General features: G+C 38.7%; 5 protein-coding genes and 1 long non-coding RNA gene across 8 annotated transcripts; 3 read left to right on the top strand and 3 right to left on the bottom strand.

Annotated features, from left to right (window-relative positions):
* Nucleotides 1–34,373: 34,373 nt before the first annotated feature.
* On the bottom strand, nucleotides 34,374–42,397 carry slc5a3b (solute carrier family 5 member 3b). Its single transcript, XM_026911405.3, has 2 exons — nucleotides 42,069–42,397; nucleotides 34,374–39,777 (listed from the first exon to the last, which is right to left on the bottom strand). The coding sequence occupies exon 2, from the start codon at nucleotides 39,492–39,494 to the stop codon at nucleotides 37,362–37,364; it is 2,133 nt and encodes a 710-aa protein (XP_026767206.3). The 5' UTR covers nucleotides 39,495–39,777; nucleotides 42,069–42,397; the 3' UTR covers nucleotides 34,374–37,361.
* A 7,448-nt stretch (nucleotides 42,398–49,845) lies between these two features.
* On the top strand, nucleotides 49,846–55,216 carry atp5po (ATP synthase peripheral stalk subunit OSCP). The gene is made up of 7 exons (XM_026911430.3): nucleotides 49,846–49,948; nucleotides 50,741–50,791; nucleotides 52,242–52,352; nucleotides 52,480–52,609; nucleotides 53,377–53,489; nucleotides 53,592–53,678; nucleotides 54,985–55,216. Exons 1-7 carry the CDS (start codon nucleotides 49,922–49,924, stop codon nucleotides 55,093–55,095), a joined length of 630 nt encoding a protein of 209 aa, XP_026767231.3. The 5' UTR covers nucleotides 49,846–49,921; the 3' UTR covers nucleotides 55,096–55,216.
* Nucleotides 55,217–55,479: 263 nt separating this feature from the next.
* On the bottom strand, nucleotides 55,480–67,825 carry drc1 (dynein regulatory complex subunit 1 homolog (Chlamydomonas)). The gene is made up of 17 exons (XM_053234545.1): nucleotides 67,778–67,825; nucleotides 67,560–67,701; nucleotides 65,987–66,074; nucleotides 65,737–65,849; nucleotides 63,516–63,699; nucleotides 63,271–63,408; nucleotides 62,624–62,710; nucleotides 62,261–62,383; nucleotides 61,438–61,577; nucleotides 60,760–60,894; nucleotides 60,284–60,638; nucleotides 59,071–59,160; nucleotides 58,860–58,940; nucleotides 58,618–58,724; nucleotides 57,548–57,697; nucleotides 57,209–57,311; nucleotides 55,480–57,102 (listed from the first exon to the last, which is right to left on the bottom strand). The coding sequence occupies exons 2-17, from the start codon at nucleotides 67,682–67,684 to the stop codon at nucleotides 57,058–57,060; spliced, it is 2,064 nt and encodes a 687-aa protein (XP_053090520.1). The 5' UTR covers nucleotides 67,685–67,701; nucleotides 67,778–67,825; the 3' UTR covers nucleotides 55,480–57,057.
* Nucleotides 67,826–71,411: 3,586 nt separating this feature from the next.
* On the top strand, nucleotides 71,412–102,607 carry dop1b (DOP1 leucine zipper like protein B). Of its 3 annotated transcripts, none has more exons than XM_053234298.1 (39): nucleotides 71,412–71,637; nucleotides 76,974–77,148; nucleotides 78,614–78,795; nucleotides 79,043–79,213; nucleotides 79,821–80,010; nucleotides 80,207–80,305; nucleotides 80,445–80,568; nucleotides 80,698–80,807; nucleotides 81,046–81,157; nucleotides 82,997–83,114; nucleotides 83,635–83,754; nucleotides 83,865–83,973; nucleotides 84,150–84,359; nucleotides 84,474–84,793; nucleotides 85,844–86,250; nucleotides 86,338–86,411; nucleotides 86,586–86,783; nucleotides 88,925–89,077; nucleotides 91,253–91,353; nucleotides 91,454–91,644; nucleotides 93,687–95,340; nucleotides 95,460–95,559; nucleotides 95,709–95,876; nucleotides 95,985–96,110; nucleotides 96,212–96,346; nucleotides 96,421–96,479; nucleotides 96,670–96,774; nucleotides 97,448–97,514; nucleotides 97,703–97,841; nucleotides 98,092–98,174; nucleotides 98,251–98,360; nucleotides 98,479–98,628; nucleotides 98,845–98,906; nucleotides 99,082–99,210; nucleotides 99,366–99,502; nucleotides 99,667–99,722; nucleotides 100,115–100,249; nucleotides 100,408–100,540; nucleotides 100,718–102,607. In XM_053234298.1, the coding sequence occupies exons 2-39, from the start codon at nucleotides 77,008–77,010 to the stop codon at nucleotides 100,958–100,960; spliced, it is 6,921 nt and encodes a 2,306-aa protein (XP_053090273.1). In that variant the 5' UTR covers nucleotides 71,412–71,637; nucleotides 76,974–77,007; the 3' UTR covers nucleotides 100,961–102,607. The 3 variants fall into 3 exon arrangements, with proteins under 3 accessions (XP_053090273.1, XP_053090274.1, XP_026767181.3); XM_053234299.1 differs by having other exon boundaries at nucleotides 84,471–84,793; nucleotides 95,463–95,559; XM_026911380.3 differs by having other exon boundaries at nucleotides 84,471–84,793.
* A 3,719-nt stretch (nucleotides 102,608–106,326) lies between these two features.
* LOC113526242 (uncharacterized) lies at nucleotides 106,327–110,729 on the bottom strand. The gene is made up of 3 exons (XR_003402748.3): nucleotides 110,582–110,729; nucleotides 110,377–110,436; nucleotides 106,327–108,918 (listed from the first exon to the last, which is right to left on the bottom strand). It is a non-coding gene; the product is annotated as an uncharacterized LOC113526242 (long non-coding RNA).
* Nucleotides 110,730–116,316: 5,587 nt separating this feature from the next.
* LOC113525956 (MORC family CW-type zinc finger protein 3) lies at nucleotides 116,317–137,534 on the top strand. The gene is made up of 19 exons (XM_026912650.3): nucleotides 116,317–116,431; nucleotides 123,482–123,554; nucleotides 126,752–126,884; nucleotides 127,069–127,292; nucleotides 127,556–127,712; nucleotides 127,802–127,946; nucleotides 128,063–128,191; nucleotides 128,321–128,440; nucleotides 128,995–129,092; nucleotides 130,448–130,552; nucleotides 132,318–132,446; nucleotides 133,258–133,332; nucleotides 133,428–133,470; nucleotides 134,207–134,317; nucleotides 134,688–134,745; nucleotides 134,842–134,908; nucleotides 135,001–136,165; nucleotides 136,369–136,643; nucleotides 136,827–137,534. Exons 1-19 carry the CDS (start codon nucleotides 116,393–116,395, stop codon nucleotides 136,984–136,986), a joined length of 3,306 nt encoding a protein of 1,101 aa, XP_026768451.3. The 5' UTR covers nucleotides 116,317–116,392; the 3' UTR covers nucleotides 136,987–137,534.
* Nucleotides 137,535–139,402: the final 1,868 nt, after the last annotated feature.

Genomic DNA, 139,402 nt, shown 5'->3' with positions numbered 1-139,402 from the left:
CCAGAGCCTAGCAAAGAACTCAAGCTAGCTTCTCAAATCCCCATGTACATTCATGGTCTGGATGGCCAATCCATTGGAAGGGCATTGTCACGCATCTGCTTTCTTTGAGACAAGTGCCCTACATTCATTTCTGGTTACAATCTCACCCAATTTTACCATTATTTTTGGGCTTATTTAGCCCCTACATTGTTTTCTGTCCTGTATCAAATAACTCCTTGAACCTAATAACAAGAACCATGATTTAAAGACCTTAGATGAATTCATGAATTCATCTCCATTACCATTACCATCACGTCTCTGTTGAAAGTCCAGATCTGGAATTCGCAAGCTGATCAAACCTTCCAACAACTTAAGAAAATATTCACTACTGCTCTCATCCCTAATCATCTTGACTCTGCACTGCTATTCATCACAGGGATTGATGCCTTGGGGACAGATTGTTCCAATGACATGAAAACTCCCCAAAGCACCGCAGGCTTGATGCACTTTAGAGTTAAGCAGCTTACCCCCAGACAAGCTACACACGCCTTTTTCTTCTCTTTGTTTCATCACACAATCTCAGATCAAACAGGCTCCAAGAATACCAAGGCTGATGCATTCGCCTTCATTACCTTCACAGACCACAGGCTTGGACTTTCAAAAGAGACGTGAGGGTAACGGTAATGGAGATGAATTCATGAATGATCTAAGGTCTTTAAATCATGACACAATTTCCTGTGTCATTTTCACCCAAGCCAATGTCACCTCAACTCTGTTAGCCTCTGCACATTCCCTAATGTCCGTGGTCATACCTTGAACAGGATTGTCTAACAGATCTGCCCTGGACTCAGAACATGTACCATGAGCTTACCATGACCTTAGACATCACTGAACATTTTTCTATATCCTTGCAGCTGATTCCCTTGCCATCCTTGTCCACACCATTTGAAACTACAGAGTTACTATTTAATCTCCCTGAGTTTAGCCTCACTCACTCACGTTCAGTAACCACTTTATCCTGATCATGTCAGGAGTCGTATACATTTGCAGAATAATAAAACAACTGAAAAATAAACTGAAAAGAAACCCAAAAACTGGACCAACGAAAACAAGGGACTAGATTATGGCAAGGCAAGGCAAGCACATTCACACACTCATTCACACTTAGGGGTAATTTATCTTAGTCAATTCACCTACTGGCATGGTTTTGAAAGGTGGGAGGAAACCCACATGGGCAAGGGGAGAACATGCACAGAAACTCCACACAGACAGTCACCAGAACTCAGGATCAAACTCAGGTCGCTCTGATGCAGCAACACTATCCGATACACCAAGAGCATGCCTAAAACACCATCCATTACTGTGCCTCCCCACCCCCTTTCTAGTGTGTGCTCACAAACCAGCCTCCTCTTTTTCCTGGGAACATTACCACCACCAGTGCCCCTGCAGATGACTGGTGGCTGAAGTGATGAGTTTTGGGAGAGCACCAGCTCGCATCGCAGTGTGTGAACCAGTGGAGAGAATGTGGCTTTCTATACTGCAGTGCAATGTTCCATTCAATGGAAAGAGTGTACAAAAAAACAAATGAATTGAATCAGTAATAGTCTGCTTACACTACCAACTAAAGGACAATACAAAAAGATGAAAAATATTTAGTATGTCAAGTATACACAGAGTGTTCCAGAGGAAAACACGTGTGTGTTTGTATAGAGACAGGTGTGGAGAGTTTTGAAAAGGTAGATTTGGTGAATTTGTTTATACTGTTTTCACCACCAGATGGAGACATATTCAAAGTAGCAGAGAACATACTAGAGTATGTACTGATTGTTAATGGGCAGTAAATAGGATATAATTGTAAGAAAGAAAATAACATTTTAAGCCAATTAACATAAATAGAAGAAATAAGTAAAAGGAATTAGAGGGGATATAGGAATAAGTATTGCTTCACTTGATCTCTATTGTCTCAATGTTAGTTATGTTGTATTAATTTATTAATTTATTTAGACTAATCACAAATTCAAATGTTATTTCATGCCTAAAACTATACAAGTCATGTCAACAGGTTGACATTCATCCCCCTATATAAGAGCTGAACATTGCAGTTTCAGAGACAGTGTGTGGGCAAGAGAGTAGCCTGAAAGCCTTTTACCTGGCCTAAATGCCAGAGCTTACAAATACATAGGTGAAGAGTACTTAAACAGTTTCCTTTCCATTTGACCTGCATGTTGTCATTTGAGAAACTGCCAAAAAAAGATACGCTATTCCTACATGATGCCTAGAAATGTGTGCATTCATTCATACATTGTGCATAGATTGGTTGTGAAGATTTCATGTAACATACATCACAAAAGTAGCAATAATGGTGAAGGAGAAGGAGCTTCCTAAAATTCTTGGGGAAAACATTATTAAACAAAACTCAAATGGAAAAAGCTAGTCATAGTTAACCATCCCTGTCAGCACCACTGGTTTGATAATATCTAGGTGGAAAGTTCATGGTACCACAACTAAATCATCCCCAGACACGTGTACCATGCAAGGTTTCAAAACAAGCTCTCAGAGTAATAATAAGGAAGGTAAGTAATAAGGAACAGTTATATAGAGAGAAATAAGCATGAACTGCACTGCAATTATCTCCATTTCTACACCCCACACAAAAGTCTTCTGCTAAAAAAGCACAGAGATGCACATCTAAAAACATTTAGATAAATCACAACTTGTGCAAATAGTACTGGGTTGTTACATGTCATCCAAGGAAACATGAATGGAGCAATATACCAGGACATGTTTGAAGAGAATTTAACTTCATCTGCTAAGAAACTGAATCTGGGGAGAAGATAAACAGGTCAACAAGACAATAACCCCAAACATACAGCCAAAATGACTCAAGACTGGTTTCTAAAAAAAAAGTGAAGGTGCTTGCATGGCCTAGCCAATCTTCTGACTTTATTTATGGAGGATTTTGAAAGTGCAAGTTCATCAGAAGCAGTATCGTGGCCTTGGGATTTGAAGACGATTTGCCAAGATTGGACCAAATTTGAAACACAATGCTGCAAAAAAAACCCAACTACTTCTTACTGTAGACATCTCAAAGTTATAACTGTCAACAGCTTTGTATTTGTAACAAACTACTAATGTTGATCATTTGTGGTGTCCAAATATTTTTTTCCCAGTCAGTTTAATTTTTTTAATAGTTCAGTATATACATTCTTGTTCATATTTATAAGTAAGAAGTTACAAAAGACAAAAAAAGGAAAATAAAGTAATAAGACATTCATTTATCTACAGTAAGTGCTTTATCCTGGTCAGGGTTGCAGTGGATGGATCCAGAGCCTATCCTGGGAACATACTGTAGATGCAAAGTGGGAATACATCCTGAATGAGAAGCAAATATATCACAGATTATTAAGTCATTTTAAGGGAATTCATTTGTGCACAGAGACTGGTCAAAGTACAAGTGTACAAAATTGTCACTGCAGTGGTTTTGCTGCATTTGTATAAAATCAGGTTTAAAAAAAAAAAGAAAAGAAAAATTCACAACATCTTTAACAAGTTAATGTCATTGTGTCATAAATTATTGGGTCTATCAGGTTACAATATACAAATGTGGGCCAGACAAAATGCTACTTGTCTTTTCCTGTTATATGCGTTTACTGGGGGAAGACGAGCAATGCATGTAGCCTTTTTTGATGATTGTAAAATTGTAGCAAGTTATGCATTTCTTTCTGTGTCTAATGCAGAAAATCATTTCTTTATATTCACAGTGAGTTTTAAATGGGACTACAAAATGTGCCACTGTAGAGCAAGCAGAAGGAAAAACAAAAAAACAAGTATGAGTTACCCTCTTAGCATCTGACGTTGTAAAAATTGCTCTGCTTCACTGAGTCAAGAGTCACACCCAGATTATTTTGCTTTGAGTCTTACCTGGAAATATTTTATTCTCTGTGAAGAAAATACATGTTCCTTCTCTCTTTAGTATTGGAAAAATGTTCCACATTATATGTACAACATGTGTGGGCAATTTTCTCTGCAGTCCATCTATCATTCTCAGGATGACAGCCTGTGCAGGTTCTGAACAAGAGGTTACTGTTTTTTGTTTTGCTGAAGCCATTAGAGAGAGCTTTATTGGTTGTAGGCCAGTATGTTAACAGGCCCCAAAAGGACAAAAACATGCAACACATTTTGCTTAAACAGTGCACCACCTTTTTGGGGATTGTCATTGTATGAAAGCTGCAGTACAAGAACCTCAAGGATTCAGAACCTGTTCCACCATCTCATAAAAGAGAGTTAAGAGAGTGGTATTAAGTTGCCATGATTATCCAGTAACTACAGTAAATACACACATTACTGACTGTGTAGATTCCCATGTATTAAACAATTAGTTTTTGGATTATATCAAGCAAGCATGACGAACAAGTCAGGTGCAATAATAAGGTTATGAATCACACAAGTTGCTATTTCAACTAAAGAGGTTTTTAAATCCCAATGAAAGAACCTCATTGATGTTGATGTGTCTTAGATGAAACTTGAACCGTGTCCAGGACAGTATTCCCCAGAGCAAAATAAGCCACCTAGCTGAATAACAAACTGAAAGACATTGCTGTAGAACAGGAATTCCCTCCTGTCTTCTGCTGTTTCACCTTCTGAAAATAAAAATTATCTAGCTAAGAAATCTCACCTCATGAAATAAAGTGACATAGTTTTGACTATTCTTTGACAACCCTTTAAAAATGAGCTAAAATTCAAATACATTTTCACTGTTGTGCAAACAATATTCAGTAGAATGCTGAGGGAGAAGTATTTAGAGTATTTACTAGAGGATTATTTTCATTCTTGCAATGATAATACAGTGGGTGGTGTTCTTAAAGAACTGGAAATAATCATGGTTTTCTGTGATAAACAGAGGGACAAGGAAGAGGTCAAAAGAAATAAGAAATCTGCCACTGCCCACAAAACCCACTGGGAAATCAGACTGCTCCAAAAAGCTATTTATATTCAAGTAGGAATGCAGAAAGCCTCTCCAGAGTCCTTCTGTGTCTTGTCCAAAAACATCCCCAAACACAAATCCAGGAGCCCAAACTAATCTGAAAGGACATCTTCTTCTTGCATGTGTGTGTGTGTGTGTGTGTTTGCAGAGCTATGATGTTGTGACAGTAAGATTGCCATCATGAACACCTAAGTACACATACTGTGCATACATGCATGCACTGAAACGTACATTAAAGCAGACGTTTTAAGACTATTGTGCATGCTTTTAATCCAGCATACTGACCTTTACAGTGATGCTACATACGACGTTTAGGACTTCAAGGAAACACAAAGACACTCACCAATTTTTTAAAAAATTGCTATAAAAAGCAGTAAAAAATGAAATCAAAAAATTATATTTACTTTTAAAACTGCATCAATTCTCTTTTGTACATGGTCATTCATTTTTATATGGAAATCAGTCACTCCATTCATCTTGGAGACCCTGCCACACTTCTTCTGCAGACTTTGTCTGTTTTGCTTCTGTCTAAGCAGGTAAAATTTCAGATAGAATATACTTTTTTAACTTGATGATTGTATATTATTTAATGTAGCTTTATTAAATACAAAAATACAAAAGTCATCAACTCAGCAGAAAAAAAAAACTTTTGCTCAAAAGCAGGGGTATAGCATCAGGCAAACAGGGCAACCAAAACACAAATAAATAAATAAAATAACATAAAGAGGCCAGAAGACTCAAAAAAAAAAAAAAAACCCAGCAGGTACAGAGAATGCAACATGCAGAAATGCACACTGGAATAGCAAACTCTACCAAAGGCGAATATACAGGTACTATACAAATAGACAAATGTAAACAAGGGAACAGGAAACAGGTGAGTTCATTCAGCTGGTGAGTGAGAGTGAGATACTGTAATGTCTAGACTGAACTGGACTGGATTGTGGATTGTGGATTTGTGGCTGCTGACTTGGTGGTGGATTTGGATGTGACAACTCTTTGCTACATACTTAAAATTGTTTTCATTCCAGCAATGTTCATTTCCAGATAAGATGAGCTTACTGATTTTAGGCTCTTATAAACCCAATGGGAAAAACAGCTCTATTTTATGTTTAAAAAAAGTCTGCTATACTGTATATACTGTATGTATTAAGCTTGAGCTCATATTGAAAAATTCACCTATTGATATTACAGTACAGGATAACTCATGAAACATTGTTTGCATTGTTTGAATATACTTTCTAAGCTATAATTAGTCAAAAGCTATATGTATGTACATACTGCACCGTTTCAGATCGCAAGACCCTGCAGCGGATAGTGAGGACAGCCGAGAAGATCATCGGGGTCTCTCTTCCCTCCATCACGGACATTTACACCTCACGCTGCATCCGCAAAGCCACCAGCATTGTGGATGACCCCACACACCCCTTTCACACACTCTTCACCCTCCTGCCATCTGGTAAATGGTACCGAAGCATTCGGGCCCTCACGACCCGACTGTGCAATGGTTTCTTCCCCCATGCAATCAGACTCCTCAGTACTCAGAAACTGGACTGAAGGAACACACACACACACATACCAATACACACTCAACTGAGCATCCTCTCTGCAATTTATTTGCAGGTTTTTGCACGTTTACACAACTCATCATATTATACGGTACATAGGCTGCTACTCTTACGTTTACACTATTTCAGCTACTTGTTTTGTACTCTTGTACTATTTGCACTATTGTCACTACATTCACTTTAAACAGAACTGTGTACTGGTCGGCGCTGCACTGGGACTTACTATGCTCACTGTCTGTCCCAGTAGTCACTGTACTGTCTTGTACTGTTTTGTACTGTCTTGTGCTGTCTGCACATGTTTGCACTTGTGCACTTTATTGTGTAATTTATGTAGTCCCTTGTAGTTCTGTGTTGTTCTGTGTTTGTCTTATGTAGCACCTAGGTCCTGGAGAAACATTTGTTTCTCCAGGCCATATACAAGTATCATGAAGTTTCGTTTCACTATGTACTTGTATATGGCTGAAATGACAATAAACTCCACTTGACTTGACTTGACTTGAGATGCTATATGCTGGACAAGACGGACATATTTCTAGCTTCTACAAAGCATTGCCAAACTAAAGAATCACAAGGGCACTTAACATTTACTTGACATTAATTTGTCATTTCAATTAATAGTTAAAATCATACAGTAAATTAAAATAATATAGATGTAGTCAATATGGATATCATTAGAATTTTATTTTTATTTAATTATTTAATTAGATCAAATGAAAGACTTAACCAGGGATCTTCAATCTTAGGCACAAAGAGCCAGTGCGGCTGCAGGCTTTTATTCCAGCCAAACTGGAGCTGCACTTGATAGATGATTGGAGCCCAAGATGATCTGATTAAACAAATGGAAACAGGTGTGATTCCTGCCTGGTAGGAATGAAACCCTGCAGCCACAGCAGCCCTTTGTGAACACGTTTGAAGACCCCTTTACTACACCCTCCAAACAAGCGTATGTTAATTGGAGCGTTTTATTCCATGCTCTTTATCAACTGACTGTGGAAATGTTGAATACTGTTACAAGAACATTATTTCTTTTTCTTTTCATTACATTATTTCTTTTTTTAGGGAACTGACCAAGCATCGCAAGCATTATTCTCTGCCTGAAGGCTTTCAACTATTGTCATCTGTTATCACTTTCACTGACAGTTTCGCACTGGTGCTTTTGCATATTCAGATTTCTCACTTGTTTGATTGGTTGAGCATTTGATAGTCTTTTCAACTGCAACATAATGGAAGGACCTCTTTCTCACATATTCAGCCATGCCCAACCCCTTGATCTTCCTTCTTATATTTAGACTTAATTCACACATAAATCAAGTTAGTAAGGTTGTGATTAGCCAAAATAATGAAAGCAGTATGCAACACATGGAGGTATACTGTCATCTTTCATTTAGGACTATTTCATGTACCTCATAGGTGCCTTTCCATACAGTAATAACTAGCATTAATCAAATGCTATTATGTTAACTGTCATGAACAGATACAAATGGGTCACTCCTGGTATTGGGTGCCTTTTGGACCTCAGTTTTTTTTTAAAAAATTAAACATAGGTTTGTTTTATTTATTTATTTATTTATATTTGTTTGTTTGTTTGTTTGTTTAATTATAAAAGGGACATGTTAAAGTTTTCAAAAATAATTTTAGTCAAGCTCAAGCATACAAACTGTAGCATGTAATATTTAACATTTTAATGAGGTGTATGACTCAGAATGTCCAGCCTTTTAGGGACATATGCATAAAAGTTTGAAAGAAATTATTTTATATTTATGTGCAACACAGCCATTATCTAAGAGTTTAAAAACAGCTTACAAAATTAAATAACATTAAAAACAATTAATGGGTAACACTTAGTAAAACAGCAAATAAAACAGATTACAAGATTAAAAACCAAAAATAATCTAAACGCAATTGTTTACATCAAGTAAAAACAGTAACGAAAAGCACCTTACAAATTTAAAAACTTTACCATGACACTGATCCCCTCAACATCTAAAATAATGCCAGTTGTTTTCTGATTGTAATTCACCACACACCACTGGCCTATATCGGTGGTTGTGATGACCTCTGGTCTCCATTTGGTGTGATCTTGTTTAGGTTTGTAAGCTGTTGCAGTTGTGATAAGCATGGCTTCTTTAAGGTCATAACATGGACAATCCATTATGCCTGCTTTGATTTTACATGCACAGGTCAGGTTTTTAATTTGGCCTGGGCAGATGCTTATTACCTGGTACATTTTCAAAGTTCTCTTTATGGCTGATAAAGGGGGCACCTAAGACAAAAAAAAATGATGAGCTTTACCCCACCTCAAATAGTCATGAATGTAGGTCAGAACTCTATATGTGTGTGTGTGTGGTTGTGGTTGTGGTTGTGGAGGTGGGACTGTCTGCCTATCTCTCCACCATTTCTCTCTCTCTCTTTGTAGGTATTGCCTTCTTCTTTCAGAATCAGAATCCTGGCGTTCCCTGTAAAGCTTATGTCTCTCAGCTGCACTTAAGGACACATTAATTAAAAGATGCACACCTAATATCAATACTTCTGTCATCATTATAACCAAACTAAATAATAAAGCTATATAAAACACACATGTACTACATAGATACAATATTTTGATGTCCACCCTGTTATGTACATGTCCACCCTGTTAGGCCTTTGGTGCTAACAGGGTGGACCATAAAAGGGTAGACCTTCTGACATAAAGTTAGCCATTAGTCAGTGTGTGAGCAAAACCAGGCTAGCACAAATCGGACAAAGAATTTTATGCTTTTTAATATGATATTTTGAAATTAAGAAATTTTATTGCTTTTTCTTACACACCGATAAGGGGGTGGGATATATTAGGCAGCAAGTGAACAGTCAGTTCTTGAAGTTGATGTTTTGGAAGCAGAAAAAATGGGCAAGTGAAAGGATCTGAGAGACTTTGAAACGGGCCAAATTGTGATGGCTAGACGACTGGGCCAGAGCATCTCCAAAACGGCAGGTCTTGTGGGGTGTTCCCCCCTTATGCAATGGTTAATACCTACCAAAAGTGGCCCAAGGATGGACAACTGGTGAACTGATGACAGGGTCATGGGCATCCAAGGCTCACTGATGAGCGTGGGGAGCAAAGACTAGCCTGTCTGGTCCGATCCCACAGAACAGCTACTGTAGCACAAATTGCTGAAAAAGTTAATGCTAATTAAGTTAGATGGCACCAGGATGCACTATGAGAAGAAGGCAAGCCGGTGGAGGCAGTGCGATGCTCTGGGCAATGTTCTGCTGGGAAACCTTGGGACCTGGCATTCATGTGGGTGTTACTTTGACACATACCAACTACCTAAACATTGCTGCAGAGTAAGTACATCCCTTCACGGCAACAGTATTCCCTAATGACAGTGGCCTCTTTCAGCAGGATAATGCACCCTGCCACATCGCAAAAATTGTTCAGGAATGGTTTGAGGAACATGACAAAGAGTTCAAGGTGTTGACTTGGCCTCCAAATTCCCCAGATCTCAATCTGAAAGAGCATCTGTGGGATGTGCTGGACAAACAAGTCCGATCCAAGTCTGATCCATGACCTCACAACATACAGGACTTAAAGGATCTGCTGCTAATGTCTTGGTGCCAGATACCACAGCACACCTTCAGAGGTCTTGTGAAGTCCATGCCTCAACAGGTCAGAGTTGTTTTGGTGGCAGGAGGGGGACCTACACAATATTAGGCATGTGGTTTTAATGTTATGGCTGATCAGCATATTTCTCCTAACAAGGTGGACATTTTATGGTTGACCATATCAGACTGACAGGAAAAATATATATATATATATGTTGAGATGTTCATAAGAGTCTAATCTATTTTTAAAATATACAAAACAGCTTTGATAGGACAAAGGTTTACAGACCATTTTTGTCACCCAGCTAACAATCAATCGACAGTAGATAAATACTAATGACACATAAGCATAAGGTTGCTAAACCTTCCCAGACATACTTCTACCCTGACTGAACAGGACAGCAGAGTGGGAGAAGCTGGAACAAATTTAAACAAAACACACTTTACTAAGGCAACTTACCATATTAAAGTTAAATATGAGAATCCATGAAAATACAGTAATAAACATGATTTTCTGAATTAATTACAGAGCTAACAACTACATGATTAGTTTAGTAGTCAACAAACTCTTTTTACTTGCATTTAAATCAGACATTGGTTGCTCCAGTGACCAGGGTTGCCAGGTCTGTTTGACAAAAGCATCCCAGTGGTCCCAAAGAAAACTGTCCGTAAAACATCTCAAAAGCAAAACTCAAAATATCCTATACACTGCTTTTAAATTTCAACATCAGTAACTATCACTGCTAAATGCATTGTAATATTTATAGTAATAGTATACCTTTTAACAAAGCATTTAAAATACAGTTTCCATAAATTGTTTCCGAATTTTATTAAATGTATTGCTTAGAGAATAAGTAAATAAGTCACTGGGAAGTTTAGCAATTTTCATGGGGTCGGTTTGGTTAAAGATTGGGCATGAATAACTTACTTTGCTTGAATGGGAATATATTTAATTTACTGTTATAATTAATCCAATGCATGCATAATGCCAGAATACACAACCTGTGGACAACAAAAATAAATAAATAAAAATAATAAATAAAAAAATCAGCATATGGAAGAGCTGAAAACATTTGGTCACACTGAGTTGGCAACCCCACACAGGCACAAAGAGTGAACAGTGCTATATTAAACACAGAAGACAACACAGGACTTCTCTTCCTTGAACAAAGAAGAAAAGAAAAAGAACAAAGAAAAAAGTGATTTCAATTTCAGCAATGTTTCTAACAGCGAACAAAAAACATCTAACTCCCCCTAGAACCACATAAAGAAGAAAGCATTAATATTGCTACAGAGTTGGACAGAAGAATATCAGCTGTACTGTGATTTGAATCTGCAAACAGAAGTTCCTTCTTTTCTGATTCTTATTTTGCCTGATGTCTCTTACTTTTTCAACACGCCAGTATACAGTGTACATAACTATTGCGCTAATGATGTGCAGCTGTTTGAAGGCAAACTCTAATTATTGAAATAGTTGTGTAACAGCAGCTTAGTGACAGGGTGCAAATGTTTAGACACTGTGCTGTAGTCAATATGGTGACATCAGGCTGAGTCAAAGCTTTGCTCTTTGAGTGATTGACCTTTAGCCAATCATCCTAAACAATAGTCTTCATGTCTCTTTCTCTTTCCTTACACCCTGCGTTCAGAGTCCCTTCTGACATAAGTTCCTTTCCTCATGAGCTGTCACGCTATGACATTGGATATACTAACTATTAGAATATTAAATGACATCATGACGCCATGTGGTATCAAGGTTCAAACATCCAGTGCCAACAGGAGTCTCCTCTCTCTCTCTCTCTCTCTCTCACACACACACACACACACACACACACACAGACACACACACACACAAAATCAAATTTTGGCATCACTGTTTTGGTTCTCTTTGTATGTCATATCAGTTTTATTGGTCCTTTTAGTGGGTAATAAATGTAATATCATGGTGTTGAGCACACTGGGTGGTAGTTAAAAGAAAAGGCTGTGAGTTCAAATCCCAGTACTTCCAGAGAAGCACTGCTGGGTCCTGGTGCAAGGCTCTTAAAGGTGCAGTAGTCATTTTTTTTTATTTCTAACAAGTACAAATAATCTAGAAAATATGTACAACGTGATTAAAAACAACTCAGCATGAATGTATTATGTGGCTGAGAAAACTGTGGTCCTTGCCAGGGTGCTTGTCTGTGTTTAAATGGGCTTCCTGTCAGTCTTTTTATTGACACTCCCCAATGCCCCTTCACTCTGTACCTATCTCTATCTGTTAAGAGAGAAAAATATGGTGGAAACCAGTAAGCACCCAGCAAAGCCAGATAGTTTTACAGTGAGCAAAACATCATGCCATGAATCCAAAAAAATGTAATGATAAGAAACACTCAAAAACTAAAATAAATGTTGGTAGCGCTTTTCCAAGACAGAGAAACTCATTACTGGCAAAGGGGATGAAGCTGGACCCAGAATTAGCAATGTTTACTCCTGGACGAGTATGTAAATGAAATTTATATAATGTATTGAACATGTGTTTATACATAAAGAATCAAATAGATACCTTTTATCACTTAGAGAGCCAGGTAAGGTAATGCATTTGATGAACAGCCTGCATAGAAACGTATGTAAATGTATGCAATTTCAGTGAAGCTAACAATATTAGTGATGCTAATTAGCTAACCCTGATGGTGACAGTCAGCTGAAAAGTTCATGAGAGCATACTACAAAGAAAAACAGAACAACAAGACTGTCGACCATTCTCATAGCGGAAAATCAGTATGAGCTCTCATGAGTTTTTTAGCTGACACTATCAGGGTTAGCTAGTTAGCATTGTTAGCTGCATGGGAGTTAACTAATGATACTAACACCAATAGAGACAGTCAGCTGAAAATGTATTACAGGATCTCATTACAAAGAAAAAAAAAAGACAGTGAAGGCACTCTGGGCCATTCTCATAAATCAGTATGAGCCTAGTTTCATGTGTTTATAGTGTTATAACTTAGCTATCAAGCAGTGAAGAGGGCTGAATGGGCAACATCACAGGTCATGCTAATATGCTAAAATTAGGGGGAGACACGTGGGAGACACGTGCGTTTGCTTCCTAAGTTGGCAAAAACACTATTGTACCAAGAGCACTTGTAACATGATTAGATGATAAGTCTCTCTGCATATGCCAAGAGCAGTAAACAGATATCTGATGACTGGCAAGTAGTGCCATCTGTCGATCCTTATCTTTCTTTAATCTACACTAGCCTAAAGCCACACTATTGTGTAAGTCCTTACTAAACAGCCTACTTCCTTGCTTGAAAGTGATGTCATGGTAATCCTTGGTAATGCTAACTCCAACTGAACTCTCTGGGAGATTTTGAGGGTCTGGCTTTACATACATGGGTGGGAATAGGGGTGGGTTTAATGAGTAGAAGAATCCAGCTAGTTAATTGTTAGAGACCTAATCTTGATGAATTCTGACTAATCTTGAATAATGTACCTTTAATTTACAATGACATGTAATTGGATTGGATTCCTCCACCCTTGTAAGTTGGATAAAAGTGTCTACCTTCCCGCATGCATGAACTCACAGACGCCCATGAGTGGTTAGTGTCACTGTGACTGACAGGGGAGAGAGTATGCCAAGTTTTGCTCTCTTGGACTCCAAGCCACAGACGTAGTCGGGATTCAAATTTGTGATCTTTGGACGATAGGGCGAAAACTTTTGTGTTGTAAAAGAAATTTTCTTATCTTCTTTTAAAAAGCTTCCAACTTCTTATCTTCTTTTAAAGAGCTTCCAACAACAGTCAAGTCAAGCAATGGATACAGAAATACAGAAGCAGTTAAAATACCTTTAAGCACAATCAGTGGATACTTTAAGCACAGTAAAACATTCGAAAGTTGACATTTTACCAAAAACTGGATGAATAAGCATACTTGCAGTACCCATCTCTGGTACTGGATTTGAATCCTAGTGAAAATCTTTGGTATGAATTGAAGAGGGACGTCCACATGCACAAACCTAAGCATATAAAGCAGCTTGGAATGTTATCTATGGAGGAGTGGATCAAGATCCTCTATAAATGTCTCCAGCCTTGTTAGACATTACAGGAATAGGCTCAGTGCTGTGATTCCCTTTGGGCCAGGTTTCACCATATAATAATTTTAATGGGGCAAATAATTTTAAAATCGTGGTTTTACAGGAAATATACTGCTAAAATAATGTTTAGCACTGACTTCTGTACAATGATGCATATCATTTTATGCTTAAAGTATCACTCATTGCATATGTTTTTTGTGTTTTCATCTATTATTGCTCAATTACATCCAAGGTGCCAATAATTCTGGAGTTCACAGCATGCATGTATGGATTTACACACACATACACAAAATTTTCAGAGAGCACTTGTCTGTATGTCATTTGTTTAAGAGGCCAGTGCAAACATGGCACAATTGTGTGCACACAGTAGTGTGTAACAAACCATGTTACTTCTAGACACATGCCAAACACATGTCCCTATAAATGTGGAAACTAAGCTCTGTGTGTGTGTGTGTGTGTGTGTGTGTGTGTGTACACACCAATGATTCAGGTGAAACTGATTAAACTGCCATGTTGAGAAGACAACAATCCAATGCAGAGCCTATAATCCTTGTTGCCTTTGGCGTGGGACTTACCTCAAATGGGAGTTCAATGAGGCTACAATATTGAATTTAATCCTCTAAATATACTGCTACCTCCCTTGTTATGACTCTTGAGGTTTATATTTTTGGACAGCAGTGGTGTTTAAACAAGTGGAGCAGATTTCATTAGGTTCCAGGGAAAGAAGAATTTTTCTTTTATCAACGAGCTGCATTTTTTTTAAGAGGCTTTTCCTCTCAATCAACCAAAGTGACAGATATTACTGAAGGCAATTGTGTCCTTCATGTGTTCTCACTCTCTTTCACTCACACCCTCTTTAATCATCATGCCAGAGGAGAAGGAATTTTCCACTGACACAAGAAAGCCAAAATAATGTGTGTCATTGCTGCTTTTACTCTTCGACTTCTTTGGTCTCCTTCTTTCTTTTTCTGTTTAAAGTCAAAAGCACCTGTTTAAGGGCCCTTAAACTGTGTATATTTATATGTGGTGGGGCCTGAGGCTTAAGGCAAATTCTGCACAAAAATAAAAAAAAAAAAATTATTTTTGGCAGCTCACAAGACATTTAAACACTAGAGTGAGCTGAGGAAGTGTGTTATAAAACACGCTTTTATAACAGGGCATGTGACTGTGCTTAGAATTAACCAATCACATACAAACTCATGTTAAAAAGTAATTATCATACATGTGTCATCAATTAAGTGTTTCTGATTAACCCCAAATAAAGACAAGGATTTTCTTGGCATCTTCTTGGTTTCAAGAAGCCATGATCTGCAAAGTGTTTACAAAGTATTTACAGGAGCTCATTGCCGAAAGGTATCAATCAGGAGAGGGGTTCGTAGGAAAGAAAGAATTTCCAAAATATTAGATATACCATCATGCAATGGAGCTGCTTCTGTTCAGCTGGGACTGGGGCTCTAGTTAAGACAGAGGGTATTATAGATAGCTTCAGATCTATTTTGGAACAAAACCTGCAGGCCTCTGTTAGACAGCTGAAGATGAAGAAACGTATCACCTTCCAGCACGACAACGATCCAAAGCACAAGTCCAAGTCAGTGAAGGAATGGCTTCAGAAGAAAAAGATCCATATTTCGGAATGACCCAGTCAGAGTCCAGATTTAAATCCAATCGAAAACTTGTGGAATGACATGAAAAGGGCTGTGTACAGGAGATCCCCTCGCAGTTTAATAGATCTGGAGCATTTTTGCAATATAAAGTGGAATAAAATTGCCAAATCAAGATGTGCTAAGTTGGTAGACTCTTACTCAAAAAGTCTGAGTGTAGTATTACAAGCAAAAGGGGCTTTGACAAACTATTAGTTAAGGGGTATGCACACTTATGCACTTAAGTTACTGTTACTGTAAGTTATTTTCTTTTTCTTCTTTCCTAAAACATTTCTATTTGTTTTTTACTTGAATTTAGTTGGTTGCTATATCACCTTAAATGTGGAAAAAGATCTGATGATTTATCTTGCTTTCATATTTAACATCACAAAAGCCTGCAATTTTAATAAGGATGTATAGACTTTTAATAACTACTGTACCTAAATGACCTTGGGCAGTATTAATGAAGCATGTTCATTTGGTTTCGTGTTTGTACTTGTGAGCTATTTCTGTTCATGCCTGGATTTAGACATGCTCACAGAAAAGATGCCTACTGTAATGCCTCTTTCATAATTGGCACAAAGACTTGCCAAAATGCTCTTACCAGTTTAGCAGGGCAGATGTTCAAAAAAAGTGTTTAATTATGCCAAAAAAAAAAATCTAGTTGTTACATGATCAAAAAGTTGTAAAATGTTTTCTGGAGCGGCTTTATGAGACACATTAAACTGTAATAGCTATGGCTATAGCCGTTAATTGATCTGAAAAGGAACTGGGTTTATTTACCTCAGATTGATTACAGCTACTCCTCTAACAATAACATCCAATAACATGATTACTCAAGAAATTACAATAAGGTGATGGAAACAGAGTATTTTGACAGATGAAAGAACCAATGGTGTTGTTTTACTGATTGTTTTTCAGCCACTATATGTACACACAGAAGTTTTTAAACTATAAACATTAGCGTTAAATCATGTATAATTAGGCAAAGGGACCTGAGGAAAGTTAAGCTACATATTTAGTTTACTTCTGTTTATTCTTGGGATGAAACTAGATTAAACATAGGTTAAACATGAAACTGTATTAAACTATGATCATAGTTTATTCATGATCATTCATGGACTATGAAAACAAACATATGTCTGCTTAAACTTTCTAATTATCTTAGACCATATGGCAGCTGAAAATCTTATCAGCTTTTTTTAGAGAGAGTGTACATGATCAGAATATATTGCACAAGGAGGAAATGCATCATTCAAATATGGTGTATGTTTTAATTTACAGCCTGACATTCAGTTCACTTGGGGTAAGATTTGTTGCTACATGTGGCAACTAATTTCTTCGTTGATGTGACTTGCCCCACCTGCGTTTTTCTGATTTATCCTTGCCCTGATCACATATTTATTTTCTTGTGTTCCCTGGCAACCCAGACTTCTCAAAAGTTTGTAACTCCGAAGGCCAAAATTCAAGAGTTTCAAGTAATAACAGAATATTCTTCCTGTTTGATTTAAATGTTCTCGTGTAGCCTTGAACCTCTTAGTCTTGTTATCCTCACACCTGATACACACCCAATATGCAAAGGCCTTACTTCACCATATGACAGGTTGCACTTTCAAGTCTTTTATGTAGTTAACAAACATTTTTTAAAAAATTAAGTAAAAGGGTTTGAATAAGGATTGTTTGCTCAAATGAGCTATGTTACTTACACCCACTGAGCACTTTATTAGCTCTGTACACCTGTACATGTGTAGAACCCCAGTGTGTCAGAGTGTGGGGGAAGACTCGGGAGACAGGCGGAATTTTAGCCGAGCTCTGAGCTCGTGTTTATTCAGTCCACTTTCAAAAACTCAATAAAACAAAAACTGTTGGTAATAAGAAACAGGTGAGAATCATCACACGTTACCTGCCGGTTTAACCCGCCTCCTCTCTGTCCACAGCTGACGCTCGACCACGCCCCCCTCTGCCACATCATGCGATTATTGTATCTAATCAGCCAATCATGTAGCAGCAGTGCAATGCATAAAATCACGCAGATATGGGCAAGCAGCTTCAAGTAATGTTCACATCAACCATCAGAATGGGGAGAAAAGATGTGATGATTTTGACTGTGGCATGATTGTTGTTGCCAGACGCGCTGGTTTGAGTATTTCTATAACTACTGATCTACTTGCATTTTCATGTAGAACAGTCTCAGAATTTACTCAGAATAGTGCAATAAAGAAAAACCATCCAGTGAGCGGCAGTTCTGCGGATGGAAATGCCTTATTGATGAGAGAGGTCAACGGAGAATGGCCAGACTGGTTCAAGCTGACAGAATGGCTACAGTAACTCAGATAACCACTCTGTACAATTGTGGTGATCAGAAAAGCATCTCAGTATGCACAACACGTTGAACCTTAAGGCAGATGGGCAGAAGATCATGTCAGGTTCCACTTCTGTCAGCCAAAAACAGAAAGCTGAGGCTTCAGTGGGCACAGTCTCACAAAAACTGGACAGTTGAAGACTGGAAAAACGTACCCTGATCTGATGAATTTCGATTTTTGCTGAGGCACACAGATGGTAGGGTCAGAATTTGGCATCAACAGCATGAATCCATGGACCCAACCTGCCTTGTGTCAACAGTCCAGACTGGTGGAGGTGGTGTAATGGTGTGGGGAATGTTTTCTTGGCATAGTTAATACCAATCAATCATTGCTTGAATGCCACAGCCTATTTGAGTATTGCTGCTGACCATGTGCATCCCTTCATGGCCACAATTTACCCATTTTCTAATGGCTACTTCCAGCATGATAATGCACCATGTCACAAAGCAAAAGTCGTCTCAAACTGGTTTCATGAACACGACAACGAGTTCAATGTTCTTCAGTGGCCTTCACAGTCACCGGATCCGAATCCAGTAGAACACCTTTGGAATGTGGTAGAACGGGAGATTCGCAGCATGAAAGTGCACCTGAAAAATCTGCAGGAATTGCATGATGCAATCATTTCAACATGGACCAGAATCTCAAAAGAATATTTCCAACATTGTGTGGAATCCATGCCATGAAGAATTGAGACTATTTTGAGAGAAAAGGGAGGCCTTACCCAGGATTAGTATACTGTTCCTAATAAAGTGCTCATGTTACTAAAAGTCAAAGCTATTACTATGACCTCATCATCTTTGGTAGGAATTACGGTCTGTATATTGCTTGGGAATGTGATGCAGTGATTTATTGTGCATATTACCATATTGTTTGGGCATGAACAGTTGTGAGGCATTAAACCTAGCTAGCTATATACAGTACCTAGTATTTACTAAAATAGTTATTTACTATTTATGATCAAGCTACAGTTTCATTTTAAATATAGGGTCATCATCAAGGGAAGCAGTTGTTGTGTTGAGGTAACATGGCAAAAGCATTAGCTAGTCAGCATCATTACATATATAATCATATTTACATAGCATGGGGTAGTGAAAAAACTGTTTGCTAAGATCAAAGCATTGCTATTCATTACATTAAAACATTTAACACAGCATTGGTTCAGATGATACCAGGGCAGAGGGGAGGGTTAACTGACCTCACTATCGAGTCTAAAGAATTCATGCCCTTTAAAACTGTATGACAGTATTTTTGTATTCTTTGTTATATTGTATATGCTTATATTTTTTTTCTCTGTTGAGCTTCCTCTAAAAAAAAAGTCATTATGCATTTAACAAAAAAACTCTTATAATCTGTGTAGTAATGTACTAGTCATGCCTCTTTCTGCAAATCCCTAAGTTGCAGATTACAACTCCCATGATCCTCAGCCCACAACTACAGTACATCATCTGGCCTCCAGTTGATCATCTGTCTCCACTTAATGTCACTTGAGTACTTATGGAACTTCACCAGTTTGCATTCATACAACTCCCTTTAAATAACCAGCTCTCAGTCATCTTCATCAGTCTCAATATTCAAAGTGAAAGATCACATTCAGTATGAGCTCAGGTCATTATGAATAACTGGTAACGGCATATGGACTGGCCCCATTTCCCATTTATATGATGTTCTCAGAGAGACGCTCTGAAAGTCTATTCAAACTCACTATCGCAGCACATCCAATGTTTTAAAAGGGTGTTGCAGAGACTCATACAGAATCTTTTTTTGTTAAGGTAGAGACGTGTGTGTTCCACAAGTATCAAAATCACTGAGCTCCATAATTGAGGACCTACAAAGGTTCATATGGTTTGCATCTCTTAAGGGAGGATCAAATAAACTACTCCACAACAAACCAAGCAGATCAAGCCTTCAACATCTTAAAATAAACATTAACCTTGGCACCAATTCTAAAACACCCTGAAGAGCTATTTTGTCATGCCCGTAGCCTTCTTCACATTTACTGATTTGCCTGTCTAATATTTCTCAGTACTACCTACCCCTTTAGGTTTTTCTGCTACATTGATTTGAATAAAACCAGAAAACCTGCACTTGTGTCCGTCTTGGGGCTTCATGACAGTACTTAAATATCAGCACTGACTCCTGTTTCTGGCAGTGTCTGAGCTTGTTGGTATCTTTAGAGTCCACGCTGCACTAGCATGAGTAACTGTTCCCCACTTCTGCATTTTGGTAAGGCAGAAAGTATATTAAATGCAAGTAAACTAAATGCTTACCCTGTATATCATGCAGTCATTTGATGTACATGTAAGTTATATGTAAGTATAATGCTAGTGTTAGTCATGCTGTATTAGAGCATTTAACATATGTACATGGAAAGTTTTATGCATGATCATAGTTATATGCAACACTATTAATGTGTTGATTTTGTAACTTTAGCACAGTTTAAGGAAAGAGTTTGCTGAAATCCAGGAATGGTGAGATAGCAACAGTAAAAAGATTGCATGTGGGAAAAGGCTTTCGTAAGAATATCCTTACACTTGTGTGGAAGATCACTACATTCACACAGTACTTTTCCACTCCACACTCCCATGCTGCCTTTCTTGTCTGGCCTGTAGCCTCCCCTCCAGACTTGTACGATACGTTGTCAATGTTGTGACTGAACTGTTTTCAGTATCTTTCCAACAGCATCTTGGCAACTGGGTGTGACTCTGCAACAGTATGATGGCTATAATTCCTGTTTTTCTTTCTCATTATCAGGCTGACAAACTGACAACTCAGAAGATGACATAGGATGAGTCAAGATCTTGATGTAAAATGGACATTTGAAAGGTTTTTTGCATTTAAGTGAACAGCACATTTGAAATTGTCCTTGTTCTGTGTCTTGCTTTCTGTTATAAAATGCCAAAGGATCTTTTGATGATGCTGAAGAAAAGGGCAGTTAACACAGGGGAGGGTGATGGATTAATAAATGCCAAAAAAACTCTTTCTTTTGAAATTTACAACTCTGGGCCGACAGAACACTAAGCTTGTGGAAGTCTTCAGCCAAGAATTTCAACATTATCTATTTTCTGCTTTTTGCTTATTTCTGTTTATGTTAACAAAGACCTGTTCTTACTTTTGAGACTGTTAAGGGGTCTCATGCAATAAATGCCTGAAAGTAAGAGTGCTGAATTTGTTAGATAGACAGGACTGGATCTTCATTAATAACATGTGCTCAGAGCTATTTTAAACAATGGCCAACACCACAGTCAACAAGATTTCATACTGTGCAAAATTCACAAAAAGCTACACTGCAAAAAAACATACTTTCTGTCTGGAACCTCATACATAGCCATAATCTGTGGTAACCTGTGTAAAGTACAGACCCCTAGCAGGTCAAAAACAGAAGATCAACTTTGCCTCATTTCACTGTCATCTTTATCATGAACACACTTTCAAAGCCTGATGTATATTTCCAACATTGAAACATATTTCTTTTTCCCATTCAGCTTCTTTTCTGGGGAATTTAACAGTGCAATCTCAGGCCTGTTGAGATGCAGATTTACCAGACGCCCATGTGGAATCCTGGGAATGAGAGGAATCCATTTTTGGTTCCTTTGGTGGAGTATAATTGTTAGGGGAAGTGTGGAATAGTGTAAATCAGTGGTTGTGACCAAGAGCTGGTCTACCAGCCTTCTGGAAGTACTCTCATGGCCTTGGTTCTAATGGATTTACATTACCAGACTGGTAGAAAATAGGTTAAAGAGGATTGCTTGGCAATATTTTCCTACATTTCTGACCAAGAATTACCTTTTGTTGGTTTACTTCAATTTGATTATTTCTACTTCTACTTCAGCAGGAACGTTAGTTTAAGATCCAACAAGTTGAACAACATGATAATATTAAATTGTTAGCTAGTCAGCTGAAAGGAAGGCATATCAAATCATCTTTTATTCTTTTTTGCAGAGTAGCTTGATTTTCAGTTAATAAAATTCAATATTAATATGATTAATTACTACTACAGTAATTAATATAGTATACTATAGTTAGTATTGTATAGTAAGTAGAGTAGTATATGCAATAACAATAAAAAAGCAAATTATAACCTTGTAATTGCGTTAATAATCACAATTGTGCATGCAGGAACTTCATACTAAAATATGGACAATAGGGTTTCTGCAAGACTTGTTTTGCAAGACTCCCACATCACCCCATTGCTACTTTTCCTCCACTGGCTTCCTATAGTTATATAACCTATAGATTTAAAACACTGTGCTTACCAAAGCCAAACACATACCCTTACCTACACTCAAGACACTATATCAAACCTTGCTTCACATTCCCTTTGAGCCTTAACTTGGCCCACCATCCCTCAAGGTGCAAAGAAGACATGCATAAAGATTCGATCTTCTCTGTATGGGCACCCAGGTGGAGGAATGAACTTCGCCTGGCTGTCCGAACAGCTGTGTCACTGACTGTCTTCAAACCAAGACTAAAGACTTTCTTCTTCATCAAGCACTTAATTGAGCACTTTTTTTAAAAATCCCTTGACTTCTGTGCTTTCTTGCTGTACAAACTCCTCTTTAACAGAGTTAAGTCACTGGTAATTTTAGACCCTAAACTACTGAACTAATATGAGGTTAAGCACTTCTGTATGTCACTCAGGATAAAAACATCTGCCAAATTATGTGTACAAAAATGTAGAAATTTAGTGTCAACATGTAAATTGTAAATGTGAGTAAAATGCACAGACATCTTTATGGATCTTTGACCTCATTATTACTTTATTTGAGTAACAGACACATTACTAGAGGCACAAAGAGCTCTGACCTGGATATGGAGTCTTAGTGGAAAGATGGGCTATCCAAAAACGCCTGGAGATCATCAGGTGTTTTTGAGGTTTTCACATAATTTCATATCAACCTTAAGCAAAATCAGATGCTTTCACTTAGGCTCTAGCGTGGCACAACAGAAAACCCATTCAAACAGCACAGCCATCTGTGGCTGGGAAGTCCTGCTTTCTGAGTGGGAGGCATAGTGTTACTCCCTCCTCTGTCAAGCAGAGTGATCTCAGCTAAACCGGACCCATTCATGTACTAAGGTGAATAAAAACCTAGCAATTAATCAAGCTCACATAACTGTCTGTGGGTTGGGTTGGAAAATGTTTCAGATTTCTAACTGATTTTGAATTTAAACAGCTTTATAAAAACACTCTTTCATAACTATCAGTATTTGCAGGGGTGGAAAATACTTGAGCAACTGTAGTTCATTAATAAAAGTATTATTTTGGCATATTTCCACTTTACTTGAGTATTACTGAAATTGAATACTTGTACTCAGTTATGTAATTACATTTCCAAGAAAAAGAGTACTTTTTATTCTTTACTTTTTTATTTAGACCTTCAGAGTACTGATTACAAATCACAAATGTTTCTACTGTCATCTAGCCAATGACTGTACGTTAAACATCAATCGAATAGGCTCAGTTTAGTATCCAATCAAGTTATTCAGTGTAGAAAAAACTATCATGAATTGTGCCAATAGGTCACCTGCGGTGAACTTCAAGCTGTACAACTCCTGTACAACTCCTTTCTATAAGTGCTGGGACTTTCATGTGCAATACACATGCAATACATGTTCAATTCATGTGCAATAAGGGACTTTCATGTGCAATACAAATTTAGGTATATATATTAATAAAATAGATATATATTTATTTTATTTTCCTCTTTCTTTCTTTCTTTCTTTCTTTCTTTCTGAGAGCAATTGTAACATGGCAAAGCAATTTCCCCCTGGGATTAATAAAGTTCTTTGAATCTTGAATCTTGAATCTTCACACGCTACACAATGTTGTTAATGCTATAGTGATTCGTGTGCATTTGAAGATGGATAAGGCACTGAACTGCAGTGTGGAACTTGAGGATGAGTGCCCCAGCAGTACCTCAGTAAAATATTTAAAAATGCTCATGTAAAATGAAGTGTCTCCTTTGCCTCCTTAGAAGGCATGAAGTCCATCTTTGAAAAAGCATGTTGAAGAAAGTTTCGCTAATTTACTAACCTTAACTAGCTATATTTAACCAAGTTGCAACCCGTTTTCATTGCTAATGTCAGGTTAGATTAGAATTGATTCTAGTACATAACATAAACTGGCTAGACAGCAAGTCAAATTCCAGCTAATGGTAAATATTAGTTACTTTGCAGTATATTTCACTTCAAAATAACTAATCTGCAAACTACATACAGTTTATGTACATGCTATGTAATATACAGACATACAGTCAAACTATATAAACAGACTACATGCCCTTGTTAAAGGATTTTTTGACGTGAAAACTGAAACCAAACGAAATCATGTCAGATCTTTTTCCATCTTAAATGTGATGTAGCAACCAATAAAAGTGAAAAACAAACCTAGAGGGAAAAATGTAAAATAAAAAAGTGTGCACACCACAACTGTTAAAGCACCTTTAATAAAGGGGATCATCTGTGCACAGCCCTCTTTAAATCATTCCACAGGTTTTCAATAGGATTTAGATCTGGGATCTAAGTAGGCCATTCCAAAACTTTGATCTTCTTCTTCTGAAGTCATTTCTTTGTTAACATGGATTTGTGCTTTGGGTCATTGTCATGCTGGAAGGTGAAATTTTTCTTCATCTTCAGTCCCAGCTTAAGAGAAGCAGCCCTATAGCACAATGCTGCCATCACCATGCTTCACTGTAGGTTTGGTGTTCACTGGGTGATAAGCTGTCTTGTTTTTGTGCCAAACATGTCTTTTAGAATTATGCCAAAAAAGTTCTTCCTTGGTCACATCAGACAGTTACACATTTCGCCATATGGGTAGGGGTGAATAGGTGGGCTTGGATGTTTGGATTTTTTTTCCCATGAGAAAGGGCTTCCATCTAACCACCCTACCCCATAGTCCAGAATGTGAAGAACACAAGAGATTGTTGTCACATTCAGTGTGTGACCAGTACTTGCCAGATATTCCTATACATGCTTTAATGCTGCTGTAGGACTCTTGGAAGTCTCACTGATTAGTTTTCATCTTGTCCTTTCATTAATTTTGGGACTTCCTGTTCTTGGTAATGTTACTGTGGTGCCCAGTTTTCTCCACTTCTTGATGGCCATGGCCTTGAATGATGGCTTTCACAGTGTTCAATGATACATCTAATGTTTTGGAAACTCTTTTGTATACCTCTCCTGAACAATACCTTTTGACAATGGGATCCCATACCTGATTTGTAAACTGTTTGAAGACCATGGCTTCAGCAGTGGGATGAAACCAAGAAGATGTCAAGAAAATCGTGCAGAAACAGCTGACCTTTCTTTGGGGGTTAATCAGAATCACTTCATCAATGACAGCTGTATGATAATTACTTTTGAACATGAGTTTGAATGTGATTGATTCATTCTGAGCAAAGTCACATGCTCCATTATAAAAGGGGGTGCACACTTATACAACCAGGTTATTGTAAGTTTTTTCTTTTTCTTTTTTCCCCCTAAAACATTTCTATCTGGTTTTCACTTGAATTATTTTGGTTGTTGTATCACATTAAAGGTGGGGGGAAAATCTGCAATTTTAACAGGGGTGTGTAGACTTTTTATATCCACTGTAGCTTTAGTTATGCATGTGACCAGCAAACATACAGAGATTGAATTATGTTTTCTGGCAATATGGCATAGTTGCTTTAAAACAAAAATCATCTTCTAACAGTTTTAGAAAAGTAATAAAAATGTTCCTCATGAAAACATGACATTAGCTTAATTTCATCAGTAAAAATGTTTACGTTTCAATTTTTAATATTTGAGCAAATTTAAAATGTGCAAGTTTTTTTCATTTACTTGAGTACCTTTTTGGCTGAATAGTTCCATTTTAACTGAGGATTTTGATTACCTATCCTTTCACTTCGCCTTTCAGTATAATTTCTTTCTTTTCTTTTTTTTTTTACTTTTTTCTTACTTTTTTCCGAATTTCTTACTTTTTTGCACCCCTGCTAGAAGGTGGAAGCTTGAGTGCACGCAGCTAAAGCTGATAAACCATTTACACTCAAATCACTGTTTCATAAATCATATATAGTGTTTTTATTTGCCATTCTGGTCCCTCAAACCTACAGTAGTTTCTATGCAACTTTGATCATTTTATTTGATATTTGAATTGTTCAGGAACTGTCTTGATTGATGGACTGATTGTCTATATCTCAGTGCTCTTAATGATCTACACAGTTTATCTATTTATCAGCAGAGGCCTTCAATACATGTTTTCTGCTTTCTGTTTGCTGTTCTTTTTGCCATGGCTCCTCATGAAGCACAGTAGCGGGATCCTGTTAAACAAGACTCATGGGAATCCAAGAGGCAAGCTGGTGCTCGTGTGTGTGTTTGTTTTTGACTGACATCCTGGCATTGTTTTTGTCCAAGGCACAACCCAGACTAGGGAACAGCTGAGTCCATTGTGTCCTGACTTAAACAGATTCACAAATTAACACTCACGTGTACATGCAGATATCACTATTCACAACCACTTTCTCCATCACTCATCACTTTTGCTTTTGAAAGCAAAATAATGAGGGATCTTAGATTCAGATTCCAATTCAAACTGCATAGCCATGATCATGGTACAAATGAAAATTATGATCACAAAAAAGTCAGACACATTTACATACATACACCCAAAATCAATGGTTTAATAGACTGCAGCTTGCAACACTTTGCTTTATTACCTGGAAAAAGTTTCAAAAGGTATTGATCCCAATTAATACAACAACATGCTATAATAATAATACCATGCTGGATAACCTTGGAAAATGTCATGATTTTAACAATTTCTTTCAAAACACAGAATAGTTATTTATTTTATCTTAAAAGAAAATTTGTAACATTTACAATGCCAGACAAATAGCAAATTTTATTCTCCCTGAATCATCTTGGCAGTCAGTTTTCTTCAGTCTTTCATCAGCTGTATGTGGATTTGCATTGTTCCATAAAGGAGCCTAATGCAGCCTAATAAAGCATCAAGTTCTGATGAAAAAGACTTAAAACTGCAGTGTGGAGGATTTTTTGTTAAAAATAAAAAATATATATATGATTATTGCATCAGGGGTCAAGACAATCCTGTAATAGTAAATCACAGTCAGCACTCCAGCTCTAACACATCAAATATCATCACACCTCAACTTTAGGCACAAAAGAAGTCAGATTACACTGTGACTGGCAGGAACCAAATCCAGTCAGGAGTAATGTGAAAGTAAACAAAGCAAACTGGAGTGAGAGAATGAGTCCAGTATAATACTTAGAGATTACTAAGAGATAAAATGGTTATGGACATTTTCATTTTTTGGCTAAAAAAGAAAAAAAAAAGCATTGATGTTCATGAGCTGTAACAAATACTCATGGAAATTCACTGTCAGAACTGTCAGGTTCAGATTGGAAGGAAATTTAGAACAAACATATCATTCCAGCTCAGATCTTCCCATATCATTGTGCCTGAGATAAGCATGGCCAAGGACCAGCCCCCAAATTTCAACTTAACACAGCTGCAGTCATCATAACAGATAAGTCTTTTCCCTTCAACTGTATTTTAGCCAGATCATAATAATTGGCCTCAAACACACAGAGCCCTGCAGACAGTTATTTTGCAAACTGATGGATCCTAACAGAGCTGTATTAACAAGTCTTTGTGTTTTAGCTATCATGCTAGCATTAGCTGGCTAGCTTGCTACTCATCTTTGTGCTGCATTTCGATCTCACAGAACGAGCAAATTTATACCAGGCACTGGGTGATTGTGACAGCGATTCACAAACAAATCGCTGTGAGATCACTATGAAGCACAAAACAGCCGACATTAGTGAGCTGAGTGCTTTACTACACTCGCTAAAAGACTAGTTCTTGTTAAAGCAAAGAGGTTTTGCTCTTTCATTAGTTATTGAGTAATAGTGACAGTCACATTGATGTGTGCAATAAAGTTTTTTTTTTCTGAGCACTTCTGTAATGCACGGACAATTTCAATAGCAGAGGCCGTTATAATTATATCTTCCAGTTTGATCCACATCCCAAACCACATACTTATTTCGATTGCTGTTTATGTGTTTATGTGAAAGCAGGTAATCATGGAGGAAACCAGTGCAGGTGCCAGCAGAGTAGAAGCTATCTGGAAGAGTCACACTGTGACATAATCATAGCTGATTATGAGTTATGTTATCTTGGACAAATGTCGGGGCCATTTTAAAACAAATTCCCAGGATGAGTTTTGTTCCTAGATCACCCATGCCCTTGTCTTCAATGTGTTGATTGTTGATATTTTTTAAGTTTGACTTTTTAAAACTGCAATGAAATGCAAATGCACTGAAATGCAATCTTATTTATTAAACTAGAGATTTCCACAGTGCGTCAGAGAGTTTAGTGAATGAGGTTTATTCAGATTAAGTTGTTTTCAATATTGGTACACCACAGAATGCGTTTCCATTTACACAAATTAGATTCCTTTCCACATTAGTAATATAAGATTATGTATGTATGTTGTTGACATGGCACCTGTTTTTCACTATATCCTAGTGATTCAACATTGGGTCAGACAAGTAAATTATCCAATATATTTTGAATATATCAAAAAACAAAAAAGATAATAATTGTCAAAAAGAAGAGATGGTAGAAGAAGAAGACAGTCAGTGCGCAGACTTTGACATTAAGTGGAAATTCATAAAGCATTATTAATAAATCTCTTCAGCAGTCATTTTGATTAGGAGATTGGAGATCTTTGTAGTTAAAAAAACAAAAACAAAGCAATGCCGAAATGGTCCAAAGTGAGTAATTAGTTAATATCCCAACCAGAGTTGGCATCTTATTGCAGGGAAAATGTTCAATGAATCCCAAAAAAAGTGTAATGAGAGTTTTGAGTGCTCTTTGATGCTCTCTGTATCCATCCATCTATCTCTCTCTCTCTCTCTCTCTCTCTCTCTCTCTTTCTCTCATTTGCTGTCTCTATCTCTCTGTCAAATTGTTGTGAGCTGTGTTAATAGATTTTGTCATTAGTAGTTAAGCATTTAAGAATAAAGGTAAGTGCCATCTAACCATGAAGCCAGCTAAGTATACGCAGAGACATGTGGCATGCATAAAGGATCATTGGGACTGCATGCCCTGAAACATTAGGTAGATGAGAGGGTTGATTTGAGTTCAGTGACTAAACAAGATTAGACAAGACTAAATAAAAGTTCTGTTTTTTGTCTTAGATAATGTGTCTGAGTTGAAGCTGAAACTATGATGGACAGGGTTGTGAAGGATGGTTTTCCTCCTTTCATCTGTGGGATAAAAATGAGGAATGAAGAAGGAAAGAGTGTTGTTTTTCTTTGATATCAAATGTAATGCGATGTAACATATAAACAAGAGATCACTGAAAAATTTTAATTAAAACACACTGATATATGAATAAGATGGCAAGCATTGAAGTAAAAATCGCATTGGAGTCTAATGTATTTCCTATGCAGTCCTACACAAATAGCTATAGTTGTAATTATCACATTAATCACTGAAAATTGGGTTTAACCGGGCAATACGGCTTCCTCATTATTCAACAGCCTTTACAATAGCACTTGATCCAGCACATCCTATTATTTTGAATTTTTTATAATTTGATCCAACAGTTAATTTTACACAAAGCATTATGATGCCATGACATACTAAACTGAAGTCATGAAAAGTCATGGCTGAGCACTCATCTGCTTCACTTTCAGCTCACTTTATCTCCTAATTTTATCCATCAAACATTATCTATATCAAACAAAATCAATATCTCTGATTAAGATGCCTAATTTTTGAGTAGCACCTAAGTCTGGAGATATGTTTGAGTTTTAAATTAAGCTTTATTAAGCTTAACTCATCTCTGTATACTATAGAGTACAATAAAGAGTACTTCTCTGCACACTCTGCTTCTGCTGAAAAGACTAACATAAAACATACACCTAACAAAAAAAACCTGCAAACAAGGTAGCCATCTGTTTATACATAAATCTAGAGTTAATTAGTCAGTGGTATAGACAACAGGATCAGACAGGGACACACATATTCAGAAATGTTTTGAATATTTCAGCCATTGGCTTCATTTAAAGCAAAACACTTATTTTCCGTTTTTATCAGCCAGGAAAGTAAAAGTCTGTGGCATATGTGAAAGGGTGTAGATACCTAATTAATTTACTGCATGACTGCTTATTGGGAACTAAGAATTAAAGTAATCATTTACATCTCTCCACATTAAGGATGTTTAACCATTAATAATCCACGAATTCCATTTACTATTTCCCAAAAGTAACTTCTCTGTGAAACTGGTTGTACACAAACACACACACACACACACACACACACACACACACATATATGAGCATTTGCTTTACTCTGCATGTAGGTGAGTCAGTTGTTTTACTCTTAGGTATTAGGAAGTTAAAATAGCATGGTATGGAATTAACCATGGTATAAAAAATGAAGGTCTCGTTTGCAAAAAAAAAAAAAAAAAAAAAAAAACAGGTGGACAGTGTTTAAACCACAGAGATCAGTGTTGGATGTTGAAATAGAGCTGCTGCAGTTTCTAATGGCGTAGCCACAATGAACAAAGGGCAGCCCACTGCATCTTTCTGACTTCCAGTACTTTTCCACTGTCTGAAATAGCTGACTCCGCCCATGAAAATGCTCAGAGACACACAGCGAGTGAGTGAGAGTGACAGTGTGTGTGTGAGTGAGAGAGAGAGAGAGAGAGAGAGAGAGATCAGATCAACGTAACCGAGAAAATCCAAAGATACAGAATTACACAAAAACAAAACAACTCTGCTATCCAATGCGGTGCTGCTGACTTTATCTCTGTCAGGGGACTCAGATAACATTCACTTCATGGATTTTATTAATCAAAGCCATAAGCCAGTTCATGGTTTTTTTGACAAAGACAGGTGACTTCTATCTGGCACATTTAAGAGTATGCTTATCTTGAAGCTCACAATGATATTTATCATTACTAGGGCAGCCAGATGAACAGGTTCCAAAAAGCCATTTGCTGTAATGAGGATTTACTTCAAAATTATATTTGAATGTTGCTCACACAAGTTCCCAGTTGCACAAATAAAAATTACATGTTAACTTATGTGTGAATTTTCCTATGATTAAAACAGAGGAGCAATGTTGTAGGACCGTTTATGGAAAAACATTCACAGAACACCTGGAAAACTCCGTAGACTTGACTGAACATTCTTGGAAACAAAAGTTCCTAGAAGTGTAATGGCTACAAAACACTCAAATTTGATATCTTGTGATTGTACCAGTAGGTAACTGAAACCATACTTCAGCCCACAAGGTGTTGATAGGGGACCATGAATTAATCATTGCCTCTTTGAGAAATGCTCAAACTTACTCAAAGCTACCTACATGTACCAGAGACTCAATACAAAGCATTACGCTACCAGGTGTTAGACTATTACCGTCTGCATAAGTCATAATAATTGTGTGAGTTTGTGATGAAAACACACACATGCAGTAATCAGTGTTCCACTCAAACTTGCAAGTAGTCTGTTATTTTAGAGCCATATGTAAACTGTTAGTGGAAAAGTACTGTGAAGGGGGATTGACAGGCTGAGAGCAACAAAGGAAGACAGGGGGAATAAGAGTGGGTGTGACATGTGGGGTGAAGGGAGGGAAAAACTTAGACAGAGGCAGAAAGTGTGAAGCAAAAAATTTGAGAGCACTCTGTCAGAGAAAACAGGCTAAAAATAGGAAGTGTCTTTTCTGTTCTGGAATGAACCCAGCTGCCACAATGTGTGCAGTGTGTGTGTGCATAAAAATGACATGTGGGTCAGCTATATATTTACCTGCACCCAATTGTAAAGAAATGATTTCATGAACATATAGTGGCCCAAATCTGACCCAACCACGGCAAACACAGCAAGACATTAAACCACTTTTATTCAAGATTTTCCTTTAGTCATGCTTTAACCTGCACCCACTGAGCCTGATCTAATGCTTTAATGGAAGTTCGCACTTATTCACCTCATAAGGCAAGTCAACCTACATACCATTCATTGACAAGAGAGATAAAAGGTGGGTGTAAAAATGTTTTATGATGAGAGATGCTTTATATCCTGTTTGTTGCTGTATTTACAGAGACCTACTGTATGTTTCCAAAAGATACACTCTTATACCCATTTTAGTCTACAGTTTTCACTTATCCAGTATGTTGGACATGTCTGACAGTGACAAGGGCCAATTGGCAGACAGATGCCAATGACAGGGAGACGGTAACACTGCTTAGGACGTGTGAAATGTCACAGAAGCTACTGTTTGAATAAAGAGGCTACACTTCCTGCTTATGAGTTTATTGGTTAATTCTGGTCTATATCTGGATGATCAGTTAAGGCTAAATACAGAGTCGAAACACAGGTAACTCTCCATAACAGAAAGAATGTATTCAGGAGAAAAAGCATGGTGTTATTCCAATAAAATGACACACAGACTCATTTACAGCACTGCCATTACAGTACAATGGGTATGCCAAATAAATAAAATTAATAGAAATGTAGTTTCCATAATCTTAGGCCTTCTGTGAATACCAAGATCGAAGCCATTAACGGAGGCAGTAAACATTTAATATGAATATGAGTGCAAATAATGGAAGCCAATTTTGTCAATCTCAGTGCAATAAAATACATTGAGTTTCTCTGTACGTTTTTTAATACAATATTTTCTGTACCCTCACACAGAATACAAAACTAAAGCAAATCATTTGTGGAATTTTTGTTTTCAAGTAGTTCTGTCATAAATATTGCCATAACTCATCTTTTGTCTGTCTAAGTAATCACACAGGTTTAGTTACATTTCAGCCAGAGCTCAGAGATACTCTGATGTAATTTCCATAAGCATTCTGTTTGCAGATTTCCACTCCATGTACGTCTTTATCTGAATTTGCAGTGTGGTTTAGGGGTGTAGCGATTTGACGACTTGGACTGATGCATTGATTTAAAAGGTAATAACTACCTTTTCTGTGTCAATAACAGTCAATCAACTTCAGAACTTCAGAATTTCTTAAAACAATATTATTGGGCAAAATGTTGGTATATTTAGATTATTGAAAATAAATGCAAACCAAAGTTTTGTCCAAAACATATCCCAAATGCTTGATGCCTTGCTGTCTATACTGTCTTACAAGTCAGTGTCTTGGAAAGCAGTGATCTGATCTCCACAGAGGTACTGAAGGAAGTGGTTGAAGACATGCCGTAACACTTACTAACCCCAAAAGTACATGATGCTAGGGTGGAATTAAGTAACTTGGTGAATGGTTGCTCTGTGTAAACATGCTATTCGGACATGTCTCAGTGCCTTCCAATCTAAGAATACAGCCTGAGCAGGCAGCGCGCTTTGTCAACTTTAAGTTGCATTCCAACTTCAGGAACTTTATTATTGTAATTGACCATGTCCTGTTTCCCTGAGGTATGAATATGAAGTTGCACACATGTATACTCTTTGTTGGGGAAAAACAAATAGCTTGCAATTAAAAAAAAACATGGCTGTTGACTTAGACAAATCACACGTGCACACACACACATACACACACAGAGTGAGAAGGCTGGTAAGGGAAACAAAGAGGAATCACAATATCATAATTTAGTTATTTACTTGGATAAAGAAATTTCACAATTTTCATAATTTTCAGTAAGAATGAGCTGTTTGGAAAGGTTGCACAAAGTCTTTATGGTCAAATGATGCCAAAATCTAAAATTTTTTGGCTCATGAACACCATCATCAAACCAGTGCATGAAAAAAGTGTACTGAAATGCATACATGGGAAAGCCTATGATAGTTAAATATGGTGATTAATCATTGATGCTTTGGGGCTGTTATGGAGCTAACGGTATATTTTAGTCCAAAACCTGGTTGTATATGTTCATACCTGCATCTAAATTAACATGGTCAGAATGTTTTGGTTATCTCATTCTCTGGGTTTGAAAACCTGTGCCTTGTTGCAGTAAACTTTTCCAAGTTTCACAACAATTTCTTAATTTTACAAAATTTCTTTTATATGTGCCTGATGTGTTTATCCAAAGGGACTTACTGAGATTCCCCGCTCAGGTTACTGTCTGTGTGGAGTTTCTGTGTTTGATCTACAGTGAGCTTCATGAGGACAAAGCAGTTGAATGAATGTGATCATTATTAATGCAAATAAATACAGAGACAAATGAGCAACTGTCAACATGTGGTTCTGCTAAAACAATTTTGTCTTTATTTAGTCATAAAAAATTCAAAGTAGCAAATAGTTAAATCTGTTCATAGACAACTAAGCTGGGAAGTGATTAACATATCAAGCTAATTCAAGATAAGTATACATCCAACACTTTCTCTGCAGGTTGTGGCAAAACATGGAGGTCTTTAGAAATGAAATCAGAAGGTCTGTTCAGCCTGATCATTCTGGAAAGGCTACAGGTATATAAACATTGGTATACTTGTTCATCACTCTGAGTTTTAGGATGAACAATTTTCAAGTAAGACACAGTTGGTAAGGAGAGTTTTATAAATATTCACTGAGGTCACTCAGCCAAAAAACAAATTACAGTGCTTTTGTCATTAAAAATGGGAATATGACAACTGAGAATGAAAGTACTAACTGTCTCACTGAATTTAGGGGGTGGCACTGGGAGAACCAATGAGTACACTATGTAAAAATTGACTAGCACAGTTTAGACCATGTCAGGAACCAAGGAATTTCTAATGTACACACTTTGTACAATGCTGTGCAGTTTTCCTACATGGGAAGTGGGTGTGCACCACCTCTACAAATGCCTTTTCCACAATTTTGGACCTCGCCAGGCCTGAACACGTTCAAATACTAGACCAAATCAAAACAGCATTTCATTCAATGCAACACTGCATTGAACACTGATCCCAATGTACTCAGGGAAATTTCAGGGGATTTTCCATCACTGAAACCTGCCAATATGACATCAAATCTGACACTTACAATAGACTGAGCCTCTAATTGTCTCTAATTTTTTTCTCTTCTCTTATTTCATTATGCAAACTGCAAAGGCATTTTGAATAATATCTGTGATATCTGTAAAGACACGTAAATAGTAATTGAAACTCTACACTGGAACATAATGGAAAACCATTCCATATTCAGCAGAATATCCACAACTTTAAATGTTATGTACAAAACAATTATGAGTGGAAAATTACTAAATAGTACTTGCTAAAAGTATTTAAAAATACATACTCAGCTCCCTAAAATATACCAAGGATACAGGAGGATTAAAATAGGATTTGCAGATTTATTCTATAATGTAAAGGATTCAACCAGTTTTATCCATAGCACTGAAAATATAACTAAATTTGCTAATTACAGCATTTACACTTGGTTTCAGGCTTTCTGAAGCACAGACTTCTTAAAACAGATAAAGTGAAGAAGCAGATGTCTGACTGTGTGCCAAAGTTCACTTAACTGAACTGAACATATTAACAATGAAATTACCAGACTAACAAATAAAAGAAGTAAGGGCACCTTGAGCAGTTTATTTATGAACATGTAACTGCCCAGTTGATTAACCCATTCACTGCAAAATAAAACCACAAGCAGAAAAATCCAAAGTTTATTTTTATTTTGTCATTCATTCACATTACGTATTTCTGCTGGACCAGAAAACTAGGAATAATCCCAAATATTAACTAATCCAGTTGTGCCTGTTTCCAGACTTGTATCAGTGCCAGCTAACATATCAGACCTTTTACCTTTAATTTATTAAACACAACTGAGGGGAAATACCAAAAAAAGGCCTCATAACACCATTTGTAAGCAGACTAGAATCTCATTCATTCCTAGCATCAAAGTATGACATGATATTTATTGTCTAAACAATAGTATTCCAACTATAGCTGTGATCTATTTACTCAGCACACACAATACTAATTTATAGCTTTCCTGGGATACAGTATGGGCTTCCAGGGTTTCAAAACTTGATTCAACACAACCTGAAGAGCAAAATCTCGGTAAAGCTTTACCCAGCGATATGATACCAATTCCTGACTTCAAAACAGTCAGCTTTGGTAAATTACCCTTCATATCTGTATTTAACTAAAAACAACCACTAATTTCCACTTTTACTAAACAGTGTATTCAAAATCAGTATAACAGACAATGCCTGTTCCCACAACAACCACAAAATGAAATTCTTCCTCTAGAAGAACTAAATATTTTGCACAGCAATCAAAATTGGACATCCCAAGCTTAGTCGACCTGACATGGGATAAGTGATATGCTTTCACATATACTCAAATTGAAACTTCACTGTGATTTAAGCAGATGTTTCTAGCTGGTGTTTGTCCGGTGGTGGTCAATCATTTGACAAACCCCAGGAAAACAGGCTGTGCTTGTACTGTTTATGTATCAGTGGTGAAATTTCGAGATACTAGTCACCAGAATTTCACCCATGACTTTGACAAATCCCCAAATTGGGGATTTCTAATTGAAAAGAAGGCATTTTGGTGGTGAATAAAACCTGTGTGTACATATGTGCACTAAACATTGCTCGTAGAAGTTGACGATTTAAGTGATGTAGCAAAAATACCTAAGTAAAAGCGGCCCACTAGAGGTACAAAGACTGAACACTCACTAGCAGTTAGAAAGATAGTTATGTTTAGGCAGATTTCACAACATTTACGACAGCACTGAAAAGCATAATTGTACATAAAGCACATGATGATTTCCCTCTTTACTCCTGTATGGCCTAAATCTAGGAAATTTTGTAACATTTACTAATGTTTCAGCATTTGAACTAATTAGACAATATAGGTGGCAAATTTACTACTTCTGTTGAGCTTTAGATAATACTATACATTGTAATGGATAAACAACAGTTATAAATGCATATACAAGACACAGCCATCACCCCAACATGTTTGATGATTTGATAAGAGAGTGCTTACAAATAAATAAGGCAGAATTCACAGATTTTACAGTTATTACATATTAATATAAGAAGGTCCAATGTATCAGTAGTGCTTTTGTTTGTAATATATTCACACATTTGGTGAGTTGATTTGAAGACAATGGAACAAAAATCTTTTTCAGAATATCCAGAAAGCCCCTCTTATAAAAGCTAAAAAACAAAATTCATATAATTTTACAGAACCCAGACAGCTTTTGTGGTAATAAATAGATCATATATGGGTCCAATGAGGAAAAGATCAACATATTACAGGGAGAAGTAGACAAACATGATGACACCCACAGAACAGACTACTACCAACCAGAAGTTCAGCAAAATCTTGATTTTTGGGGGCTCATAAAGCATCTCCTGAATGATGCGTTCATCTTCTTCAGTGACCTTTGGTGTTGATGCTGCTGTCTCTTCCTTATGTTTACAAAACCAATCAAATAGGCACAAGAATGCCCCTAACTTGCTTTTTCCTTCATCCTTCCGCCCTACCAACTCTGCGTGCCCGTTGCTGTACGTCTCCACTGGGGTTGGTGCCTCTGTGCTGGGCGTTGTAGGATCCTGGTCACTAGGGCAAGGCATGAGGAGTTTAATATCAGCTCCATCACACTGTTCTTTGTGGACATCCAGAGACATGTCTTTCTGACGGGTGCCATTACTATTGCAGTGGTCAGAACTCTTATTGGCCAGCTTGTACATCTCCTTCCGATCAGTCACCGGTAGCTTTTCCATATTGCGTATTCCCCACACGGTGGTGCGCTCAATCTTCTCCTTGGTTGGAGGAGGAGTACAAAGACTGACCACCACAGCTACCAGGCCTGAGATCCAGAACAGTCCAGCAGCTATGTACATATAGTGGACATGACTGATGAAGGCTGGTCGCTCATCTGGCTGATCGCAGCGGGGCTCACGATAGACAAAACCAAAGATAAGGCGTGTGGTACCCAGAACAAAGCCAGTCATGCCACCCCAAAAGGCACCTGTCTCATTGCAACGCTTCCAGAAGATGCCAAGCAGAAAGAGAGCAGCAATGGGTGGTGTAAGGTATCCTGCCATTTCTTGGATGTATAAGTACATTTGGCCACCTTGCATCTCAATGATAACTGGCACCCAAGCAATGCTGATGCCTACCATGATGATCACAAACACTCGCCCCACGACTACTAGCTCTCGGGAGGAGGCACACTTTCGCACCATCTTGTAGATGTCCAGGGTGAAGATGGTGCTAGCACTGTTGAAGATAGAGTCCAAGTCACTCATGAGTGCAGCAATCATAACAGCCATCATCAGCCCACGCAAGCCCACTGGCATTACGCTCATAACCAGTCGAGGGTAGGCAATGTTAGAGCAGCCAGCCTGGCTGTGGCACACTGCCATGCAGTGCTCAGGCCCAATACATGCCAGCTCATCTGCAAACATTATTCTGGAGATCATTCCTGGAATAACGATGATGAACATCGGAAGAATTTTCAGTATGCCTGCCATTAGGGTGGAGCCCTTTGCATGGGCAATGTTCTTAGCTGCAAGTACCCTTTGTACTATGACCTGGTCAGCACACCAGTACCAGATGGATGCTGGAGTCTGGCCTAACAAGAACCCAGGCCAGGGGATGTCCTCATCAAGGGGCCCTCGTAGGAGCTTAAGAGAATTTGGCTTTGGGTGGATGCGACAGGAATTGGTGTACGCAAAACTATAGTTGTGCCTGGCAAGAATGGCAGTGACATTTGGAACAGCCTCCATGTATTTCTCTCTAACACCATCTAGTCCGCCCACTTTGATCAGGCTGATGGCTGTAAGGCTCAAAGCTCCGCTGATCATAAGTATGGCCTGAATAGTGTCGGTGTAGATCACAGCTACCAGGCCACCTGTTACTGTTAGCAGTGCTGTCATAGCAATGAGCAGGATGATTGACAGGTAGAGATTCCAGCCTAAGGACTCATGAATGAAGAGAGCTCCTGCATACAAGTCCACTGACAGTTTGGTGAAGATATACAGCAAAAGGGAAAGACCAGCAAAGTAAACCTTTAGCCGTTTTCCTCCATAGCGCTTTGAGAGGTATTCTGGCATTGTGTACACCCCAGAGTTGATATAGACTGGGACGAACACCCAGCCCAGAAGCTGAAGGAGAAGGAGGGCGTTGAACTCCCAGGCACCTACAGCAAAACCACTTGCTGCTCCTGAGCCAGCTAGGCCGATAAAGTGCTCGCTGCCGATGTTGCTGACAAACAGTGATGCTCCAATCACCACCCAGTTCATAGTTCGACCAGCCAGGAAGTAGCCACTTACGGTGCTGCGGTTGGCCTTCCACATGGCAAAAAAGCCAATGCCAAGCACAAGGATAAAATAAAGTGCAACAACCGCAATGTCTGCTACCTCCATTGATGCTGCCATGTTTAAATGTTTACTTGTAGAGTTTAAAATAATACTAACATATAACCAATACGTTTTCTTTATTTAAAGAAAGATGCAAGTTTTGCAGAAACAAAAATAATCTTTTACTTCTTTGGTTTGGTGTCTTTTTAGATGGGAACAGATGCATCCACCACCTCTCAGGGGAATTTCTATTTGGTTTAAGCATTTAGGTTTAAATAATCCATCCAATGCCCCTCATGAAGGGGATATTTTGTGGAAGATGTCTCAGGCTTCTCGTCTAAAAAAGCTAGACTTTACGTTCCTGCAAGACAGATAGAGAATAAGACAGAAGTAAAAGAGACAGAGAGAAAGAACAAGCATTAGAGCAAGGGCTGTAGGTACAGTCATACTGGTAATGACAAAATCATTTTCACTTACACATCCACATATTATGATCCACCACCAGAAAATATAATCAAATGATTTTTAATACTGTTATTTAAATATTGCATAAGGAATTAATTTTGTCAATATGAAAACCCAGCAAAATATATACAGCCCCTGACATACCAAGGGGAATAAAATACCCAATCCCGGTGCCCATGTTCTTTATTCTATCATTTCTGCATCAGAAAATTTACCATTCAAAAGATTACACACTCAATTCAATTGGGATTATCTGGGTAGATTAACCACTGAAGTGGTTGTTTGAACCATCCCTATTTAGAAGAGTATGACAGAAGAAGCAAATCACCAGGCCCAGAACTGTAAGTCTAACCCACTCAACTAATTTATAATTTTTTGGTGTGTGAAGTTAAAAAACATAAAGTGAATAAACATATAACTACTGGATTCCTTTCCCCAATTTGAATATCTTGTCATAAATGACTATTATGGTCTGATTAATACAATTTTCATACACTTTTTAACTATTTAAACACATTTAAACATTTAGATACAGTGCTCCATATACGTATATAGAACACAAACTACTTTGCTGATGTGCATGTACATCATGAACCAGCACAGAGACAATAACAAATTTACATTCCCTTACATTTGCATAACCTATTCATGTAAATCTGCTATTTTCCTCCACTGCTCCACCATTTCAAATTTTAATGCACACACAGGGCTAAAATTCCCCACAAATTAGAAGCCAGATTATTCATTTGCACATGTGAACATATAAGGATATCAGTTCCATTTTCCTTGAGTATAAAACTAGTAACTATTGAAAATTTTAAGCTTTGGTTTTTCGAGAACAGAATCCATCTGTACTGCTGCCCTCTCTTGGTGTACATGTCATATGGCATACATTATTACAAAGGAGTTTTGATTCACACACCAGGTCAAGTTCTACGAAGTCATTTCTCTCAAACCTACAAAGCAGCAGGGACTAAAAGACTGTATTTCTGTCTCTGCACTCCATACAATGCCTTGCTATACTTCATTCCTCTTGGTGCACAAATGTCAGATTCTCTCCGTTTGCTATTCTAGCAAGATCTTGCACCACATGTTGCACCAATACTGATAAGCTACAATGTTATTTCCTGTCAGATTCTCCTTCCAAACCATTTGGTTATCACAGGATTCACTCAATGCCAAAAAGGGATGCTGAGGTCAGGCATGTAAGCCTGCACTCCATTAAAGGTTTGTGAACAGACCAGCTGATCTAATCCCCTTACAGGATTTACTGTCAGGCAAAAACAAAACAAAATAAAAAAAAAGACATTCTCTTACTCCTAACTCAGAATGATTGATCTTAATGTCATGTTCATGCTCTTCACTTGGATGTGCTCTGGTAACCCTTGGCAACAGATCAGCTTTCTGACTGATCACTGAAGACAGAAGATGACATCAAGGTCATTGAGACATGTTCTCTTATAAGTGCAATTAATCAAACCCAGTGTGAGCGTTATGCGCGTTTATAATTCACATACCTCTCATAGTTTACATCTGGTCATCAAATAGAAAACTGAAATCGAGCGCGCGAGAGCTTAAATGTAGACGAGAGCTTCATGCTGCTGAATCTGAAATAACTAACACTGTGACACATTTTACATGCCGCGGGTATATATATATATATATATATATATATATATATATATATATATATATATATATATATATATTGCAATCGTAAACACCAAGACAGTGATATCGATCATAAATTGTGTGGTTTTCAAACGCTTAAGGGCGCGTGATAGGTTTTAATCATGAGACCACGTCCACAGACAAGCGCGAGCATCACCAAGAAGCAAGTGCGTGGAATTTTCCAGAACTGCGACCTGCACTCGCGCTCTCTGTCTCCCTGTCTCTCTCTCTGTCTGTCTCATATTCAGCCTTGACTGGGGTGTATTCGCCACCCTGAAACCATCACCTGTATTACAATACAATGCCATTGCTTCTATGTAAGAAGAAAACTCGTCTAGCACGCAAAGACATACCACAGAGTGCACGACTTCTCAGTCCAGTCAATCAGCTGAATGTGATCACAACACAACGAGCACCAGTGTTTACATCTGTCCTTTATTACTGTCGGCATATTCCAAAATATTTCACCCACCCCCTGCATGTCAAATGAGGCGACACCGATGAAGGACGACTTACCATTCAGACTGGTACGACTTAAAACCGTCCAATGTTGCTATCTGAGAGAGCCCATTGAATGAAATAACGACTCCGGAAGTGACTGTGCTACTGTTTGTACAGCAGCAGTACTCACACTTGGCCACGTCTTCCAACTCGCAGTCGAGGTAAAGAACCGAAAACGACTCTAAATGCTGCTGGTTTTATGTTTTCTTAATCTGTTTGTCTTCTTCTATCTGTATCCTCCAGTGGTGCTGGAAGAATAAGTTACAAGCGCTTCAACAGACGCTTTTAAAAAGCTAAACAGTGTCTCGTGTCTCCGCCCCACAGCGTGTGTACAAGTGGGAGGGACCCGGACACACACCAGGTTTCTATATCCGCTAAAGCCTCTTCCACCATACCCGCTTCTACAACCTCTACACCATACCTTCTACTACACCATACCCGTCTCTACAACCTTAACACCATAATCACCTCTACAACCTCTACAGCATTCCTTCTACTACACCATACCCACCTCTACAACCTCTACACCATACCCACCACTACAACCTCTACACCATACCTGTCTCTCCAACCTCTACACCATACCCACCTCTACAACCTCTACAGCATACCTTCTACTACACCATACCCACCTCTACAACCTCTACAGCATACCTTCTACTACACCATACCCACCTCTACAACCTCTACACCATACCCACCTCTACAACCTCTACACCATACCCACCTCTACAACCTCTACAGCATACCTTCTACTACACCATACCCACCTCTACAACCTCTACACCATACCTGTCTCTCCAACCTCTACACCATACCCACCTCTACAACCTCTACAGCATACCTTCTACTACACCATACCCGCCTCTACAACCTCTACACCATACCTGTCTCTCCAACCTCTACACCATACCCACCTCTACAACCTCTACAGCATACCTTCTACTACACCATACCCGCCTCTACAACCTCTACACCATACCTGTCTCTCCAACCTCTACACCATACCCACCTCTACAACCTCTACAGCATACCTTCTACTACAACATACCCGCCTCTACAACCTCTACACCATACCTGTCTCTACAACCTCTACACCATACCCACCTCTACAACCTCTACAGCATACCTTCTACTACACCATACCCGCCTCTACAACCTCTACACCATACCCACCTCTACAACCTCTACACCATACCCACCTCTACAACCTCTACAGCATACCTTCTACTACACCATACCCGCCTCTACAACCTCTACACCATACCTGTCTCTCCAACCTCTACACCATACCCACCTCTACAACCTCTACAGCATACCTTCTACTACACCATACCCGCCTCTACAACCTCTACACCATACCTTCTTCTACACCATACCCACCTCTACACCTTTTACACCATACCCACCTCTACACCTTTTACACCATACCTTCTTCTACACCATACCCACCTCTACAACCTTTACACCATACCCACCTCTACAACCTCTACAGCATACCTTCTACTACACCATACCCACCTCTACACCTTCTACACCATACCTTCTTCTACACCATACCCGCCTCTACACCTTCTACACCATACCTTCTACTACACCATACCCGCCTCTACAACCTCTACGCCATACCTTCTACTACACCATACCCGCCTCTACAATCTCTACACCATAACTTCTTCTACAACCTCTACACCATACCCGCCTCTACAACCTCTATGCCATACCTTCTTCTACAACCTCTACACCATACCTTCTACTACACCATACCTGCCTCTACAATCTCTACGCCATACCTTCTTCTACAACCTTTACACCATACCCGCCTCTACAACCTCTACGGCATACCTTCTACTACACCTTACCCGCCTCTACAACCTCTACAGCAGGGGTGTCCAATCTTATCCGGAAAGGGCCGGTGTGGGTGCAGGTTTTCATTCCAACCAAGCAGAAGCCACACCTGATAGTCTATTGAAAGCCAAGATCAACTGATTAAACAGGTGGAATCAGGTGTGGCTGCTGCTTGATTGGAATGAAAACCTGCACCCACACTGGCCCTTTGTGGATAAGATTGGACACCCCTGCTCTACAGCATACCTTCTTCTACACCCTCTACACCATACCGACTTCTACAACCTCTACAGCATACCTTCTTCTACACCCTTTACACCATACCAACCTCTACAACCTCTACAGCATAGCTTCTACTACACCATACCCCACCTCTACAACCTCTACAGCATACCTTCTTCTACACCCTCTACACCACACCCACCTCTACAACCTCTATACCATACCTTCCTCTACACCCTTTACACCATACCCGCCTCTACAACCTCTACAGCATACCTTCTTCTAAACCCTCTACACCATACCTTCTTCTACATCCTCTACAGCATACCTTCTTCTACACCCTCTACACCATACCCACCTCTACAACGTCTACAGCATACCTTCTTCTACACCATCTACACCATACCTTCTTCTACATCCTCTACAGCATACCTTCTTCTACACCCTCTACAGCATACCTTCTTCTACACCCTCTACACCTTACCCGCCTCTACACCCTCTACACCATGCCCACCTCTACACCCTCTACACCACACCCGATTCTACACCCTCTACTATTCAGATCAGACCCCTAACATGTTTAGGAACTCTTCATCTAACTCGATTCAATCCTTTGAATTATTTATTTGAACTAAATTAGGGAATTGGTAGCTCAGTGGTTAAGACATTGGACTCCTGATCGGGAGGTTGAGAGTTCAAATCCCAGTACTGCCAAGCTGCCTCTACTGGGTCCTTGAGCAAGGCCCTTAACCCTCAACTGCTTAGTTGTATAAATGAGATAATTGTAAGTTGCTCTGGATAAGGGCATCTGCCAAATGCCATAAATGTAAATTAAAATGAAGTTATATGTAATAGTTATATGTTATAGGTATTAATTATATACATACAGCATACCTTCTACTACACCCTTTACACCATACCCACCTCTACAACCTCTACAGCATACCTTCTTCTACACCCTCTACACCATACCCACCTCTACAACCTCTACAGCATACCTTCCTCTACACCATATTAATTATATTAATATGTATTAATTATTAATTAATTATGTGTATTAATTATATACATATATAGATATGTTTATTTATCATATACATATATATGTATATAATAGGGGGGCCATGGTGGCTTAGTGGGTAGCACATTTGCCTCACACTGGCAGGGTTGGGGGTTGTCCAAGGTGTCCCTTGAGATGTAGGATAAGCAGTATAGACAATGATAGATACAGATAACAAATATATAACAAACAAACAATGCAGCATTCAGCATTTTTATTTGAATGAAATTAAAATTAAGTTATATGTGGATGCTGAAAAAATGACATATTGCAGGTAGCATTGCATGAGGACAGAGAGAGGGCCAGATTATCACATATCACAAGCAAGGAGAAATAACTGCTCGAATGGTTATTTTAAAAAAAAATTTAAATTTCTTTAAATTTTAAATTTCTTTTACAAACTTTTTTGAAAATCTCCATTACATTTAAAAAAGTAAAATAAATAAAAAAATAAGGGTCTTGTGATAGTGCAAACGCAAGGGAGGACGGAGGAGGTGAAATGAGAGAGAGAGACGGAGAGAGACAGAGAAAGAGAGAGAGAGAGAGAGAGAGAGAGTTTAAAAACCCCACAGACCCCTGTTTCATTACATTAGGGTTTTGTTTGGGTTTTTTTTGCCTCTTTGAGAGAAACTATCCTCGTGGTGTTTTTATTTTCAGGATCAGTAATCAGTTTAAACCAACTTAAACCTCTCATATTTTGAACCTATCATATCAACTAACATTGCATATTTTGTGATGTAAAAGAGGTGATATACTGTATAAGTGTGCGTGCACACACACACACACACACACACACACACACACACACACACATGCATGCAAATATGTATACACAAAAGTGGCCGTGCCCTTTTCCATTGATCATACATTCTTACTGAGGGCTGATCCCCTCTAAGGGTTAAACTGTAGAATCATCCCTGTCTCTCCCACCCACATTCATTAGCCTAGCCCTAGCCTGGCCTGGCCTGGCCCTAAAAGCAAACTGCCTTTACAATTCCCTACTTCTGAGAGAGTATTTATTGCGTAATCATAATCTTAATAATGTCAATGTATCATTGTTGTGACATCTAGGCAGTTATTTAACACTTGTCCTTTTCCACTAATCAAATCATCAGACTAATGAAAAACTTTTTTGGTACACTCATTCTAATCCTCTTAAACTGTGTGGTGGTATCTGGAATTGCAGGTTAAAAGAACAGTGTGGAATATTACTCTGGCTCTTGGTTTAAATACACTCTGCCAAATGCAACTTTTGGCAAGCTCAAATGCCATCAAAATCCACCTTAATACTATATAGATTATCACAGACCAACAACACCTGTTCTGTATGGTTCATCATCAGTGGATCAAACTTAGGACTTAAATGTCAGGGTAAAGACAGCATGTCCTCATAACCAAACCAGCTTTTTTTTTTTTTTAGAATATCTCACTTTATAGTAATACAGTATAATAAACAGGAGTAGAATGAGGAGGGACAAAGATCTAACATTCATCCATTCTTAGTCAGCTGCCTGCCTTGTCAAGCATGTACTCACACAAGGAGTCTTAGAAAGTGAAGTAATCACTGTGCAGATACAATAGTTACGCATTTCAAGTTATTATTCCATCCATCCATTCTCTGTACCACTTATCCTACACAGGGTCGTGGGGGAGCCTGTTTCAGGGACACCTTGGCCAGGGTGCCATCCCATCACAGGATGCAATCGCACACACACTCACACCCCACGGACAATTTGTAAATGCCAGTCAGCCTACAATGCATGTCTTTGGACTGGGGAGGAAACCAGAGTACCTGGAGGAAACCCCCAAAGCACAGGGAGAACATGCAAGCTCCACACACACAGGGCAGAGGTGGGATTCAAATCCCCAATCCCGGAGGTGCGAGGCTAACCACTAAGCCAGCATGCCCCCTCAAAAAAAAAATAAAAATAATAACAATAATAATGATTTTTTTTTCATTTAACCCCTTAAGACTCATCAGCTGAATAATAAGGTGGGACTCCAAAGACTCAAGTTGTATACATTGTACAAGTGTTGCTGTTTCATGCTGTGGAGCAGATTTATTTTATGTGCGAAACTGAAGATTTCTTACAATATTCTCAAGGTAAACATAGGTCTGTTCCTTCAGGAGCTCTTTACTGAGAACCAGATAGCATGTTTTTAAAGTTTTTTTAGATTGCAATATAAAGCAGGTGTTCATTAATTCCAACTGGATGTGGACATGTAAATAAGTTAAATATAAAAATATACAAATAAGTTTAATAAAGGTACACAGAGTAAAGTATTGTTAAAGTATAAAGTATTGATGAATATACTGTGAAGGCCCTCAGCCAAACAAAAAACAAATTGCCAACTTGGGAGTAAAGATTAATTGCCTTAAAACATTGCATGACCTTTATCTGTACTCTGGACATCCCACACGACAGAAAGTTTTTGTATTTGAAACAGAGTGTTTTGCAACCCTGATTTTTGTGCTAAGCACTCTATACAATGGCTTACTGTGACATCAGGCTTTTGCATGTGTGTGCTGTAAAACAAGAGGGATACAGATAAAGAGCCTCTCTAGCTCCATGTCTCTGTCCTTGTGCTTTGCTTTCACAGTGTGTGTTTGTGATCTAACTATCCAAAACTGTAAATGTAGCAATTAAGAGAACAACTATATCAGGACCACATATTTCAGATCTAACACACTTATTGCCTTTCCCCCACCAAATCAGCAAGTTAAACCAAAATATCTTCGAAGTGTTTAAAATGTAAGTCTCAGCCTGTGCTCATCAAAATAACGTTGCATTTGAATTTCTTCAAGATGTGGAAACAGGAAATAAGAAACCTGATGGTCTACTGATACAGTAACTCCTGTGGTCTACTGATACAGTCATTATGCACTATCACAACCAAATGGGTATACATTATATGCAGTGTGTGTTCAATAACAAGTATGCAATACTATGAACACAACACAATATGTGCTAAAACTGTCTTGCACTGGGACTGTGTGTACGTCAAGGTGTGTTAGTTATGTGTTAAAGAATGGATATTTATTGTGATTTTATCCCTATTTCTTTTTTTAAAAATAAATAATCAATTTTCTTGTCTTACATATGTTAAGGTGACACTGTTTTAGAGCTGTAGGCTATTGTAATTTCTTTCGTCAACACAATGACAATAAATCTCTAATCTTTCATCTTGGATCTTGAAAAGAGTGAAACAAAATGTGTCTGTCAGCTGGGTTTCATAGCTTCATTGCTTTAAGATTAATGTAATAAGTATTTCATGTTAGCCCATCCACCTCAAGATTCAGCATGTCGTGCATTCTGATATGCTTTTCTGCTCACCATGGTTACAAAGAGCAGTTACTTTAGTTACCATAGCCTGCCTGTTAACTTGAACCAGTCTGGCCCTTTTCCTCTGACCTCCCTTATCAACAAGGCACTTTCACTCAAAGAACTGCTGCTCACTTAATGTTTTTTTGTTTTTCACCCCATTCTCTATAAACTTTAAATATATTTGTGTGTGAAAATCCCAGGACCGGAGCAGTTTCTGAAATACTCAAACCAGCTGATCTGACACCCACAACCATGACATAGTCAAAGTCACTGAAATCACTTTTTTTTTTTTTTTTGCTTTCTGATGATTGATGTGAACATTAAATGAAGCTCTTGACCTGTATCTGCATGATTTTCATATGATATGCGTTGCAATGCTGCTACATGATTGGCTGAAACAGGACATTTCAGACAACTGTCCTTCATCAGCTGTGCAAGTAAAGATGTACACAAAGTTTCCAGAGAAACAGGACGTTTCAGACGAATGTCACCTTGCACAGTTGATGAAGGATCTTTGTCTGAAACAAAACATCCTGTTTCTCTGGAAAACCTTGTGTAAATCTTTTGTATTTAGCAGTAATTTACTCAAATTTATGACATACAACCAACATAACCTGCAAGAATTTCAAGTCTAGGGTTTACTATGTTGTAGAACTGATGTAATCAGGGGCCACTGGGTTCATGTCTTGTAATAACAACAAAATCCTTATTATATCATGCAAGAATATAAAAATTGTAGAATATCAGGAAGTGGTAGCTCAGTGGTTAAGATGTTGGACTTCTGATCAGAAGGTTGAGAGTTCAAATTCCAGCACTGCCGAGCTGCCACTGCTGGGCCCTTGAACAAGGCCCTTAACCCTCAACTGCTCAGTTGTATAAAAATTAGATCATTGTAAGTTGCTCTGGATAAAGGCGTCTACCAAAAGCCATAAATGTAAAATCCTGCAGGTTTATGACCTGCAGGACACCTGAAGGAATAGTTACACTCCTGTTAGAATCCTGCAGGTACACCAGTGGGGTTTTGTAACACCTGCACAGTTCCTGCACCTTCACAATCCCTTCACAATAATATATAATTTCCTGCAGGATCTTTATGTAAGGGTAGTCTGCAGTATATATTCAGCAATTTACCTCATTGTTATTTTATATTTAATAAAACTGCTTTACGTGGTTGTGACATGTGACTTTGTAGCAGTAGATAAACAATTCATCATTCTTGGAGTGGACTAGTGTGTCTAGCTCCAGCTTCATAATCCGATTCGTCCTCGAGCTGTCCGACTGTAATTTTCCACACCGACCATATTAATAACTACTCTACCCATAATGCACTGCTGCAGCCTCAGCGCTTTCGTATATTGCGAGAGCGTTTCGCGCATGCGCAGCTTCTTTGACCTACACAGTCGCAGGAGAAAATGGCAGCGCTTGGACTGGGGCTGCAGGTATGACATTCTGAAAACTTTTGTATATATTTTATTTAAATAAGCAAGGCAACACCAGCACACACGTTTGACATTTTGTCTCAGTAAAAAAAGCATATAAATAGTCATGTATTATTGAATATAAGTGTAAGTTAAGAGCACACATACAGGCCGGCTAGTCAGTGTACAGCAGCTTGATGTTAGCGGCAGAGCAGCAGTTTTGCTAGCTAGTTTTTTTCCTGTAAATTATCTAATTATATACGAACATACTGGGTTTTCTTTCCAGTAACGAACTGAGTTGAATGATGATTGACTCGGAGCGCTAGTTTTCTGTATTTACAGCCAGGATTAGCTAGGCTGTGTGTTGAGACAGTTAGCCATAAGGCGCTGTGGTGACAGTGTGACCAACCGCCAAGCACTTCAGCACTGAAGGTTATGAAGAGAGTAGGTTTAACCTGTAAGGACACATTTACTGTAAGTAAGGTTAATAATAAAGCCACTAGTATAAACCTAATAATCCAACATATTTCACTTCTTTCTCTCTCCAGGTCTGTCTTATTGTTATTATAAGTACACTACGTTTATTGTTAATAAAGTTAATAAAGCCACTAGTATTACCCTGATAATCCAACCCAGGTGTTATTATTATAATTATTATTATTATTATTATTAAGACACTATATTTTCTTTGTCTCTCCAGGTTTATTATTATTATTATTTTTAGGACAGTACATTTATTGTTAGTAATGTTATTAATAATGCCACTAGTATTACTCTGATAATCAAACATATTTCACTTCTTTCTCTCTCTAGGTGCGTCAGTTGAGCACGTCGGTGGTCCGACCGGCAGCAAAGCTGATTAAGGTAATTACACTAAGGTTTTCTTAACTAACATTTTATGTAAATTTACATGTTTACGTAACCTTTCATTGATGTCGGTTTAAATGTTAATCACAACATGCATTGGCTAATAGTTATTCCATAAGAAACTAAAGTCCACATAAATTAAAAGACAGCTCAATAATAAGTAAGACATAAAACAGTACAGGGCATGCTGTTATCAGAAAATAATCCATGATGGTGTGGTGTGATTCACTTACCACCCTGAAGTGCCTTATTGCTATTATACCACAGCAATTTGCCAACGATTACAATTTTCCCTCACAAGACACTTTTTTTTTTTTTTTTTTTTTTTCTTTCTTGATATTAACCAGCCAAAAAAAACACAGATTGTCATATTATCGAGAAACCAGGATCTGCACAAGATGTTATTGTGGCAGAAAACATACTGATTGTTAGAAATCTTTCTAACAGAAAGCTTCATTATGTCAGTCCGATTCGAGAAATTCAACTGTGCTAGAATCAGTTGACCTCCAGTATCTGACTAAATTTTGCAACGCATAATTCAGCCACATTTCTGAATTTTGTATGGTTATTAATGATTATAAACATATTAAGGAATTTAGCAAGAAGGCTTTATATTCACATACACATTACAGCACAGTGAAATTCTTTTCTTCACATATCCCAGCTTGTTAGGAAACTGGGGTCAGAGCACAGGGTCAGCCATGATACGGCACCACTGGAGCAGAGAGGGTTAAGGGCCTTGCTCAAGGGCCCAACAGTGGCAGCTTGGTGGTGCTGCCCTGAACTCCAGCCCTGAACCCCAGCCCTTCTGATTAGTAACCCAGAGTCTTAACTGTTGAGCCACCACATTAGTACTTAACCTCTGTGAATTTATTGTACTCATTGATAAAATAAAGGTGTCGATTAATTTTTAACATAATTATGTTAAAGGTGTTTGTTAATGTTAACTGATGTAGTTACATAGTGTACTGATATAATGATGAAACCTTACTGTAACACATTCCCCTACTCATTGCCCCAGGGCTTTTAAATCCAGAGTGAATAAATACTTACTGCCACATTGTGTAGCCATTCTTGGCTGTTTTGTACACTCATTCTTTTGGCAGTTTAGTTCAGTAAATTAAAATATCAAAACGAGACTTTGTACCCAAGATTGCATTTAGTAGTATTTATGTGCTGGTACTTGGGTGCATGCGAAAAGAAAAATCAATCAGCTGCGCTAGTTCTACAGAAAAACCTGCAACTCTTTAGTTATAAGCAGTAAGATCATTCATTGTGTCAAGCCCCATGTTTAATCTTCTAACCCAAAAGATTAAATTTGGCATTTAAATGCTTAGAGTATTACAAACCTACTGTCATTTTCTTGGTGTTGGATATATTTACTATGCTCAACCCTACACTGAGTAGTATTTTGTCAAGAAGCTAAACTCTATCTCTGTGTCCCCAGCCCCCCATCCAGGTGTATGGAGTGGAGGGCCGTTATGCCACAGCTCTGTATTCTGCAGCCAGCAAGCAGAAGAGTCTGGAAAAGGTGGAGCAAGAGCTGGGCCGTGTGGCTGTGAGTGGATCTCTCTCCAACTCTTTAACCAAGTGTCTTGGTTTGGGGCAAGCTCAGACTCCATCTCCAAATATAAACACGTTTTTCTATGTACTCTGTACTCATGCTGTTTTATTTCTTTTTCCAGAGCCTGATTAAGGATCCTAAGTTGTCCAGCATTGTTTTGAATCCCCACATCAAGCGCAGCATTAAACAGAAGACTGTCAGTGATGCTTTGAACAAGGCCAAGCTCTCTCCAATCACAGTCAACCTCATCAGTGAGTATTTGTCTCTCTGCACACCCAGGAACACGGACTTTAAGTGTCCATGCAGAGGAATTGTTTACATGCGGGTAGTTTTTTCATTTGCGCTTACACGTTCTCAAGTAATCTGATGGCGGGAAAACTTCAGGTCTACACAAGCCTGTGAGAAAATAGCAGAGCTAGTCTTTTAAATATATATATTGCAGTAGAGAGGTGGTAGCTTTCCTACTTTTTAAATCACAAATCATTACAATTCACAAGCTGCTTGACTAGTAAATATTAGTAAATAGTAAATATAGTCTGAAATTCTCACTTTTCATTGTACACTGGGTGCTGATCTCATATGGAGAATTCACTTCTGTCTTTTTTTCCTTCACTGCTTTAGTAAATATACCAATCTAATATCTGTACTGCCTGTCTGATTATTATAAGCATGCATTGTCGGGTTATTGATCATCATTGAAGGTTTGTTCATCCACTGATTTTCACTTGTGTACTCCATTACCATTAGAACGTTCATGCTGTGAATGTAATACTTCTGTTCATTTTCTCCGTGTAACATCTCCAGTATGTGCCTTTTGTCAGAACTATTATTAGCTCTATGACCTTGAAAAGCAAAATGCAGTTACAGCGAAAGTCATTCATTTATACAAGTCTCTGAATTTGCTGGGATAAGTAGAAAGCTTTGCAACAGTAACATTACATTGAATGTTTTCTTTGAGTGTCTATGAGCATCCTTGCTTCATGTTTCCACATGAATTCTTGTAATTTCTCCACCATAGATGTGCTGGCTGATAATGGCCGTCTGTCCCTGACCTCTGATGTCATTACCGCTTTTGGCAAAATGATGAGCGCTCACAGAGGGGAGGTCACCTGCTCAGTCACCACCGCTCAGGTCAGACTTCCTGTTTTTCTGTTGTTCCAGCATGCATTTGGTTTGATCACTTGTCTCTATTTGTGATAGTTTCTCCTTTTTTGTTCTGTTTTGGGAATTCAGCCCCTGGATGAGGCTAACCTCGCCGAGCTGAAAGTAGCGCTGAACGGGTTCTTGGCAAAGGGAGAGACCATCAAGCTTGAGACCAAGGTGGGTGTTGTAGCAATGTTAACTTTTTGTGTGTGTGTGTGTGTGTGTGTGTGTGTGTGTGTGTGTGTGTGTGTGTGTGTGTGGAGAACAGTTCATCTTGTTTCTAAGCAAAAGCAAGTCAAAACACAGGGATGTTCTAAAAACATTCACAGGATATTTTAGAAATTCTAGAGGGAAAGAACCAGTCCTTCCCCTCCAAATAATCCACTTCTACTAGGGCCTAAACTCAATGAAATATTTTTTCATCTATTACCAGTTTAAAGTCGCAAACAATAAGTAAGCAAATACATGTATATATCATCTGATGTGATATTATACATCAACAATAGATTTGGTGTTATTACTCTATTAAAATGTATCAAAAAGATGAAAAATGATAATTTTCCCATTTTTCTTGAGAACTATATGTTTGTGTGAAGCTTATTATTATTATTATTATTATTAATATTATTAATATTATTAATATTATTATTATTATTATTAGGTGCAGGTCTGTTCCTGTAGGCACCGCTGCCCACTTATCAAACACAACAATGCTTAGTGTTAAACATTACATAGGTCAAATGTTTAACCTGCACTTCGATGCAAAACAGACAGCACTTACATGTCTGTTTTAGCACATACACCGTAACGACATGACTAACATTATGAATTTGGGTGCTAGTAAAGCTTGAGTTGTTTGTTGAATGGAATCTTAACATTAACATTAGCAAGTAAAGGTATTATGATTACACCTTCATTTATCAACTTTTCTCAACTTTGTCGTGTCTCTGGACACGCCCACACCTAGTCACCAACGGTCTCTGTCACTGAAGTTGCCAGAAGTCACCAGCTCTCATTGAAAATTAATGGTCTCCAGTCGCTTTGTCGCTGCGAGTCGCTGTGTGTGAGAACATATCATTGGCGCAGTATGTGTCGTCCAAAATGAAAGCAGGTTTCCTCTACAATATTTAACTTTTTTTCAGTAATCCTACAAATTTATAGAAAAATGTTGATGTTTTTTGTCTACCAATTTGTTAGCAATGTACAAAAAAGGCTATTGAGATGTTCCTGAGTCTTTTGGCTTTGGGTGGTCAAACTACAGCCAGTTGGAGTGTGTCATATGTAGAAGCATGAAAACTATGAATCTGTGGTAGGGGGGAAAAACCCAGTTGATTTAAGTGTGCTGTTGACCAGAGAAATTCAGCTTTGAGTGCTTTTTGATGTTTTGTCAGCATGATTTCCACTGATGTTTCTGTTTAGCAGTGTTTTAGCTGGATGCAACTTTGTCTTAAAAGTGTCTAATAAGAAAACCTTTCTGTTTCAGTGTGATCCTTCCATTCTCGGTGGTATGATCGTCAGTATTGGTGATAAATATGTGGACATGTCCACCAAGTCAAAGATCCAGAAGCTCACCAAGCTGATCAGGGAGACTTAAGTCCTGTGGACTGACCAGAACCAGTCAAATGTAGATGAAAGGGGTGGAGCTCCTGTCCCACTTACAAGTGACTGAAATATTGTGTCCTCTTGTGTTGGTAATAAATAATCTGTAACATTTAGTCTGGTGTCAAGGTTTTTTTTTCCTGTTAATGCTGCATTTCAGTTATTTGCAGCAATAAAGTAGATGTAAACATGAATCCACATCCTCTCGTACTCCTTAAGATTGCAGTCAAATTTGTTGTGAAAATCTGAAATGGATTAATGATGAAATGTACCAGTAATATATCTTAAAAAATCCTAATCTATAGCCACATTGTGTCTATTAGCTAGATTTATAGTACACTCTCAGTGTTTTTAAATGCTTCAAGAAATTTTGACACCTCATGTTTTAACCTCATAGTATGTCAGAATGTAATGATAATATATGTTACAGTCCATTAGCTTTATATGTAATGGTAACATCTTTGATGTTGGAGACACACAATAAAGGGGCCACTTTATTAGGTACACCTGCTCATTCTTGCAATTAACCAATCAGCAAATCATGTGGCAGCAGTGCAATGCATAATATTATGCCGACACAGGCCAAGAGCTTCAGTTAAGGTTTGCATCAAACATCAGAATTGAGAAATAAATGTGATCTCAATAACTTTGTTGGTGCCAGAATGGCTGGTTTAAGTACTTTAGAAACTACTGATCTCCTGGGATTTTTACACTTGACCATCTGTAGTGTTTACACAGAATGGTGAAAAAACATCCAGTGATTCCGCAGGTGGAAACACCTAGTTGAAGAGAGGTCAGAGGAGAATGGCAAGACTGGTTTGAGCTGATAGGATGGCTACGGTAATTTCAAAGACCACTCTTTACAACTGTGGTGAGCAGAAAAGCATCTCAAAGCTCAATGTGCTGAACCTTCAGGCAGGTGGGCTACAACAGCAGAGAACTACACTGGGTTCTGAACAAGAACAGGACTCTGAAGCTTCAGTGGGCACAGGCTCACTGAAACTGGATAGACTGAAGATGGGAAAAACCTGACCAGGATAAAGTGGTTACTGAAGACAAATGAATTAATGAACATGAGAGGAAATGTCTCCCTCTGCTGCATGCATGTGTAGATCAGTACAACATTTTCATTATTCATCCCAAAATGCAGTTCTAGTCCAGAAAATTCAATACACGTCATGTCAGTTATTCCATCAAAATGTTTATAGTCATAAACATCTTATGCTATTGTGGATTAATAGCTTTAAATGACGATAACACCTAAGGCTTCTTTACTGTAGGGATCTGTAAACATATAACATGGAAAATATTAAATGGCTGGATGATAGTAATACAACAATACTATCACCATAGCATATGATACAACACTGAAAAGAGAACGAGGTCAGACATGTAGGATGTAGGAATAACACTGGGAGTAGACATGGTTTTTAGTTGAGAATTGAACAGTGAAGGATGTCAAACAGATTCTGGGGGTAAGAACTCTATGTCTTGGGAGCCATGACACCAAACGACCTGCCACAAGGAACAGTAGATTTAGGAACTACAGGAAGGACAGATTCAAATGACCTCAAAGTACGAGATTACTGATTTTCTTTAATTCTTACTCTCAGTATTTATTTTCTTATTTATTTATTTCTGTATTTTGGCATTGGTTTATTGACGGTAGGTGCTACTGATTTGCTGCACAATGTACAAGTAAAAAATAACTGTTCGTAATTACTAAATAAATGCAGCCATATGTAAATAAAAATCCATAAATTAATAAATGTTGCTCACTCAGTAATATATTTTATTATAGTCTGCCATTGTTTCCGATGACAATACAATGTTAAAATTTAAGCTAACATAAGTATTTATCTAAACTTATTGTAATACTGTATATAATCATAATGTATTTGTAATGTAAAGAGTTAATTTGATCTGACGATGGAGCGGCAAGCTCATCACTGCATCATCACTGCATCATCTGGGTGGGCGGGATCATCAGTTCAGCATTGACCTATCAGAAGACACAATGTGAGATGATTAGATATTGGAGGAGAACAATCCATGAAATATATCTTACACTTGCATATACATGCACACACCCACACACACACACACACCTTTGAGTTTTGATATTTGTGCAAGAGCATGCGGAGCTCTGAGTTTTGTTGTTTGAGTTGCTGTGTTTCAGTCAGAAGCTTGGATCTCTTAGTCAGCTCAGTACTGAGAAAGAACATGATAACATGATACACAACAAATGGCTGTTAAGAAGAAAAAGAACATGTGATGTGATGATGTCAAAATTTTAAAAAAAATATAAAAAGAGTCTGGAGGAGTGATTTTTTGATTTAGTAGGATTTCACTGTGAACCCGATATGCATAACGGATTATTTATTATGTGCGGATATTTGATGTGATGTGATGCAAGCCTTATTTTTGACACACATTCTCATACTCACTGGTACTTCTTGAGACCTGCTTCAAGCGCCCTCCAGACTTTAAGTTTGGACTCAGGGATGACGCTAGCTATGTTCTTCCAGTATGCTTCGACCTCAGAGTCGTTCATCCTCTCCAGCACTAGAGCACTGCTCTTATGTTGAGGGATTTCTCTGTTATAAAAGTAATTAAAAGAATAATCAAGGGTTTTTCAACCTCTCTCTGTATACTACATCTGTAGCTAATGTGTAATTGTGTCAAGAATTCCAATGTGTCAAAATGTGTTTTCTCATTAATAATAATTAATAATGGCAGGGTAAGGGCAGTTGTTGGGGTGTTATTAAGCATTTATTTGAAACACATATCTTTGTTGAATGTGTTCACCAATTCTTCAGTCAGAGGCATTTAAATATACTCTAAATGCATACAATATACAAAAAAAAAAACACAGACACGCCTCAGTTTCCACCCGATCATGCATGGATATAACTTTAGGGAAAATAAATAACTTGAATGATGAATAAAACTCCATGACAACAGTTTTGGTGAGACATTACTTCATGTCTGTCTCATCCTAAGACATTTGGAATGTAACAGTTGTAATTTTGAACCTGCATTATGCAGTTATGTGTCTTAAACACTCACTTATGTCCCGTAACTGCTTTTATTTATCAGATTACCCTGGATGCGAGGCTGGAATACACACCGCACATACACCAATTTAACATAAACAATCCACCCACTACCATGGTTTTGGGAGGAGGGAGGAGACTGGAGACGCACACGGACACGGAGTGAACATGTGAAACTCCACACAGAGAGTAACCTGGGCTCAGGATCAAGCCGGGGATCCTGGAATGGCAACGCTATCAGCTGTGTCACCAAGCCATCCTATTTTACCCATTTACTGATGAAATGCAATGGCTGTGTTTAGGCTGCCATTCTATGTGAATTTGGATTGAAAAGGTTTTCTGCTCTTAAATACAAGTAAATGCGTGGAAATTCTTGCCTGTACCTATACAGTGAATGAGATTAGGATAAAAAAACACTGGTGTATTCCATTAATGTCACTGTCTCACACACACACACACACCTGGCTTTGCAGTACTGTGCAGTGAAGGCTCGGAGAGCTCTCAGTAGTTCATTTGGGTGGATAAGATTGGAGTCCTTCTCTGCCTGGTTATTCACTGAAATGTTCTCCTAGGAAAAAGCCAGACAACCAAGTTAGCCATAAATTGATTGAGCTATTATTAGTTATAATTGTACTAGGTGACATGATGCATAAACAGAAGTCCATTAGAACCAAAAGAACCACAAAGTTCCTCCTAACTCCACCTTCTCTGTTTGTTCCTGTTTGTATTTCAGAAAGAACTTGGTCATTTTGTTTATATCCTCTTCATTCTCAATCCCCAAGGCCTGCAATCAATCACACAAGATAAAAATATACATTTATAGGTCAGTTTTTAGGGGCCTATCAAGTATGCAGTTTCTGATTATAATAGAAGCAGCTAAAAGCAGCTGATACGCTCGGAACGAAATTACTCACAGAAAATATGGAATCCAGCTTCAGAGAAGTCTGTTCATTCTTCTCCATGGAAGAGAGTAGCTTGAGTAACTTACTCTCTATTAGAAAGCCCTATAACATAAACATCAGAATTTTGAAACATATTTTTTAAAAATGTTCACACCAGACACATAGTAAGACATTTTGGCTATTATAAACTTATTCGCCTCACACACAGGTCATGGTTTAACCACAGTAAGCAATAACAGTATACATCTGGAGTGTAATGCTATGACACTATCTGTATCTGTTTATCCGCATCTGTATCAGTATTCAGATTTAAACTAAAGTCTGAATCCTGGAACACTGGAAAAAAAACCCAGAGGTAGAAATGTCAGCGCTGTCAGCATGGTCTGTGATTTCCTCAACCTCAGCTACATCTTATGTTCTTATATAATGGTAGAAATATAAATACATTTAAGAAATAATATTTAAGAAAATGTCCTGGGCCAATTCCCTAGAAATATGTTACAAGATTTTTGAGCATGGAAGACTGCATTTTAAAGGACATTCATTCATCTTCAGTAACCGCTTTATCCTGCTCAAGGTAACAGTGGAGCAGGAGTCTATCCCAGGAATATTTGGCATGAGGCAAGAATACACCCTGGATGGGATGTCACTCAATCTCAGGGCACCATGCACACATACTCATTCATACCTAGGGGCCTTTAGAGTAGTCAGTTCACCTACTGGCAGGTTTTTTTACGAAGTGGGAGGAACCTGGAGAGCAAGGAGGAAACCTCGAACACAGAGAGTGAATAGGTCTCCCTGGTTTACAATAAATGACAAATCATCCCCTTCATAAAATGTCCTTTTTCCATTTACTTTGGACCAAAGTCATTATGCAAGATCACTTTTACAGAGATTTTAATTTCATTCATAGTTGAGATTGAGTGCGTCTTCCTGAAGTTGTAGCCATACAGAAATGCATACTTTTAACGGAGTGGAGTATTTAATGGTGCAGCGTGTCATAATTTCAACCTTCATAAGCGGCAAACTGAACACTACAAAAAGATCTGTAGAGTTTAAAAAATAACACTGGTATGATAACCGGTATGTAGTCAGTAAAAGATGTCCAGGGTAAATTTGTGAATGTCACGTTCATTAGGCCATTACTGGCTAGCTATAACTGGCTCATACAGCCACACACATACACATACACATACACATTCAATCAGACACAGACAGTACCAACCATCTCATCACACAGAAGCTCCAGCAGCCTCTTTACTGTTTTACGATCCACCCCGACCATGCTGCTCTCCAGACTGCCAGAGTCCTCCAGTGTACTTCTCTCTCGCTCTGCCCGATCCTGCGTCTCGTCCTCCTCTCCCAGAACTTGTGCGACCACCTGCTGCGCCGTACGCTGGGGCTGCTTGGGGCAGGAATGATCCATGAAGGGCATTGGTGGGGGACTCCAGGTCAGGCCCAGCACCTGTTCGTGAACAACCCGGTCCAACTCCAGAGCCCTGCTCACCAAACGTTTGGCCTCATCTTCATTCATCAGCCAAACCTCCTCGTAACGCTTGGCATCAACCGCCGCAAAATGCCTTCACATATAGACACATAAAGTGATCAATATTATTAATAACACGCTGTCTGAGAACTAGAGCTAAAACTGGAGTTAGTGGTTATTATGCATGCTGTGTGTGTATGGGTGTTACTGTTCACCTTATCCTGTTCTGAATATCTTTGTACTGCTGCATGAGGCGCTTATACTTATTAGTCAATGACTGGACCTCCTCACAGGACTGCTTTTCCTGAATGGCACATTTTTTCTTCAGATTGTTGCGCATATCCTGCAGTCTGTAACAAAGTGACCCAAATGTAAATATCCAGTACTTTCCAACTGGAAAGCAATGTCCGTCTGGGGTAGACAGCATTTTTGAGAAAAGAACTGTCCTAATCAGAAGGCAGCTGCCCACTCAGGTGCCTTATTATGGCCAGATTCGAAAGAATAGTTTAACTAATTAACAAATACTAATCTAAAGAAATTCTGTAGCGATTTAAAAACTATAACCCAGTTTTATTCCAATGCACAACAGCTACTAATCTAGCAGGGTGAAGACTCAGACATACTGACACACCTGAAGCCAGTCATTGCAATTTTCAATCTGCTGCTCATGCAGTGTTATAAGACAGATGAACCTGCTTGAATGAAAACCCTATTCTGCATAAATGAGCTAACTTTAATGTCATAACACATATACACACGTGTACAGTCTGAGAAAATGCTTTTTGGGAGGCTTAGGTGCTAGCAATTGGTTAGCATTGGTGTGTAAGTATTTGTGGGAGTTTATCTCAGTTAGACTTTAGGAAGTGGCTCAGGATAAGAGATTTTAATAGTACCTGGTGATCTTCCTTATCTGCTGAGCCTTAGTCACGGCATACTCTTCCTCATATTTCTTCAGCATTTGCACGTTGTACTCGAGCTTCTCCTGATTAAGCTGGTAGGTAGCCTTCCTTTCCTGCAGGTCTTGCTCCAGGCACTATTTATGAAAACATACACACACAAAGATATTGATGTCTGAGGATCCTGCTTGATGTTATAACATTTATCATTATTGTAACATTTATCATTATTGTAAAGACTCCCATTTTTCCTGATTTTGTGGACAAATTTTTTTATTATAAGAAGTTAATTATTAAACTTAAATCATGGGTAAGGGTGCTCTTAGGCATACAGTAATACAGAGCTTTTATAAAATGGCAACAAAAATACTATTATGAAATCCAGTGCTCAATAAATAACAGGCAAAGATTATGATATTCTATGGCCAGAACAATGGCTGGAGTGTTTTACTGGTTTAAAACCTGGCACATTAATACAGAATTAAAGTCAGGACTGTGAGGACTTAATAACAGCTTCGTACATGACCAGTCTGATCTTTGGAACCAAAACTATCCATTTAATAAAAAAAAATATATATATAAATCATGCAATAAATGATTCTGGAGTTGACTGTACATTGTTTTAAATGTAGATTCAACAAAGTTTGCATCACATTACCAGCACTTTTCATAGTTTTATTTTTAAAACGCAGCTGATATTATTTCAAGCTGCTCAGTGCAGGATCTTGAATGTAAGTCATTCTCTTCTGAAGCAGAACAATTCTTAAAGTCTTTCTTCGAAATACAATTTAATCAGTTTAATCAGTACAATTCAGTGTACCTGTACATCAGTCTCTAGTTTGATTTTGATCTTGTTGTACTCCTCTGCGCTCTCCACTCTCAGACGATCCAGCAGGGCCTCATGCTCCTCCAACATCTTCATCCTCTGCAGCAAGTACTCCAGCTGCTCACAAACAAACACAGGGCAATGATTTACAGCTCTCTCACACACACACACACACACACACACACATCAGGCAGTGATGTACAACACACAAACACACACACCCAGAACAATGTAGTACAACTCACAAACACAGTGCAATGATTATACTGTATAACACACACACACAGGGCAATGATTTACAAATTTGTTTAATGTCAAATAAATTAAACATGTAAAATATGTAAAAGTTCATTCTACCTCTTTGTCTCTTCGTTCCTTCCTCTGCTGCTCCCACTGGTTCTTGTTGGCTGTGATCAAATCCTTCCACTCATCACTGAACGAGCTCTGTAAACCACACAGGAAACAAAACAAGCACAATGCATTTGCTAATAACTTTGTGTTTGAAACTTTCCTGCATTGATGTTGTAATAGAATCTTCTAGAAAATTATTCATATGTAAGTAAACAACTTTTGAATAGGAGAAATCCAGGTTTGCAAAGCTTGTAGAGACTCAAAGACTCAAAGCTGTAATTGCTGCCAAAGGTTCTTTTACAAAGTACTAAATAAAGAGTGGGAATACATATCGTAATGTGAGATTTCAGTTTTTGATTTGTAATAAATTTGCAAAAAATTTCTAAAAACTTGTTTTTGCTTTGTCATTATGGGTTATTGTGTATACACTTATAGTTATTGTGTATACACTTATAGTTATTGTGTATACACTGCAAAAACCAAAGGGGTCTGAATACTCACTGTACCCACTGTAGCGTGTATAACGAGCATCTATAAGCTCATTGATGCAAATTTGCATAGGATTATAAACCATCATAAGTAGCAGCACATGAGATTGTATATAATAAATATAGCTAAGCAATATAAAACATAGCATCTGGGCTGCACCACACCTCAGTTAGGTCCAGCTCTTTTCTATAGTCTTTCTTCAGACTTGATATCTGTTCCTGCATCCTTTCAATTAGGAGATCCACTTCTTCTGCCTCCCTTTTGCGATCTTTCACAAAACGATCATCACTTCCTTTTAGCTCCTGCACACAAAAGTAGACATCTGTTGAGTGTGTGTGTGCGTGCGTGTGTGTGTGTGTGTGTGTGTGTGTGTACGCGTGTGTATGTGTGTGCGTGTGTGTATGCGCACCTGCTGCAATTCACTGATGAGCTTGTTCTTGTCTTCAATGATTTGCCAACAAAGCTGCTGCTGTTTTCTCAGATCATCTCTCAGCTCCTGATGGACCACCTTCGACTTGGCCTCAGTCCACTTGTTCATGATCTTATTGAACTTCTCTGTGCTGGACTTGGCCTCATTTTCCAGCTTCTCCAATCTGTCCAAGATCAGCCAGCACATTTTTGGGAACAATGGAGAAATAAGAAACAGATGATGCAAAGGCTGTCCCAATTTGTGCCCGAATCCTTGTCCAAAAATGTCAAAAGACATGCAACAACATAACTGAAGCTCAGGATCAAACCTGAGATCCTGGAAGTGTGAGGTAGCAACAGTACCTTCTGCGCCACCGTGCAAGTTTAGATTTTGTTTAAATGATTTAGAAGTTATAGGTGACAAAATGTCATATTATCATCTCCTGTTCTCCTTCCTTATAATTGTTTTCTGAGCATTTTATATATAGAAACAGAAATAGAGCCATAGTCTGTGTTTTTCACCCTGCGTCACTAATAACAGTCTATATTGTATAACAGTGGGTGTTCGTAGCTTGGTAGTTGCCATGGTTTCGGTGGTAACGTCTGGCCAGTGCGATATAGCTGCACAACCTAGCCTAAACATATTGTAGCTACAGAAAGCATACAAAAGCATCCATTTAACCGAAACCAGATGTTTTCTCAGGAAAACTAAAATAGGATCTGATGCCAAACTCTAAGAAAGTCAAGCAGCAATGTGCAGATGTGAACTGCAATAAATCAGTGTGATGGAAGCCACATCCACCAAGGCTCAAAATCTCCTTGAAATTGTAAGTTAGTTGGAAATATTATTGATAAAACCTAATATAACCTTAATTAGAAAATGTTGTACCTAATGAGGTGCTGTAAGATGCTTGTTTGTGGTGTTTTTAATTCAAAACTATGTGTAGTTTTACTAACTTCTTAAAAAAATGATTTGGACACAGTAATGATGTCAAGGTTTTAGACTTTGGCGGTTGCATTGGACAGAAACTAGAACTGAACTGTGTACAAATGCTTTCAATATCAGAATACTTAAACTTCACTACACTGCAGCATTGTTGAATACTCAGATCTGATTGATCAGAAGGTGATGAATAATTTCCCCCAACATCAGGTCTGACAGTAGTACCGGCTGTAATTCAAATGATAAGTTTTTATTAATGTGCTTGTTCTAATACATTACCTTTCTATACTAACAGCTCACTCATTTGACTTGGAACTTGTATGGCAGAAATGCTACATACCTACTATAAAGCTAATGAAATAAAAACAAAAATGATTGATAAAAATGTGTTGATATTTAACATAGAAAAACAGTCTTTAGGACAGAGGACTTTGCGCTATCTGGTTTCTTGATAACATAACAAGATGGGGTCTTGTTTTGTCTTATTAACATCAAGGGAGAAAAAAAGAGAAGCTGGTGAGGGAATGACTGTATAGCTGCTATAGTGTAAGTGATAACAGGAACAGGAATGTTGTGGATATTGCACAACATTAAATGTAACTATAAGTGGTTTAAAAGCATGATGGCTTTTTAATTAATAATTATAAATATAGCCAAATTGCTGTGGTATAAGAGGAATAAAACACTTGGGTTGTTATTATAGGAAATTAATAATTAAACTTTGTGTCAGGCCACATCACACCACCCCGGTGTTGATTATTTTTCTTAAACAGCCAGCCCCATCATGGTTTATTCTTTACTTATTATACTGTATAAAAGATTATTGTGACATCAAGGTGACATTTTATTTGTTCATTATTATTATTATAATTATTACTGTTTGCTTGTGGTTTGGACTATTACCATTAAGTCTTTTTATGGTTAATTGCTACAAAGGTTTTATATGTTCATGAGGTTTTGTACACTCAAACACTAAATTTTGAGTTGTAATTACTTTATGTCACATAAAGATAATGCAGACTAATCTTTACTTAAGTACACTGAGTGGTGGGAATGAAAAGCCTGAGTTGCATGAACTGAAATATGTAGGTTCCCTCAATAAATTGAAATGTTATTAAGTTAAAATGTTTAGGTAAGTAACGCTAAACTTCTAAACTTCTGCAAACCCCTGACATTTAAACTGTATACAATTAATCGGAATAAATGTATTAACCCTCAGTACTAGCTGCACCACACTTGGTGTGTGTGTGTGTGAGTGTGTGTGAGTGTGGGTTTGCACCTTAGTCTGTTTGCCTCCCTTAGTTCTTCTCTCCTCTTCGACTCCCTGGCATCAGCCGCCACCAGAATGTTTGTCAACAGCTCTGTGCCCTCTGCTTTTAATTTACTCATGTGCTGCAACAAGGACAGATGACCAATATAAATTCAATAAATTAAACGCAGCTAGGAATGGCTTTTTGACTCAAAATGGATAATTACAATATAGCAATACAGCTTTGTAATTAAACACAGCTATATCAGACTCCACATACTCTTTCACTTTGCTCCATTTGTCTCTGGCTTGGCCGTTCTTCCTCTTTAGTTTCCTCCTTCTCCTGGGAGTCATCTCCAAGCTCTTGTCTTCAGTTTTTCATTAAAAAAAATATACAACCAATAATAATCAGAACAGGAATGGCAACTAAACTCTAGGATCAAAGTAAGAGGTAAGTTAATATTATATAGATCAATGGTTCTCAAAGTGTGGTCCATAAAGCAGAGCCAGATGGTCCATGATTGTTTTCTTTCTTTCTTTTTTTTTTTAAAGTATAAACAACTGAACATTATCAAAGTTGCATTTATTATGGGGTTTTTATCATGGCCATAACTAGCTATGAGGACACCGAGATTCAGCAGTGTAACACAGCCTACTACAAGCATGATAAAGTGCATCACTAATGTACTGATGGTTACAAAATAAAAGAGATTAGAAATTAGCAATTGATGTAGTACATCAAGTAATGTAGCAGTAATGTAGAAATTAGCTATTGATATAGTACCCATTCGGCATTGTGATATACACTATACAGCCAAAAGTTTGTGGACACCTGACCACGGTACACATATCATATGTGCTTGCTGAACATCCCATTCCAAAACCCTGGCTAATTATATGGAGCTGGCTCCCTCCATTGCTGTTATAATAAGCTCCACTCTTCTGCGAAGGCTTTCCACTAGATTTTGGAGCGTGGCTGTAGGGATTTGATCATTCAGCCACGAGAGCATTAGTGAGGTTGGGCACTGATATCAGGCGAGGAGGTCTGGGGTGCAGTCGGCTTTCCAGTTCATCCCAAAGGTGTTCAGTGGGGTTGAGGTGCGGCTCTCTTCAGTTCTTCCACACCTGCTGGTATAGGTTTGGGCCAGGTCTCTTGGGCCACTTCCAGTGAAGGGAAATCTTAATGCTACAGCATACAAAAACATTCTAGACAATCCTGATTAAAACCACATTTGTTTAAATAAGCTTATTCATTACAATTAGCTCATTTATTTTTGTGTATCTATTTTAACTATGCTGCTCTTATTGTAGCCTATGTAGTTTTTCCTCTTGTACTGTAAGGTGTCCTTAATTATTATTAATATTGTTATTATGTGGGCCTTCCAACTTTGTGGCAAAGGTTTGAGGAAGGCCCACATATAGAGCTCATGGTCAGGTGTCCACATACTTTTGGCCATGTCGTGTATTTATTGTAATACATTTCAGGTTTGATCCTGATTATGACCCTGGTTCTTATATTTATCCGCCTGTTTGACTGGTCACTTGAAATAAATGGGTTTAATCCCAAAAGTAATCACTCAGAAATAAAGAGTCTTGTAAAATAATGTCAACTTGGACCTAATGTGGAAAGTTCAGACATGAAAAGCTCCAATCAGAGTATTACTGCACACATTTGAATAATGAGTGAACCTAATGCTGGGATAGTGTATAACATAACTCTGTACTGAGGGGCTCTGTGATTTATATTTTTCTTTGCAGCTGAAGGGATCAGTTTCTGCATCACTTCTGAGAAGCTCTAAACTGAGTCCCAGGCGGCTCTCTGAGTGAAACAGTGCAGAGGGATGGTACATTACCGTCTCCGGGCCTGGACTCGGGCAGCAGTGCGGTTTCGACGAGCCTCGATTCTGGCCTCAGGATTTTCAGCCTCAACAGACGGTCCAGCCTCATCCTTTCCCTCACTCAGACCTTGCTGTAGCATTTTCTGTTAGTTCTACCCTAAAGTAAAGAGAGCCGCTTTAGAGCAGAAAGTGTAAGCTCACTTTTATAATGAAGCCTGTAGGATTTTTGTTACCATGTGCGTCTCTGTATCCTAGCAACGCATGACGCAGGCGATTCGGCGCCTCCTATTGGCTATATTCAGTACTACATAAAACGAACAAAAAACATTATTTAATGTTTTAAAATTTAAACATTATTTAAACGTTTAATGTATTTTAAAGTATATATTTTACATATTATATATATATATATATATATATATACAGCACTGTGCAAAAGTCTTAGGCACATGCAAAGAAATGCTGTAGAGCAAAGATGCCTTCAAAATAATGAAACTAAATGTTTCTATATTAAAAAAAATACTATAAAGAGCAGTAAACAGTGATAAATGAAACAAAGTCAATATTTGGTGTGACGACCCTTCGCTTTAAAATATAGTAGTCTCAGGTACAATTAGTGCAGTTTTATAAGGAAATGAGCTGGAAGTGTTACTGAGCATCTTGCAGAAGCAGCCACAGTTCTTCTGGAGACTTTGACTGTCACCCTTGCGTCTTATTTTTGCAGCGAAACCCAGCAGCCTTCATTATGTTTTTTTAGTCTGAAAAGTGTCTATTATGTAATATGCTGCTTTCTTTACTGACATACAAACATTTTTCTGTAACATTTAATTTTGTGATGGAAAACTAATGTTTGGAAATCTAAAAAGTTTTTGTACTGAATCAGCAATGCGGAAGTCATAAAAAATAAAATCAATATTTGTTATAAAAATCTATAACAAAGTTTGTATTAAAAAAATAGGGTGCCTAAGACTTTTGCACAGTACTGTACACACACACACACACACAATGTGTGTGTATATATATATATATATTTTTTTTTTTTAATAAATGGCGTATCATCATTATGTCATCTATTTAGGGCTGCTATTTTTCTTATGTATTCTTATTTCTTTATACACAGAACAGAAAATTTAACAGAAACTTTATTTGTTTTGTTTTATGTCCACTCTATATTTTATTTTACAAAAAAAGTTAAATAAATAAGTAAGTAAGTAAACAAACAAACAAACAACCTAATTAATTAATATGTTGAGAAATATATTTTGAGTAAAGCTTAAAAAGATTATGACTAAAATTAAATAAATTAATAATATTTGGGCATTTGGGATTTTTTTCATAATCATAATTTTTTTTTTATCATAATTTAAAAAATGGGCCTTCACCTAAATAAATAAATATTTTCTGAGTCCAGGCTAGATCAACTTTGACTGCAGTCTGAGTGATTTATGAATAAAGCTTAAGGTAGCATAATCCTATTTACCAAGCAGACTTAAGTGTAGACTGATTTTCATGTTAATGTGCACTGCATATAGCCGCTGAATTGCCTAATCCTCAGAGTAGGTGTTGGCAGACACCAAAATCCTGCTGTTACATCACATGCTACACTGGAGTCCAAACTTTAGTCCATTTCTAAGAACCGTTACGATTTTATCAGTTGTCAAAAACTTATGCAATTGCCCAACTTCCCTTCCCTTCCATGCACTTGCTCATCAACACATCTACATCACATCTACTTCTGAAGAAAGTATTATGTTGGGCCTACACAGGGCCTCTGCTGACTACCTTTAATACTGATCGCTTCCACTGGATTAATCTGTGGCTCTGTTTAAAGTTGCAGTTCATAATTTTAAAAGTATTTCACTACCCATAGTAATGTTGTGGATTAAAACATTGTGATTTGCATTATTACCATAAGGCGGATGTTTTTTTTTTTTTTTTTTTAGATTTTTTTTCCCCTTCAGGCTTCTTTTTGTATTTTTTTCTTGCAGAAATTAGAGGTACCCAGTCGCTTTTCTCTTAAAAGGCAACTTATAAGACAGATGTGGTTCCAAGAGAAGGCGTGGGGTCATTATCACTGTTTTACTGCAGTTCTAATTCAGTTCATAGGCAGAGTATTTGACAACAGGTGACCTGATTAAACAAACTGACTTTTTCCGTCTACAGTTCAAGAGCTGCGGCTCAGGCACTGCCTATCTATCTCAGTTTCTGTCCACTGAGCTGTTTGTGATCTAGGTGGAGCAGCTTAGGACGCAGTGTGCCCTCCAGAACCTTGATCTGAAGTGACACATCTCTGAGTCTCTAGTTTGTAAATGTCAAGGTTTTCCAGGATGCAATGCTGTCAAAAATAACAAGGCAGATAGCTACACATATCAGCTGTGTGTGATTTAAAATGAGTGGTGAAAACATATTCTCGGGGTCTGAGGCACTAAGCTGTTTGCTCATTTTTCTGCATAACTGGTCTAATGTAAACATTATTTAGTGAACGCTAATGAGAGAAAGGATGTTGAAAGACTGGTATAATTTTTTTGGAGGATGAAAGCTGGCATATAGATCAGTTCAGTTTGAAAATTGTCATACCATTTTCTTTTCGCCTCACTTAATTCACACCTAATTCACTTTTCTGTAATTTATCTCTAGAGTTTGACTTTTTCAGATGCCGTTACACTGCAAAATATTTTATACTGGCATAGTCCAAATATCTATCACTTCTGCCCTTGTGCCCTTTCGTCCACCGTTTAGTAGGCATTTTATGTTTCTAGCTCTCTCTGAGCTTTACCTTTTATGGAGTTTTGTGGGCGTCACTAAATACGAAAGAGCTGTGCTGGGAATGCACTTCTTCCTTTTTTTTTTTTTTTACGGGTGAGCAACATAAACATACGCGCATGTGAAATTTATTTCAAACTTTTGTAAATCTGGCAGAAATTTTTAGCTCAGTTTGACTTATGCAAACATTTACATACAGCTTTACTTAAAGATTGATGTATGAGGCCCATTGTGTGTTATGTACGACATTAGCGTACAAGCCTATAAATGTGGGAAACAGTTTATAGATGGGAAGTGCACATGATTATAGATCAGTTTTCATTAAAATTATATATAGGCAGTTTTCTAATGGAGCAAGGTTTTCCAGCAGAATTGGGCTATTTTTGTTTGCCAACTCTGTTTAATTTCATAACAAAGATAAAATATATACAATCTACATATTTTTATACTGCTTGCTATTTGTTATCTTCTTATTTGTTTGTTTGTTTGTTATTTGTGGCAGAGCTCTCCATTTAAAAAGAATAGCAGCGAATTTGCAAGTGGACACACAGGGTAACATTTTATTTATTATTAATTCTATAGTGTTGCTTCAGACACGGGCAGTAGTTCAAATCCACACAGTCTACAGTGTAGTGAACAGCCTGACACTTGCACTTGTTAATGTACAACCACCGTCCCCTGCTTGGACTCGACCTCCATCCTGAACCGCATGCTACCATACTCAATGATGTGTCAAAATAACACGCCACTAGAAGTGACTGCAGTTAGAGTTTATAGTGTTTAGTGAACAGTATGAGGTTTGGGACACAACCCACATGGCCGGTCAGCCCCTGTAATGTGACAGCTCGGTGTGAGCATTGTAAACATAACATCCTGGAACATACCAAAGCGCAGGCAGAGGGCACCACAAATAGGATATGAGGCTGTGAATTTATCCCGTCCACTGTCACAAGCACGAATACATATTTAGTTTGTTTTGAAGAACTATGTACATTTATAATTAACAAAGTAAGTTTGTATTAAAGAACGCTTTATATAAAATGATGCAATTAAAACACCCCTGTTCGTTGCACTTTGTTCGTCCCTCCCCCGCCCATGAGGAAGTGTAGAGAGCAACACGGCTGCGTAAAATCAGCTGAGTGCGGATTCCACTTGACTGTGAAGTGTGTTTCTGTCTCTTTGGAAATCATCTCCTGTCCGGGTCTTGATGCATGTATCAAGTGTTATGGTTTAATATATTTATACCGTCGTTTACCACGTCCAGGTTGCATTTAGAAGATTATTTGGAAGCAAACGGTGCTCGGGCTCAGGTCCTGTTTTCCTGCAGTAGGTGAGTCATTCTGCTTTGAGCTCACACATGAGCCAGTAATCTATACTCTGTATGTTATTATCTATATATGAGCACTCTTTATAGACTAAAGTGTTTAATGGCACATTTTGCTTGAACAGCGAGGGATGAAATGAAAAAATAATTGTGCTAATACTTTTAGTAACGTGCTTTGAGTCAACAGTGACTAGTCATCATCATCATCACCATCATCATCATATATGCATGGTTTCTCTAAATAACCTGAACCTGTTTATCAAATCCATGGGTTAGCTATAAGCACAGACTGCATGTGGCAATTAATATCAATTAGTATCAGTTAATTAGTATCAGCTAATATCAATTAATAAAGACTTATTCATAATTTTATTCATATTAATGATGGAGTAAAATGTTTCCTTGCTCATTCCAGCTGGCTCCAGATTAACAGTAACAGAAGGCTATTCAATACAACAATCCATTTCGCTCATTGTGATCTGATTGAGTTCTTTCCTGTGTTCATACACCATATGCCTAATAAATAGTTGCTATGATTACAGTGAAGCTCCTTGTATCTACCAGGACGTAAAGGCTTTACCAATTTTTTGATGAGATTTTTAACTGGAACAACCAGAATTGCACAATATGGTTTCTATAAGAACGTCCCTTTGATTACATTTGTCTTGCGCAATACTGGATCTCGATGAGGCAATGTTCATATGTATGCTTTCTCTTTAGTAGTACGTCCAGTATCCACATTTTAACTCGGACTATGAGTACTGAAAAGTGATCTGAGGAAATGCTTTACAGCTTGTGATGATGATACTTTTAATCATTTTTTGGATTTCTTAATGGTAGATTTGTATGTGCTGCACAGATTGTGTGTTTCGTGCTAATTATGTTGCCCTCCCTGTAAACTAAGTTTCATGGACTAGGATGTGTTGCTGTAATATCTTGTTTTTTTTTTTTCAATTAAAAGGTAGTTTCATAATGCTGGTTGTATCTCCAGGCTACTGGGTGCTCTAAGGTATTGTTTGTTATTTGTTATCATAGTATGTACTCCTTAACCCAGTCTTGGTGTCCAGTCTTATCTTCAAAAGGTCAGTGTGACTGCAGATCACTAGACAAGTAGTGTCTGATGTGTCCTGATCGGCCCTTTGCGGATAAGATCAGTTAGAGCAGCGTCATTCAATCACTACGTAAGGAATAAAACATGTCGGGATGTGCTGTTTTAGGAAAATATTCAATGATTACAGTATTACATTAAAGAATGACACATCATACATTTTATTCATTTGTAGTTGCATTGAATGTGGTGGTATGTCTGCGAAGTCTGTTCCTGTTATCACTTACGTTATAGAAGCTATAAATAGCTGTTCCCTCAACAGCCTCGTTCAGCTCTCTCTCTTGAAGTGAATAAGACAAAAAAATGAATCTTGTGTTACCAAGAAAACACAAAGCACAAAGTCCTTCATCTTGAAGACTTTCCTGTATCTTAAAACTTTAATGTTACGCTGACTGTTACAAAGCGCTGACATTGGAGACTCCTTCCAAAAAATATATATGATTATTAAATCAATTTATGCAGCGTGTCCACCATGCAAGTCCCCGTGTTAGTTGTTAATGAGAACATATTTAAAAAATGTTAATATAAGCCTGTGCTTTGCCTTGCAGCCTGACCGCTGTGTGATGTTATAGAAAATTAATCAACACCTTCTGACCTATCATGACTGAGAATTTGGCAGCTCTGTGGTATTAAATGTTTCATTTTTTGCTGTCAGCACCCTGATTAACATCAGCACTTCCGGATGAAGGTTACTTTAGGTGTTGTGATGAATTGTAACATGATTCAACAAACATAATTTTTGGTTAAAGCAATGCAAGCCGATTTTATGCCATGTCCCATCAAGTATTTATCAATGTGTTATAAATTGCTAGTTATAGTCAAATTGCAAATTGTAACAATATAATCCAAGTATTGTATTTCATTCTTATCATGCAACCCCAGTATTGGTAAAGTCTTGTAGCACTCCCAGCTGTAAACACACACACACACACACACACACACACCATCCTGTTATGTTTTGTCCATATCAGTATGTTAAAGAAATATTAGCTCCTTGAAACCTGTCCTGTATTTTACTGGCATTTTGCTAAAGTGTATTCTCAATGAATGCTGATGTCCAGTAGTCTTTGCTAGGCTAAGTAGCCTAGAAGTTTGCCTAGAAATTGCTTTGCTGTGTAATCTATGAAGCAGGAGTGTCATGACCTCTAAATATAGCCATCCAAAGAAATACTCGTGGTCTACATGCACTTATTATGCTAGAGCTAGTGCATCAAAATTGTGGACCTGTCAGCTGATATACTGTATAAAGTGTGTGTGTGTGTGTGTGTGTGCGTGTGCATGTCATTTTATGGAGTCATCTGACTAAAGCTTGCAGACTGCTATTGCCTTATTGATTTGCTTTTGGCTTATCTTTTAACCTTCTGGAGTTTACATGACTGTTACAGCATTTGGTAGATGCCCTTATCAAGAGGGACGTACAGAAATGCTTAATATTCTCCATAAAAAACATATCTCCATGCCATCTCCGTATATGTCAAATACATCAGAAATTCTATACTATCATAATAATAAGACTTGAATAAAATAAAAACAGATTACTGTTAAGCTAAGGACAACAAGTTGGTAAAGCATTATACCACAAGACACATTAAAACATTACTAAAGTCAACAATGCTAAAGTCAACAGAGCCAAGAGAAAGCCTCCTCCTCATTCTTATGCCTCCCCATTTCCCTGTCTCTCCTCTGTCAATTGCTAATCATCCACATTTCTGCTTGCTGTGACTAGTTTGATTTGAGGGAGTATTAACACTGTACTCACTCCTGATGGAGGGAAGGCTAATGAAGATCCATTAGAGAGATCCATTAAGTAGAGCCGGCTGCTCCAAGAGAATACTCAGACCTGGACAGTTTGTGTAAGGCATCCCAGGTTGCTTTGCACACTGTGATACAACAGAGAAGATACCAGCCATTCAGTGCCCCAAATATGCTAGATTGAAGAGAATGTTCTGTGTAATTGTAGAAGATTGGGTTGATAAGTGCTAAACAACAGAAACTGTCAGTTCGTTTTTGGTGATTTGCTCATTTTGCATTCATGTGAACTCTTTCTAAACACAATCTTTCTAATCTAAAATGGTATATTTGTGTCTTTTAGCATGACTTGAAAAGGTGCTGAAGTTCTGAATATGATAATAATGGGACAGAAAGCCAGTGTCAGCCCTGATATATGTGTCAACATGTTGGTTTACGAAACATTAACACATTACAGTGTCTAGCATTAGACACTCTGGATTCAGTTAATGGGCCACAATAAAAGCTGTCCAGCTGTTGTGTGTGTGTGTGAGAGAGACACAGAGAGAGAGAGAGACGGAGAGAAGGAATCATTCATAGCATTTTCCCTTAGCACCTGTTCCCATTTCTAGGCCAACACTAATCTTTGTTATTACTAGTTCATGTGTGTGTGTGTGTGTGTGTGTGTGTGTGTGTGTGTGGGAGAAGATGATAGGCTATCTTTCTTAGGCAGATACCTACAATTTAACATCACAGTCTGAAGAACTAGACTAATTATTTGTGTTATTATACACCAGGTAGTATTATCTTAAAAATAACTATCCTTAACACATCTTCTGAAATGTGACAGTTCTGCAAAGTAACAGGATTTTGAACCCCTTAGATCCCCTTCTTTTGTGTTATCGGCTGCTGGGAACCCTAACATAATCAGTGCCTGGTCCACCACAAAAGGACACTCAATGGCATGTTCTGATAGAAAGTTGTGCATTTTAATTATTTTAACAGCTTATTTCATTATCTCATAGAGCTTATCTCATAGAGTATCTCATTAGTGTATACAAGTGCCACTATAATAAGTGCTTCTTCTTTAAAAAAAATGAAAAATTGCCTTTGTAAAGACTATGCTTATTTTCATGAGCTAATAAAGTCTGTGATCACACACAGTGGTAATGCATGTTTATAATAATCTTATGGTCTGTAGACAATTTGCACAAAATATTTACTCAGTCATAGTGAGAAATGAATCTCCAAACACAGCATATGAAAGATGATTGTGGGCTTCAGGGGCAGCATGAATTGAAAAGCCTGGACTGCACAATAAATAAAGGTTTTTTTTGTTGTTGTGCACTGGAATTTGAACAACATTTAAAATATGTTTGAAAGAGTTTTATTTGACACGCTGCAGATCACTTTGTTTCTGCATTCATGCATTCTTAAACTTCTTGAGACCTATAAAAGTAAAAAAAAAAAAATTTATGAACAAAGACCAGGCTTAAAGATGTCAGAACCCACAGACACGTGTGAAGCAGTTGTGCAACATTACACATTAAGACAAATGCAACAGACACCTTTATAGTATTTTGCTGCTGTGGAAAAAAATGGATTTAAAAATATGTACAGGTTCCTTTGTGTTTCTGATTAACACCTGCAAACCTGTCACTACTCCCTGGCCTCCAGATCTATTCAATGATGAGACCTGTTTTTGCTGATCTGTAGCTAGGGTCAGATTGACGAGCACAAAGTTGCATTTTCGCAGTGTGTCTGTCAGTGTGTAAGTCTGTTCCCCATTTTTAAAAGAACTGAATGGCTATTTTTTTTTACTTTGTTAATGGAACATTATTTTTGTTTATACTCCAAAGAAATGATTAAAGATGATGATTAACAGTTATAATTGTGCTTTGGAGTTGCTGTTTAAGCACTGGTCACAATGTTAGCAAGTTGAAAAAGGTGTATATACAAAGGTGTATAGATGCATGTGTTCAATAATAATAATAATTATATTATTTTACATATTAAATATTATAATTATTATTTTCAATGTTATTGAACTATACTACTATATATTACTATTTATTATATATAATATTATCTATTAATATTATATATCACAATTGTACCACTCTGTTTAATGCACCTTGAACTGCATCCAGCTGCTATTTCTTCCTCCTCTGTAATGCAAATTACAACTGAGTCTACCATTTTTACACTTAAGGTGCAATATATTAGGATTTGGATTGTGTTTTGTTGACGATGTTGTGACCAAACACCAAGAAAAAATCGTAATACATGTAAATGTATACGGCGAATAAAATGATTCTGATTTTGTTGTGCTTTGTATAACATACAGATAGTGTACATATCTCCTTCTGTCACTCACTTATTCAATGCATTTACTGCATTTTTACTTGCAGAGTGTGTTATCCTTTATATCATAAATTCAGCTATATAAAGTCATTCCTTTTAATACATCCTGGTTTAACTAATGCACCTCTCTCTTGCTGCCCAGGCGGACGCTGAGCATGCTGGGACAGAACTGAGGCATGATGGACCCTGAGGAGGCAGAACTCCAGAATGACTACCGTTACCGTAGTTACGCAGCCGTCATTGAGAAGGCGTTGCGCAATTTTGAGTCTTCCAGCGAGTGGGCTGACCTCATATCTTGTCTTGGAAAACTCAATAAGGTTAGTTGAAGGTCAAAGGTAGGAGTGAGGTTCACTAGGATTCTTGTAGTCCACGTCTGTGAATAATGAATAACATATTCAATCAATACATTACTTCTCTGGAATGCACTACTGCTTGAATTATTAATGCAAAATCTGCAACTGTGCAGTCCTGGGTAGCGATTGCAGCATCCACAAACGACTCTCCTCTACCTGATAAAATGTAATTTAATCCTGGTACAAATTATTTGGATGTGTCCTGAATATACTGGATAGAAAGTTATGATTTGGTGAGCGTGAAGTACTACTGTTACCATTTTTGCAGTATTATTGTAGGCAGTTTATTCTTGTGTCTTCTCTTTTGTCTTAATAAAAATAGTCCACTTGTCATATAAGGCATTATACAGAGATTATGCTTAAACTCCACCATGTGTGAGACCCCATTTACACTTGGTTGTTTCTTAAGTATCAAGCTGATATCTGGATAAGGATTGTCCACGTAAAAATGAAAGTGTAAATGCACCCAAGACACATTTACTACAGATTTAAATGTGATTTACACACATACATTTTCACACCATACAAGTGTAAATGCATCTGTCTCTCCAAGCCATATTTGGCAGCCAAAATCCCCCAATATGAGATACACTTACTCTGTGAATGCTGATATTGACTGTTTTATACATATTAGCAAGATTAAAAACAGAGTGAATAATCTTGCAGCAACTTTCTTATTAGTAAAGCAACTAAAAACAAAGATCATGATCATCTAATGAGCTGATTCTATATTATATACAGGATTTCATTCTGGCCAACTGGAGATGCATTTGGGAACAAGCGTAAATGCATGTTGTTAAAATCTTATCAGGATTCCATCCAAATACAAGCACATGAAATAGTCAGGGGTAAATCATTTCTGAGATTCTTTATAACTTATTTCATACTACATCTTTAAGTTGAGCTTAATGTAAGAGGTTATAAATTTGCACATTATTTTCTTTACTCAAATTTCCTACTCAGAAGTTGGAATTCACAGACTTGAATACTCTGCTTGGCGGAGTATCTAAAGTTGTATAATGACCAAGCTCCCTTAAATCATGAGCGAGAACATGAGCCTATTCATTTGAGTGCCATTTCAGTTCCCTGTATGAACAATGTGAGTTTGCTTTACTGACTGATCTGTTGCTCTGCTGTGGTGTTAGTTTACAGTCCTTTTGCAGAAGGAAGTTTGCTTAGCTTACAGTCAGCTAATACAGAGAAGTGAAAGTCCACAAACCATATGCCACCTTCACACTTCTTTAATAATGCCCTTGTAATGAAAGAACATACAATTTTTCACTTAAATGGCTCAGTACAAATGTAGTGAACATAACCAGAAACCTACAGTTAGGACTCCTCCTCCTGAATTTTTTTTCTGGCTCTCACTCTTTCAGACACAAGAATGACCTACAAAACTGTATGTGTTCTATCCCTCCTCTTACCTTAGGCCCTCCAGAGTAATCTGAAGTACTCTCTGTTGCCGAGGCGGCTGATCATTGGAAAGAGATTGGCTCAGTGCCTGCACCCGGCTCTGCCCAGTGGTGTCCACCTCAAGGCGCTGGAGACCTATGAGATCATCTTCAAAATCATTGGCACCAAATGGCTGGCTAGAGATCTATTTATCTACAGGTGCGTGCAGATAAATACAGATGGAGTGAAGGACAGTGTGCTTCTAACAGTTTACCAGAGGAGCTGGGGAAAACTCTCTGATCCACATTTGTTGGGTTTTTTGCATGTAACAGAGTGGATGAAGTTAAGCAAATGTAATCTTGCATTACTGTCTGTGGTTGTATGTTTTATCAGATCTTTGTGGGTGTGCTGTACCATCATAGGAAAAAAACTGTGTGTGTGTGTGTGTGTGTGTGTGTGTGTGCAGCTCAGGACTGTTCCCCCTGCTCAGCCATGCAGCGATGTCAGTGAAAATGGCTGTGTTAACCCTATATGAGCGCTACTTCCTGCCCCTGCAGAAAGCTCTGCTGCCAAGCCTGCAGGCCTTCGTCATGGGCCTACTGCCTGGCCTGGAGGAGGGCGTGGAGGTCTACGACAGGTACATGTCAAGGGTCAAATGATCAGCTACAGTGACTGTGACTGTGTTCACTCTTTAGAGGGATGCTTAAAGACACATTTTCCTAAACTACCAGCAAATATTTCACATGTAAGCCCATGAGAAGTCCCAGCAATACAATCAGAATAGAAACGAATTTAAAAAGTTCTGCTACCAGTTTTTCAGTTATTTCAAATGTTTTTTTTTTTGTTTTTTTTAAAGTGACCTCCATTACAGTTTACAGGCAAGTAAAACAGCCAGAGTGGAGGATAGAGTCCCAGAGAAAACTTACTAACAAGAAAAAAAACCTTACAACTTGTTAGTAAGTTAATTAATGTGAGAGGCTTTCGTGTAGATTGGAGATATTTCAGTGCCAGTTTTGCACTGTAGCAACATGACTCATTTAGCTCATCCACCGCTATTTGATATTAAGCCAGATACTATACAGCATCAGTCATAACATTAAAACCAGCTGCCTAATATTGTGTAGTGTAATATTGTGTATACGAAACAGCTAGTGTAAATACAGCTAACTATTCTCTTCAATGCTGGATATCGTGTGACTGACTCTCCCTCTCACACGTTCTTTCTCTCTCTCTGTCTGTCTCAGGACAGACACACTGCTGTTGAAGTTGTCCTTGCTGGTGGGTCAGTCAGTGTTTTATGGGGCTCTGTGGGGCTCAGCACTTGTGTGTCCACTTGTGCGGCTCCCTGCTTCACTCTTCATCGTCACACACTTTGACCGCATGGCCACCAGCCGTGAGCAGAAATACATGCTGGGCAATGACCACAGGCTAGCTGTGAGTGTTTGTGTTTGTAAATAAAAATAATAATTTTTTTTTGTGTTTGTAAAGACTATAATTATCTGTAATGATTGGAGTTATAATTTCATATGTCCAAAGCCTTCATGACAATAATTTTTTTTTTCTTTATTTATGAGAATCAACTGAGAATAAACTTGAGTGTCTCTTTGTGCTCTCTCTCTCACTTTTTTAGGTGAAGGCAATCTGTCTCTCTCTACAGGACACTAATGTACTTGTCCAGCGGAATATGCTGGAGATTCTTCTCTACTTCTTTCCCTTTGCAGCATGTCTGGTGAGTTTGTCTTTCTTGTCCTCCATCCCTCCTTTTCTCTCTTTCTCGCATTGTTCCTCTTTCCAAATGAAAGTTTAGTGTGTAGTGTTAGTGAATGTCCATGTCCATTGAGTCCTCCTTTTTCCTGCTGTTTATGCAGGACCCAATGACGTGTTCTGTCCCTCTTAAACGGGAAGAGATGATCACGGTTGTGTCCGCTGCCTCTCTCACTCTGCTCAGGAGAGACATGTCACTCAACCGGCGCCTCTACGCATGGCTGCTAGGTAACACAAATGCTTCATACTAATGCTGTCTACATATTACATAGGTTAAGGAATGTACATATACCTTTGTTATGATACTGCATTAAACTTTGTGTGTGTGTGTGTGTGTGTGTGTGTGTGTGTGTTTAGGCTTAGACATTAAAGGGGGCATGGTGGCTCCTGATACAACCCTGTACACTACAGTAGAAGAACATACTGCATACTACTTTAACACACAATCCAGAGAGCTACTGGTGCAGGTACTGTTGATCTCTCACCCACTCACTCACACACACAGTAGTAAATGAATGTGTTTTCTGACCAGTTGGCCTTCACTGATCAGTGTTAATAATTGGACCAGTCGACTGCAAATACTCAACTTCTGGATTCTGTAGTAAAAAAATTCATTCACCGAGTTTCCCATACGTTATGTGTCACATGATATGATGCACATTTTCTTGATGTGTGTGTGCATTATCTAATCCTCTCTCTGAACAGGCCCTAGTGAATATCCTGCAGCAGAAAGACATAGAGAAAGACCCAGATAACGTAATGAACTATCTCAGACCATTCCGCGTCATGATCAGTTTACTGGACAAATCAGAGATTGGTAAGGACATACACATAAACACACAGACTCATTACTCTTCAGCATCACAAGACTTTTCTGACTGACCTGCAGATTAATTAGCCATTTTTTTAGGCAAACCTACCATGCAGGTGCAGTTTATAAGTATACAATTACTGACTATAGTCCAGCTGTTGCTATTGCCAATTTATCTATGCTATCCACCAATAGGCCATTACTGACAAAATGTTATTTGAGTGATAAACCAGCAGTGACCATGGCCTGGTGGGGTCATGATAGTGTGTGTAGTGTTGGTATGCCTCTATTATGCGCAAGAGCTCTGCTGGGACTTTTAAACACCTCAGTGTCACTACAGGGTTGAGAAACCGGAGCGGTCTTGTAGTTAGGACAGCATAGAGGGAGATTAACACACACTGTGTATGAAAAAAGATGAGCTTTAAACTATAACTGTACACCTACAAGGGGTCACAGCTAAGTAGGTATTTCTAGTGGCCAGTAATTGAACACAGTCTTTAAAAACCTGGATGGATTCTCTAAAGACTGCACTTCCCATGCTCAAGACTCCCCTTTGCTTCAGTGGATACTATAGATTTGTATCTAACTGCTGCTCTGATCAAAAAGAATGTGATGTTCATACTAATCATCCTTTTAACACTCGTAATATTGTTTGACTTCATAGTATATGGTTATAGATGAGCACTGAATTATAATGCACTATCCAGTGTCACCCAGAAGAGGATGAGCTTGCTTTTGAGTCTGTTTCCTCTTAAAGGTTCTTCCTTATGTCATCTCAGGGATTTTTTTCCTTCCCGCCATTGCCACTAGTTTGCTCATTATAATCTAAATCTACATCCAGATTCCTGTAAAGCTGCTCTGTGGCAATGCCTGCTGTTCAAAGTGATAATTAAAAGTAAAATTGAATTGAATTAAATTCTAAACCCTCATCAGCTTCTTGGAAGGTTGATTGTGTAATGGTTGATTGTAGGTTACATTTTACCAAATCATTTGTTTTCTTCTTTAAAATCAAGGTCAGAATGGGACGCATGTTTAGGACAGTTGTCATATAACACCACTATAGCGGCAGCTGTCAAGTTGTCAGTGACCTTCAGTGAAAGCAGAATAGAATGTTTAAATACTGCGAATATTGAAATGCATTTTTGTTGTTTTTCATTTATGGGAGCAGACAAACATCAAAATGCCAAACGATGGTTGTGGTGTCTTAATAAATAAATCTGAGTTCAGGTCAAACTATAGTTTTAATTTTATATACAATACTGTGCAAAAGTCTTAGAAAGACGTCTTCAAAAATAATGAAATTAAACATTTCTACTTAAAATGTAACTATAAAAAGCAGTAAACGGTAATAAAATAAACAAAGTCAGTATTTGGTGTGACAAACCTCAACCCTTTTCTTTTTTTATTATGGTAGTCTCAGGTACAATTTATGCAGTTTTATAAGGAAATTAGTTTTATTGAGCATCTTGCAGATGCAGCCACAGTTCTTCTGGACACTTTGACTGTTGCACTTGCTTCTTATTTTTGCAGCGAAACCCAGCAGCCTTCATTATGTTTTTTTTCTTTGAAAAGTGGTCTATTATGCTAATATGTTGCTTTCTTTACTGACATACAGACATTTTTCTGTACTTTACTTTTTTTGTTGGAAAAGTAATATTTGGAAATCTGAAATGTTTTTGTACTGACGCAATGCAGAAGTCATAAAATAAATATCTATAACAAAATTTCTACTTGAAAAAATATGGTGCCTAAGACTTTTGCACAGTACTGTAGATGAAAAGGTCAAAATTTCTTAGGCTGCCACACTTTCTTTCTTTCTTCTCTGTCTCTCTGTCTCTCTCTCAGGGCCGCTGGTCATGTCAGATGTGTTGTTGGAGGTGATCAGAGCCTTTTACAGTTACTGTAGAGAGTTGCTGGGAGAGGAGGCGCTTAACTCCAGTCACTCTGGCAATCAGCTCACAAGGTCAGAATGATGATAATAAGAGTGAATATATGAAAGATTGAGACAGAGATAAGCTAAATCACAATAAAAGTAGGCATATATGAGTTCCCACAATTGTAGCTTGTCTTTAAACTATAGAGAGACATGATGCCTGTCTATTTTGAGACACCTTCACTCTCAAAGATATGAAGTTAATGAACTGTACTTTTCCTTGTTGCTGAGGTGATACCAGCAAGAGTACAGCTTCTGTACCTTTAGTATGCATCTTTTATTTGAGAAAGTGCATTTGGTGTTCCTTTAATTCACGTTTACCATAAAGCTTTTAAGGTCCATAAGGTCCAATTTTATACCTTAAATAATTTTATATAAACTATTATATATAAGGGATGCTGCATTTATGTTTCCAGGTGAATGATACATAGGTGCAAAACATGTAACTTAAATGGTACCACACCAGTGACAAGGAAAAGTACAGTTTTCGTACCTTTATTCCTGAGATCGTAGGAATGAAATATTATTGGCTGTCTTTTTGTTTATGCAGTAAAATCAAAGAGAACAAAAATGTTTCTGAGATCATAAAAACAGTCAATATGTTGGTGGGAGCCATGAGCAGTGAATACCTTTGGGACTACATGACCAAACGCTTCCACACCTGTCTCAGGTACACACATACACACACACACACACACACACACACACACACACACACAAACATTACAAGTTTCCCAGTATACATGAGCTGCTGATAACTGATGTAAACCTGTATTTCAGCGGGTTGGGTGACCATGCAGGGACATCTTCAGCTAAAGTCTGGAGTCCTTCTCCATCAGTGACTGAGCTCTCAACCCTCATCATCTTCCTCCTCGATGTTATTCCTTTGGTATTTGTCACTTTTGTGTTTGATAGTTCTTGTTTTTTTCTTTTATATTGCTATACACATATTCTCAAACTCTATTAGCCATTAAACCTTCATAATGTAGTTGCATGATAACTGGACAGAGTTTGCTTGCTCTGTCTCTATATTCAGCCTCTTTTTTCTGATCTATTGTCCCAAAGGAGCTTTATGCTGAGATCCAAACACAGTACCTGCCCCAGATGCTGGGTAGCATGCTGCAGGCTTTGTGTGCTCACATGGCATCTCTCAGCCTAGCGGAGCTTACACAGACCTTAAGAGCGTGTTTCAAAGTTCTGAGTAAGATCCAAATGCCTGTGAGCTATATGGACATGGATGTGGAGTCACAGACACAGGATGTAAAGGAAACAAAGGTGTGATTTAATTTTTTTATTTAAATTTTTTTATCATATCTGAAGTCTTTCAGATTTTTTTTTACTGCTTGAATACTTTCTTACCGTGTGCACACTATTTCTTTGCACTAGCAGGTTGCAATGACAGACATGAAGAACGATGAGACTGATAACCAAACCAGTGACGATAAAATTCAAGAAGATGAAGTGACCGTCAATGGACAGGATGCACAAGAGGTGGGACCTGAAGTGGCCATGTTCCCGTCCCTCCGCTCTGAAGACAGCGGACTGGGCCTCAGTGCCTCACCTTCTGAGCAGCAGCTTCCTCCTGGCCGTGACTCATCCAGCCCTGCTTCAGGGGTCTGCACCAAGGCAGAGGATGTGTGGAGGAAAGGAGGGAGCATGGAAAACATGTCCAAGTGCATACAAGACATACTGGCATCTGTTATTACAAGGTGCACTAATACACCCTATCACATACATTTATAAAAACAATCTTTTTAAAAAAAAAAAAATTGAAATTTAATTAAATCAGAATATATGTCAAGTTTGATTAAAATGACATGAATGCCTTATAAAATAAGCAAGGAATAAAACAAGATGAGTGTTGTAGGCTGTTATACCCTCCCGAAGTTGATTATTTTCCAATGGCAGCATGCCCCTATGTGTTTTTTTCCTCTTTTACCACAATTTACAATTGTGCCAACTATTACAACCAATGATTAAAATGTTTCATTAACTAAAGAATCACGTCATACATTTTAACTGTTTATATGAGGGCTGAAAACCCTAGAAGTGAATGAATTAAGTAAATTAGATTAGTAAAGTGAATCGATTTTTTTTCTACAGGAATCTGAATATTCATTAACTGCTAGGACACTTGCTTTGAACGAAATGGAGATCATGTAGAATACACTAGAATATACTTTTGTCACACCTGTTTGCAATAAACAATGGGGAAAAAAGGTTTTCACTTGACTTACCCTCGTTATGTTTTATGCTATGGAATATCTAAAAAGTTAGCTCCTATTATCACTAAAGTTCTTTTTTGCCGAGGCACCACAAACACTTTCCTGTGGTGGAAAACTGTTACAAAGCACGGAGATTTGAGATGCCTTTCAAAAATGCTATATAAACATTTCTTCATAGAAAACCGTCAATTACATACATTTTTAAATCCGGTCAATGTGGCACATTTTTTGTACAAGCCTCTGTTTATGTTGTTACTGTAGAAATATATTAAAACGAGCACATCAATATAAACCTTGGGACTATTGTTAGAGTTGTGCTGTTATAAAAATTAATCAAAACCTTCTGATCAATCAGAATCAAGAATTCGACAGCCTTATGGTAAAATACGAAATATTCAATATTAAACTCCATAGCTTTTCTCATGCACAGAAATTGCATCTGTAACAAAAAAAAATTAACTGACATCTACAGTTTGGGTGGTGGAGGGTAATGTTATATAATTTAATCTAAGCAATCTCCTCACTCTTCATCAGGCACTTGTTGGTGGTTGTTGATCCAGAAAAGCAGAAGGGAAAGGAGGAGGTGACTCAGGCTGAGCAGCGTGCCTCTCGGCGGGGCAGAACACACTCTTTGTCTGGGCGTGAGGGCAGCCGAGATCTGGGGCTGTTCAAAGACAGACTGGCTGAGCTCTTCATCCCTGGTAAGCTGCGAGAGCAATCTCAGGAGGCATTTAATGATGATAAAAGGAAAAGCTCTGGACATGGACTCCTTCAGTGGACAGAGGGATTCCAGCCAAGAGGGAAAGGAGAAATCAGCGAACCATGTCGACACGCCTTTACTGCTGCCTGTCATCTCTTACTGGAGAGCACAACTTTCCCTGTCTACTACACGGAAAAGGAGAGCCAAGAGCTCCACTGCAAAATGTTCGAGAACACCACAGGTACTTTTAGAAAAACTTGCAGCATACAGAATTATTAATCTGGATTCTAATGAGATGTTTGTCTGGTTTCTTTTTTTTGTAATGAAGGTAATGAAGAGGGCAGCCTCCCTGAGTGGCTGAGGTCCTTGATGACACTCTGTTGTATTTCGAAAGACTACCAGGTACAACTATATAAGGACAGAAGAATTGAGAGTGACGTAGTTATTTATTTCCACATGTGGATTTGTGGAATGTAGAGTAGAAGTGTGTATACTGTGGTTTCATTGGCAGTGTCTATACTCTTGCAATAGGCTTGGACAGCATTTTGACTATTTTTTGTCTTTATGTGTCTATAGGTTCAGCATGTGGCGATTTCTTCTCTTCTGGAGCTGATAAACCACTCTCAGTCTTTAGCACTGGTCATCCAGGACAAGAACCAGCGCTATAAAAGATCAGAGGCCAACCCTCTCAGTGGACAGCTACAAATGATCACGCTGCCTCCCATCTACCCAGCAGTGATTAAAACTATGGAGCTACGCACAGACTTTTATCAGGCGAGTGACAGAATCAACACTGGAGTCATTAATATAAGTTAAATGTATAGTGTTTAGTATGAACATGTTTAGTATATTTACTATATTTTTTAGTATATTTAATAATAATAATTTAGTAAAATAAACGTTTAGTATATTTTTTTATTTTCACCAGGCTTCCAGTCAGTTTAGATTCAGAAACCCAGAGAGCAGTTTCAAAAAGAAAGCACAAGAAAGCTCCCACCTAGATGCTTTTTAATTTTTGTTGTTTTTGTCTTTGCTATACACCAAAGACATTTGGTTTGAGATCAAAATATGAATATGAGATGATAGCTTAGAATTTCAGCTTTCATTTCCCGATGTGTTAAACAAATTAGAACATGGCACCTTTGGTGGCTGACCACCCAATTTTTATGTGAGCAAAAGTGTAGGAACAGATAGTCTTAAAGTAAATAACACTTAATATTTGGTTGCATATCCCTTGCCTGCAATAACTGCATCAATTCAGTGACCCACTGACATCACCAAACTGTTGCATTCTTCTTTTGTGATGCTTTTCCACGCTTGTAGCACAGCTTCTTTCAGTTTTTGTTTGTTTTTGGTGGTGTTTATCCCTTCAGTCTCCTCTTCAGGAGGTGCAATGCATGCTCAACTGGGTTAAGGTCTGATGATTGACTTGGCCAGTCTAAAACCTTCCACTTTTTCGTCTGATGAAGTCCTTTGTTGTGCTGGCAGTGGTTTTTGAGTCATTGTCTTGCTGCATGATGAAGTTCCTCCCAATTAGACTGGATACATTTTTCTGTAAATTTGCGGACAGAATGTTTCTGTAGACTTCTGAATTCATTCTGCTGCTACCATCCTGAGTGACATCATCAATAAAGATTAGTGAGTCTGTTCTAGAAGCAGCCATGCAAGCTCAAGCCATGACACTGCCTCCACCGTACTGGATAGATGGACTCATATATTTTGGATTATGACTCATATGTCATGGATCACTTTGGCCTTTCCATCACTTTGGAAGAGGTTAGTCTTGGTTGCAGACCTTCTGTGGCTCATCTCTGTATTTCTTTGATAATTCCAATCTGGCCTTCTGATTCGAAGTTTTCTTCAACTGGTGGATTGTGATACCTTCACCCCTGCACTGTGGAGGTTGTTGGGAGGTTTGTCACTGACTGTTGTTTTTAGGTTCACAACTCTCACAATGTTTCTGTCATGAGCTGCTGTTGCTTTCCTTGGCCGACCTGTTTGATGTCTGGTTGTTATACCAGTGGTTTCTTTCTTTTTCAGGACAAGCCAAATTGTTTATTGCCTGTGTACATTGCTTGTGCAATGGCTTTGATCAATTTTTCCTCTTTCTCAGCTTCAAAATGGCTTGCTTTTCTCCCATAGACAGCTCTCTGGTCTTCATGTTGGTTTCTCCTTTTTAAAAACAAATGCAGTCTTCAGAGGCGAAACCTAGGGCTCAAACCAAGAGTAGACAGTCAAAGCTATTAACTGTTTGAACAATCATTCAAACAGGGCACACCTTTGCAACAAGAAACACCTGTCAATCACATGTTCCAATATTTTTGATCGATTGAAAAATGAGTGGTTTCAAACAAAAGATGCCTCGTTCTAAGTTGTTTAACACATCTAAATGTAAATATCAGGAAACAAAAGCTGAAATACTGATCTATCGTCTCATTTTAATTTTTTGGTCTCAAACCAAAATTACTTTGGTATATAGCAAAAACAAAAGAATTGGCCTTGCCATTCCAATACTTTCGGAGGGGACTGTACATATATATAAAACGTTTATATACAGGTCTTGTATAACATCCAGTCAAAAGCTTTAGATGTGAGACTCATCTTATCATCATTGCAATGTCCAACAACTTTATCATGTATCACATTTTTGTTTATATTATGCAGCCCTAACAACACACTACTTTCTGAGGAGCTGTGCAGCATTCTGTGTTCCTATTTGCATAAACATGGAAATAAAAATAATTGGAAAATGATGTGTGATCTGGCTAGAAGATTTTTGAATACCCTTAATCAATTATACTGATGTGTCTGATAAGCACTGTCTACTTCTCCCATGCAACTTCTCTGGCTCTGGAGAATTGAACTATTGTAGCTTAAATTCTGTTTATCTCTCTCTTTCTCTCTGTGCCTCTCAGCGGGCAGCTCAGGTGCTGTGGGCCCAGCTGGACACTGAGCGCAAAGAACAGCATATTTCCTGTGTGGAGCTCTTCTATCGACTGCACTGTCTGGCACCATCCACAGCCATCTGTGAGGATATTATCTGCATGGCCCTGCTGAGCAGAGACAAGGTACAGTAGTGCTGACTAGGACCAGCTGATATAAATGACTTATCTCATCTTATTTGCTGTTAATGGATTATTTTTGACCTTCATGGAACCAAGTACAATAATACAACTAATAGATATAAGTGAAACTATACAGAATGGCTTACAGTAGTTCAGCTGCCTGTGGCTGTTTTTTTTCTAGCCCTGACTGTAGATACACACACCCTATCATTGATGCCATGTAACTTGGTTACGCAGACTGAAACACCTCCTAGATTTGGTGTCCATTGAGGCTAATTTATTTAAGCCCACTTCACTGACACATCTATAAAACATCAGCATTGATTGGGAAGGCACATGAGAAGACAATATTGGGTGTAATAAACATGAACAGGGTGTATTACTTTCTCAAGAATTAATTTTTCAAAATGCCTTTGGAGGACAAACAAGAAATAAACAGACTGAGCATACATCCAATTAAATTTAAAATTATACAAACATAAGTTTTGTGTTTCGTCATTTGAATGAAATAGCAAGTGCCAATTTTCAGTTTACCATACTTGCTATTTGGCAGTGGCTGTTCTGTGGTTAAGGCTCTGGATGTCTGATCTAAAGGAAGGTTATGATTTCGAATTCCAGTACTGCCAAGCTGTCCTTAAGTAAGACCCCTAACTTTTGTTAGCTCAAGTGTCAGACAGTTTGGGTAAAAGCATCTACCAAAATGACTAAAAGGTAAATGTAAATTAATGTAAATAACACTTGACTTAAAACATGGGAAGCATGAATGGTGCTACTTGTCTGTCTTTCAAAGAGTATGTGTGTTAGACTCAACCATATGGTTTCATAAGAGTAACAGAGAGTTATTGATAGGTAGAATTTTTAGTCCTCCCATTCAGTATTGCGGCCTGCTGCTTACATATCACACATACACTATATTGCCAAAAGTTTTGGGACACCCCTCCAAATCATTGAATTCAGGTGTTCCAATCACTTCCATGGCCACAGTTGTATAAAATCAAGCACCTAGGCATGCAGACTGCTTCTACAAACATTTGTGAAAGAATGGGTCGCTCTCAGGAGCTCACTGAATTCAAGCGTGGTACCGTGATAGGTCAACTGTTAATGGTATTATAACAAAGTGGAAGCAATAGGGAACAACAGCAACTCAGCCACGAAGTGGTAGGCCACATAAAATCACAGAGCGGGGTCAGCGCATGCTGAGGCGCACAGTGCGCAGTGCGCCAACTTTCTGCGGAGTCAATAGCTACAGACCTCCAAACTTCGTGTGGTCTTCAGATTAGCTCAAGAACAGTGCATAGAGAGCTTCATGGAATGGATTTTCATGACCGAGCAGCTGCACCCAAGCCTTACATCACCAAGTGCAATGCAAAGCGTCGGATGCAGTGGTGTAAAGCATGCCGCCACTGGACTCTAGAGCAGTGGAGACGTGTTCTCTGGAGTGACGAATCACACTTCTCTGTCTGGCAATCCGATGGACGAGTCTGGATTTGGCGGTTGCCAGGAGAACGGTACTTGCCTGAGTGCATTGTGCCAAGTGTAAAGTTTGGTGGAGGAGGGATTATGGTGTGGGTTGTTTTTCAGGGGTTGGGCTTGGCCCCTTAGTTCCAGTGAAAGGAACTCTTAATGCTTCAGCATACCAAGACATTTTGGACAATTTCATGCTCCCAACTTTGTGGGAACAGTTTGGGGATGGCCCCTTCCTGTTCCAACATGACTGCACACCAGTGCACAAAGCAAGGTCCATAAAGACATGGATGAGCGAGTTTGGTGTGGAGAAACTTGACTGGCCTGCACAGAGTCCTGACCTCAACCCGATAGAACACCATTGGAATGAATTAGAGCGGAGACTGCGAGCCAGGCCTTCTCGTCCAACATCAGTACCTGACCTCACAATGCGCTTCTAGAAGAATGGTCAAAAATTCCCATAAACACACTCCTAAACCTTGTGGAAAGCCTTCCCAGAAGAGTTGAAGCTGTTATAGCTGCAAAGGGTGGGCCAACTCCATATTAAACCCTACGGATTAAGAATGGGATGTCATTAAAGTTCATGTGCATGTAAAGGCACACGTCCCAAAACTTTTGGCAATATAGTGTATATACTTACACATACTGTATATATGCAGACTACAATTTTGACATGTGGCCGTATGTTTTTGTTTACAACCATCTTATCCATAGGTTGTGCGTTTGGAGGCTCTTCACAGATTCTCTGTTTTGTGGCACCTAATGCGAGAGGTCCAGATGAATCGCAGCACTTCTCTGAACCGCTCCTTTGACAGGTCAGACATGTTCCCTGAGAATACAGGCAAATTCCATGACTGGGTCATTACATCAAATCACTTTGAAAATTTTTTATACATTTTTCTCTTTCTGTGTCAGGTCTCTGTTTGTGGTGTTGGACAGTCTAAATAGTCAAGATGGTAGCGTCAGTGCAGTCGGGCAGAGCTGGTTGGTGCGAGCTCTGTCTCTTGGTGATGTTGTCCGCATCTTGGAACCTGTTTTACTCCTACTGCTGGATCCGAAGACACAGAGAACAGCCATTCAGAACGTCAAGCACAACCTATCAGTTGGTCTGTTCTTGTTGTGTTTGTAGACATACTTTCTGGAAATAGTTTGTTTATGATTACTTTGAATGTTCAGTAGATCTTATTTCACCGGGACCATGTATTGGTACTAGAATATTTTTACTACCAGTATCTATTATTCTTTATTGACCATCTCTTGTAATATATGTATACAGTCAGGTCCGGACATATTTGGACAATGACAGAGTTTTTGTGATTTTGCCTTTATACACCACCACAATGGATTTGAAATAAAGCAATCAAGATGTGATCGAAGTGTACACTTTCAGCTTTATTTTAAGAGGTTCCACAAAAATATGGTATTTACCATTTAGGAATTACAGCCATTTTCAACAAAGTACCTCCATTTTCATGGGCTCAAAGGTATTTGGACAAAGTGACATAATTGTAAATATAACCATAATTTTAATACATAGATGAAAATCCTTTGCAGTCAATGACTGCCTGAAGTCTGGAGCCCATGTTCTCAAAACTCAAATTCTGAGTTTCCTCCCTGGAGATGCTTTGCCAGGCCTTCACTGCAGCCACCTTCAGTTGCTGCTTGTTTGGGGGTCTTTCTGCCTTCAGTCTTGTCTTCAGTAAGTGAAAAACATGCTCTATTGGGTTGAGATCAGGCAACTGACTTGGCCATTGAAGAATATTCCATTTCTTTGCCTTCAAAAAGTCTTGAGTGGCTTTCACAGTATGTTTAGGGTCATTATCCACCTGCACTGTCAAGCAGCGTCCTATCAGTTTTGTAGCATTTGGCTGAATGTGAGCTGAGAATTCATCTTGCTACTTCTGTCAGCAGTCACATCATCAATAAACACCAGTGAGCCCGTTCCATTGGCAGCCATACATGCCCATGCCATAACACTTCCTCCACCATTTTTGACACATGTGGTATACTTTGGATCATGAGCTGTTCCTTTCTTTTGCCATACTTTTCTCTTCCCATCATTCTGGTACAAGTTAATGTTGGTTTCATCAGTCCAAAGAATCTTATTCCAGAACATGGGAGGCTTTTTTAGATGTTTTCTGGCAAAGTCTAATCTGGCTTTCCTATTCTTGAATGTTACCAGTGGTTTGCACCTTGTTGTAAACCCTCTGTATTTACATTCATGAAGGCGTCTCTTGATTGTAGATTTTGACAATGATACGCCTACCTTCTCCAGAGTATTCTTGACTTCTGTTGATGTTGTGAAGGGGTTTTTCTTCACCAAGGAAAGGATTCTGTGATCATCCACTTTAGTTGTCTTCCATGGTCTTCCAGGCCTTTTGATGTTGTTGAGCTCACCACTGCTTTCTTTCTTTTAAGAACGTACCCAACTGTTGATTTGGCCACAGCTAAGGTTTTTGCTATCTATCTTATAGATTTATGTTGTTTTTTCAGCCTAATGATGGCCTCCTTCACTTGCATTGAGATCTCCTTGGACTTCATATTGGTAGCTCCATTTGAACAGCTGCCAAATGCCAACCCAATACCTGATATCAACTCCAGACCTTTTATCTGCTTGTCTTGAAGTAACGAGGGAAAGGACTGCACCTGGTCAATTAACTTCTTGTCAGTCAGTTGTCCAAATACCTTTGAGCCCCTGAAAATGGAAGTACTTTGTTTAAAATGCCTGTAATTCCTAAATGTTAACTGCCATATTTTTATGGAACCTCTTAAAATAAAGCTGAAAGTCCACTCTTCGATCACATCTTGATTGTTTTATTTCAAATCCATTGTGGTGGTGTATAAAGGTAAAAATCACAAAAACTCTGTCAGTGTCCAAATACTTCCGGGCCTGACTGTATGTATGTGTGTGTGTGTGTATATATATATATATATATATATATATATATATATATATATATATATATATATACACATACACACACACGTATGTATTATGAGAAGAAACTGATATTACCAATGAACTTGAACTTGGGTAACTCTGCTTAGGCAGAGTGAAGGTGCCTCATCACATTTGACTTGGAATATGGATTGTAGCAGATTGTTCAGTGGTAACGTGCTAGCATAGTTGTTTATGTTTTCTCCACAGGTAATTGGAGTGCATTAAGTTACAGAGACAGGACCAACATTAAGAACACTGGAGATGGTTTGATGAACCAACCAGAGGATAGCATGTTGACTCACATTGCTATGGTAGACCGTGAAGCTATATGGCTTGACCTGCAGCGTGATCCAGAGCTTCATGGAATGCCATCAGATTCCCCTGCAATGTCTCGCAGTGAAAGTGAGGAGACTGACAGAGATGATAATGAGGCCAGAGAAGACGAAGAAGAGGAGAGTGAGCACACTGAGTCGGCCGACACAAATGGAGCCCAGAACTCCACAGAGACCTCGAGTTCAGGCTCCACCCCTTACCTGCAGCAGCCTGCCAACAGGGAAGGCATTGTGGTCAATGGTCTGCAGCGGGGGGACTCGGAGCATACGCAAGCTTCCGATTCACTATCAAGTGATGAGGATGATGGGCAGCTGGAGGCTCTAGCCAAATCCCGTCTCTTGAAGCAGCAACGTGAGAGACAGGAAGCAGTGGATTCGCTCTTCCGACATATTCTGCTTTACCGGCAGACATATGAAAGTGGACAGATTCTGTACGCCTTTGCGGTGGTGGAAACGCTGTTGAGGAGCAGCGCAGGTCCGTTTGTGGAGGCACTAAGTAGCACAGCTTTGGACTGCAGCTCCACTGCCCACCTGAACCTCATCCAGAACCTACTACAGAGACATCGGCAAGTCCAAGAGGGTGGCAGTTTCTATGGCCCTCTTCAGAATTCCACCCCTCCTAAAGCTGGCACTCCAGAGCAGCCACCCTCCTCTCCTCTTTCCTCTCCCTCTACCTCCTTATCTCCTCCGACTTTCCTTCTGGAGATCCTGACATGCCTCTGTTTGCGGTTCCTGCGCTCCCACTTCCCTTCTTATGCTAGTGTGAATGCCTGTCATGTGCAGGCAAACCGGGAGGTGCAGGTTAAGAGCGTGGAAGTGCTAACAGCACTGGTGGAACAGCTAGTGACGGTGGCCCAGCAGGCACAGACAGCTGAGACTGCCAATGGAAGCATAGAAGTCATACGTAATCTTTTATGGGGCAGCAAGTTGCAGCACTATGTCCTCCTTATGCTCTCCACCTCCATGTATGTCTGCCAGCGTGCAGATGCACCTGTCCAACATCCACTGACCAAGGATGAGCAGGGTGATGATGTAGGCGAAATCTCTGAGGAGAGGCTTGTTTATTGTGGGCGAGATGGGAGCTGGGCTGAACATCCAATTCAGATTGCCCTCCTGAAGCTGCTCAGGGTTCTTATTGTACTAGAACATTGTGTATCTCCAACACACACTAAGAAACTTGCACAAGGAGATAACCAGTTCCAGCAGTCCCTGGAGGACATCCCTTCTTCTGGCCTAGCGCGAGAGTGGCACACTGCAATAATGTTCCAGCAGTCCATCAAGGCTGTTCGCTATGTGGCCAGTCAACCCATTACAGCACAGGGAATGTTTGTGTCGGCAGCAGCCCGGGCTCTGTGCCCACAATATGGCTTTGCCATGCACCCAGCTTGGGTGACGTTGCTCTGTCAGATTCTACCTTTCCTTGGCCGCTCGCTGGCCATCATTGTGGCTCCCATCATCACACAGATCTGCAGAAACCTAGATGAGCTTGTTAAACAGCATGAGCATGACGGATTCAAGGCTGCTCATGGGTAATAAAAATGTCCTGTATATGTCTGTTTAGTGTATAAGATACTGGTGTTTGTTAGAAGTAAAACACATTTTTATTCATTACTGAGCTCTTAATTGAGTGTGTTTTTTGTGGGTGTAGCAGTAACCTGAAGAAGGAGAACATTGCACCTGATTATCCTCTTACTCTGCTGGAGGGGCTTACTGCTATCACACACTACTGCCTCCTGGAACACAAGAAAGTAAAGCATGCACATACTGTAAACACTTTCAGATTAAGACAGATATAACTGACCATTTATAGTGAAAATGATTTTCATTTTGAGTACTGAGGAAGACATGCCTTTATCAAAGATCAAAGATCTCTCTCTCTCTCTCTCTCTCTCTTTAGTCTGCAGGTTGTGATGCAACAGACATGCGAAATGCCTGTAATGCCATTCTGGAGGAGTTTCCTCATATGGTCAGCACCATGGCCTTGCTTTGGGGTGTAGTCAAGGGTGCTGACTCAGCTTACAGCAGCAGATCTTCCTCCACCTCTGTCTATTTCAAAAGCACAAAGGTATGTGCATAATGTACGCTTAATACACTATGTACACTCTGTAAATTGTACCATACTCTGTAATGTCTGTGCTGTAATTTACCCTCAGAGCATGTTTGTGTTGTGTAGATCCTGAAACAGAAGGTTCTGGGGCTCCTGACACCATTGACTCAGCAGTATGGGGCACAAGTCATGGCCTCTGTGGCTGCTGTATGGAACAATAGGCGTAGCCGAAAGAGACGCTCCAAAAACAAGGTGAGATATACTGACTAGACTAACATTCCTTATGGCTATATGTTGATGAATATTGCATGAAAATGGCTTGTGTGTGTGTGTGTTTGTGTGCATGTGTGCAGATTCTGCCAGTAGCCAGTGATTCCCAGATGATGATTGTAGATTTAGTAAAGTCAGTGAACACACTCCGCACCGACACCATTTTGCAGCTCATCAGGGAGGTGGTGAAGAAACCCCACCAAATCAAAGCAGACCAGGTACAAAACAACAAATACATACCTCAATACACAAGCATATTAAATATTAATATTTATATTTTCCCCCTCTTCAGCAAAAGCCAACCCTAGTTGATGTACCCATGCTGCAGTTCTGCTATGCCTACATACAGAGGTAACGTCTCATGTTGTCCATTTTATCCACCAGCCTCTTTTAGTTCATTTATAAAATGTGGTCAATTTAAGCATACCTATTATTCTGATAAACATTCTCATAGTGACTGATGTCACAGCTAGCTGAATTTTCTTATACAATGCTAAATGTTCTGCTCAGGGGGCTCATATTGTCTTTGTTGTGTCTGTAGTCTTCCTGCTCAGGATCTTCAGGAAAACGTCATGGCTATCCTCTCTCTACTTAAAGATTCTGTGCAGCTTAATCTTTCCCCACCTGGCCATTTTCTCCTTCTTGGGTGAGCTTACACTCTGCATTATCCATTATTTATTGCAGTGTTTTAATGGTGGTTTGATGATGGTGGGGGTGATGTACACATGTTTCATACAGCATCTCAGATACATCAATCGTCACATTCAAACTTTAGGCATGAAAAAAGTCTGAATACATGGTGACAGACAGGAGCTGGTAGGCAGTCAAGAAAGAAGGGAAGGAAGATAGTCAATATAATATAAGTATTTTGTCAGTATACTTTGTCAGTATTTAATAATATGGACATAGTAGTTAGTGTACATTGTGTGGTCTGGGACAGAGCCATGAATTCTCTCTGAATGTGTTGTGTAGCACAATTAATTTAACTAAATGTTCTTCCACAAGTAGCTTGTAATAGCATGTTTTCTCCAGAGCCAAATAATTTCAGAATCATACATCCTGAAGCTTTAACTGGAATATCGATTTACACAGCCCTTTATAGTAGACTATGTCCTAGGGTTTGTGAAAATCTTTTAAAAAAAAAAACAGATTGAATTGCCAGATGAGGTGCAGCCTGGAGAAGATATCTACTGTTTAATGTGTAACACATCTTGGAAACAGTAGTTTACAGATTGGCAGAGAAGAGTCCTCCTGATATTGCCACCACTGATGATGAATTAACACAAGGTGTTAAATTTTGAGCTGTTTTCCCTATACAGCATCCTGAATGACTTTGTGAATAGACTCCCCACCATGGACAACAAGAGAGATTCCAGAGAACTGCAGGTATGAGATACACAATGACAGATTGACAGCATGTTTTTACAAGAATACACACTTTTTGTGCAGTGTTGGTTGATACACATCTCAAATGATTTGTCCCTGATTGTGTCTCTAATTTTGGAGCTGTTTGTGTAATACAAAGAGTGAATCTGTTGTTCTTCAACACTTTTTTTGCGTGTTTCCATGAACAGGAAGTGACCCAGAGAATCCTGGAGGCGGTAGGCGCTGTGGCTGGCTCCTCTCTGGAACAGACCAGCTGGCTGAGCCGTAACCTGGAGGTGAAGGCACAGCCTCAGATCTGCCTGCAGGAGGATGAAGATGAGCCTGAAGGTAGTGAATTCTATGGTTAGACCACCACATATTTTACATATATGTGTGTATATATATATATATATATATATATATATATATATATACACACACACACACACACACACACACAATACAAACCTTGCATTAAACCACATTTTAAATATTAAAAGGGTAAATATTGCACTTTCTGTTGGTATAAATATCTTAGTGCTAGATGCATGATAAGTATAATATGAATCTCATCTGCTTCCCTGTCACATCCACTTAGAATCTGTTGGCCAGGGTAGTGCTATGGTGTCATCCTCAGCTCCATCTGTGTTCAGTGTACAAGCTCTGGCTCTGCTGGCTGAGGTAGGACATCATCCCACAACCATACCACAGGAAATTATACAAGAACCACACATTCAGCATGTTTGCTCTCCTTCAGATTCTAGCCCTTCTTCTGGATATGGTGTATCGCAGTGATGAGAAGGAGAAAGCTGTGCCTCTCATCTCCCGCCTCATGTATTATGTCTTCCCCTACCTGAAAAACCACAGGCAAGTAGCGATACGCAGTTTTCCATTTCTTCTGTATAGAATTTTTGTAAATTCATTATGTGTCCTGCGCTCTTCATATTTCTCTTTGTCTCTGTCTATCTCTTTCTCTCTCCCTCAGTGCCTATAATATGCCCAGTTTCAGTGCAGGGGCTCAGCTGTTGAGCAGCCTGAGTGGTTATGCCTACACTAAGCGTGCCTGGAAAAAGGAAGTGCTTGAGCTCTTCATGGATCCTCTGTTCTTCACTATGGAGATATCCTGTGTCTGCCAGTAGGATTCTTAATTTCCTCCTCACTTTTCCTCCAATGACCATAGAGGCAATATAGTTGTTTATAAACACAAAAGTTTGTTGAGGCTAAAGTTTCAGAACCGTACATGTGGATTTTTTTCCGTACATGTGGATTTTTTGACGATCAGATTTCTTATGCATATGGAAGTCAGTGTTTTTCAGCATGCATTCATTTAATTGTATACTTCTGTTTTTAGCTGGAAATCCATCACAGACCATCTGCTCACACATGAGAAGACCATGTTCAAGGACTTGATGAGTAAGTTTTAATTGATTATTGGATCAATTAGTGCTTCTGTATGTACAGTAAATGTGTATGTATCAATATGTTCAGTGTGTGTAGCCAGTGATATATACTGTATAGTATATGTATAGACTATGTAGTGTATAAATGTATGTACAGTATTTCTATAGACATCTGCATGTTTGTACAGGCATGCAGAGCAGTTCTCTGAAGCTGTTTAGCAGTGCTGAGCAGAAGCCCATGTTACTAAAGCGCCAGGCGTTCGCCATGTTCAGTGGAGAGATGGACCAGTACCACCTCTACCTGCCTTTAATACAAGGTACTACAGTGTGGCTGTTGGTTTGTGAGGCAGAATAGCAGACTATTCTGAAAATTTGTGATAATTCATTACTGATTCATTCTTTAAGTTTGGTTTTAAAAGAAGTTGTATTTTAAATGTTAAATCCAGTCCTGTTTTCCACACACCCTCACCAGAGCGTTTGACAGAGAACCTGCGGATGGGACAGACCCCGGCAGTGTCGGCTCAGATGTTCCTGATGTTCCGTGTACTGTTGTTGAGAATCTCACCACAGCACCTCACCTCCCTCTGGCCTATCATGGTCACTGAACTGGTGAGGGAATTAATGTTATTGGTCATAACACCCACTGTTGATATTTAACATGCAGGTTTGTTCTGATGTTCCTTGAGTTAATGTGTTGACTGATTACTTCACTAGGTTGTAGCCTGCTAAGCAGAAGCTAGTGGTCATTGTTGAGTTTTGTTTTCTTTCTGCAGATTCGCATTTTTGCAAGGCTCGAAAAGGCTCTGCTAGAAGAAAAAGATGTTTCAAAGTGAGTCCTGGACAAGAGAATTTCATCATTCATAACTCCATACGGCGAATAGCCTGAGCTCATTTGGTTTTTTTTCTCCAAGTTTGGTTAGTCTGGTGGAAAAAGGGGGTTAAAACCATATTCAATTAGTTCACACACATGGAATCATGTTTATAAATTGATGTTTATAATTTTGGTTTAAGCATTAATTATATATGCTGTGTCAGTGTAGATGACTTATTCTACTGTGCGAGCATTCAGATATAGTCTAAATATTGTATTAACTTATGACACTCAACACAGATTATTATATATTCTAATAACTGGCTATAGTGCAAATTTGTTTCTATCATTTACCCTTGCTCGCTCTCTCTCTCTCACTCACTTGCTGTGTGTGTGTGTGTGGACGGCAGGAATAAGCGAGGTGGTCAGGAGAAGAACAGCCTGAGGTCTTTTCCACAGGCAGAACTGGACATGTATCTGTCAGCCTGCAAGTTCTTGGACACTGCTGTGTCTTTTCCACCTGAGCGCATGCCTCTGTTCCAAATGTGAGGAAATACATAGCGTTTGTGTGTGTGAAAGAGAAAGAGGGGGAGAGCATGTTTGGTTAAAAAAATTAAGTTGGATATCTATGTGTCTGTGATTACAGATAATAGCCATGCATTTTGTGGGTTCATGTGTGTGTGTGTGTGAACATGTGATATAGGTATCGCTGGGCATTCGTGCCTGAAGTGGATGTAGACAGTTATGATGGTCCAGGCACCACTCTGCTGGAGAGTGAACAGGAGTGCAAACCTCACGTGGTCAGGATACTGGAAGGCCTTCACCATCGCTATGGGGTAAACATGGCAAAATCAGCATTTCTTTAAGCACATGTACAAACACTTTCAACTTTGAGCATGGTACCTATCTGCAGCATACCACTGCACTAAACTATGTGCTTTTGGAATGAATTTTGGAACTATAACTCATTTAAAGTGCTGACTGAACCCATGAGTTTGACCTGCATGTTTCAGGAGCTGAACGGAACGGTGGGAGAGTCCGAATCCGAGTGTATGGAGTTCCCTCTTCTCACTTTCCACTCACTCTCATCCATCACGCAGCTTGTGCCGTTCTTCCAAACCCTGTGCTGCACTTTCTGCAGCTCAACACCCTCTCCGCATCCTCCCGCTGAATACCCACCATCCAGTGCAGACAGAGTGCTGCAGCGCTTAGAGCTCATCACAGAAGAAGAGTTTCTGGACGGTATGGAATCATAAGTCTCAGGCTTTTAGCTAAGCATTAGTCTTAGAATTGGCACTCTGTTTTATCTTACCTGTTAATCCATCTTAATTGCTTGGTGAGCATGAAAGTCAAAGACACTGCAATGTGATAATATGCATTATGTTATTGTGCTATCTGTCATTATTGAACAAATTTGTTTATTTTTGTAATATTGTAGTTCGAAGTACAGTGATCACAGAAGGATTCAAGTTCATTATATCAGTTAATTGCTTTTATGTGAATATTTAATAATTTAATAAAGATGAAAAGACTGTGGATTTAATATTATGAACAATGAAAGTGTTTTTCCAGCCAAAAGTACTGCTAAAATCATAGCTCAAATTTGAGTCTCAAATATTTATAACTGATCAGTTATCACACCTTAAACAAGGTTTGAGGTTTTACATTGCAGCAGGTGTATATCGCTTTTGTGATACTACGTGCAAATGTATGTGCAAACTAAATCTTAGTGATGTTTATTTCATGTGACACTATTTTTCCATAACATTCCATAACTATGGTTTTAAATAGAGCTAGTGAAAAAACACATAAAGCTCAATTTTGGCATTAAAGGCATTTCATAGTATGCAGTATTGATGACACAGATGGAATATTGTGGGTGCTGCTAAATCCTTAATCATGAATCAAGAATCTAGTGTGATGTACGTGTTACCTTGTTATACTGTGTATGGTGCATTCTAGAGCACTGTAAATGTCATTCCCTTTTATGGAAGAATATATGTCATTTATTCATCTTTGTCCTTGGACACCTGATGAAGGACCATTCTCTTGAGTTTCACCAAGACCTAGCTTTTGTGCTTTGTCCACTTTGGTTCCATGATGGTGAATCAGTAACATTGAACAGCTGGACACAGTTTGGACATTTCCCTGCTCTAACATACTTGACCAACCTTGTTAACATCTAGTAGGTGTGTTAGAGTAGAAAAATCAGAAGACTGAAGCAAACTCCCAGCATACAGGATTTCAGCAATACAATACATTGTCCATTTGTTCTGTCCTTTGAGTCTTCTCTACCACTCTATATCTCACTTTATCTCACCGCCTGTATTCTAATTGAAAAACAAACATGTACATGAGCTGCATGCACTGTTCTTACGGTTAAGAAGAAGCCCATTGTTTTCTTATTGGATGCATTACTTTTCTGTACAGAGCAAGCACAAGGGCACATTTTAGGTTAAATGCACATAAGAGAATGTTTATTACCAGTTTGCCACACAAAAAAATCCACTTTTTAGTGTACAAATCAATATGACAAAGCAATCTTAGAATAAATATAAATGTAAGTATGATCCATTTAAATAAAAACAATTGAATTCTAACTCTAAATCTCTATGGTTTGGGGATGCATTTCACAACAGTATGTTGAAGTGCCTGAAAGATAAACAGTGAATGTTATAGGCACAGTGTTTAATGCATAATTCCAGGTTTGTCTTTCCCATATACACATACAGTTTATATGTCTATTAAGTGAACGACACAGGAAATGTTTGTGTTGTGTTGTTCTCTGAACTGGTTTGCCCTCTGAAAACCTTTTTAAGCTTGAATGTGAATTGAGTGTTTGACTGGGGTGAGCAGTCGTGTTTCTTTTCGAATAAACATATTATTTTGCCTTTATGACATTATACCTAAGTTGGTTTGATGTTTATTTGTGGTTGTAATTCATAATCACTCATAGGTGAAGCACTATGGGGGTGCTTATATGTAAACAGATAAAATAGCCATATATACATGATTATACAATTTTGTGTGTGTGAGTGTGTGTGTGTGTGTACACCTGTGTATACCTGTGTATTAGAGGGCTTCACGGGTCCACCTGGATCCGAAAACCCGAGGTCCGACCCGAGACCCGAGCGGGTTCGGGTCCAAAACGTCGACGAGTGCCTCGGACATGGGTCGGGTTCGGTATTAGTTGCCTCGGGTCTCGGGTAATTTAAAATAAATGTGCTTTTTCCAAATGGACCCGATCAGACCCGATCCCTTTAACGGAGTGTCTATTTACAATAAACAGCCCACCTTGCTGGCAGAGGCTTTTTGCACTAACCCCGTGAACCAGTGTCTGGTTGTGATAGACAGCAATACAAAAGACATCATACGCTGTACTGGCGTAGCGTGTAAGGCGCATGACGTCAACTTTTGATGCGACCGACCGAGTTACCTTCCTTCTCTTGCCGAACCCGTTCTTCTCTCTTTTCCCATCACATAGGCTATCAGATCGGAAAGGCGTTTATTTTTAATATAAATGAATGAACTATTCAAAAAGTGGAAATAAAGTGCTTCATGGGTATTTAATAATAGTGTTTATTAGGATTAATGGGAAGGTGTATATAGAGGACTTTTGTCCCAATAAGGCGGCATCCATTTAATAATTTTAATAAATATATGATGTGATAATAATTTATGATAATTTACACTCAGTATGTTATTATTGCATACTGTTTTATAATGTACTACAATACTGAGGTGCAAATATCTGCACTAAGCAATTTATTTACACTTACATTTACCTATTGCAAGGAAAATATTCCGTCAATGCCGTTTACGTTCTGGTCCAGTCGGGGTCGAAAATAAACGCCATCGGGTAGGACTCGGGTCTAATTTCATCGGGTTTGTCTCGGGTCGGGTTTTTCTTTTAAAAAATTAATTTATGCACGTCGGGTTCGGGTAAGAAGTGATTCGGGTCAATTCGGGTCGGGTATGGATTTTAGGACCCAAGAAGACCTCTACTGTGTATACCTATGGCAGATATCACTGTGTATATCACTAATTGTAATAATTACATACTAATCATTGTACCAACTACAAAATTAAATTTCATTACATTTTATCAGCTATTAAGTTGTTCTTACTATTTATATTGATGTATTATTGACCTAATGATGTATGATTATTGCTTTGTTACTATATTATTTACTCCATTATGAGATTATTTCTCAAAAAGCAAGTTACTTCCTCTGGCCCAATTTCATTTCCATGTGTTTTAATCGAACAGTCCCCTATGAAGAAAGCTGGACAGATCATTAAAAAGTTGTTGAGATGTTGAGGCTGTTGTTTCCATGGCATGGATAATGACAACCATTGCAATCAGATTACAATACATTTGGCAGTCGTGATGCTGGACTTCAGTTGTGTATAAAAATGTATAAAAAACAATCTGAGTTTTATTTTTTGGGTTGGTTTTATTGATGACCGTGTAACACTAGATACCAAACTCCTAAATAAATATAAGGGAAAAAAGGTGTAATGTCTGCTAAACCTGTCAGGCAGGTGTTAGTTTTATGTTTAGTAGGCTACAGATTTTACACGTGTATTTTCATAGTTTCAAGTTGCAAATTTGACTTTGAATTATATCTATTCTGCACATGACAGTGACATGTTTTCAGTTCATTCATTATGTGATGCCTCAGTTTGGCCTGGTGCCTCCCTCACTACTGCTGTATAAAGTGAATAAGTGAGAGAGGCATCAGAGCTCCAGTGTTTCTCACACACACATGACACATGGTTGTTTACTCTGCTAAACAATTATAGAAGTTGTGTTTTATGATACTTATCATACTTAATATACTGCAGATGATGCTAAAACATTTTTTAAACAACAGATATCACAATCAGCCTTTGCCAGTTGATATTCTTATTTTTCATTGGAATGTTTTCAAATATTTACATTCATTTATGCAAATTAGGCTTCTTCTAACAGGATAGGCTTAAACTTGCATAAATCAATCTTTGAATGATGTTAGTGTTTATTATTGAAGACTTTTATAGAAAAGTTTTGTTGGAAAATCATTTCTTTACTGTTTAACACCATTATACCACCTCTAACAGCCTGGGACTGTTGACAGAAGACAGATTTGGTCCATGGATTCATGCTGTTCGGTGCCAAATTCTGACTCTACCATCTGTGTGCCTCAGCGGAAATGGAGATTCACCAGACGAGGGCAACATTTTTACAGTCATGAGCTGTCCAGTTTTGGTGATCCTGTGCCCACTGCAGCAAAACTGATGTGTGTATGTATGTATGTGTGTCAAGGGGTGGGATATATCAGGCTGTAAGTGAACAGGCGGTTCTCGAAGTTGATGTGTTGGGTTGGAAGCAGGAAAAATGGACAAGCGTAAGGATCTGAGTGACTTTGACAAGGGCCAAATTGTGATGGCTAGATGACTGGGTCAGAGCATCTCCAAAATGGCAGGTCTTGTGGGCTGTTCCCAGTATGAAGTGGTTTGTACCTACCAAAAGTGGTCCAAAGGAGGACAACTGGTAAGGTCCATATCTTTTTCCATTCAAGGGCATTTATGAACTGATTCCAGAAATGAACAGTATAACAGTGGAAACAGTTTGTCTCTGAAACAGCCTACAGATATTCATGTTGTTCTTTGTAACTGTGGGACAGAAGCAAATATGACCAGTTGGCCCAGAAGGGAAATATGGTGGCAAAGAGGGAAAAGAACAAAAAATTTAAATAAATAAATAAATAAAAAATAAGGTGCTCTCTCTCTCTCTCTCTCTCTCTCTCTCTCCTCTCTCTCTCTCTCTCTCTCTCTCTCTCTCTCTCTCTCTCTCTCTCTCTCTCCTCTCTCTCTCTCTCTCTCTCTCTCTCTCCTCTCTCTCTCTCTCTCTCTCTCTCTCTCCTCTCTCTCTCTCTCTCTCTGGAAAAAGAGAGCTCGCTATCTCTGGCCTGGCCTATTAAAAAAATTGAGCACACAGATCTTTTCATTCTGTGCAACTGAGTATTTAGGGCCAAAGACGAACAGGTTCTCTGTCAGTATTTGACCCAACTTCCCTATCCAAATTCCCAGTGTATTAAACATTGCTGCTAGTCTATCGCATCTTAAAAAAGGTGGTCTAGTGTTTCCTCTCTATCACAGAATGGGCATGTTGTAGCTAGGGTGGGAGTCGATATGTGCTATGTGTCTGTTTGTGGCTATGCTATGGCCCCATGCACAATCCTCCACTGTAGATCAGTTGTGTGCTTCTCTACAAGGGGCTTGTACAGGGAACCTGTACAAGAAGAACCTGGCACCATCAGGTCTGAGCATGAGAGTAGTTTTCCCTCTTCTTCCCGCTGTTCAACTGCTGCAGAAATAGAGAGTGAGGGGAAGCGTTGCCAGTCTCCTCCAGATCCCTGATCTAGAGCCTCCCTAAACTCTGGAGGCAGTGCTAGGATCACCTCTCTCAGCATCCCCTGCAGCAGACGATGGGACTGGATTCCTGTCTCTTCGCTCAGTATAGTGTGAGATTTCTAGGCCCCCATCCCACAATCCTCCCAACTTGGTTATTTGAGCTTTGTGAAGGCGGTGGCCAACACTCCTCGATGCCAAGACCATTTTATTGTTAACTGTTCTTATTGCATACAGGTTCTCTTATTCAGACTGTAAACTGACTTTGTATATTTTTATTATTCTTCCTTGTTCCTTATTGTGTGTTTTTTGTATATTTATTGTCTTTGTAATTTATATTAATACAGTAGCATGTTTGTTGCCCTACTACCCCATCTTTCTCGTGAGGAAAAAACGAAATAAGAATTTAATTGTACCAAAGTACATATGACAATAAAGATCTTGAATCTTGAGTAGACAGTCTATAGTGGTCAGTTCTGTCAGTCCTGTGCTGTAGAGCAGTCTCTGTGCTGTCTGCAGGCGAAAAGCCCTTATTCGACAGGACAGGTCAATCAGGCCCTGACCTCCCTCCTGTACCGGAAGGTATAGTACAGGGCTTGTGTCCAGTGTTGTCCAGTCCAGAAAAAGTCCACTATCCTCCTCTGGATCTCTCTGATTAGTGTCTCTGGTGGCTCAAGGGCTATGAACTTGTGCCACAGCATGGAGGCGATTAGTCTGTTAGTGACCAGCACCCTCCTCCTTTAGGACAGCTGGGGCAGGACCCAAGTCCACTTAGACAACTTGGCACCTACCTTCTCCACCATTCCCTCCCAGATATTTTGCAAGTACTCTTCTTCTCCTAAGAAGACGCCCAAGTATTTGATGCCTTTTTTTCCTCACCGTACGTTTTCTGGTAGCTTGGGTAGTTCTTTCTCTTGCCACTGTCCTGCAATAAAACTTTCACACTTACTCCAGTTCATTCACGCAGAGGATGCCCTTTGCTACACAGCTAGACTGTGAGTAAGAGCTTGAACATGTTGCTGCTTTGTAATGAAGACCATTATGTTGTCTGCATAAGCTGACAGTACCACTTTCTCCTGTAGCCCACACACTGATAAGCCCTGCATGTTTCTTCTTAATTGAACTAATAGAGGTTCAATGGCTAAACTGTACAATTGCCCAGATAATGTCTTATCCCCCACTGCATTCTGAAAGAACAGCTAAGTCCTCCCCCCACCTTGAGCATAATGCAAGCCTCAGAATATAAAAGTTTAATACATGATAAAAACTTTGTACCCACCCCAAAAGCATCTAGAGTGTCAAAGAGATACTGTATGTATGATCGACTCTGTCAAAGGCTTTTTCTTGGTCTATAGAGAAAAAACCCAGATCGCAAGAGTTGATTTTACACTGTTCATTCATGTCACACGCAAAAAAAAACATTGTCCATTATTGCGTGTCCAGGCACACAGTATGCCTGACTTGCATTTATCACTGTGTCTAAGTGTTCCTTCAGTCTATTTGACAGACATTTTGATAGAATTTTATAGTCTGTACATAGAAGTGACACAGGCCTCCAGTTTTTTGAAACACATAAGTCATCTTTTTTTGGAAGGAGAGATAAAACTACCTGTGAACCTAGTGGGTAATTTCCCATTGTTTATAGACCATTTAAAAACCTCATACAGGTCTGTTCCCAGTGTTTGCCGAAAGTGTTTGTAAAATTCTGCCAGACATCCGTCAATGCCTGGTGCTCACCCAGTGGATAACTGCTGTACCGCAATGGCTAGTTCTTGGGGTTCAATATCGAATTCCAATGTTTGTTTGTTGTTTACTCAGTTTTATTAACTCCTTCAGTAGCGCCTTTCTGCATTGTGGGTCAGTAACGTCCACATGGTACAGTTCCTTATAAAAGTTCACTGCAATATTTCTCATTTCTGCTGGTGTTGTGGTTGTAGTTCCATCAGGGTACTTTAGGTACTGCATCTGATTGTGAGGTCTGATTCTGATCTGCTGAATAAGTAGGAGGTTGGGACATCAATGTCCTTGATGTTAGAATTTTGGGCTCTGATGAGGGCCCCTTTAGCCTGCTTGTGAACCCAGTGCCTTCTTCTTTACTTCTAGATAGTTCCTCTTCCCTGTGTCGTTCTTAATAATTATTTCATTTCCCTCTGTTCCTTTCTCCCTCTCTAACTCCTCAATGGTGCCCTTTACTATTGCTTTCATGTGTGTGGTGTATTGCTGGCAAAACATTTTTATTTGTGTTTTCCCAACCTCCCACCATGTGCCTAAGGAAGCCTCTTCCTTCTGTTTCCATTTCTTCCAAAATAATGTAAAATTAAAGCAGAAATCTTGATCTTGAAGCAGCTTTATGTTAAAATACCAATAAGATCTAGGCTTCCTGGTACTGGAGAACATAAAATCTACTGTGACCATGTGGTGGTCTGAAAAACCACTGGGTTTTATAAAACTCTTTAAAATTTTGTTCCTATCAGTTTTTGCGGTATAAAATCTGTCTAGTCTAACAGCATTTATTCTTGTTTTTAACCATGTGTATTGCTTTACACCCAAGTTCTTTTCTCTCAAAGGATCTATAAGTCCATGTGCTTTAATAACTCCATCTAGGAAAAGAGAGCCTATGAGGACAGCTGTACAGAAATAAAAGAGACCCATGTGATGTGACCATTTTTTAAATTTAGTTTTTAAAGATCTTTTTCTTCTTTTTCTTTCTGTAGCTTTGTAGCCATTTTTCACAAGCAGTATTTCTTTTGTTGGCTCAGTTCCTCCAAAGTAGCATCTTTTTGTAGTTTTGAGACTGATATTAAAAATGTATCTGTATCTGGAAAAAGAAAATGTTGATCTAGTGAGTACATTAAAGGAGCATCAATACTATTTTTTCACAGCAGTAGTGCCAGTACTGTTCCCTGCCTCCACAGCACCTTACCCATATCAGTGACCTTTGTAACATTTCCATCAATCTCCATAACCACATCAGCAATCTCCACAACAGTTCCACTGACCACACCAGCTTTCTCTATGATGCTTATTGTTCTCTCTAGCCATTTTACTACTCTCTTCAACCACTACTGTGGTTTCCAGAGTCATACCTGTATTTTCTGTAACCACACCAGCCTCCCCATTATCAAACTACCATTATTCATCATATTACCAGCACTCTTCATTACCACATCAGCGTTCTGTCGTCATACCAGTATTTTCTGTACGTATGCCATCATTCTCTATTGCTACACTATTGCTCTCCATTAGCATAGCACCTCCTCTATTTTCCTCCACCATGTCACCACACTGTGTGTCTACTCCACTAACTTCCTCAGCTATGCTGTCCTCCAGCTGTGAAGCCTGGAGCTCAGCAGATTGTGCTTCACATGCAGGTTTAGGAGCACTGCTTTGTCCTGCCTGATCATCCTCAGCACCGGTCTCAGCACCGGTCTCAGCACCGGTCTCAGCACCGGTCTCAGCACCGGTCTCAGCAGCAGCAGGTTGAGCAGTAGCCCTGCCTCCTGCACTGAACCCAGTCTGCCTGGTATTCTTCCTCCCTGCTGCTGGCTTCTCCCTCACCCTCACGCATTCAAAGCATTTCATGTTCCTGGTCCTTGTATAGCGTGTCTGGACCGGGACGCAGTCACACAAAGACCACACACACAATGAGATCCAGCTCTGGCTTTAATCTGCAACAGGAGAACTAATCAGTGGATCACAGGCGACAGCTTCTCCCTCTCTGGTATACAGAGTTGTTTGCGGGGAGAAGCATCGGTACATGCATTCATTAGCCTCTTAACAGGTAGACTCAGGCTATTACATAATCAATTAAACAAAAAACTGAAATAAATGTAAATAAAAAAACTGATCACAATATACAGACTTGTGTACAGATGTGTCTTCCTTCTAATACATCAATATACTTATTAATACATTACAATTTACATATTACAGTGTTTTATATTCTATTTTATATTTACATATTTATTCGATTAAATGTTTATATACTATAATATATATATATATATATATATATATATATATATATATATATATAAATATATATATATAAAAAATACCACTCATATCAATAAATCCATATTTTTACACATTACAAATGAAATGAAATATCCAAAATATCTAGCATCGTACCGCAAGCAGGCTGCACCATGTGCGTCATGCATAGCATAAACCATTAAAGTGGATTCTTCCCCGTAATACTCTATGCACAATATGCATTCATTAAGGAGCAACTAGATCTCTTTTCTTTTTAAGACAAATGAAATAAGCAACGTACCTGCAACAGGAGAACTGATCAGTGGATCACAGGCGACAGCTTCTCCCTCTCTGGTATACACTAAACATACGATGCTAATCAGTTAGCGCCACGAGGTACTTCATTTAAATCAAATTAAACGTTAAACAATATATTTCCATCATAACCAACATAATCACATTCATCCAGCGATCAATATGCATTTAGACAAGAAACATCATCATACCAGAGCTGTTTGCGGGGAGAAGCATCGGTACATGCATTCATTAGCCTCTTAACAGGTAGACTGAGGCTATTACATGTCGCACGAGGGGAAACCCCACAGGTGTTCCACTGATAGCGCTCCCTCCCAATAACAAACACCCGAAGACACGTTCTGCTACTTTAACGTTGTATTCTTGTGACTTATGAACAATAAAAAGAACTAAATTTTTGAAGTTCATTACCTCAACCTTATTACGAAACATATAGAACATATAACAGCACAGACAGCATATACAAAAATAATAATACAATATAGGAAGGAAGAGACAAAGCAAATTAAATTAAGTCAATGAATTATTCATACCAGTTACACTTGCATACAGCATGTAGGATCTGCCTTCGTGTGTGATTCTGAAGGAGATCGCTAACGAGGGCTCCTTCAGAAACATCAGCACACGCCGCCTGAACGACATGACGTGCTTCAGCTCCGGGTGTTTACAGTCCAGCGGGACCATTTTAATGCTACTTGTTAACTTACCAACGTGAGAAAGCTCGCGCTCTGTGTCCTCATTGGCTATAAATGGCGGGACATTTGAGATTGTAATTCAGCTAGTTACAGCCGCTAGCACCTGCTCCACCGTAACCTCGGGACTCACCTCACAGTGTGCCCCATGATGGAGTGAGCTCGGCTGGGCACCGCTGCTCCTCCACGCCACCAGCTCACCCCACACAGGGCCTCCTCTCCCAGAGAGAGAGAGAGAGGTGTTTTTGTTTAGGGTATTATTTATTATATATATTTTTTTTTACTTTTAATTTACTAATCAAATGTGACATCGAGAAAACAAGAAAACCAGAAAAAAGGAAAAAAGTTTGAGAGACAGTCGCCCTCAACTGCTTCACATGCTACTCTCACTTATAGACTTCCATATGAAACACAGTGTCTTGAGTAAAAGTCAAATTGGATTAATACCAAACCACCGCATCAGCGATCATATTTACACCTTACACACCCTAATTGACCTACACATTAACCAAAACCAAAACAAAATATTGGCATGTTTTATAGATCTCCAAGAAGCATTTGATTCCATTTGGCACAAAGGTCTATTTTATAAAATTTCAGAAACTGGTGTAGGGGGTAAAACATATGATATAACCAAAACTATGTACACAAACAACAAGTACGGAATTAAAATTAGCAACAAAAGAATTGAATTCTTCCCTCAGGAGTGTGGAGTGAGACAGGGTTGCTGCCTAAGCCCAACACTATTTAACCCTTGTGTGGTGTTCATATTTTTGTTAATCAGCCAGTGTTCCTGGGTCTGGTGGATCCGCTGCATTTTTTGGGTTTTTAATTCAACACAATCAAACAATTTTATGTTAAAAAACTCAACAGATGTTTACTTCATCCCAATTACAAGCAATATAAACAACATATATGGTTAATATTTGCCCTTTACCTTTGTTAGACCACATTTATGAATTAAATTGCTACTCGTTTTTTGTTTGTTTTTTAATAAAATGTAATAAAAAAAATGAAAATCAATTATAATCAAGATATGCGAAAAAAATTCAACAAATTTACAAATGAAGCAAGGTTTTTCATAACTATTGATTCTTATTTATTTGAACTTCATTAGAAATTTAACCCATTCAGGTCAGTTTACACAACACAAGCTGAACACATACAGGAACCATGCCAGTCTAGACAACACATTAGCCCCACTGAACACATTGCCTTTTCATACCAGCCTATACAACACATGAGGGGGAGAGTTGTACTGTGTGTGTGTTGCATATGTACTTCTTGCACTTGATGCATGCATATTGTGAAGTGTGTGGACCCAAGATGGACAGAAAAACACAATATGGACAGAAAAACTCTACGCTGGCCGCTGTTGATATTCTTTGCCATATTGGACATCTCAGCACACAATGCCTTTGTCATCTGGATGGCACTGAACCCAGAGTGGAACAGAGGGAAGCTCCAGAGGAGATGCCTCTTTCTCTTCCACTCTGGGAAAGGCACTGGTGAGTTGCACCTCAAATCCAGAGAAGACCACATGTTCCAAGATGTCAAAGAATATCAAGAGCGGCCAGCGTAGGGTCCTCCTTTTGCAGCTGTAGGCAGTCACCAGCTTGTCCATGTTGCATGGAAAAGTTCTCTGCCAGTTTCTGCATCCCACAGGGATTCTGTGGATTCCCCTTTGGACCTGAAAACTCCAGCAAGGATAAGAACCCCAAAGTAGGCATGTAAATGGGTTTGTCCATCTTCTTCCACCTCTCTCTCCGAAAACACGCCTTCCTTCTAAATTAGTGAAATCCAGAATAATTTTCTGGATGGAATCTGGGATGAAAAGCTCAGAAGAAGACTTGAAGTCCTGCACATGAGTAACTGCCATCCGTGTTGGCCCTGGTTGCATCCTTATCACATTGGCAGCCATGCGGGGTGGCTCATTTCTTGGGCAAGAAGACCATTCAATTTCACAATTTTTTGACATCCATATTTCTTCACTTGCTAGCTGCTGATGGGCTTGTCCTGGTCCTGGAGCTGGCTGTTGACAGGCTGGTCCTGGAGCTGGCTGCTTACAGGCTGGTTCTGGGGCTGGCTGCTGATGGGCTGGTCCTGGGTCTGGCTGCTGATGGGCTGGTCCTGGGGCTCGTCTTCATTTTGGAACTAGCTGATGCTCAATCTCATCCTCTTCTTCAAAGTCACTGTCACACTCTGAATTTTCAGAAATGTGATCCTCACATTCTGAAACCTCTTCCTTTACATCATCCTCAAAAGCTTCTCTCTCTTCCAAAATCAATTGCGAGACCCTGTGAGCAGATAATCTTTTGGCCATCTTGATCAGTTGTGATAAGGAACCACACTGGCAAAGCTATATTTATTGTGTCACTCCCCCAATTTGCAGCTGGGATAGAGTATTAGCAAATAAAGATTTATTCCCGCAAGACAGAGGGTAAAATCTGCGGGAATGTGAGTGCACACAGATATCAGTGCTTGATATTGTTGCAACCTTGTGCGGGGAAACACAAAACTCACACTCTCTCTCACACACACACACACACACACACACACACACATACACACATACTAACAGCAGGTCCAGACAGAAGGAGGACAGTGTAGGTACACAGGACCTACAATTTCCACACTTTTATTAGCTCCGGGTCCAGTGGACTCGAACATCCTGTATGTAATATAAATGTGTAGGGGGGGTGTACAGTGTGTGGTCATTGAAAATGTGTTCTGATATATGTTCTTCATAGAAAATGAGCCAAGGCCAGTGAGTCTGAGTTTGAAAAAATAATTAATCATATCATTTTTCTTTTGATGAAAAATGAAAACGGGTCCCACAGACCCGAACACCATACAATATAGATATTAACAAATTGGCCTCAATTTTGATCAATCAGCAGCACCTGGTCTCACTCTACATGACTGAGAGGTCAAATTCCTGCTGTACACAGATGAGCTGGTCCTGCTCTCCCCCAGCACTCATTGTCTACAGCAGACCCTGGACCTGCTGCAGCAGTACTGTCAGACCTGGGCCCTGACAGTAAACCTCAAAAAGACCAAAACTATTATTTTTCAAAAAAGATCCAGATGTCAGGGAAACACATCACACTTCCCTTTAGGGACACACAACATAGAAAATTGTAAAGAGTACAGTTACTTAGGATTGAAAATTGGTTCCACTGGAAATTTCAGTCCAGTGGTGAATGAGCTGACAGAGAAAGCACGCAGGGCATTCTACGCAATTAAAAAAACAAATTCAAATTCCAATTCAAATCTGGTTCAAATTATATGAATCAGTAATTTAACCAGTTGTGCTGTATGGTAGTGAGGTCTGGGGGCCACTTACAAACCAAAATTGTACACAATGGGATAAACACCCAGCTGAAATTATGCACACACAATTCTGCAAATCCATCTGAAACACTACAAACAACGGCTGCAGAGCTGAATTAGGCCGATTCCCACTACTGCTCAAATATTGGCTCCACCTAAAACACAGTGACCCCCAGGCCTGTCACTACAAAGCCCTGCAATGCCAAGAGCTGAGGAGAAGAGTCTCCTCACCCGGCTGGTCCTGAACCTCAGCTCACTGAAACACACTTACACAGTCTCCCAGTTCAAATGTAGATTAAAGACATGTATCTTTAGCCAGGCATACACTTAACACACACCATAACCTTGTACTTCAGTACATCTGATTAATAGCAAATTATGACTTAGGGCTTACTAATATTTGAACAGCAGCTACGCTAATTCCTTTTCCACTTGTTTCCCTTCTTCTACCCATCCCCGAGGCACATAGAGATTGTGCCAGCTCCAGTAGACGAGGCCAATCTTAGGAGGATCCTGAGGCATCCAGAGATGGACCTGCTCCAACTGGTTTCTGCCTCGTGAGGATTTGGGTGTTCAAAGCAACGCTGCCAACCCTATGTGGACTTTGAGGACTTTCAGGAAGACAACAACCTACATGACTATAAATAAATACAGAAAGGACATTGTTCATATCACACTCTCCAGTGTCACCCAAATGAGGATGGGTTCCCTTTTGAGTCTGGTTCCTCTCAAGGTTTCTTCCTCATATCATCTAAGGGAGTTTTTCCTTGCCACAGTCGCCTCAGACTTGCTCACTAGGGATAATTCTGTCTAACATCTAGGACTGTTTGCATGTTTTTGTTTCTGTTTGCATGCTTTTTGTTTCTTATGTTCTGTAAAGCTGCTTTGAGACAATGTTCATTGTTAAAAGTGCTATACAAATAAAATTGAAGTGAAAATTGAATTGAACTTACATGGTTCTACATCAGGAGCAGCTGGACACAAGAACAATCTGACCTCACCAAACTATACCACTACAAAAACAAAACTACATCACCCATTGGAACACACAAACACAAGCGCAAAGTAAAATGCAGTGCTATCTGGCCCTAAACCTACAGTATACTGTAGCTGACTACCTGAGCACAGTGACTGAGCACCAACACAGAACCACGCTCACAAAGTACAGATTCAGCACACACACACTGACCATTGAGACGGGCCATTGTAAGAGATCCTGGTTCCCTAAAGAGTAAAGAGTGTGCACACAGTGCAACAGCAATACAGTGGAGACAGAGCTGCACTTTCTAATGGAGTGTAACAAATTCAAACACTTACATGAAATATATTTAAAAAAAATTCAAATCATACACCCCCAGTTCTTCCTTCTGCCTAACACTGACAAACTGCCCATTCTGTTAGGAGAGATGAAGATGTTTAATGAATAATATTTAATTTCTATTCTCTATGTTATAACTAATTTGTTTGTTGTTAATAACAGTTCTTCTCTTTCCTGTAATGCTTTGGCAATACTGTACATGTACATGGTCATGCCCATAAAGCTTGCTGAATTGAATTGAAAATTGAGAGCAATCTGGTATCCCAAAGAGAGAGAGAGAGAGAGAGAGAGCACCTTTATTTCATTTGATTTTTTAAAATAAATTTTTTTATTTATTTATTTTTCAGGTTTCTTACCCTTCTGGGCCAAAAGACATGTTATGGGTAAAATGTATCCCTTTCTACTTTTTTTTCTCCTGGTTAATGTTATGTTGTGTGTAAGCCCCTGTTATAAGGTTGATTGAGTTGATTGTAACTTGAATGCCATGTTGTTGTGATATTCTTGGTTTTGAATAATAAAAAAAAAACAATAAAAAAAAGGAAAAAAGAGAGAACATAATAATGGCTACGTGCCATACGTCACGGCTGCTTGCCCCGCCCACTCCTGGGCTGCACCGCCCACTCGGAGCTGCTCCACTCCGCGCAATACTCTTTACAAACATGGCGGCGCAGACAGAGCGAGGAATACCTTTAAGCGCAGTAAGTAAATTACATGCTATAACTTAAACTGTACCCAGCGAACGGTAATGCATATAGCCATACCGGAGCAGTGTGTAGTCCGTGTGAAATTAAATATACTGTCATTGTGCCTGTGCGTACATATTTGGGTGATACCGAATTCGTTTTATTTGTCAGCATACCTCACAGCCTGTAGGTAATTCAGTGACATAATGCTGTTAAAGGACATTGTTTAACAGCAGCTGAAAAATCTGGTCATAACAGTGCGACCCTGAAGTTGGCTGGTTTGTTATTGAAAAATTCCCAGTCCACCTTAAAACGCTACTCAAGTCGCCGGTAGATGGCGATATTTACTGATTAGTAAACATTGTGAGCGTCTGTGCGCAAAATATTAAGAAATGTTCTTAAACTTTATACTAGCAGTGTAACGCATTGGCATTATCTGTGTTTGTGTAGTGCTCCAAATATTCGTATAGATTGCGTGTTCTGATATAAACCGGAAGTGGGCGTGGCGTGGAACGTAACACCGGAAAGACTGGAAAACACTATTAAAAAAAAATAATAATAGTAGTAGTAATAATAATAATAATAATAATAATAAAGAAAAATGGCTGATGAGGAATTTTCATTCACAAATTTTAACAACAAATAGTAATTTACAGAACATAACTTTATTAAACTTTTTAAGCTTTATTATTATTATTATTATTATTATTATTTTCCTTTTATTGTGACCAAGTAAGCAATTTAACTGTGTTTCAATACAACATGTCTTTCCCAAATCCAGAAACTGCTGTTTATAGTTGACAGCAATAGCTATCCAATAATATTTTATCAGGTTATTATCTAATAATATTTTATCAGGTTTACTTCAGTTTTTAATTTTTTTTAGTTTTTTTTTTTTTTTTGCATTGCAGAAATGTTCACTGAAAATGCTATCTGAATCTTTTGTGAAGTTGGGACGCAGTGCTGCTGCGAGTCAAACTGGTGTCCTTTAAGCTACATTTCATTATAATGGTCATACTGTTTTCTTTTAATAACGATGGAGACCATTTGTTTAAGAATGAATGAAGAAAACCATGCGCAATGGGCCTCATTTATCAAGCTGAATACGAATGGATTTATTCGTAAACCGTTAATATGAGTGTTTACGCAAGAAATTAGATGTTCATAAAAATCCCATAAATTCAGAATAACATTCATATCCTACATGTGCTCCTGAGTGTGTGCAAATATACGCATAAGAAGAGCAACTAATGTAAACCTTGATGTGATTGAATTCAGGTAATATAATTTGCATGGATTAATGCACTTTTATATATGGAATATACTGTCGAGTTTAAATTGCTTATTTTATAACATTTATACCATTTAGCAGATGCCACTTATAGAAGAGTCTCTGTCAAAAACACGTCCTCATGCTAGTTCACTAGGACAGGCATTAAGAATACCATCATGCTGACGTATAATCAGAAGACGGGCCGGTCTGGCTATGCATAGCCATAAACCGTAAACAAATGCCTCAGCTGATGGAAGCACTCGCTTATTGTTATTAGTAGTGGTAGAATTGCTATTATTATTATTATTATTATTATTATTATTATTATTATTATTATATGCTATTAAATATTTTTATTGGCATAGAAGTGAGTCAGAGTAACTTCCAAATCTGCCTTTCAGTATTTGCATTTATGTCATTTGGCAGATGCCCTTATCCAGAGCGATTAACAGAAGTCCTTTTAAGTGCTAATTTTAGTATTTCATGAAGAGGTAGGTCTTTCGTCGTTGTATGAATACAGCGAGCAACTCAGCTGTTCAGACATGTAGGGGAAGTTCATTCCACCATCTAGTGCTAGAACAGAGTAGAGTCTTGATGCATTCCTTCCTTGTACCCTGAGAGATGTTGGGACCAGTTGAGCAGTGCTAGAGGTGCAGAGGGAGTGTGGTGCAGTGTGGGGTGTGATAAGTGCTTTAAGGTAGATGGTTGCTGGTCCATTTTTGGCTTTGTAGGCAGGCATCAGTGTTTTAAACCTGATGTGTTTTAAATCACATGAAGCCTGTGGAGGGAGCACAGCAATGGGGTGATGTGTGAGATAACTTGGGACAGTTGAAAACCAGTAATGCAACTGCGTTCTGGATCACATGAATGCCATGCAGAGGCAGACCTTCCAGGAGTGTGTTGCAGTATTCTGGTCTCAAAATGACGAGGGACTGAGTGGGCTGTGTGGATAGAAATGGATGAATCCTTCTGAGGTTGTAAAGGAGAATTGTGCATGTGTGTGTAAGTTTAGCAGCGTGAGAGGAGAAGGAAAGTTGAATGTCCATGGTTACCCCAAGGTTGCGTGCAGTGACAGAAGGTGAGATCTGAGAGATGTCCAAGGAGATCACAAGATCCTGACATGGGGATGCATGTCCTGGGATGAACAGCATTTCAGTTGTGCTGGGATTAAGTTTCAGCTGATGAGCTGCCATCTATGATGAGATGTCTGCCAGACATGCTGATATCCGAGCAGAAACATGAGTGTCTGAGGGAGGGAGGGAGAGGATGAGTTGAGTGTCATCCACATAGCAGTGGTATGAAAACCCAAGTGAGGATATGACATCACCAAGACTTCGAGTATTAGAAGGAGAACAGAAGAGGAGGAAGCACAAACCTCAGTGTTCAGTTCGAGTTAAAATAACGTCTGGCTTTCAGTCTTTACCCCGATCATTAATTTTTTGCTCCCAGCTGTCTGTTTTCCTATTGGGTTACATCTTTACTTCATATTTATTTAAGTAGAAATTAGATGCTAAATATCAATTTCTGGAAAAAGATGTAACACTGGGATTTCTAAGTTTGAACTGTCTAAATTCTGCTCTCTGAACATAATTATAATGGTGGAGAGCTGATTCTTCCTTCTAACGCTGCAAATCTGTCTGTAGATTTATACACGGTCTGTTTGATTTGAGAGCAGTTTATAAGAATAGATGTAACACGTCTAAGGACATAACATTTAATATAAAATACATAAAACAGGAGCAAAAAAGAAGGTGCTCCCAAGAGGTACAATAGAAGAGCATTCTCACTCTCGTGGGGTGGCTGGCTTCGTGTGTCTTGGAGGAAGCATGCGAATATACAGAAGATCAAATTGGGGAGAAAATGCAGAAATATATTTAAAACAAAGAATGAAAAAGAAAAGTAGTTTGCTTACTTCTGAAAAGCAATGCATTACTTGAAAGCATCAGGGCTTGCAAAATTTCAAAATCTCTGGTAACCCTTCAGACAGGCACTCTTCAGATTTTGGTAGCCTGAAATGAATTAAAGTAGCCCAGATAATAAAAAAAAAAGACATTATTTTTAATGTGGAATATTGTAAAGGAGAACCATCAATCAAAAACATTTAACACAAATAACAACAATCGTATAAAATAATCAAATTACAATCATCAGTACAAATATTTGGTTCTAACTGAACTGAAATTTCTATGAACTTGTAAAAACAATATAGAACATAATTCAGTCTGTGTCAGATTCTGAATCTGAAATATCAGCACACACAACTATCAGCGATTTTCTCCACTGCGCATGCGATCTCTATCACATGCTTAAGCTTGCTGCAGGAGATTTCACTTGTCACGTGAGGACAGTAATGACTGACAGGACGAGCGTCACTGATAACACGGTACGTGCGATCGCGAAATGAAAGTGAAAGTTGAAAGCGAGCGCGCATTCAAACGCGATTTCAATACACCACATACTGATAGTGGCTCCCCGATGCCCGAAAATTACATACAACATAATTACCCGACCAAATTTGTGAGAGAATGCAAAAGCATTGCAATATATTTTTCCTCCCTATAAGATAGAATAAGGGCGGAAATACATTTTGGTAGCCCGACTGGATGACACAGTGGCGATTTTGCGAGCCCTGGGCATTGTCACAATAGTGTAAAACTGTAGGTCCATCCAAACTGTCTTTCTTACTGCTACAAATAAAATATACATATACAGGGTGTCCCAAAAGTCTCCATACATAGGGGAAATTAACACTATTTAGCAAAATGTAACTTTATTTACAAAACATCCTCTACATGATTGCCATTTCTTTGTAAACACACACGGAGTTGTCTCTCCCACTCATGATGAACTCATGTTAACACTGGTGTTCATAATCTGTGCTTACTGGTTTTCAGGTGGAATTGGGCTTAGTCCGGGTTCACACATGCACTGGAATGGGGTGCATCTGGGCTGACCAGAAAATCATATTTGGGACCCACATGGCTATTTGCTATTTTATTTAGCTAGTTTATGGTGCAAAATAATTTCTGAATCTATGCAGTGTTTCAAGAAACTACCATGAGCTGCAATTTCCGTTGACTTAAAATGTTAACGGTGGGTCAACTTAAAATGCAGAAGTGGGTAGGAGGTTTTTTCTTGAATCACGAATACTTTTAGTTATTAACTAAAAGTGAATATATTAGCTGCATAAATTCCGTTTTAGCATAAATAGTATAAACCCAAAACGGCTTCTACTTACGTAGTTGAGTACTTCTGTATGCTTACATTTTTAAAATTTTAAATTATTTACCAGGCAGTATGCAAAAAATATTTTTTCTATCAAAATATCTTCACGGCAGTATCTAACAGCAATGGAAGTTGTAATTATATACATATATGTATTTATATATACATAAGGCCATCTGTAAAATGACTATTCTTCAATCACTGCACATATAATATAATATAATATAATATAATATAATATAATATAAAGCTTTGAAAATGTGTTGTAATGAATTTACTTAACTTTTTCAAAGAAGAAAATAACATAAAAGACAACACAGATTTTTATGTAAAGGTGTGACCGTAAGCCATCTCACCCCCAGCACCTTGTCTTCAAGCATGTTACAAGAAAAAAATCATTTCAACACAGGCTATATATGATCATAGAAAAAACTGTATGTGTTCACCTACTTCATTTAAAGTTTCTATGGATGTCTATGGTTGGAAAGGTCTTTCAGGTGTTTCGGATGAGTTTTTTTAATTTTCAATCAGCTCTTGCTTAGCATGTTCTCTCCGTGTTCGCGTGTGTTCCCACCCACCTCCCAAAAACATGCCAGTAGGTGAATTGACTAGGATAAAATGTCCCTAGGTGTGTGTGTGTTGTGGAAAATAATCAGAAAATACATTTTATATTTTCATATTACGTATTTTATATTGCATATAATCCATTTTTATAATGTTGGTCTTTATGTAACTCGAAAAGGAATGTTTAACTGTGGCCTATGTGATAAGGGCGACTTGACATGAGAAAAACAGGCTTATTGTTATCAAATGGCCTTAATTCTTAGGACTTAGAGCAGAGTGTGCACATCACTATCAGAAGAAGAGAGGAACAAACGCATTCCACTGCCTAGACAGGCAATAGTAACTTTGTCTAATAAATTTACTTTGTACCAGGCTTTGCAGAGGACTGCTTAAGATGAGGAGAAGTAAAAGCCTTGATAGATTAACAGGCAGAACTCACAGTACACATGCAGGGGGGTATGTGCATCACATATGGATAAGGACAGAAGTTGAGACATCTCCTAGGTCAGCCTGATGTGGTGAAGTCTCATCACCCTTGTTTGTTTCAGATAACAAAAGGCAAATGGGTGATCTCAAGGGATGGGGAGACATCTAGTGACATTAGAGAGTTAGAGTGAGTAGGACAAATTAGAATTAGCCAATTAGAGTAGGCAAATATGTCCTACTTGGTGCTTTTAAAATCATGCACTATGGTCATTCCTTAATTGCTTAGGTTTTCCTTTGTAATAAAGTTTCTTGCTGAGTTTGTTTTATAATGGTTCTCAAAAAATAATCAGAGGGGAATCACTAATCACTATGCAGCCCTAAATATAATGAATTAATTATTAGTATTAGTGCATTAATAATTGTTTATATATATATATAGCCTGCTCTCAGTTTTAGCCATATAAAAACGTAAAGACAGAAAGTTTATCAGGTGTTAAAAGGAAGAATCAGCTCTTCATCAGTAATATTAACAGCTGTGTTAATTGAGAAATGATAGTGTTTTACTTATAATTAAGACACACAGATTTGAAAATTAGCATCTCAAAAGAGCATGTCTCTTTAAGTAAGTATAAAGATAATGAATTCCCATATTTCATGTACAAAAGGTCCAACAGTTTCTACTACTAAGTAAGTATCTCCACCTAAAGGTGACGCTGTGTCTCTTTTAAGGTGGACCAGAAAATTGCAGGAAGAAACTGGCGCATATGAAGCCTAGCTTCAGCATTGTGGTTTCCTCATATGAGTAGCGTGCCTCAGTTTCGTTTCATCGGTAAAGAAACAGTTCTCTGGCAGTGTGATGTATATGAACCAAAAAGCTTAAGACCTGAAAGCACGTCATTATTTATCACCAGAATGTGTAAATGTATGCTGCGAAGGAAAAAAAAAATGCATGTCTTAAATAAACTCCTGACATGACATATCACACCTTGTGTGGCAACTGACCACGTTTTATTCATTTTATCCCTACCATCTTATAAACGTTAATAAATACCAATAAGAGGCTATTAAATTTTTATATATCTGATGTAAAGTGAAAATTGTACCACTAAACACTAATAAGCCTTTCTTCACCTTTTCTTTCTTTGAGGATTTTTGATTGCACAATGGACTTTAAGAACTTGCAAATGTTTGTAGATACTGAACTTTTTTTTCCTTTTCCATGTAAACAGATTTCTGTCTCTCTCTCACACACACACACACACAAACACACACACTTTTTCTTGAAGTTAGTAAGACAAAACATGCAGCTTGTTGCCATGAGAAATAGAAAACTGCAAAGCCTTCTGTTCTGAAGACACTCACTGACTACTACAAGGATCTGACACCTGGGACTTGTTCCATAAATGCTAATTAAACACTTCCTTACAGAACACTGCACGGGTGTCAATGATTCTACACATTTCTTTGTTAAATAACATGTTTTTCTAATTCATTTCATCTAATTCATATTCAACATTATACATCAAGGAGTGTAACTGATGTTGATTCACTGTCATGTGATGTTTCCCTGTTTAAAGGTTAGTCCACGTTATCTTCATACAAACTCTACAAGCCACACTGGGCCCTTCAGCGCTATAGCAGAACTGATCGGTGAGTCAGCATTCATTCCACTTGTTTTATTACTCCTTATATGCCTGTTTGAACAGTTTCTTACTGTTACACATCTATTATTGACATGTATAGTAATGAGTAGTATAACCTTGGTGTTTTCTGAACGAGGGCCATTTAATTTATCCATTTTGTTATAAATTTGGAGGTCTGCTTAGGACCATTTTCTTGCTGGAAGACCCGCTTGCAACCTAATTTCAACTTTCTGGCTGATGTCTTTGGGTTTTGCTTCAGTATTTCTAGATTATCCTCCTTCCTAAGGACGCTGTCTTTTTTTCTAAAGTGCACCAGTCCCTTTTCCAGCAAAACACTGCTGCCAACCCCACGCTTCACAGTTGGGATGGCGTTTTAATTAATATCCTCAACCTGTTTACTCATACATAGCACTGATCATTATGGCCAAACAGTTCAATTTTATTTCATCTGAACACTCTTCCAAAAGGCTGATGATCATCTACAAACTTCACTCTGGCTTTTTTATGCCAGTCTTGGAGTAGGGGCTTTTTCCCTGCTTGACAGCCTTTGAGGCCATGGCAATGTGGTACTCACTTAATGGTGGATGTACATATTTGGTACCTGATGCTTCCAACTCCTTTGTTGTTGTCATGGAGTTCAGTTGAACCTTTCAGACCGAAGTTTGTTCATCCCTGGTAGTTATTTGGTTCTCTTTCCTGAACAATGCAGTGTCTGTGTTGTATAAACAAATGTATGTTTGCATACAGTTATTTGTACAAATGCTCATGGTACCTTCAGTTGTTTAGAAATTGCTCTCAAGAACGAACCAGGCTCATGGAGATCCATAATTTATTTCTGAGGTTTTGGCTGAGTTGTTTGGATATTTTGTAAGTAGGCCCTTAAATACAGTGTGCTTCCAGTTAACTCCTAATTATGGCAGTTGCCCAGTTAGAAGGTTCTATAAGTAGGTCCATCAATTTCTGAAATCTTCCAGACTGTTTAAAGAGACAGTCAAAAATTTTTAACCCACTGGAATTCTGATATCATGAACTAAAGCTGAAATAAGTCAGTCTCTAATCGATTGTTTTAAAATTACCTCTGATGTGAACAAAGTAGATGCCCTAATTGATTTGAGAAAAGAAATGTATGGGAGTGTGAAATGTGTGGAGTTGTGAAAAAGTGAAATTTTTAGCCTTTTACCTTTAACATTTTACTCATGTGGGTGACACTTTAATCTGAAGTAACTTACAGCTGAGACAGGATACAACCAAGCAGTTAAGGAGTTGCTCAAGGACCCAGCAGTGGGACACAAGTCATGAGAGGTAGTTGAATGCATGAGTCTCATCGTAACTGTTACATCCAAAGTAGATCTCTACTTTGTTTTGATGCACATAAGGGCAATGAACTTTTTGTTCCATTAGTAAGTGTAAGCACATGGTTGAGTTCGTCGGTTTAGTCACGTCCACTTATTGATTTCACATAATATTTACATTGAGCATAAAGCCCATTTTACACCAAAAGCATGGCAGCTCATGTGCATCTGAGGTGGAGCATACATTTCTGTGCTTTCTTGCACTGGTTTAGTAAATATAACATTCAAATATATAGTCAGGTCCATAAATATTTGGATATTGAAAAAGTTCTTGTTATTTTAGCTGTCTATCACAGTATATTGGAGTTAAATTAAATAATGACATTAAACAATGCTGAATATGAGCTCAAAGTGCAGACTTTCATATAAAAAGTGCCGCAATTTCTACACCATTTCCTGATTTGGATGAAACACCCTTAAATTAAAGCTATAAGTCTGCACTTTGAGCTCATATTCATTATTTAATTTCAAATACTATGGTAAAGATATAGTAAAGAGGATGCATGTGTTTGCCTCACCCTACGCGGCTGGTGGGTGTCGTGTGTTAGCTAGTGGGTGAGTAACAGTTCGCTAGTGAGTGAGAATTGGCAAGGCCAAACTGGGGAAGATGAATGATATTTCTATTTTTGTTTCAGTCTTTTGTTATTAACGGCCTATAATTTAGCTATACATGTTTTATTGGATTGTTATTATGTAGCCTTTCAGCATACTTGTATAACATTGAAAAGTAGTATTTGTGTAAATGCTGTGCTTTTATATTATTTTATAGAAAAGGCATTGACTGCTTTTCATGACATTTGTCTCAGACAGAATTGCAGCAACCTATTTATTTTCTGTTGAAATGCAAAATGTTAGATCTGTCTACAGATATTTTGTTTGCCTGATTGTTTCTCTCAGGACACATAGTCAGCCGTACACTAGACAGCTGCCAGGGTTGTGGTCTTGTGATGATTTTTTATTTTTTTCCCCCAGTGTAGTGGTTAGCAGTGGCATGGATATGACTACGTTGTTATTTGTCCTTGGGTTGCTTGCAGAGACATGGAGTATGAAAAATATTGTAGTTTCTGTGCAGTGAATACTGCTTCAGATCTATAATGGCAACAGAGCTTTCAAGACATTATATTCAATTCCCTGCCAAGGTTTCCTGCAGGGTTTGTAGAGATTGTACAGAGTACTGTCACACCTGATTGCATTCCCAATATTACTGGATAGTCAGTATCATGGAATGGTTTGAAATGATCCTAGCTTAAAAGTCCACACACACACACACACATACCACATTGTAATAGTGCAGTGGGGGGTGGGGGGGGGGGGGGTGGGGGGTGAGGGGCTGGATACATTTGAGTATGATTGAAATCGAAACTCTCATTTAACAGTAAAATAATCCTGTAGGTTATTTTTCCTTCTAAAAGCCAATCAACATCCGGACCCTTGTGGAACTTTGTTCTGGCAATTCTGTCTGTGATTCTGGACACATTTTCAGCATTGCCTGTACATATACACTTAAAGTGATTCACCATCTGATATTGTGTGCCCATTTATTTTCATTTCCCTTTAATCAATAGTCAAAAAAATATGCAAGGGATTGTGGGATGGTAAGTGCCAAGAACCTGATTTGCAGCATGGCAAAAAAAGTTCAGCTGGATTTAACTTTATGCAAATTAGAAGAGACAGCTGTGTAGATCCAGTCATGACTCAGGAGGTATCAGGATTTGTTTGTTTTGGGATTTGCTTGCATTTGTCGTATGCTTTTTAGAGCCAACTCGTAATCCAAACACTCCTGGGAACCGGCGGAACGGGCAAGTAATATTAGTGATAGTATCCGATTTTTCCTGTGTTTTCCTATTGACAGACAATGCTTATGACCCAGATGTCAGTGCAAAACAATTCTGGATTGATAAAACAGTGGTCAAAGACCAGGACTGCCTCACCTTCATGGACAATGGAAATGGCATGGACTATGACAAGATGCACAAAATGCTCAGGTAGGAGTGTGTAACTGCATTAACCTTCAGAGGGCAATTAGATCATTCAATTCACTTAACTGCAGATGCAATAAAATATGTATACAGTTTTCATTTTTACTGATGATTTTTTTAAATCACAGTGACACTTATCCAGTCATTCTCTCTCTCTCTCTCTCTCTCTCTCTCTCTCTCTCTTTCTCAGTTTTGGCTTCAGTGATAAGCAGACGATAAGAGGCCATGTCCCAGTGGGTCTTTATGGTAACGGTTTTAAGTCGGGCTCCATGCGTTTGGGGAAGGATGCCATTGTGTTCTCTAAGAAAGACGACACTATGTGTGTGGGTCTCCTGTCACAGACTTACCTCGAGAAGATAAAAGCATCGAATGTCATAGTACCTATTGTTGTGTTCACCAACACCGAAAAGACTGATATCCTTTATGTAGAGAGACTGAAAAAAGTATAGATTGGACAAGTGAGTGGTTAGAAGTGGCTAGAGCAGGAAACTGATAAAACAATGTGTAATGTAATGTTTACCACTACAGAAAAAAGAAGGACAGGAATAGGAAAGAATAGCTGCCTATAACAAGGTTCCCTATGCACTAATACCAAGGTCCTGCTTATGAATATTCAAATGCTTTCTGAGAGCTTAAAGCTTCTTCTGTGCCGTTTGATCCTTAACCTTTCTGCTTACTCAGTGTTGCACAGGAGTATGAGGAGTGTCTTTGCGATATCCTGACCTATTCTCTGTTTAACAACAAGGAAGAACTGCTGTCTGAGTTCAGTGCCATTAATGGCCCATATGGCACCATCTCCACTGGAACTCGCATCATCATCTGGAACCTACGCAAGTAACCATGATAGTACTGAGACTGCTGATATTAGATACAAATGTGGTCTTCACCGGGGTTTTCCTATAATTAGCTTTGTTCTGCTGCAGAACGTCGTCAGAGAAATTGGAATTTGACTTTATGAAGGATCGCTATGATATTCGGATTCCTGTTGACATTAATGAGAGCACCAAAGAACCAAACAAGGAGCCAGAGCATGGAACATCAGCACCTGAGAGTGATTATTCACTGCGGGTGAGATGTAAACCAAAGAATATTAAAATCGTCCATTTCACAGTTTGCCAGCTCACTGAGATAAGAGTGCTGGTCAGCACATGGTCACTTGTGTGTTTATTTTTCTCCTAAATAAGGCATACAGCAGTATCTTGTACCTGAAGCCTAGAATGCAGATTATTATTCGAGGGCAGAAGGTGAAAACTGAGCTCGTCTCCAAAAGCCTAGCACACATCTTCAAGGACACATACAAACCCACATTTCTTGTATCCTTTTGCCAAATATCTATACAGTATATAGAGTGTGTTATATCTGTTGGAGGAGTAAGATATGATTACTGTATAATGAAACAGATTGCCTTTATGCCATGATCATGCCTTAAGTCTTTGTCTCAGACAAGGGGAATTAAAATCATCTTTGGCTACAACACAAAGAGCAAAGAGAACTATGGATTGATGATGTACCACAAAAACCGTCTCATCAAAGCCTATGAACGTGTCGCCTGTCAGCGCAAGGTGAGGATCATAGAGTTTGTTTAGTTCCTAACATACAGATATAAGATAGCAGCATTGTATTTTTTAATTTTGCCAGATTAACATCTGGACACATCCGGAGTACTTTCTTAAAAGTAGGGAAGAAACAAGAATGCTAACTATAGTGAAATACTGTATGTATACTTTAAATGTTGCAAGGAACCATGCACACACACACATTGATATCTAGGGGCTATTTTAAGCATGGCCAATGCACCAAATCCACCACCGTCATGTTTTTGGGACAAGGAAGTAAACCGGAGAACCTGGAAGAAATCCACAAGGACACAAGGGAACATATGAAACTCCATACAGACAATAACCCAAACTCAGGATCCAACCAGGGAACCCTGGAGCATGTGAGGCGGCAGTGCAACCTGCTGCGACACCATGCTGCCCATTATGCACGAGAGTCTAGACTCTAGAGTTCTTTTATGAAGTAAACTTTTAAACTTGGATTCTAACAAAGGAAATTTTTATGTTCTTTCATGTTTTATGTATAGGCACATCAGGTTTTTGTTGTTTTCTGTTACCAGGCCAACAACACAGGAGTGGGAGTTATTGGGGTGATAGAATGTAACTACCTCACTCCAATGCACAACAAGCAGGACTTTGAGAATACAGAAGAGTACAGGTATGTTTTAAGTATACCTCAATAATACCACATTCATTTGAAACCGAATATTTTTTTCCACGTGTAATGTTATTGCTGCACACATGAAGATGTGGAAACAAGTGGGTATCCTTTATTGTCCACATTCAATGTCACAACATAGGCAGAAAGAGGAAAAAGGCAATTATACATATATATATATATATATATATATATATATATATATATATATATATATATATATATATATATATATAAGACTAGGTAATGCACAGAATGATGTTTAGTAAGGGAAGACACATGAAGCATGGTTTAAATAGTATACATGTAATGGTGAGCCAAATAGACAGGAGGGGCTGGTGATTGCTAGACTGGCAAGTTGACTTGTGGTTTGGGCGTGACAAGATGTGACACTAGCCCCTTCACAATGCACCTTTCCAGATGCTGTACTTCTACTCAGGCCCAGATACGGGATTAGGAAGAAGACATGGAATGAGATTCTGCATGAGTGAGGGAGAGCTAATGGCTTATTATCTTGCCTTTGTAAGAGGTCCCACACCAACCTCAGAAGCATAAACCTCCACAGTGAACTTTAGAGAAGGTTCAGGATTAAATAAGTGCCACTGAGGTCCATGAAACTCCCCTCCTTTCACTGAAATAAGGCACTGTTATGATGACATTACAAGTACCTTCTTAAAGTATAAACCATCCCCAACCCACATGCCCCCACCCCCACGGGCATTCCCACAAACTCAACCCCCGTGTTTGAGAATAAACAGACATGTTAGTAGATTGGCGAATGGTGTAATGGTTTAACCATGTAGGTAACTGATTATCCGAAGCCTGGTGTCTCATCTTACTAAATTGGATACCTACTGCATTCCATGTTGCTATGATACTGTTTAACCAGTTTGTTTGAAATTATGATATCTCAGAGAACATAGCTATGGATCAATGCCCCCATCAAATCTAGAACTTGGAGAACTTTATGAAAGCTTTTGGTCTTTGTGTGCCTTATGTCCGGCTACCACCCCAGGTCACGACTAACTACCACAACCACCAAGGCGAATGGGTGGTGTGGGTGGCCATTATTTTCTCCCACACTCATTCAGAATCTCTGTATATTTTTTTGTATTGCACAGCTATAGAGTACCTGAGCCTGGTTTCTTTTGTGCCATCAGAGCCACATGTAGTATCCCATTCAGTCGTGGGGTTTTCTGTCACACACACTTGTAGACTTGGCTAAAAGTTTTTCAAATTGTGGTTTTAAGCAAAAGTCCTAGCTTATTACTGTGATTAATAGTAGTTTTGTATATGGGAGTGGATATGGTATGGTTAATGTATTTTTTTTTTTTTTTTTTTTTTGGTCTGTGCAGGAAAACCATACAAAGTTTAAGTAACAAGCTTGAGGACTATTGGAAGGAAGTCCGCCATAGACGTCAGAAAAACCCGAATTGCAGTGTACCTGTTGAAGATGTTGCGTGAGTAAACACACAACACACAATTGTGCTTAGGTGGCCACTCCAAAAAAATTAAAAGGTTTACGCACAGATACTTGATTTGCATTAATCACTCATTGTGCAGAAAAAAATGTTAATAGCGAACTGTTCTGAGTGTTGGCACAAAAATGGGAAACCAAATGAACATAAAAAGGAGAGATAGCAATGGAGTGAATCAGAATCAGAATCACCTTTATTGCCAAGTACCGTCGGTCTACATGGAATTTACAAGGAATTTGTCTTGGTGTACTGGTGCTTAGTAATAACAGTAAAATACAAAAAATAAAAGTAATATCAATAAGGTAAATATTGTAAGGTAAGATAAGAAAATAAAAGGGAGAAGAGAATGTTATGATATGAGAAGCACAAATATAATGAAACTATAAAGCTATGAAAACTATGAGCATAAATATAAAAATACGAAAATAAAAACAGAAACATTAACTGTATATTAGTGCAGGATGTGCAAAACTGATTTTTCCACTTTCTGTGAGCACTATGCTGCTAGGGATATGTAAAAAATACAACAAAATACAACAAAATACAACGTTCATGACTTGCATGTAAAAATAAAAGCACTGTGGATGCTTCACACTGTCATACCTACACACATATCTAGTACTACCACTGTTTGAGTTGTTGCTACATTGCCAGGATATGCTGCTCTCAATTAGTATATGATCTGCATGTTCAAACAGTTCTGATCAGGCTTTTAGTTATAATTAGATTGTAGTTAAGGTTATATATAATGAGAGAGCCTTAGTGTCATAAAGAGTTTCTAACATATGAAATTTCTTTTAATACTAAGTGTCAATAATTGTGCCAGAGAAAATATTATTAATATATTAATTACTTTATAAGAATGCTATCTGTTGGAAAGATAGATAAGAAGTTTCTTCAGTAATTTATTCATTTTGTGTTTATTCATGCAATAATTTTCCTTATTCCATTGAAAGGTACAAAAAATTCTGGATTATTGTATTATTATATGATTATTAAGTGCTAAAAAGGTAACTTGATTTCATACACCTGATACCTTATGCACTGACCTTGTGGAATACTTACTTTGTCATGCGTCTGAGTGCAAGGCTTTGTTAACTCCATTAATTAGTTTAGTGATAAACTCATACTGTCCTGCTCCCAATTATATACAATCACCCTGCACTTTATTAGGAACACCTGTACACCTGCACATTCATTATATTATTCAATCAGCCATTCATGTGCAATGCATAAGACCATGCAGATACAGGTCAAGAGGTCAGTGTTGGTAGTTGTTGGCGCCAGGTGTGCAAGTTTGAATAATTCTGAAACTGCTGATCTTCTAGGATTTTCACCACAACAGTCAATAGAGATTACACAGAATGGTGCAAAAAACAAAAAACATCCACTGAGCAGCAGTTCTGTGGGAGGAAAGACCTCATTGATAAGAGAGGTCAGACGAGAATGGCCAAACTGGTTTGAGCTGACAGAAAGGCTACAGTAACCCAAATAACCAGTGTTTACAACCTTGGTGAACAGACAAGATAGCATCTCAGAATGCACAACACGTCAAACCTTGAGGCAGATTACATCAGCAAAAGACCACAACGAGGTCCACTCCTGTCAGCCAAGAACAGAAAGCTGAGGCTACCCTGGGCACAGGCTCACTGAAAATGGGCGGTTGAAGACTGAAAAAAGACTAGGTGAGGTTTATGAGAATATGAGTTGAAGCATAAAAGAGCTATGTGTTTGTGTGGACTTGCAGAAAGCGACCAGATCAAAGCTGGGTGCAGTGTGACGAATGTCTGAAGTGGCGAAAACTTCCTGATGGCATTGATACTAAGTTGCTTCCTGATAAGTGGTTCTGCCGCATGAATCCTGACCCACAGTTCAGGTGTGTTTGTGTCTGCATAAGCCCTGGTATGTGTATTTGTGCATGTTTCCCTGTGCCCATGTGAGTATTTCTGTGCGTGCGTGTGTGCGTGTGTGTGTACGCAGAGATATACAATATGCATAAAAAAAATTTATTATGATGCTGTACATTTTGATCATGATTGACCCTATATGGCCAAAGATATTTGGACACCTGACCATCACAGTCGTATGTGGGCCTCCCCCAAAATATTGCCATAAAGTTAGAAGCACAGAATTGTCTAGGATGTCTTTGTATGCTGTAGCATTAAGATTTCCCTTCACTGGAAATAAGAAGGCTAGCCTGAACCTGTTCCAGCATGACAGTGCCCCTGAGCACAAACAAGGTCCATAAAGGCATGGTTGGCCTGCACAGAGCCCTGACCTCAACCCCACTGAACATCTTTGGGATGAATTGGAATGCTGACTGCACCCCAGACCTCCTTGCCTGACATCAGTGCCTGACCTCACTAATGCTCTTGTGGCTGAATGAACACAAATCACCACAACCATGCTCCAAAATCTAGTGGAAAACCTTCCCGGAAGGGTGGAGGTTATTATAACAGCTAAGAGGGGAATAAATCTGGAATGGGTGGTTCAAGCACATATTGCTTTAATTGGTCAGGTGTCCACATACATTTGACCATGTAGCATATAACTGGGGTTAAGTCATGATAAGTCACTTGGAAAGATTGGACTACATCAATTTGTTCACAGTTCATTGGATTTTATGCTATATACCATAAAATACAATGTGTGTGTCAGATTACTCATGTGAGTGCTTAATTGCACAGGAGTTGTACAGTTGAAGAAGAGGCTGAAGATTCGGATGATGAACATCCCAGATACCAGAAAACCTACAAACAGCAGTGAGTAATAAATCCTGTTATTTACAATGAAGATTTCTTTTAACATATGTTTCTTATAATGTTATATATAATCTTATATATGTGTTTTGAAACAGTGAGAGAAATCAGAAGTTGCAGAAGGAGAAGAACAGACAGCAGGTGATGTCCACTTTGGATTAAGTTTTAACTTGATTTGTCAAGATAGAATCTTTTTCATTCTCTCCCTCTATAGATTCAGTAAAACACTGCATTTTCTAGCTGACATTTGAGTTCCATCTGAGCCATGTAGCAGTTATAGCAATCAGAGTGATTATAGAAAGGGCCTTATTATTACAGTTGCACAAAGATTGTTGTTGCGACATATTGGTGTTTTGTTAATTTATGTACAGTGCACTTGACAGTGTTGGAGCACTAGAATGGGACAGTTGGTGCAATAAAATAGCTCAGCATGAATTAGTTTAAGAATTTTTAGCACCATGTTTGTTCTCTTCATGTCCGCATGGGTTTCCTTCCACCTACCAAAAACATGACATTATGTGGATTGGCTAAGATAAATTGCTTGTAGGTGTAAATGAGTGTGTGAATGTGTGTGTGCATGGTGTCCTGTGATGGACAGGCAACCCATCCAGGGTGTATTCCCGCTCACACTCATTGTTCCTGGATAGGCTCCAGGTCCACGGCGACACTGACCTGAATAAAGCGGGTTACTGGTTCTGCCAGCATTAAGGAGAACTGAAATATGTGACTGTTACAGTGGTTACTAGAATAAATTCTATAATAATCTTATGATACTGTGTGGCGGTAAATGGATACGATTACTAACAGTTATTACTGTTTTTATTATATTGACTGTGTTGATTGTACAATAAACTGAGTGGTGATGTGTCTGTTTCAGATGGAGCAGGAGCAGAAAGAGGCAGGGGAGGAGTTGATCTTAGCTCTGGCCAAAGAAAACGCTGATCTGTTAAAGCAACAGCAGGACCTTATGCGCCAGCTCAAATTTGGCGTGAGAACTTTTATTTCAGGCTATTTCAGAACTAATGCAAGATTTTCCAAGACGTTGCATTTCCCAATTTACTCACATTTCAGAAATGTCTTAGTGCAGTCCCTGATAATTGCACTCATAATGCGATAAGGGCTCTTTTAACTTTTTATGAGAGAATCTGAGTGAAATTACATAACATTTACAACACACACACACACACACACACACACACACACACATATATATATATATATATATATATATATATATATATATATATATATATGCAAGATATATATATATGCAAGATATATATATATGGTTCTTTTACAGAGCCATCCTCACACAGTATAGGAACTGCTTGTATAACTCACACTATCTGTCTGAACAGAGCCCCGCCCGAAGAACACCTGGCTCCCCCCTCAATTCCCATCTCCACAGACGTGTAGGTGAGGACCTATTTTTCCTGTGTGTGTATATACAGTATGTCTCTGTATTTATTGGATACAAGTATTACCTCTGTGAATCTATCATTAACTCTACAGGCTCTAGAGCTCCTGATAACATTCCAGTTATCACTCATGTTACCTCTCTCTGTACTATTCCAACAAGGTAATATCATCTCTCTATCACTCCCTCTGTGTTTTTGCACAATAACAAGGCATTAAGAGCACTTGAATGATTCAATTTCTCTGTCATTTCAGGAATAAGAGAGCCCTGGGCCCATGCCGAGAAAACGGAGAGATGAAGAGAGCCAGAATAAGAGACAGTTTTGACAGCAACACACCAGGCAGTCCGTCAACATCCACAGCCTCGCCTGAGGTCTGTTCCTCACCAATCGTAGTCAGTACTGATGGTGATCAAGCAGCATGGAAAGATAATGAAACAGCGCCAAAGGATGATGACGACGACGTTGTGATCATTGAGAGCGTCAGCTCACCTGGACCAAAGTCAGCAACAGGAACATTTGACATTACTAAGGTAAAGTCAGAGCGCATGGTGAGTGAGGAGGAGTTAGGGAAAAAAATGAACTGTGGTGACAGTGATGCCATTGTGTCCATGGAGACAACAGTAGCAGCTTCGCCCTCTGTATCCTCCAGTGATGTCAACATCGGAACCCAGACTGAACAAAACATAGCTGTGAAACAGGAAAAGGGGGATTCAGAAATGAAGAATAAGGAACAGTGGAGCAAAGATGGAGAAAGTGATAGCAATAATTTTGAATCAGAAAAAGATCTCCCTCCAGCGGAGATAAATATTAACAAAGAACTGAAGTCAATCAATGAGGAAACAAGAGCCCAACAGAAGAGTGTACCAAACCTAGATGAAGAAAACCAAGAAATAAACAAGACTAAAAGTACAGTAAAGTCAGAAGAAGAGCTAAGCCATAGGGACGTCTCAGATGAAATAAGCGCAGGAGGTCAGACTTCAGCAAAACTGGAAAACTCAGTTCTTGATGTTGTGGAGGCCCAGCAGCAGCAGGATACGCTGCTGGAACTCCTGGAGGTGGCGGCAAAGGAGCGAGACGAGAGCCGTGCTCAGCTGCTTGTCCTGAGCTCGCAAGTGGAGGAGCTGAGGAGCCAATTGCTGGAGCTCAAACGAAGCACGCTGAAGAAGGAATACAGCCACCATAGCACACAGACCAGCTCAGAGGAGGCACAAGACTACGAAGTTCTGTACTTGCAGGGCAAAGAGGAGATAAAGCATCTCCAAGATGAGCTGAGTATGCTGAAGATGGAGAAAGCAGAGGAGGCGAGAAAAGGTCAGGAAGCTTCATTAGAGAGTGCTGATGAGCTGGCTTGTCAGACTGACCTTCTGTTAAGGGAACTGGACCAGAGAAACAAGGAGCGAGAAGAGCTGAAGTATAAGGTGGGTGATTGAAAGTCTTTTTTTTTTTTTTTTTTTGTATAAAGATCAGTTTAAAAAAAGTACAGAAAAATATTTCCTATTCTAGGCTCAGCAATTTGGCACCATAATTAAAATAATTAAAAGTAAAATTTTATGTGTCATGTCCTCTTCCTGCAGTTTTTATTTTGTCCTTCCATCTTTGTACAAAATCCTCACACACACAGGTGGACAGTCTAGAAAATAAGAATTGCACTTTGTTGACCTACTGTGAGAGCCTGGAGAAAGATTTAGAAGAGATAAAGAGAGAAAGTGAAAAGGTCATAAGTGCAGAAGATCAAGGAGTCCAGACAGATTTTCCTATTTCCTCCCATGAAGAAAGTGCAGCAGCTTCAGCAGAAGCCTCCAACTCAGGAAGAGGAAGAGACTTTGGTACACAGCAGCATGAGACCCAGGACAGACCAGAGACTGGACAAGAAAACAATAACCCGCAGACATGCAGGTAAGATCTCTATTCTAGAACAGTTCAATACCAATAAAATCTGTATTATATTTCTGTATGATGATACAGTTTGTGCGGTTCAGAATGATGTAATCTGTAGATTATCTGCCATTTGAGACAGAAGCCATAGCCCTGACCTGTAACACAATAACATAACTCAAATAGAGTTTCTCTTCTTTTTAGCCTCAGGTTAAGAGAACTCAGACAAAGAGTGGCACGTCTCCTGGTCACCCTTGTCCCTGTTCTGGACCTTCAACAAGTGAACTACGATTGTGAAGTCATCGATGAGATTCTCACTCAGGTTGTCGATGAGATCTCCCCTACAGAGGCAGCCTCGTCATAGAAACAGTGGTGACCAGAAGAGTGCAAACTTTTAAAACACATTAATCATTTCGTTGTTTAATGCATAACGAAATAAAAGCACTAATTCTTTTCACATTTTTAAATTTTTTTTGACAAGATATGATAGTTTTATTGCATCGTATCTGGATAAGTATACAGGACTGTATTGCCACTTTGTGACTACTGCCTGAGGAATGTTAGAAATTGATTTGGACCCAAGTTTACCATGAATAGCATATTTAGTTTTTCTTTTTTTGCTTTAAAAGTATGCGCTAAATAAATTCTACATATATTAATATATCTAATTGTCAGCATTCCTATATGCTAGACTACAATCATGCAAAATATGCAAAATAAAATAATTCTCTTGTTGTAAATGTTTTCTATAAAGATTTTGTAATGATTCATTTTTTGTGTTGCCTATTTTTTTTCACTCTTTCTTCCTCTTGTTATCCTGATGTTCAATTTTTGTAACCCTGTATATTTGTAAATGAGGGCTTGGTACACATTTCAGGTTTTAAATAAACAAAAACAAACTGAGTGTTTTCATTTATAGTTCTACCTCTTTTTTCAAAGAAACCTTTTCTTACAGTTTCCTTCAGAACTGGGTTCCCTGTTTGCCTTTTTTCCTCACTAAGCACCAATAGCAACATGCTCACCTTGTGACTGTGACCCCAGGTGGGCAGCATAAAAGGTTGCTACACCATGCTTGTGCACCATCAAAAATTGTGCGTTGTCACGCACATCAATGTAGGATATTTACTGTTATCATTCAAATGTCATTAAGACTCTAGTGTTTGTGGTCAATTTCTAAATACTTTGTGCAAAATATTATATCAACAAATTTTCTGAAACCACTCTTGTTGAGATGGATCATTTCTTAAGACTATTTCCATCAAGAAAAATGATACCCATTTACATTTTTTAAAAGTAGAATTTCTCTGAAGTTTGTGCATGTTTGAAGAAGAAAAAAACATTTGGGGTAATGTGTATTCTATTTCATCATCTCATGTTTGAGCTCTACCTATGGGAGGGACATCTGTAGCATCCAAGTCCACCATATCTGGAGTGATAGACATGAGCATGCATCCAGTGCCAAGGAAGACCTCATCCTGCCTGCAGGAATATAGGCCCTGTACGTGGCCCCACCTTCTCTAAAAGTATTTGCTTCTTGTGACATTGCGCTCTTATGGCTCAACTGCATTTCAGACTTTGGCTATCACTCAACTGTACATAGGAGGACACTTTTACATAGGAGGACTCTACCGGGTGTGATTGAAATATGGCTAGTGGAGTCCAGCTGCCTATGATGCTTCTGTGTATTTGGCTAAAACATGTTAAGGAACATTTCCTGCTTACCAGTGCCTTGACCAGGTCAACTTAGGCAAGTTTGGGGCTGACCCCCTTCTCTCAAAAACAAACTGCCCAGCTCTGGAGAGGATGATGACACAGCTAATGCATTTGAGGGTCCTGAGGATAAAGACACTGTTCCTCCCACTATTTTCTAACTATTTTGCCACATCCTCCTTTAAATATATGAGTGGATTGTCTCAACAACTGGTCAGCTTCAAAACCCCACTGACCAGGAAAGTGACATGGCTCACTTTCCGGGCCTAAAAAGCAGCACCTGTCTGTCCTGCATGTGCCAAACACATAAGAATCACTGGAGAGATCCATGTCACCTGAAGCATGGCTTCTCTGTAGAAGACATGTTGGGTTGGCCCATGGTATGGGAAAACCCTGGCTATTGAAGCCTCAATACCCAGGCACCTTTTTATGTCACTGGAAATGTACAGCATTCTGTTGATAGCGACAGTTGAATCACTGACAGCCTGGGATGCCATACAGGAGGGCAGGGCTATGAATGGAATATAGGTAAACTGGCTCTGCTCTGCTCACCTCAGTTTTGCAGTTATTATTACTACTCTGCTGTTATACATTTCCCACTATTTTATTATCTTATCATCATTTTGTTCAAAGCACAGTGTGTTTTTTGCTCCCGTGATAATTATCTGACTACGCTGGGTGTTTACAGGCTTCCACCATATTTTTCTCTCCGAACAGGCTGAGATGGATTGGAGGGGCAATTGGAGGGGGAGGAGTGTCTAAATGAGTGACAGGAGGCCTATCCAAACACAAACAAGCATTCTAGCCTGGAAGGCAATTTTCCAAACGGGTTTTCTCAGCCACATAATACAGTTGTATTGAAGCCATTGCTCAAACCATTTATCATGTTCTACATAATTCCCAGGTTATATGTATAAGTAAGAAATGAAACAAATTGAGTACAGCCACTTTTTCATCTGAGCACTATGCAGATAGAAAATGAATGTAAATTTACTCTTTATTAGGAACACTTGTACACCTACTTATTCATGCATTTATCCAATCAGCCAATCGTGTGGCAGCAGTGCAAT

This window comes from Pangasianodon hypophthalmus, chromosome 5 (assembly GCF_027358585.1).
Source record: "Pangasianodon hypophthalmus isolate fPanHyp1 chromosome 5, fPanHyp1.pri, whole genome shotgun sequence".
NCBI lineage: Eukaryota > Metazoa > Chordata > Actinopteri > Siluriformes > Pangasiidae > Pangasianodon > Pangasianodon hypophthalmus.
The sequence above is the reverse complement of the archived record's forward strand: the minus strand, read 5'-3'. Positions and strand labels throughout refer to the sequence as shown.

Excerpts from the sequence above, each read along its gene's own strand:
- LOC113525956 (XM_026912650.3), top strand. The coding sequence starts at position 116,393 with ATGGCGGCGCAGACAGAGCGAGGAATACCTTTAAGCGCA. Across the intron at positions 126,885-127,068 it reads AAGATGCACAAAATGCTCAG|TTTTGGCTTCAGTGATAAGC; the intron begins GTAGGAGTGTGT and ends TCTCTTTCTCAG. Across the intron at positions 136,166-136,368 it reads GAGAAGAGCTGAAGTATAAG|GTGGACAGTCTAGAAAATAA; the intron begins GTGGGTGATTGA and ends TCACACACACAG.
- slc5a3b (XM_026911405.3), bottom strand. The coding sequence starts at position 39,494 with ATGGCAGCATCAATGGAGGTAGCAGACATTGCGGTTGTTGCACTTTAT.
- dop1b (XM_026911380.3), top strand. The coding sequence starts at position 77,008 with ATGATGGACCCTGAGGAGGCAGAACTCCAGAATGACTACCGTTACCGT. Across the intron at positions 80,306-80,444 it reads TTCCCTTTGCAGCATGTCTG|GACCCAATGACGTGTTCTGT; the intron begins GTGAGTTTGTCT and ends CTGTTTATGCAG. Across the intron at positions 96,111-96,211 it reads AGAGACGCTCCAAAAACAAG|ATTCTGCCAGTAGCCAGTGA; the intron begins GTGAGATATACT and ends GCATGTGTGCAG.
- atp5po (XM_026911430.3), top strand. The coding sequence starts at position 49,922 with ATGGCAGCGCTTGGACTGGGGCTGCAG. Across the intron at positions 52,610-53,376 it reads AATCACAGTCAACCTCATCA|ATGTGCTGGCTGATAATGGC; the intron begins GTGAGTATTTGT and ends TCTCCACCATAG. Across the intron at positions 53,490-53,591 it reads GCTCAGTCACCACCGCTCAG|CCCCTGGATGAGGCTAACCT; the intron begins GTCAGACTTCCT and ends TTGGGAATTCAG.
- drc1 (XM_053234545.1), bottom strand. The coding sequence starts at position 67,684 with ATGCTACAGCAAGGTCTGAGTGAGGGAAAGGATGAGGCTGGACCGTCT. Across the intron at positions 65,850-65,986 it reads AAATGGAGCAAAGTGAAAGA|CACATGAGTAAATTAAAAGC; the intron begins GTATGTGGAGTC and ends TCCTTGTTGCAG. Across the intron at positions 58,941-59,070 it reads AGCTGGATTCCATATTTTCT|GCCTTGGGGATTGAGAATGA; the intron begins GTGAGTAATTTC and ends GATTGATTGCAG.